The 144,179-nt window shown below is 44.0% G+C and overlaps 7 protein-coding genes across 9 annotated transcripts; 4 read left to right on the top strand and 3 right to left on the bottom strand.

Annotated features, from left to right (window-relative positions):
• Positions 1 to 5,494: 5,494 nt before the first annotated feature.
• Positions 5,495 to 20,849, bottom strand: LOC139474915 (ganglioside GM2 activator-like). The gene is made up of 4 exons (XM_071258108.1): positions 20,654 to 20,849; positions 18,646 to 18,844; positions 5,921 to 6,095; positions 5,495 to 5,628 (listed from the first exon to the last, which is right to left on the bottom strand). Exons 1-4 carry the CDS (start codon positions 20,742 to 20,744, stop codon positions 5,539 to 5,541), a joined length of 555 nt encoding a protein of 184 aa, XP_071114209.1. The 5' UTR covers positions 20,745 to 20,849; the 3' UTR covers positions 5,495 to 5,538.
• A 5,688-nt stretch (positions 20,850 to 26,537) lies between these two features.
• Positions 26,538 to 36,506, bottom strand: LOC139475118 (ganglioside GM2 activator-like). Its single transcript, XM_071258369.1, has 4 exons — positions 36,341 to 36,506; positions 35,078 to 35,276; positions 26,924 to 27,104; positions 26,538 to 26,627 (listed from the first exon to the last, which is right to left on the bottom strand). The coding sequence occupies exons 1-4, from the start codon at positions 36,429 to 36,431 to the stop codon at positions 26,538 to 26,540; spliced, it is 561 nt and encodes a 186-aa protein (XP_071114470.1). The 5' UTR covers positions 36,432 to 36,506.
• Positions 36,507 to 44,584: 8,078 nt separating this feature from the next.
• On the bottom strand, positions 44,585 to 48,337 carry LOC139474461 (ganglioside GM2 activator-like). Its single transcript, XM_071257496.1, has 4 exons — positions 48,209 to 48,337; positions 46,596 to 46,794; positions 45,010 to 45,187; positions 44,585 to 44,724 (listed from the first exon to the last, which is right to left on the bottom strand). The coding sequence occupies exons 1-4, from the start codon at positions 48,297 to 48,299 to the stop codon at positions 44,632 to 44,634; spliced, it is 561 nt and encodes a 186-aa protein (XP_071113597.1). The 5' UTR covers positions 48,300 to 48,337; the 3' UTR covers positions 44,585 to 44,631.
• A 787-nt stretch (positions 48,338 to 49,124) lies between these two features.
• LOC139475706 (mucin-2-like) lies at positions 49,125 to 51,011 on the top strand. Its single transcript, XM_071258895.1, has one exon. The coding sequence runs from the start codon at positions 49,125 to 49,127 to the stop codon at positions 51,009 to 51,011; it is 1,887 nt and encodes a 628-aa protein (XP_071114996.1).
• Positions 51,012 to 73,513: 22,502 nt separating this feature from the next.
• On the top strand, positions 73,514 to 95,140 carry LOC139475780 (G-protein coupled receptor GRL101-like). The gene is made up of 17 exons (XM_071258986.1): positions 73,514 to 73,688; positions 75,585 to 75,794; positions 76,091 to 76,157; positions 76,850 to 77,019; positions 77,283 to 77,450; positions 79,620 to 79,736; positions 81,701 to 81,817; positions 82,392 to 82,598; positions 84,124 to 84,448; positions 87,963 to 88,138; positions 88,338 to 88,481; positions 88,663 to 88,779; positions 89,460 to 91,013; positions 92,245 to 92,384; positions 92,724 to 92,775; positions 94,019 to 94,260; positions 94,967 to 95,140. The coding sequence occupies exons 1-17, from the start codon at positions 73,514 to 73,516 to the stop codon at positions 95,138 to 95,140; spliced, it is 4,155 nt and encodes a 1,384-aa protein (XP_071115087.1).
• A 4,375-nt stretch (positions 95,141 to 99,515) lies between these two features.
• Positions 99,516 to 109,484, top strand: LOC139473665 (26S proteasome non-ATPase regulatory subunit 13-like). The gene is made up of 13 exons (XM_071256361.1): positions 99,516 to 99,726; positions 100,576 to 100,654; positions 101,469 to 101,503; positions 101,932 to 101,987; positions 103,393 to 103,436; positions 103,623 to 103,709; positions 104,441 to 104,612; positions 105,270 to 105,349; positions 105,689 to 105,814; positions 107,373 to 107,435; positions 108,059 to 108,139; positions 108,341 to 108,457; positions 108,686 to 109,484. Exons 1-13 carry the CDS (start codon positions 99,626 to 99,628, stop codon positions 108,779 to 108,781), a joined length of 1,137 nt encoding a protein of 378 aa, XP_071112462.1. The 5' UTR covers positions 99,516 to 99,625; the 3' UTR covers positions 108,782 to 109,484.
• A 3,424-nt stretch (positions 109,485 to 112,908) lies between these two features.
• Positions 112,909 to 137,127, top strand: LOC139473952 (ubiquitin carboxyl-terminal hydrolase 45-like). Of its 3 annotated transcripts, none has more exons than XM_071256798.1 (20): positions 112,909 to 112,988; positions 116,350 to 116,486; positions 117,685 to 117,779; positions 119,082 to 119,195; positions 120,562 to 120,665; positions 121,239 to 121,351; positions 121,836 to 121,945; positions 122,240 to 122,287; positions 122,842 to 122,994; positions 125,156 to 125,292; positions 125,747 to 125,834; positions 126,333 to 126,423; positions 128,839 to 128,927; positions 130,347 to 130,403; positions 131,111 to 131,266; positions 132,117 to 132,282; positions 132,933 to 133,988; positions 135,196 to 135,296; positions 136,103 to 136,189; positions 136,747 to 137,127. In XM_071256798.1, the coding sequence occupies exons 2-20, from the start codon at positions 116,369 to 116,371 to the stop codon at positions 137,104 to 137,106; spliced, it is 3,243 nt and encodes a 1,080-aa protein (XP_071112899.1). In that variant the 5' UTR covers positions 112,909 to 112,988; positions 116,350 to 116,368; the 3' UTR covers positions 137,107 to 137,127. The 3 variants fall into 3 exon arrangements, with proteins under 3 accessions (XP_071112899.1, XP_071112898.1, XP_071112900.1); XM_071256797.1 differs by having other exon boundaries at positions 135,193 to 135,296; XM_071256799.1 differs by lacking the exons at positions 112,909 to 112,988; positions 116,350 to 116,486; positions 117,685 to 117,779; positions 119,082 to 119,195 and adding an exon at positions 119,382 to 119,420 and having other exon boundaries at positions 135,193 to 135,296.
• Positions 137,128 to 144,179: the final 7,052 nt, after the last annotated feature.

Here is a 144,179-nt window from a genome sequence, read left to right as displayed (position 1 = left end):
CGATCAAATAAATAGACACCAAAAAACATTTATCCTTTCAGAGTCATTAAATGGGCTCCAGGTCATAAAAACAAAAACACAAAAAGCGCCCAACACTAATACAGATAATTAAAAGCGCCAACAAGCTACGTAAACTAGGTAAAGACATAGAAATAGTTTGGATCCCTGCCCACGTTGGAGTGTCTGGCAACGAACACGCAGACAAAGCAGACAAATCAGCACTAAAATTAGAAGAAGTAAGCATCAACCTACCAATATCAAAAAACGAAATTAAAAGTATCACAAGGGAGAAAATCTTCCAAAAGTGACAAAATAACCATAAGAAATCTGATTGCAAACTAAAACACCTGCTACAAAAGCCACTCAAAAAAAACAAATATCAATCATAAAACCAAAAGGATTGACAGAGTAATAACTAAACCACAAACAGGCCACACTAAGTTAAACTCCCACCTATACTAAATTAAAAAAACACTAAACCGGTACATGCCCCCACTGCAACTTAAAAGAAACGCCTGAACACGTAATACTATATTGCACACATTACCAGCAACACATAACAACACTCCAATCCACACTAAATTGCAACAATCAAATGACACTAGCAACGATACTAAACCCCCTAAATGACTTACAAACCTTTAAATCACGAGGCATATATGTATCAAAACAGGCCTATTTGGCCGCATTTAAAAAAAGTACAAAAAACAAGCTGCCAATAAACCCTAAAATTCTAAGCCTATTAAAACATACAAGCTCCAGCATGTTTTAACCGTCCACCGGCACGTACGATCCCATTGCTGTCCAGGAATGGATCTAGAAGATACAAGGCACTGACTGTTTTCAAAACTTTGTTGCGTTCAGTTGCCTTCTCGTTCTTGAATGTTCCTGTTTGATTCAAGGACTGAAGCACTTTCAGTTCTTCGCCAAATGCTTCTTCAAGATTACAATCTCTGCTTGTTTAATTTCTTTGACTTGCACTGAACAAGCTACTGATTCACAATCACTTTGTTTACTTTTCAGAAGCTTGCGTTTCAGATTCAGACAGTGAACAACAGCACGCTTGGCATGGAACCAGTCGGAGATATATTCCAAGCGATGAAGTATTGAGTACGGAGGGCTGTTCTCACAGTACCACAGATTTCTTTCCTTACATTTCATGGTCATCAGCTGCCACGAAGTATTCAGAAGCAGAGACTGTTGATGGAATCTCCTTTTCCGAAAGGAAGTCAGGGCCACTTAACCACTTGGATGTCAACAGTTTGTTGACGGTTAACCCTTTGGATGCACAATGAGCAGGATTGTCAGATGAACTTACATGATGCCACTGTTCAGGTGACGTTTTGTCTCTGATCTTTTGGACAGGATTGGCTACGTACACATGAAATCTGCGAGAGTCATTTGAGATGTAGCCCAACACTATTACGTAGAAGTAGAAGTTTTGCACTTCGCCAAGATCTAATTCATGAGTTAGGAATTGTCCAAATTTGACTGATGTAAGTGCAGCGGTCAGTTCAAATCTCGGAATGGTGACGGATTTGATTGGCGCAACCCGTGCCTTACCCATTATCAGAGAACAATGTACCTGTTCATGTTCATTCATTAATCTGAGGTAGGAGCACTGTCCATAACCGGTCATGCTTGCGTCAGACAAGTGCAACAGCATTCCCAAAGTCATGTGGTTTCACACATCTTGGAATTCTCAAATCTTGAAGTGATTTCAAGTCTGTTTTCCAAAAATTCCATGCCTTCAGGATACCACCAGATAAGGGAGTGTCCATATCATACTTATCCTTACACAACTCCTGAAGAATGGGTTTACATCAGAGAATAACTGGCGCTAGTAGTCCAATTGGATCAAAGATGGAACTGACCATTCACAATATTGTGCGTCTTGTGACAACTTTGTCCTGGTGACTGCCAAGTTGTATCTGAAACTTGAAACAGTCCGATTCTGCACACCACTGTACGCCTAAAGCTCTTTCTGTTGGCAAAGTGTCACAATCAATCTCAATGTCCTGAACACCACTTACATGATCCTCAGGCGGTATAGCTGACATGACCTCCTTAGAGTTGGAGAAGAACTTATGCAAATGATGGACTTATATTGAACATACACTTCTGCTTTCATTGATGAGTGTCACTGCATCACAGGGTGTGGGAACAGAACACAGCGCCGAAAAGATGCACTTTCATTCGGAATTCGACAACTTGATCCTCAACGTTCCCATTTCTCCACCAAAGGAACCTTAGATAGTCCCTGTGTCCCTTCAAGCCTAAATCTGCAGAGCACGCCTAACAGATTATTGGTTGAGTCGGGTCCTTTCAGGAGACAGTCATTTAAGCACTTGCCATTATATCTCGCACTACAGTCGAAAACGACTATTTGTATCTGGCTTCTTAGGGTGATAGACCCCATAGGCGGGATATACCATCTGTCACATGCATGTAGTTCACCTACAGGAACTTCTTCTGCATATCAACCTTCAATCATGGCATTTATGAAGGCAGAGTAGTCACTATGGAACTTTGGATTTCCACGGAAACGTGATTTTAGTCCATCAAATCTTTGAAATGCCATCCTCTTGTTATCTGTAAGCTTTGGAGTTCCAGTCTTGAACGGAAGCAGCATTTCATAATGTCCTTCTGCTACATGAATGCCTTCTTCCATCTGTTTCATGAATATCCTATCATCATGAGAGATGTTTGAAGCATTGTAGTCATTCTCATTAAAGTCTACAGAGAACATGCGGATCACATCATTTGGAACAAACTGCTCCTTCACAGATGTTCTGTGAGATAGATGAACTTCGGATGGCGGATGTAGCTTGAGCGGATTTTCGCATGATATCCTTTCTGACTGATGCCAATTGAATCAGAGTTCTCAATTTGTGTTTGATCAGTGATACCGACCACACCCCATCCTAGGTCGGTACGTTTTCGATATGGTTGACCTTTCAGAACTCGTGCGATAACCCACGAGGTATGAGCGCTTGTGGGCAATTATAGCCTATCAATAGACCGATGTCAACATCATATGACTTCAATACATCACACAGTTGTCGTAAGTGTGACCATGCTTTCACTTTGTCAGGGGTCGGAATATGGTCCTTATTGGCTGGTATCACATCCCTTGAATATGTTCCAGGGAGAGCAGGCATTTGTTCTTGAAGTGAGATAAAGGGCCAGTGGGTGGTAGGATAGAGCCATTGTGGTGTACACAGACAGTGTTGTGGCAAAGTATGTGATTAACAAAGGGAGGAGTTAAAACAAGCTGGTTAACAAAGCACTCCGTGGATTGTTTTGGTTTTGTGCGCATTGGAACTTCACAATAAAAGCAATTCACATACCCGGCAGATTGAACATCATTCCAGATACTATTTCTCGACTCCATGAGCCTCACATGCTTATAAAATTATGCACATTACTCAGTAACTGGTTTCAGTCCTGTAAGCCAGTCCCCAGGGTGCTTTTAGACTTTGTAAATTTAATGTCCCTCCAGTCAAGGATGTTTTTGTATTGCAGATGGGCAGAGCAGGCTGGCAGAAGAGCTCATCCAGGACGTTTCTGAGTACCGTGCATCGACATTCTCAGAGAACACTGTGAGAATGTACAAGTGGCATTTGAGTGTATATCTGAAGTTAATAGGGAGTTAATAGGGAAGGCCCCCGTCCCAGTCACAGTGTGGCATGTTGTGCTCCATGCCGCCTTCCTAGCAAGAAGATTGAAGCCTACTTCAATCAAACAGTATTTGAATATTGTGCGAATTTTGCATCTTGAGTGCGGGTATGAGCACCCATTTCAAGATATTTGGCTTCTGAAGTCTACTCTCTGAGGAATTTCAAGAATTAAAGGGTGTGTTGTACATAGAAAGACACCTATGACACCGATCATGTTGCTACAACTCAAGGGAGTGCGCGAATTCAGCAACCTTTCACAAGTAAACTTGTGGGCTGCTATACTGTGGATGCTTTTTGGATTATTTAGCAAGTCCAACCTTTTCCCTGAAGCACGATTATTCAAGCACGAAGCAGTTTTCAAGAGGAAGTTTCGTTTTGTACTCGGACTGTTCTCTTGACGTGAGAGTGAATTGGTCCAAAACTATTCAGTTTAAGGAAAGAATGTATAAAGTGAGACCACGATGTATTCACCCACATCCCCTTTGTCCAGTTAGAGCTATCCTTCACTTGTTCAATGTGAACAATGGCTGTTCTCTAGAATCACCAGTTTTCCTCAATTACAAGAAGGGTAAACCAGTTGTAATGACCAGCTCAAAATTCACTACAGATATCAAAGCTCTCGCTACCAAGGCCAGGGTAGAGGGTGATGTATCAAATTATAGCTTCAGGCGAGGTGGCGCCACCTGGGCGCTTGGCTGTGGTGTGCCGGGGGAAATTGTGAAGCTCATGAATGATTGGAAAAGTGCTGCCTACTTGGCGTTTGTTGATCAAATTCCTGAAACTGTTCTCAATCATTACAGGAGTGTTGTTACAAATATGCTTCCCGATTGTTTCTAGACGTGTGTTGGCGGTAAAAGAGTGTCTTTCAATCAGACTGGTATTCTGCATTTAGTAAACGGGACAAAAACATGTGGATACCCGTTGTTTCAACACAGTTTCAGTGTTGAACCATATATCAAACTATTTGAAAGATAAACGTTCTCTTGCTCAGTTTAGATCGGGTTCTCATAAACTATGAATAAAAACTTGCAGGTATATTGGAGAAGCTAGAAATGAGTAAACTGACATATATAGCAGATGAAAATAATTTCTTACTCATTTGTAATAAATATCAAGCAATGCGACGTATGTACATTCTTTTAAAATTGTATGTATGTCCAATAATCCGTCAAATTATGCAACCATATATATACATATATCCAGCTGTGTTTGTTCGTCTTCAATGTAACATACTTTCTCACTCTGTACTTCCCGATGTGTAATACGGGCCTAAGCTATGGCCTGTATTACTTCTGAAAAAGACTACTACTACTACGATGACGACAAAGACGAAAAGTACTACTACTACTATTATTATTTTTTCAAAACAAGTTTTGTCAGTACTATACAATATTGCTCGCTTTTGATTGTTTGAATGCCATTGACCAAGCAGACCAACAAAAGCCAACAAAAAGACGTGTAATAGAATACCCACTAACGCTTAGGTTACGCCAAATAAGACACAATTGACCAAATGAACGCGCTACCGTTCTTTTGACTGTTGTAGAGGATACTTACAATAAATAATAATATGAATTGTTTGATAGGCATTTCTTAGACGCTGACAGAGGACAAAGTAGACACAGTTTATGTTCTTTAATACTGTAAAGACGACGAAGGAGTAAGTAGATACTCTGAAACGTTGTGTTCTTCATAATAAAGTTGACATCCATAAATTCTCTTCCTTATGAAATTTGAAGGGTTGTCATCAATAGACAATGACATGTCAACAGAGACACACAGAAACTCATCTTATTATATTACTTATTGTCTTTATTTTCTATCATCAAATAAACATATACAGGTATTTGACTTGGTATCACGCCGCGATTTCCAGGTAAGTCTCCACACAACCACGAAGTTGTTTAGTCATCTTGTCATGCATGGTGATTTTTATGTGGAACTCGCCCTGGAAATTAAAAACACTTGAGTACAGGAATATATCAACCACGCGATGAATAAGTCTGATCTTATAGATCTCTAAACGTCATTAAAAAATGTTTCGCTTTGTTTCACTATTGTCAGTCTTTGGCTCTGAACGAGAAGAACACCCTGACAAGCACACATTGTCAATTATTATATCAAAATGGTCTTGCCAAGATTCAGCAATCCCTCATCACAGATAGATAGACAAGAAAACACGTGTCTTTTCTCATGTGTGGTGAAAATCAATAATCATTTGGTTTATAGTCTTTACTTACATCAATAAAAATTCTCCAGGCATCACTGATGCTGACGGTGAACCTGGTTGGAGGCATGTGGTGCGTTTTAGGGCTGAAGGGGCAGATGCAGGAGAGGCCGTAGGCAGACAGCTGGGGCGGACATGATCCCTGTTGTTGCAAGGTGTACAGGATGTTGCAGGGGTCGGTGTGGTGGCTGTGAGCGAAACAATATATTCTCACCGACAAAAGAAACGCGAATAACACCAATGTTGGTTAATATATGAAGAAATGCTCATATTCAAGAAATATTAAATTGGTTCGATGCACAAACGAACATACCAGTATGCTGTGTGAACTGACGCTCAAGAACACATCACATGTGATGGCACAGGTCCATGGCTCGAGATGCACCATTTGTCTCAAGCAGGATTAGCGAGTAATTTCTTTTCACTTTTTTATTCATTCCAGCAATATATACAGAGGAAGCATGACATGTGATACTATACATTGTTGACAGGATAAAATATGATCGATTACAATATATTTTCATGTTACAACATGATGGGGTGTTGTTTTATCCCAGATATATACTCAAACATTATAATCTGTTCAACTTATTGTTGAAATTGGGAATGTTATTATTCTTTATTGCTATGTCAGACTGGCAGATTTATTTGTATTAGACCATTTGACCCATTGTACAAAATACATTTACATTATATTTATCTACAAATTACCTAATTGATACTTTTTTTTGTGTTGAGAACACGTACATTAGAAATTTTGCAAAATTTATTATTGTATCGTTGTTGGATAGTTGACAGAGTCTTTCTAAACAAAAATGATTATGATTAACTGTCTTTGGGATTTACATATGCCGCAGACTTGCATAAAGAGTACATTTGTATATAGCATGAAGTTCTTCATCAATTACATGACAGTGTTTACATAAGTCGGCATCATCCTCAATATTAGCAACACCCGTACGAATAAGTTGAATATCAAGAGTATTCTGTCCAGATCTAAATTTGGCTATTAGCCTTCTATATTCACAATGGTTAATATTTGATAAATATTTTTCACAAACGGTATAAGATTTATGCAGTTTACAGAATGAGAGGGTATTGCTGCCTAGAGATGCATGCCAATCTTGAAACGAACAATCTTTCACTCTTTCGCTGAACATATGTACAAATCATTCTGCATTGCCAACGCTTTGTGCAGCCCATACATCCCCAAAACCATAATGACTTAGCAAAAGTCTGATATGCGACGCCCAGTTAGGACGTTTTCTATCAGCAATGGATAATAGCATTTTATAACACTGGTATGGGTATCTGTTTGCACTCATTTGCAAAATCTTAAGCCAATATTTAATGCATTTTACATTATAATTAGTATGAAGCGGACACCTGCCACATTCACCATAGGCTACTGCATTTGCAGTTCTGTAGCCCAAAATTTGCGGTGAACAATTTCAATCGTATTCCATTTTTGGTATCCCCAAATCTCAGCACCACACATTAATATCGGCTCAATTTTATTTTTAAATATAAAAAATGCTTCCGTAACCGAAATGTCATAATGTCTTATTAACGATTTAACTGACCAAAGTGCTTTGCTTGCTTGCTCACATAAAATTTTACAAGCCTTAGTCCAAATTAATTTTTTAGAGAAAACAAGTCCCACATATTTATAGGCATTAGCCGTTTTCATACGTTTACTGTTATAGTACCATTTCTCATTTATTGACAAGGGTCCTCCCATTTTAAACACACTAATTTTACTCTTCTCAGTATTAATATCCATACCCTATTTATCAGAGTATTAATATAATTCATCAAGACGTTTTTGTAATTTTAAGACACTGTCTGCAACAAGTATTAAATCGTCGGCAAACAACAGGGAAGTTACATTTCCTCTGCGATAAAAACACCATCCTGGAATTTACTTTCCAAACATATTCTAATTCGTTAATAAAAAAAGAAAACAGTACTGGACTAAGAGTACAACCTTGTCTTACCCCACATGAACTATCAAAATACTCAGTAATTTTCTTGCCATAATCGTATGTTACAGTTGCTTTAACATAAAAAAAACCCCTTCATATTCACAAATTATGCCTTGGTAGTCTAAGTCTTTTATTCAAAACATACTATCTTTTTTTATGCAGTGACATTATTATTCCCGTTGACCATAATATTGGGTAATGTCCACTGGACAACATTGCATTAAACAAAATGACAAGATATGGAGTTAATACATTTTCAACAGATTTGTTTCTGACAACAGATTCTGGTGGGAGTCCATCATCACCAGGTGATTTTCCCACTTTAAATAGTGAAGAGCGTTTACAACATCTTGTTCGATAAAATCACACGATAAAATATCATCTTGATTTTGACATTCTGGACATAAGCTATCATTATGATTTTGAAGAAACTCACTAACTTCAGTTGAGAACTTCTTATCCCCTACTGACACTGGATTAAGTAATTTCTTAAAATAATCTACCCAAGTAACGGGTACGATGCTAGAGTCCTGCGAGCGTGAGGTGATATAACGTTTAACAAGTCTCCAAAATGATCATTCGCAGCATTAACTAATGCCTTTGTAATGCTCTGCTTAAAATGTGTTTGTGTCTGTTTACATAAAGATTTAAATTTGTTTCTAAGTTATAGTTTTCCGAAGAAGACACCTTTCTGAATGCATTCAAGAGTTCATATTTTTATCCCTTCATAATCAAGTGTTCAAACTCTTCATCAAACCATGCTGGTTGTTACTTAAAGCATATATATTTGGACCTCTCCACTTTCATATTCCTTCCACAATATTGTATTATGTTGCTGTAACTTCTCTGTGGCTTTATCAACATCCATTTCCACACAGGTTATAAATTCATTTAATATTTCTTGCACTAATTCACTTTCAAAATTATTCATATAGTCTTGCCTCTTATTCGCGTTCCATATATATCTACACCTGTCCTCACCTAGGCTGTAATCCTGTTCTAGAGTGTCTACTACATTACACAATGATGAGAATGAAGCAAATATGGTCTGACTCAGTGCGACTTATAACTTTAAAGTCCTGTATATACTTATAAATGGATGCTGACACACAAGTATAATCTGGTGAGCTAACACCTGTTGCTCCAACATAGGTATAATCCCCTTCTTTTGAAAACCTGCCATTTAGTGAATATAAACCAAACGTCTTACAAACGTCTAAGAAATCATACTGTCATACTGATCGTACACAATATCATCCATTGGTAGATGATCAACTGCATCAAAATCAATGTAATCTAATTCGGTTCCAGTTCTACTATTAAAATCACCACATGTAGTCACTTTCCGGGATTTCGTCCATGAGCTCTGCAAGAAAATTTTCTAAAACTTCAATGCCCTCATTATTGCCCAATGTTTCAGGTTTCAAGTACACACATCCCACTATTAGCCTTCTACCAGTAATGGATACATCATTGGACACAAGAAAAACCAACAGTCAACCCATTCGTCATGTATCCTTGAAAAATACGATGAAAGTTTATCACTAACATATACCGCGACACCTCCACACCGACACGACCTGTCTTCTTCTCTTTAGGTCGAACTGACTGAAATTAAACGAAATCAGGAAAAACAAACTTGAAGTCATCTAAACATTTTGCCAACGTTTTGGTTAAACAGATAATATTCTGCTTACACACAAAGTCAAGGAAGTCATTATTTTTTATCTTAGAGTATAAACAGTTCACATTCCAACACAACACAGAAGTGGGTTGCTCTGCTTGAGAAGTGCACTTGCATTTCGTGTTGACGTCATCTGGTGAAGTTATTTCTGGGTCAGGGCCTCCTCTTTATAAGGCTTCGTAACGTGAGTCAGATGAGAGATCACTTGGCGGCGACTTCCCTTAATCTCTTTCTTTCGTTACTTTCACAAGGTCTTCTGTCTAATCATCAAAATAAAACATTTCACCATTGATAAATAGATAGTCATTCTTCAAAAATACACATTGACCTTTTTCTCTAGCATTTATCATGAACCCGACAAGTTTCTTTCTTCTTTCCCTGGTTTTAAACGAAGAGTCCTCTGACACACGGTACGTGGTAGTTCCCTTTAACTGCTCTTTGGCTTTGAAGTATACAGATGCTTTATCATCCCTTGACACAAACCTTACAATTATAGGCGGGTTCGATCCTTGTTCACGTTTAGCACCCAGTCTATGAACTGTATCAAAATGAATGTCGTCATAATTACTCATGTCAAGCTTTTCCTTCAAGAAATTTCTTACTTTTTCTTTGGTTTCATACGGTTCTTCCTTCACGTCCATTTCAATGCCGAAGAAAAGTAGATTATTTTTTCTTTAGTAATTCTCGTTTCTATCTAATTTGTCTTTTAAGGCCGCAATCTTAATAGATTTTTTGGACACAGTTGACTTAAGTTCACAGTTTTCTTTCTGAATAACGTCTAACTGTGTACTCACTTGTGCGTTACTTTCTTCAACTGTGAGTGTCAGGGCTGTCAGTCTTTAACTCATTGTCCTCATAGTCGTTGTCAATGATGCCATTTGGTTGGATAGTCCTTCTATGGCGTCCTTTGATGAGGCTGTGCCGAGATCCTGATCTTCTTTCTCATGACTCTGTTCTGTATTTCTTGCCGACCTCGGTCCTGGGTTTAACTCAATATCATCAGACATAAGGAGTCTCCAAACTGGGTCAAATGATTGGGTCAACATTATGTATATTTATAATGTGCATAGTCTTGGGATCACGTGCAGCATATCGTGAAATGAATAAAGACACTCTGTGGTAACATAAAAAACTCTTCATGTTTCAATGGTTCGCGTTTCTGTTGTTGAGGATGTATCAGGTCGTTTCTTTAATCAGAATCTTAAATACGTATTTTTTTAGTTGTATTGGATTATATCCATTTGTATTATTATATGGGTTCGCGTAAAGTTTAATCAAATATGTAACTGTGTTTCCTTATCACTCAGTCAATTTTTCCATCGTTTAATTTATACACACACTGTACCAACCGAGCATCGTTGATACACACACTGTACCATCCGAGCATCGTTTATACACACACTGTACCATCCGATCATCGTTTATACACACACTGTACCTTCCGAGCATCGTTTATACACACACTGTACCATCCAAGCATCGTTTATACACACACACAGAACCATCCAAGCATCGTTGATACACTCACTGTACCAAACGAGCATCGTTTAAACATACAATGTACCATCCAAGCATCGTTTATACACACACTGTACGATCCGAGCATCGTTTATACACACACTGTACCTTCCGAGCATCGTTGATACACACACTGTACCATCCGAGTATCGTTTATACACACACTGTACCAACCGAGCATCGTTGATACACACACTGTACCTTCCGAGCATCGTTGATACACACACTGTACCATCCGAGTATCGTTTATACACACACTGTACCAACCGAGCATCGATGATACACTCACTGTACCAAACGAGCATCGTTTAAACACACAATGTACCACCCGAGCATCGTTTATACACACACTATACCATCCGAGCATCGTTTATACACACACTATACCATCCGAGCATCGTTTCTACACACACTGTACCATCCCAGCATCGTTTATACACACACTGTACCTTCCGAGTATCGTTTATACACACACTGTACCTTCCGAGTATCGTTTATACACACACTGTACCAACCGAGCATCGTTGATACACTCACTGTACCAAACGAGCATCGTTTGAACACACAATGTACCATCCAAGCATCGTTTAAAAAAACACTGTACCATCCGGGCATCGTTTATACACGCACTGTACCATCCGGGCATCGTTTATACACGCACTGTACCATCCGGGCATCGTTTATACACACACTGTACCAACCGAGCATCGTTGATACACTCACTGTACCAAACGAGCATCGTTTAAACACACAATGTACCACCCAAGCATCGTTTCTACACACACTATACCATCCGAGCATCGTTTATACACACACTATACCATCCGGGCATCGTTTATACACACACTGTACCAACTGAGCATCGTTTAAACACACAATGTACCACCCGAGCATCGTTTATACACACACTGTACCATCCGAGCATCGTTTATACACACACTGTACCAACTGAGCATCGTTTAAACACACAATGTACCACCCGAGCATCGTTTCTACACACACTATACCATCCGAGCATCGTTTATACACACACTATACCATCCGAGCATCGTTTCTACACACACTTACCACTCGAGCATCGTTTATACAAACAATGTACCTTTCGAGAATCGTTTATACACACACTGAACCAACCGAGAATCATTTATACACACACTGTACCACCCGAGTATCTTTTATACACACAATGTACCTTTTGAGCATCGTTTATAAACACACTGAACCAACCGAGAATCGTTTATACACACACTGTATCATCCGAGCAACGTTTATACACACACTGTACCTTCCGAGCATCGTTTATACACACACTGTACCATCCGAGCATCGTTTATACACACACAGAACCATCCACGCATCGTTGATACACTCACTGTACCAAACGAGCATCGTTTAAACACACAATGTACCATCCAAGCATCGTTTATACACACACTGTACCATCCGAGCATCGTTTATACACACACTGTACCTTCCGAGCATCGTTGATACACACACTGTACCTTCCGAGTATCGTTTATACACACACTGTACCAACCGAGCATCGTTGATACACTCACTGTACCAAACGAGCATCGTTTGAACACACAATGTACCATCCAAGCATCGTTTAAAAAAACACTGTACCATCCGGGCATCGTTTATACACGCACTGTACCATCCGGGCATCGTTTATACACGCACTGTACCATCCGGGCATCGTTTATACACACACTGTACCAACCGAGCATCGTTGATACACTCACTGTACCAAACGAGCATCGTTTAAACACACAATGTACCACCCAAGCATCGTTTCTACACACACTATACCATCCGAGCATCGTTTATACAAACACTATACCATCCGAGCATCGTTTATACACACACTGTACCAACTGAGCATCGTTTAAACACACAATGTACCACCCGAGCATCGTTTCTACACACACTATACCATCCGAGCATCGTTTATACACACACTATACCATCCGAGCATCGTTTCTACACACACTCACCACTCGAGCATCGTTTATACAAACAATGTACCTTTCGAGAATCGTTTATACACACACTGAACCAACCGAGAATCATTTATACACACACTGTACCACCCGAGTATCTTTTATACACACAATGTACCTTTTGAGCATCGTTTATAAACACACTGAACCAACCGAGAATCGTTTATACACACACTGTATCATCCGAGCAACGTTTATACACACACTGTACCTTCCGAGCATCGTTTATACACACACTGTACCATCCAAGCATCGTTTATACACACACAGAACCATCCGAGCATCGTTGATACACTCACTGTACCAAACGAGCATCGTTTAAACACACAATGTACCATCCAAGCATCGTTTATACACACACTGTACCATCCGAGCATCGTTTATACACACACTGTACCTTCCGAGCATCGTTGATACACACACTGTACCTTCCGAGTATCGTTTATACACACACTGTACCAACCGAGCATCGTTGATACACTCACTGTACCAAACGAGCATCGTTTGAACACACAATGTACCATCCAAGCATCGTTTAAAAAAACACTGTACCATCCGGGCATCGTTTATACACACACTGTACCATCCGGGCATCGTTTATACACGCACTGTACCATCCGGGCATCGTTTATACACACACTGTACCAACCGAGCATCGTTGATACACTCACTGTACCAAACGAGCATCGTTTAAACACACAATGTACCACCCAAGCATCGTTTCTACACACACTATACCATCCGACCATCGTTTATACACACACTATACCATCGGGGCATCGTTTATACACACACTGTACCAACTGAGCATCGTTTAAACACACAATGTACCACCCGAGCATCGTTTATACACACACTGTACCATCCGAGCATCGTTTATACACACACTGTACCAACTGAGCATCGTTTAAACACACAATGTACCACCCGAGCATCGTTTCTACACACACTATACCATCCGAGCATCGTTTATACACACACTATACCATCCGAGCATCGTTTCTACACACACTTACCACTCGAGCATCGTTTATACAAACAATGTACCTTTCGAGAATCGTTTATACACACACTGAACCAACCGAGAATCATTTATACACACACTGTACCACCCGAGTATCTTTTATACACACAATGTACCTTTTGAGCATCGTTTATAAACACACTGAACCAACCGAGAATCGTTTATACACACACTGTATCATCCGAGCAACGTTTATACACACACTGTACCAACCGAGCATCGTTTATACACACACTGTACCATCCAAGCATCGTTTATACACACACAGAACCATCCGAGCATCGTTGATACACTCACTGTACCAAACGAGCATCGTTTAAACACACAATGTACCATCCGAGCATCGTTTATACACACACTGTACCATCCGAGCATCGTTTATACACACACTGTACCTTCCGAGCATCGTTGATACACACACTGTACCTTCCGAGTATCGTTGATACACACACTGTACCAACCGAGCATCGTTGATACACTCACTGTACCAACCGAGCATCGTTTGAACACACAATGTACCATACAAGCATCGTTTAAACACACACTGTACCATCCGAGCATCGTTTATACACACACTGTACCGTCCGTGCATCGTTGATACACACACTGTACCATCCGAGTATCGTTTATACACACACAGTACCACCCGAGCATCGTTAATACACACACTGTACCATCCGAGCATGGTTTATACACACACTGTACCACCCAAGCATCGTTTATACACTCACTGTACCAACCGAGCATCGTTTATACACTCACTGTACCATCCGGCCATCGTTTATACACACACTGTACCATCCGGGCATCGCTTATACACATACTGTACCATCCAGACATCGTTTATACACACACTGTACCATCCGAGCATCGTTTATACACACACTGTACCAACTGAGCATCGTTTAAACACACAATGTACCACCCGAGCATCGTTTATACACACACTGTATCATCCAGGCATCGTTTATACACACACTGTACCAACCGAGTATCGTTTATAGCCACAATGTACCTTCCGAGCATCGTTTATACACACACTGTACCAACTGAGCATCGTTGATACACACACTGTACTAACTGAGAATCCTTTATACACACAATGTTCCATCCGGGCATCGTTTATACACACACTGTACCATCCGAGCATCGTTTATACACTCACTGTACCAACCGAGCATCGTTTATACACACACACTGTACCATCCGAGCATCGTTTAATTTGTACAAACACAGTACCAACGGAACATCGTTTATACACACACTGTACCAACCGAACATCGTTTATATACACACTGTTCCAACCGAGCATCGTTGATACAAACACTGTACCACCCGAGCATCGTTTATACACACACTGTATCATCCGAGCATCGTTGATACACTCACAGTGTGTGTACCACCGAAACATCGTTTATACACACTGTACGATCCGAGCATCGTTTATACACACACCTTACCACCCAAGCTTCGTTTATACACACACTTACCACCCGAGCATCGTTTATACACACACCTTACCACCCAAGCTTCGTTTATACACACACTTACCACCCGAGCATCGTTTATACACACACTGTACCATCCGAGCATCGTTTATACACACACTGTACCAACCGAGCATCGTTTATACACACACTGTAACAACTGCGAATCGTTTATACACACACTGTACCTTCCGAGCATCGTTTATACACACACTGTACCATCCGAGCATCGTTTATAAACACACTCTACAATCCAAGCATCGGTTATACACACACTTACCAACAGAGCATCGTTGATACACACACTGTACCATCCGGCCATCGTTTATACACACACTGTACCATTCTGGCATCGTTTATACACACACTGTACCATCCGAGCATCGTTTAATTTATACACACACTGTACAAACCGAGCATCGTTTATGCAGACACAGTACCATCCGAGCCTCGTTTATACACACACTTACCAAACGAGCATCGTTGATACACACACTGTACCAACCGAGCATCGTTTATACACACACTGTACCAACCGCGCATCGTTTAAACTTATACACACACTCTACCAACCGAGCATCGTTTATACACACTCTTGCAATCCGAGCATCCTTTATACACACACTGTACCATCCGAGCATCGTTTATTTAAAAATTGTACATTCCGAGCATCGTTTATACACACACTGTACCAACCGAGCAACGTTTATACACACACTGTACCAACCGAGCAACGTTTATACACACACTGTACCAACCGAGCAACGTTTATACACACACTGTACCATCCGGGCATCGTTTATACACACAATGTACCAACCGCGCATCGTTTAAACTTATACACACACTCTACCAACCGAGCATCGTTTATACACACTCTTGCAATCCGAGCATCGTTTATACACACACTGTACCATCCGAGCATCGTTTATTTAAAAATTGTACCTTCCGAGCATCGTTTATACACACACTGTACCAACCGAGCAACGTTTATACACACACTTACCAACCGAGCATCGTTTATACACACACGTACCAACCGATCGTCGTTGATATACACATTGTACCTTCCGAGCATCGTTTATACACACACTGTACCTTCCGAGCATCGTTTATACACACACTGAACCAACCGAGCATCGTTTATACACACACTTACGAATCGAGCATCGTTTATACACACACTGTACCAACCGAGCATCGTTTATACACACACTTACCACCTAAGCATCGTTTACACATACACTTACCAACCGAGCACCGTTTCTACACACACTGTACCAACCGAGCATCGTTTATACACACACTTACCACCTAAGCATCTTTGATACACACACTGTACCCTCCGAGCATTGTTTATACACACACTTACCACCCGAGAAGCGTTTATACACACACTGTACCAACCGTGCATCGTTTATACACACACTGTGCCAACCGAGCATCGTTTATACAAACACACTGTACCAACCGAGCATCGTTTATACACACACTGTACCATCCGGGCATCGTTTATACACACACTGTACCTTCCGAGCATCGTTTCTACACACACTGTACCAACCGTGCATCGTTTATACACACACTGTACCATCCGAGCATCGTTTATACACACACTTACCACCCAAGCATCGTTTATACACACACTTACCCCCCGAGCATCGTTTATACACACACTTATAAACCTATTCATTGGCATCGCTATTAAGTAGGAGACTTCTTTCTATAGTCATTAAGACCTATTGTGAGGTTTTACTTTCTAGTCGGGTTAAATCTCATAAACAGGGACGTTGTAATGTCCCTTGGATTTTATATAATATCCCAGGGATTTTTTATAATGTCCTGGATATTTTATTAATATAACTTCCGTTCAGATTGTAACATGTAATGAAATGTAAAATCAAAAGACAAAACTTTTCTTTATATTTCCGAGGATCGAACACGCATCCTACCTATCTGTAGCCCAGTGAGTGTACCACGAGGCTACAGAGGTATCGATAAGCTTCACCGTTTTTTAGAATGTCCTTTTCAAGATCCGTACGCCAGCAACAGATATTTTACGCGCGTTTCCTAAGGTTCATGGAAGGTATGTTCGAAACATAAAAATGTTGATAAATGTTGTTTTAAGTTTCTTTTTTCGGTTTATAAGCATGGAAAAACACTTTCCCTCGGTTTTGGTAAACAGAGCATGCCCCCTTGATTTTTCCCTCTCACCAAGGGAATGCTCTGTCCACAAAAACCTCGTGAGCGTGTTTTCTCCAATACTTACCACCCGAGCATCGTTTATACACACACTTACCACCCGAGCATCGTTTACATACAATCTTACCATCCGAGCATCGTTTAATGTTGAATAGATAAACTGCAACCTGACGAACGTTTTGTGGGTACAAGCATTCGGAATTTATCCTCAAAACAAGTTTGACAGCTTGATACTCCGCTCACCCTACAAACATCGAATTTGGAGGCTCCGCTCACATCGTGTTGGAAAGTACTGGAAACTCCGCTCAGCTCATGTCGAATAGACAATGCTGAAAACTCCGCTCACCTCATGTTAGTCAGTGCTAGAAGCTCCGTTTACCTCATGTTAGTCTTTGCTGAAAACTCCGTACACCTTATATCAGTCAATGCTAAAACCTCTGAATATAAATACGTAACTGTATCTGTGGTCACCACATTTTGTAACTTAAGCCCCATGGATCAACGAATGAAGTTATTCCTTAAGTTTGTCATGTGGGATAGTGGTGTACCGTTCACCTCATGTTAGTCAATGCTGGAAACACCGTTCACCTTTGTATATCTCAGATGGAAACCCAAAATGGATTTCAAGACGGTGACTGTGGGAGTCTTTTACGTAAGCTGTAATTTATTACCTTTTTACACTGCTGCTATCAATTCGCCCTGACAATTCCAAGCACACACGTTCCGCAGTCTTCTTAGGCAACTGTTAAATGTTATTTCCGAAACACTGTTCAAAACTGGGTTTAATCTAGCCACTCAATCTCTCAATCAAGCATCAACCTTACTCAACACTTACCATGTGCCCAAATCATGGAAACAGGGCACCTTGATGAAAATCCCGAGCAGCTTCTTCTCTATGAAAACATCCATTGTGAACTGGTCAGAGAGATACTGTTTGATTTCTACCTCAAGGGACACAGTCATATCTCCGGGAAGCTTGATGGGGAGGGGCGTGATGTCAAACTGCTTCACGGAAACCCAGGAGTCGCCAAAACCTGACATGGATAAACAAATTGAAAAGTTATCTCTTTTCACATAGATTGGTTCAAACAGTAGCCGTTGAAAGAAATTTGTACAGGGAACATGCAGCTGGTCCAGATCGACTCAGACATGTCCACATAACATATCGAGGCATGACTTTCGGCATATAGAGTCAGATAAGCTCAGATAGACTCAGACATATCCACATACCATTTCGAGGCATGCCTTTTGGCATATAGAGTCAGATAAACTCAGATAGACTCAGACATGTTCACATAAACACATCGAGACATGCCATACGGAATATAAACTCAAATAGATTCAGATAGACTCAGACATGTCCACACACATCGAGGCATGCCTTTCGGCATATAGGGTCAGATAAGCTAATATGGACTGAGATATGTCCACATAACATCAGTTGTTCATGATTTGTAACAGTAAAACACAATCATTTAAGGGGCTTTATACATATGTCCGTTGATGAGTTTCTTTATGATTGTTGGGAACCATCCCAATGATAATATGTTGTGTTTTTCAAAACATATGATCAGCGTCAACAATATTTCCGAGTGTGAGAGTGAAGACAGTTTAACGTTTTCTATTTTAGTTATATTATGGTGTGTCAGCTTGATGTGGAAGTGAAGCCTCTGCGGTCTTTAGGTTTTAGACGTGGGAGGGAGGTCTGAAGGTCTTCAGGTTTTAGACGAGGGAGGGAGGGCCGAAGGTCTTCAGGTTTTAGACGTGGGAGGGAGGTCTGAAGGTCTTCAGGTTTTAGACGAGGGAGGGAGGGCCGAAGGTCTTCAGGTTTTAGACGAGGGAGGGAGGGCCGAAGGTCTTCAGGTTTTAGATGTTGGAGGGAGGTCAGAAGGTCTGCAGGTTTTAGACGTGCGCGGGAGGCCCGAAGGTCTGCAGTTTTTGGACGTCACCATTCTGGTGAACTTAAGGCATGGATATGAAGCTGACAACCATAGAATCGTATTTATAAGTCACGCACGCAGTTTACATGCCACAGTTGCGATAACTTTAGCGCTACGATAATTTTGTGGAACGGACGCCTGAATTCTAAAGGTGGACCGTTGTATAGTATTAAATTCAACCGTTTCAACTTTTGACGTGTTTGAAGTATGATTCAATTGGATTATGCCATGGATCATATAGGTGTCAGCCTATTCACACTCAACAGTATAATTCTAAAAACGTTATAAATGGCAAGTAATAAATAAAATACTAAACTCGTTCCCGTGTACAACCTATGTTATGAAACTCGTGATTGGTTGTGGTATCTGATTCGCTTTCGCTCGTCAGATACCAGAACTATTCACTCGTTTTCATAAAAATGGTATTACACGGGAGCTCGTTTAGTATTCTATATTTATCACTGGTTGGGAACCATCCTAATGATGATACATCATGTATTTGTGAGTGAGTGCCAACAAAGTCACGTCAAACGTTTTATACATCTGTTGGTTGATGCGATCTTTATCAATGGTTGGGAACCATCCCAATGATGTCTTTTCAAAACGTATGATCAGAGTCTACAATATGCGAGTGAGTGAGTGAAGTGAGTTAAGCGCCCCTTTGAACACTATTTCAGTTATATGACGGTGTTTCATCTTGACGTGGAGGAAAGCCCGAAGGACTACATGTTTTAAAGTTTGGACTTTAGAGCACACATCGCATGGATATAGTGCAGACAAACCTAGAATCGTATTCGTGGCGAATCTTGGACTCAAACCTCCGACTATGTAGGTTGTGTTCTCATCGCTGTAGTGCTGATATTGCCACGTTAAAATATTAATTCACTCAATCAATTTACATACCACAGTCCCTCCACTCTAGACTGCCGGTGTCTGTGAATCCTGGGCGGGCCCCCAGGGCAGGAACGATGAGAGCTACGACCAACAGCAACATGATAAACCTTAGCTGACCGAGTAGAGCCAGACACTGACTGGCAACCTGTATATACACTCCGATAGCGAGGGTGAGTCCACGTGACCAAGGGGCGATACCAGGGGGTCGTCGGACCAGGTTGCCCGAGTTGACACGTTCTGAATACATCACTGACGTCTAAATCACATCTAGTTCACAGATGCCCAGGTTATCAAATATTAAATAGTATCTGCTTTGGGAAGCATTTAATTGCAATACCTTTGTTGTAAACCTGAGACGTCAATCCGTCACTCTGGGACTCAACATATGGTAGATTACATACCCTGTTGCCTGATATACTTTTTAAAAATTCCTGTACATGACTGACTATCATTGGAAATAATAAAGCAACACAAACAAAGATGTACATTGAAACAAAACAATATATTGATGTCAATGAAACACGAATTCATTATGGTAGTGTCAACATATGTCCTCTGTAAACGTCACAGAGGCCTGTCGGACGTAGCTTGACCAACTTCACTGGTTGGCTTGGAAGTAAACGGCGTTGCATTTTATCCCACACTGATGTAAAGTGATGTGACGTCCATGGATCTGAAGGAACGGGGGGGGGGGGGGGGGTCTTGAGGGTTAACGGTTAAGTTAATCACGGTACTGTGCACCTGTAACATTTCTATCGAACACCACCTGAGAGGTCCTGTGATGTACAGTGATGGTTCCCCGCATTACGGGATGCAGAACGTTGAACGTCTGGTTAACGCTCCATCCTTCGTCGATGAACACGCTGACAGCTTCGATGCTGTCAAGATGAAACCTGCACTCATCTGCGAAGTGGACTAAAAGCCGATCCTTGTAATCTGAACCTCAGATTGACCTTGCCAGGCGTGAAGTTCAGTGTCGTGGCAGCAAAGTGACGTACACCTAGAAGTCGTTGTCGGATGTTATGCTCCCGTTACCGATTCCTTTCAGTCAAGCCTTACAGCACTAATCAGACATAATCCAGGGATGCTGCTGACAGCCAAAGTTGCAATCTGAAACCGATTTCAAAGTAGGCACAATTTATGGATAACAACTTCTTTATTCACCTAAAGGCGACGGAATTAATTAACACGGTCCAGAATATATATAGTAGTTGGAGGATTAACAGTAAGAACAATTGCAAACATGAGAGAGATTAACATGAATAGGTTAAGTAATGACAACAGAAGGATAATACTGTAACATGATAAACAGGGAACACACGATGAGTCTTCAAGGAAGCTAAACGACGAGGTCTAAAGGCAAATCTTACAGCTGACAGACTTTATATAAATGATCGCAGATGCTATCCTGGTGATGACCCGTTCGAGCAAACCAAACCAGACCATCACACAGCAACCTTTCGTATGCCACAATCCTCGATGGACAACCTGAGAAAATTCGTAGGATGCACGTGGACGAGAATGCCAGTACTCTGTAGGCAAACAGACTTTACTTGTACACCAGTCAGATATATTTTACGCCTGTTTCCTAAGGTTCATGGATCGTATGTTGAAAACATAAAATTGTTTTTGTAAATGTTGTTTCGGATTTGTTAATAAGTTTATTTGTAAGATATAACTCCGAAACGTCTTAGGCGCAGAAAATGTTGGGTGTTTACATTGAATTGATGCAAGTTCAGTCTCTGGAACCCGATGATGAACCTACGCCTCATTACCCGTTACCAAACATATATAAACTTTGTTTCGTCTGAGTTATTACATGGTGGAGTCCTTGCAGACTGAGGTTCCTGGGTTCCCATCTTGGATGACACCTTAGATATGCAAGATGTTGATGGATGATGTTTTCAATGCTCTTCAGACTGTTGCAGTACTGTCACATTGAATACTGTTTGGGGGTTATGTTCTTTGTATATACCACTCACCACTTAAGCACTTTATGACCGGATTTCATTCGGATTTATCATTTTGTAATATAAACATAGTTTCTTGGCTTCTCTTGTTTTCCTGAGAGGCTGAAGACCAGTCTCTTTACATAATTTACAATGGCTTGCACCACGTGTTGCACGACATATTGTTCTCAAGGCATTAAGATGAAGCGCCTCTAAAAGTAGTTCAAGAGATATAACATTATCCCATATATTGAAGTGGTAAGTGAGTACAAGCAAAATAATAGATACATACATTGATTCCAGCGTTTTCCCGAACTCAAGCGGTACTCTTCTTCACGTAATTAATCATAGGACTAGCTTTCTTATCATTTTACTGATATGTTCTTGCCGCATTCAGTTCATGATTTACAGTATCTACACAAACTCTTCCAAATGTTGACGGCAATCTGTTTAGTTTACACATAGATGGGCATTATGTCACTGAAACACACTTAATAATTTTCAACACATAAATACTGCATTTATATCTGCACACCTCTCAAGTACCAGCTTGCCTCTTTAAGCTATCATGGATGGTGTTGATGACGAATTAAGTGCACACATACGCACTAAAATCAATCTTGAGTTGTGAGTATTCTCGGCTGCTCCAAGTGAGAGCGTGTTACTACATGTCCAGCTGTGTTTGTGAGCAAGGATGTCCATCTTGTTAAAAGCCAAAGTCCTAAAGAAATGAAACAGATAACAGACTGGACATCAACTTTTTGTGATTTATGTTGGTATTTACATTCAAAGACATCCTTCAGCTGTCCACGGGCTATTCAAATATACTAAACTACGGTTATATCGAGCTCGAAGGGACCAGTAATTTTAATTCTTTATAACTGTAATTCGTTATAAGCATATATACAGCATATATAAAGCAAATGGCCGGAACTAATAAAAACAGTTATATCTGTCTGTTCGCTATGAACGTGTCCGTTATGAACGTAGTTTACTGTATATGAATACCATCTATCAAGCTCCTGTCCGTCAGAGTGTAAGATGAACAATTCAGATTATGTCAGGCACACAATCCAGCAAACCTATGAGGGAAAAACTGAGCGAGTGAGTGACTTGGGTTTAAGGCCCTTTTAACAGTATTCCAGCTAATTGTGGCGTGTCAGCTTAATGTGGGAGGAAAGCTCGAAATGATGCAGGTATCAGACGTTTACCACTTCGGTGAAACCCACGAGCATGGATATGGTGCTGACAAACCTAGAAATATAATCAGTGCGAACAGGGACTCGAACCCACAATCATGGGTTTCTGGCGTGCCCAAAGGACGCAACTCTACACAGCGAATCGCGGCGCCTTAGACGACTGGGCCACGCGTGCTGGGCAAGAGGAATCTTGTAGATGTCGTATGTGCACACCCCATAAACCTAGGAAAGTCCAAGTTCATGTATGTGCAAACACGATGATCAATCAAAGTATGGAAGCTCATTTCACGGTCAGTTCCTACGTCTTGTCCCCACATGCAATCAGTTCAACCAAAGCCAGTGATATCGACAAAGGTGCACATTTCATGACATCTGCTCCAACTGTGAAAACAAACATCCAGCACAGCGATGCTCTCCACTCGGTTCAACATCCAACCAGTTCCATCTGTGACAGACACTGATGAAAGTTCAAGGATTTAGCTGCAAGGCCTAATGGTTCTGACTTTTTCTTTTGACGTATGAACAAGATATCCGTATTCTGCAATGGTATCACAATCTAACAAGTTTTTAGGTATGAGCCCTATAAGTCGCACTCGTATCGGATCGGTGCTGCAACTACTATGAGATGGATGGACCTTTATGGAATTATATCATGATTCAGCTGCAAGAAATACCTCCTCCAAGTATCCTAATAATGCACCTTGGTTCTAAACTGATCACATTAAATCAACTCGGGATAATGCATCCGCAATAACGTTGTCTTTGCCTTTGATATGCTTGTTGTCTAAATAATATTCTTGCAAAGACAGGCTCCAGCGCATCAGGAGTAAGTTTTTGTTCTTCATTTTATGAAGGAAAGCCAGTGGATTGTGATCAGCGTACACTTGAATAAGCTTCAGGCTTGATTGGATTCATCCGGTTGGGATGTTGTTTCACAGGCACAGCGCCATCTACATCTACATCATGACACACTAAATCTGTATGGTCAGGCACATCCGTGAACAAGTGAGCAAACAATTAACTCTGACACTTCAGCCTTTTGCTCAGAATTTAAAAGATTTAACTTAGTTAAACTCCAGAATTGTTTAGCATAAGGCTAGCATAGTCAGCAATGTCATCAAACTTGACAAAGTCACAATTCACATCAGTATCACAATCCGATGCAATATGCAAAGGAGAAACAGTGGCAACACACTGAGTAGGTGCATTGTGATTTTTTCATGATACTTTCTGATCATATGATATGAAGAAGTTGTGTTTTTTACGACTGTCTGGTGTTTGTACAACATTGTCAGTATCACTGACCGTGGTACCTTGCACGTAATGGTTGACCAGGGATTGGCAAAAACACTAAGACTTTATCGCCAGGACTGAAATTTCTCTCTTGAGACATTTTTGTCACAATGTACTTTCATTTTGTCCTGAGATTCCTTCAAGGTATATTAAATTAGGACAAAAGAAATAAGACATCATTTTGTCACAAGTTTTGTTCACGCCCAAATGACCTGCTCAAGGCGTTACATGTGCCACACTCAAACATGTTTTCTATATGAAAATGGAAGAACAATTTGATGGAAAGCCTTCCATTCATTATCAGCAGGTACATTTGGCGGTTATCTATTTCATTTCCTAATCAAAGCCCTATCCTGGAAATAAAAGCAAACTGGAACCTTGTCAGTTTCTTCTGAAGAGAGTGCCCTGTTAGCAAGAACTTTGAGTTTTCCCTCTGTAACTAAACTAACTGCTCCCTACCCAGAACTGATTCCTCAACAGCCAAACTATCAGCATTTTGAGTACTCTCCCTCGAAAATTTAGACAGGTCATCAAAATGATCCATTAAAGTGCCAACCAAATCACAGCTGGAATCATTATCATAGGAACATTGAGAAAAGCTATCCAAAAGGTTTTATGGTAGACATGTTGAGGACATTTCCCTATTTGACCTATGTCCGATGGTATTCCCGATATTGACTTGTACCAATTGTTCCCGTGTTGTCTCAGGTGAACAATTCTCTTGACTTTGCATATGTTTGTGACGGATGCTACCGGTGGGGCAGGATACTCTCATCATTTCGCGAGCACTGTTTGATAGTGATTCTCAAATACATTTTCATGATATAGTCGGAATTGTAGAATCGACTCTGCTTTATGCAGAGCTATCTATTGAATATGGAAAGGGTTTTGTCACTTTATTTACTTAGCCATAGCACGAGTAACACCACACAAAGGAAAAATACCCGGAATTTATTTTTCAAGATTTTCAGTACTTTCCAAAACGTTAAGGTCAAGACAAACAATCAGCCAAATATCTCCTCCCTGCCAAATCATTCCCAATAAGCAAGTCTACACCTTTTAACAGGGAGAGTTTCTACAACCCCACATTGACTGACACAGTTACCATCACTGTTAAACAATAAAATACACTGCCATATAACACTTGGTAAACCAGCGGATTGGTTAGCTGAATCACAGTTTTATCATAGGTATAAGGATGATCAGAGGTTCTACCCAGGCTGTACTGTCATGGTGTTCTCAGTCCCAAAGCAATGAAAGTCACGTTGGAGACTTAGTATAAAATGTCTTTCTTTCTTTTTTAAAATAAATATAGAGGAATAATTGTCATTAGTAAAGGACTTTTCTACATGGACAGACAGAAACACATATTTTGTTATTTATTGTCTTTACTTTCAATTATCAAATACACACGTATATATATCTAACTGTACTCATTTCTGGACCTGCTATTTACACATCAATAATCAGATAGGTCTCCACACAGCCACGAAGTTGGTTAGTTTGCTTGTCGTTCATGGAGATTTTTACGTGGAACTCGCTCTGGAATAAACGTGAGGATAGAAAAATGTTACTATTTGAATCTATGAAACCTTTGTTTAATCATGGAACTGAGATGTTAAATGGAAGAAAAGAAATACCACCTAAAGGTTATTCGCTTTCTTTAGCTTTTTTCAGTGTTCTGTCCTTGAAGAACACCCTTACAAGTAGAATTTGTCAATAATTATGTCAAAACGATCATGCCAAGATCGTTTTTCATCTGTACAACTGATTCCTAGTACCACGTTTTGTGAAATAGTGAAATCAATCACATCATTTGGTTAAAAGACTTCACTTACATCCACCAAAGCAAACTTCCAGGCATCACTGATGCCAGTGACGGTGAACGTGGACGGGGGCAGGTGGAGCGCTTTGGGGCTGAAGGGACAGGTGCAGGGGAGGCCGTTGGCAGTCAGCTGGGGCGGACAGGTGCCCCGATTTTTGAAGGTGTCCAGGAAGTGACAGGGGTCGGTGTAGTGGCTGTGGGCAACCAAGAAATCTGAGGACGTTGCTTTTATCACAGTGTAAAACTTACACCTTTTTCTTACTTTATTTATTTGTATAATGTATTGTTATAAGGGTTTCGCGCAAACTTTAATCAAACATGTAGCTGTATTGCCTTTTCATTCAGTCCAATGTAAAGCATCCACTAGTATGTAATGTCAATGTTATCAGCTATATCCCCCCCCCCCCCCCCCCCGTCTGCTAACTTTTTAATCTCAACACCTATATGATTGTAACACACTGGCAAAACAAAGTATGGAATATCGAAAATCATATTCGATTTTTTTAAGAAACGATCCATGTTGGAATTTAGGAAAAGTGGCACATTCACGGTCACTAGGTAATAACAAAAGGCAACGCCTCCACTGCACGTGCAGCGTGCAAAGATCCCTTTTTGATTTCGGATTTTGACACTTTTTCGGGGAAGCTAGTCATAGTCGTGAATATAGTTGACCTGAGTGATTCACACAACTCTTGAAAACACACACTGTTCTCACTGTGCATCGTTTGATGTCCAGTAAATGATATGACGCCTGCAACCTGATGAACGACTCGTTGAAAGTCAGTCATCCGGACTACCCTCAGCACATGTATATCTGAGCTGGAAACTCCACTCGACTCATGTATACACCTCGTCAAAAGTATCGCACCACCATATTTTGTGTTCATTTTCAGTGAAGAGATGTTCAAATGGTACACTGTGTGTTGACACATCATCTGCCTGCACCTTAACTGCCCAACCTTGTGGGTGCGTTTATGCGAGCCGTATACATACCTCAGGGGTCTCTAAAGAGAAATTCATGTTTGATGACAGAAAGTTCATCATGCGTCTTTACTGCAATTAATTTTGAATGAATGTTCTACCAATTTGGAAATCTCTCTTTGTAACTGAAATGCCTCAGGGTTCTGTCCCAGAAAATCAAAGATTGCAAATCATTGGCATGCACCAAACTGGCTTGTCATTTCGGGCTGTTGCCACTATGTTGAACATTAAGCATACTCATTAGAAAACACACATTGACTGGACATATGAGTGACTTGCTGAGATTAGGACGTCCACGGAACACCAGTGCCAGAGAGGTCCAGGTCCAAATACAACTTGCACTGTTCTCTGTCATCACTGGCATATCCACACCAGAGTGCCATTAAGCACCATCAGGCATTGACTGAATGCAGGATTAAGGGCCAGAAGATTAATAAGACCCCAACACATGCTGGTCGTTGAGCCTGGTGTCAGGTTCGAGCTCACTGGAACTTGAGGCCATGGAGGAGGACTGATTGGTCTGACGAGAGTCGGTTTTTATTGCACCATACTAACGGTAGGATGTCTGGAGGCTTACAGATACATCTTATCATCAGCGCAACATCCAGGATAGCACATGGTGGGGGCTCAATCGGGGGGATGTTGTTCCTTTGAAAATTGTAAACCTGATTTGGGCACAGCTAGGGGACATTAAATGGACAAAAGTACCATACCAGATACCATATTAGACAAACATGACACACACTCCCCAGTAGACCCTCCAATGATTCAACATACACATTGCACCAGGAATGGCAACACATCCATCACCTGAGAATAAGGCGTTTAATTTTGGCATGAGGAGATGTGATTCGTGTACGGGGTGCCTACACCAGGTATTGACTTACACTGTTGATCATTTATGATTATGTCATTTATGACATGAGTGCAACGTTGTAAGATCTGTCCATCTCATTCCTGACAGTTACCATACTTTAACTGCTTCTATTTATCCCCAATTACAGTCCTTGTATACGCTGGCTAATATGGTTGCTTTTTTCTTTGCAAATGCTCATTTTCCTATAATTAAAAAGAATTAACATCATATTTGATATTCTGTAACACTTTTGATTGCTTTTGTTTGCAGCTTCTCCCTACAAATCTCTTTTCTGATTATCATAAAATGTTGTGGTGCGATAATTTTGACGAGGTGTATACATCCGAACTGGAATCGTGTACACCTCAAGTATGTCTAACCTGAAAACTCAGCACAACTCAATTTAGTTTGAGTGGGAATCTACGTTCACCTCAAGTATGTCTGAGCCGGAAACTCTGCTCACCTCATGTTCATCTTCACAGGAATATCCGGTCACTATACATTAGTCTGAATTTGAAACTTAACTCATGTTGCTCTGTGCTGGAAGAACCGCTCACTATATGTTAAGCTGAACTGGAAATTCCCCGAACTTCATCTCAGTCTTCTGCTTGCTTCATGAATGTCAGATCTGGACCTGTACTCACCCCAAGTGTATCTGAGCTGTGAGCTGAGCTCACCACATGGTAAACTTCGAGGGAATATCCGGATGTTAGTCTGAGCTGCAACCTCCACCCACCACATGTGTATATCTTGTGCACACGCGAAACCTGATTGTGGGTTCGGATCTCAGTTCCCCTCGATTATGTTTCAAGGTTTGTCAGCACCATACTCGTGCTGGTTGGTTTAACCAAACTGACAAACAATCTGACACACAGTGATAGAACTGTAATACTGTCCAATATATATATATATATATATATATATACATTTTCAATGCAAGAGAATAACCCTTCTACATTATACGCCGAAACACATTTAAATTTGGCATAAAGAGCAAAATAGCTGCGAAAATTATATGAACGGGCAACTGAATTCAGTGATGACACGATGTGTTCACGAAAATGGGTGAGCATGTCCCGACATATTGGTTGCCGTTCACACTGCCTGAGAAAGGGAAAGCTGTGGTTTCCTACTTCTTGCCTAAACGTCTTACCTGCAAATTTTACACAGATGTTATCAATGAGGAAGTCCAGCAAACTACTATTGGACTCTCACAGTGGTCCGTCTAACAGACGAATATAGACAAGTTAGCATCACCAATAGTAACTTGTAAGTTCTAATACACAACTCACCCCATCTACATACACAGAGGGTGTTACAAATCTACTGAGGTTAAATGCCACGACGCCAGTCTACATTGATTAACATACATCGCCTTTAACCACCTGTTATGTAACCAACTTCTGTATGCACAGCAACACAACCGAGTTCGCAGGTATATCACTGAGAGTGGAGCATTAACTTTATATATTTGAGGAGCGACAATGCGCGGACGTCGGAGAAGGATTTGTTTTGTTTTTTGTTTGTTGTTTAATGTCGCACTCAGTAATATTCCACCTATATGACGGCAGTTTGTAAATAATAGATTCTGGACCAGGGAATCCAGTGATTGACATCATAAGCATCGATCCACACAATTGGGATACGATGACATGCATCAACCAAGTCACAGATCGCCTGCTATAGTATAGCAAGCATGGGTTGCTGAAGACGTATTCTACCACAGATCTACCCAGGACGTCGGAGTAGGAACCATCACTTGGTCGTCTTACACCAAAAGCGGCTCACCTCACAAACGTCTGCAACCCCGTACAGTTCATGTATAACTCAGCTGGAAACTGCATTCACCTGTGCTAGAAATTCCGCTAACCTCACGTAAGGCCTAAATGGAAACTTCTCTCACGACGTAAAATACCAGCTTGAATCTCTGCTCACCACAGGTCAGTCTTAGCTGGAAACGCTCATGGTTGTGAAACAAGGTTTTCGCACATCGTGTATTTGTTGGCGTGTGGCTGATATGTTTTATATGTTTTCTGGGTCGATGAACTCTTTCCTTTAAGCCCAACACCAAATTCTTGCGGACAGCTGAGAAAGGTTTTTAACACTGACTTTCCACTCGGTTCCGAAACATAGCACTTACCAATTGCCAACTTCAGACTTGCTCAACACTTACCGTGTGCCAACATCAGATTTATTCAGCAATTACCATATTCCAACATCACACTTGCTCAACACTTGCCATGTTCCAACATCTGACTTGCTCAGCACTTACCATATTCCAACATCACACTTGCTCAACACTTACCATGTGCTAACATCTGACTTGCTCAACATTTGCCATGTGCCGACATCTGACTTGCTCAACATTTACCATGTGCCAACATCTGACTTGCTCAACACATACCATGTGCCAACATCTGTCTTGCTCAACACTTACCATGTGCTGACATCACACTTGCTCAGCAATTACCATATTCCAACATCACACTTGCTCAACACTTACCATGTGCTAACATCTGACTTGCTCAACACATACCATGTGCCAACATCTGACTTGCTCAACATTTGCCATGTGCTAACATCTGACTTGCTCAACACATACCATGTGCTAACATCTGACTTGCTCAACACATACCATGTGCCAACATCTGACTTGCTCAACACTTACCATGTGCTAACATCTGACTTGCTCAACACTTACCATGTGCTAACATCTGACTTGCTCAACACATACCATGTGCTAACATCTGACTTGCCCAACACATACCATGTGCCAACATCTGACTTGCTCAACACTTACCATGTGCTAACATCTGACTTGCTCAACATTTGCCATGTGCCGACATCTGACTTGCTCAACATTTACCATGTGCCAACATCTGACTTGCTCAACACATACCATGTGCCAACATCTGTCTTGCTCAACACTTACCATGTGCTGACATCACACTTGCTCAGCAATTACCATATTCCAACATCACACTTGCTCAACACTTACCATGTGCTAACATCTGACTTGCTCAACACATACCATGTGCCAACATCTGACTTGCTCAACACTAACCATGTGCCAACATCTGACTTCCTTAACACTTGCCATGTGCCAACATCTGACTTGCTCAACACTTGCCATGTGCCGACATCTGACTTGCTCAACACTTACCATGTGCCGACATCTGACTTGCTCAACACTTATCATGTTCCAACATCTGACTTGCTCAACACTTACCATGTGCCGACATCTGACTTGCTCAGCACTTACCATGTGCCGACATCTGACTTGCTCAACACTTACCATGTGCCAACATCTGACTTGCTCAACACTTCCCATGTGCCGACATCTGACTTGCTCAACACTTACCATGTGCCGACATCTGACTTGCTCAACACTTATCATGTTCCAACATCTGACTTGCTCAACACTTACCATGTGCCAACATCTGACTTGCTCAGCACTTACCATATTCCAACATCACACTTGCTCAACACTTACCATGTGCTAACATCTGACTTGCTCAACACTAACCATATGCCAACATCTGACTTGCTCAACACTTACCATGTGCTAACATCTGACTTCCTTAACACTTGCCATGTGCTAACATCTGACTTGCTCAACACTTGCCATGTGCCAACATCTGACTTGCTCAACACTTACCATGTGCCAACATCTGACTTGCTCAACACTTGCCATATTCCAACATCTGACTTGCTCAACACTTACCATGTGCAGCCATCACACTTGCTCAACACTTACCATGTGCCGACATCTGACTTGCTCAACACTTACCTTGAGCCGACATCTGACTTGCTCAACACTAACCATGTGCCGACATCTGACTTGCTCAATACTTACCATGTGCTGACATCTGACTTGCTCAGCGATTACCATGTTCCAACATCACACTTGCTCAACACTTACCATGTGCTAACATCTGACTTGCTCAACACTTACCATGTGCTAACATCTGACTTGCTCAACACATACCATGTGCTAACATCTGACTTGCCCAACACATACCATGTGCCAACATCTGACTTGCTCAACACTTACCATGTGCTAACATCTGACTTGCTCAACATTTGCCATGTGCCGACATCTGACTTGCTCAACATTTACCATGTGCCAACATCTGACTTGCTCAACACATACCATGTGCCAACATCTGTCTTGCTCAACACTTACCATGTGCTGACATCACACTTGCTCAGCAATTACCATATTCCAACATCACACTTGCTCAACACTTACCATGTGCTAACATCTGACTTGCTCAACACATACCATGTGCCAACATCTGACTTGCTCAACACTAACCATGTGCCAACATCTGACTTCCTTAACACTTGCCATGTGCCAACATCTGACTTGCTCAACACTTGCCATGTGCAGACATCTGACTTGCTCAACACTTACCATGTGCCGACATCTGACTTGCTCAACACTTATCATGTTCCAACATCTGACTTGCTCAACACTTACCATGTGCCGACATCTGACTTGCTCAGCACTTACCATGTGCCGACATCTGACTTGCTCAACACTTACCATGTGCCAACATCTGACTTGCTCAACACTTCCCATGTGCCGACATCTGACTTGCTCAACACTTACCATGTGCCGACATCTGACTTGCTCAACACTTATCATGTTCCAACATCTGACTTGCTCAACACTTACCATGTGCCAACATCTGACTTGCTCAGCACTTACCATATTCCAACATCACACTTGCTCAACACTTACCATGTGCTAACATCTGACTTGCTCAACACTAACCATATGCCAACATCTGACTTGCTCAACACTTACCATGTGCTAACATCTGACTTCCTTAACACTTGCCATGTGCTAACATCTGACTTGCTCAACACTTGCCATGTGCCAACATCTGACTTGCTCAACACTTACCATGTGCCAACATCTGACTTGCTCAACACTTGCCATATTCCAACATCTGACTTGCTCAACACTTACCATGTGCAGCCATCACACTTGCTCAACACTTACCATGTGCCGACATCTGACTTGCTCAACACTTACCTTGAGCCGACATCTGACTTGCTCAACACTAACCATGTGCCGACATCTGACTTGCTCAATACTTACCATGTGCTGACATCTGACTTGCTCAGCGATTACCATGTTCCAACATCACACTTGCTCAACACTTACCATGTGGCGACATCTGACTTCCTAACACTTGCCACGTGCCGACATCTGACTTGCTCAACACTTACCATGTGCCAACATCTGACTCGCTCAACACTTACCATGTTCCAACATCTGACTTGCTCAGCACTTACAATGAGCTGACATCTGTTTTGCTCAACACTTACCATGTGCCGACATCTGAATTGCTCAACACTTACCATGTGCCGACATCTGACATGCTCAACACTTACCATGTGCCAACATCTGACTTGCTCAGCAATTACCATGTGCCAACATCACACTTGCTCAACACTTGCCATGTGCCAACATCTGACTTGCTCAGCAATTACCATATTCCAACATCACACTTGCTCAACACTTACCATGTGCTAACATCACACTTGCTCAGCACTTACCATATTCCAACATCACACTTGCTCAACACTAACCATGTGCCAACATCTGACTTCCTTAACACTTGCCATGTGCCAATATCTGACTTGTTCAACAATTACCATGTGCAGCCATCACACTTGCTCAACACTTACCATGTGCAGCCATCACACTTGCTCAACACTTACCATGTGCAGCCATCACACTTGCTCAACACTTACCATGTGCAGCCATCACACTTGCTCAACACTTACCATGTGCCGACATCTGACTTGCTCAGCACTTACCATATTCCAACATCACACTTGCTCAACACTAACCAAGTGCCAACATCTGACTTCCTTAACACTTGCCATGTGCCAACATCTGACTTGCTCAACACTTGCCATGTGCCGACATCTGACTTGCTCAGCAATTACCATATTCCAACATCTGACTTCCTTAACACTTGCCACGTGCCGACATCTAAATTGCTCAACACTTACCATGTGCCAACATCTGACTTGCTCAACACTTACCATGTGCTAACATCACACTTGCTCAGCAATTACCATATTCCAACATCACACTTGCTCAACACTTACCATGTGCTAACATCACACTTGCTCAGCACTTACCATATTCCAACATCACACTTGCTCAACACTTAGCATGTGCCAACATCTGACTTGCTCAACACATACCATGTGCCGACATCTGACTTGCTCAACACTTACCATGTGCCGACATCTGACTTGCTCAACACTTACCATGTGCCGACATCTGACTTGCTCAACACTTACCATGTGCCGACACTGCCCTGGCAGGGCACCCTGGTGAAAATGTTGAGCAGCTTCTTCTCCATGAGAACGTCCAGTGTGACCTGGTCAGTGAGATCGTGGCTGATAGTTCCATCAAGGGTCACGGTCATATCTCCGGGAACTTTGATGGGGGTGGGGGTGATGTCGAACGTCGTCACATTAACCCAGGAATCCCCAACACCTGACATGTGAAGACAAATAACATAACTATTTCAAAGAACCACATGGCTAGGTTCTAAATTTAGTTCACGAAAATGCAACTGGTCCAGCTATATGCAAACATATCCACATACCTTATCAAGGCATACCCTAATTCAGCCAAGAAATATCATCAAGTATTTAGGGTATTTTTTCATGTAAGTTGGTGGGATCTTTATCTTTATTACTTACCCGTGAAGACATCACCCGTTTAATAAACATACAGCTGTATTAAACATTGTGTAATATCAAAACGCGTGCTTGTGTATCCTCGGAACACGTTTCACGAACAAATATTGAAAGCACTCAACATCCCTTGGCTTATTCAACGATATTCCTGTGGAGATGATCACTGAGAGGAGCTTATGCACACTCGATGACCCGCGCAACCTTGTTGCTAGGCTGACGTCACATGGCATACTCTAAAAACGTTATAAATGGCAAGTGATAAATAAAATACTAAACTCGTTCCCTAGTACAACCAATGTTATGAAACTCGTAAATACCTGGGGTATCTGATTCGCTTTCGCTCGTCAGATACCAGAACTTTTCACTCGTTTCATAACATTGGTATTACACGGGAGCTCGTTTAGTATTCTTTATTTATCACTGGTTGGGAACCATCCCAATGATGATACATCATGTATTTGTGAGTGAGTGCCAACAAAGTCACGTCAAACGTTTTATACATCTGTTGGTTGATTCGATCTTTATCACTGCTTAAGAACCATCCCAATGATGTCTTTTCAAAACGTATGATCAGAGTCTACAATATGCGAGTGAGTGAGTGAAGTTTAGCGCCCCTTTGAACACTATTTCAGTTATATGACGGCGTGTCATCTTGACGTGGAGGAAATCCCGAAGGTCTGCAAGTTTTGACGTTTGGACTTTAGAGAACACATCGCATGGATATGGTGCAGACAAACCATGAATCGTATTCAGGGCGAATCTGCGAATCGAACCTCCAACTATGTAGGATGTGTTCTCGTCGCTGTAATGCTGATATTGCCACGTTAAAATATTAATTCACTCAATCAATTTACATACCACAGTCTCTCCACTCTAGACTGCCGGTGTCTGTGAATCCTGTGCGGGCCCCCAGGGCAGGAACGATGAGAGCTACGACCAACAGCAACATGATAAACCTTACACTGACCGAGTAGAGCCAGACACTGACTGGCAACCTGTATATACACTCCGATAGAGAGGGAGAGTCCACGTGACCAAGGGGCGTGCAGGGGTTCGCCGAATCGGGTTCACAGATGCCCTGGATGTCAAGTAGCAGATAGCATATGCTTTAGGAAGCATGCACTGCAGGAGCTGCAATACTTTCGTTACCTTAGACGTCAAACGCCCGCTCTGGGACACAACACATGGTAGATTAAATATTGTCTCCTGGATTATATGTGCAACAGAAAGATGACGGTGAATGGACGCAAAGACACAGAAGGACTTTTGTTTGAACGTTTCCTAAATGGTACATAGCTGATGTTGTAACAGTATAGACACAGCATTTTGAAACATATTTTATATCAGATATTTATAAGGGCTGACAAGGCATACAACTTTATGCATAGCATGTACAACTTTAGGGGTTTTAACATTTAGCGACGTTTCTTTCTGATGTTCGGTAGCGAGGTAGTGAGTCTTTGCTGGTTTCACCAATGTACGAATCGCTACAGTTACAATTAATCTCCTTTGTCGAGTTGCCTCCTGGAGGGAGGGTTGTGGCGTGGAGGATGGTCCTGAGGGATGGGATGCCAGTGAAGATGGTATCAATGCATGCTTGCTGCCTCAGTAATCTGATGATTTGATGTGAAATCTTGCCAATATAGGTACGGTCTGGTCAGGTCGGTTTGGGTTTGGGCTGGAGTGTTGTGGGATGGTCCTCCTAGTTCGGTAGGATACTGGTTGAGGTTGGTGAAGACATGGTGCAGATGATAAAGTTCATGTTTAAATCAAGGATGCTGGAGTAGATGTCCTTGGCTCACTTTGTCAGTGTGGAGATGACATGTGGATTGATATAAAGCTCACTCACTCACTCACTCACTCACTCACTCACTCACTCACTCAAACCCACCCACCAACTCACCCACCAACTCACTCACTCACTCACTCACTCACCATACATTTCAGCCAAGTCCTTCAGAGGAGAAAGTGTCTTTTAACTCACACTGTGACTGGTGTTTAATGCATTGATTTATTTGTGTATGGACTTTGCACTGTCTGCAGTTTCTGTCAGTTCGCATATGCCGCCATAGAGGTCATCGGCATAGCTTGATACACAATGAGCGTCAGCATTTGTGCATTTAAGCGACGACTGTTAATACAAGAAACCAGCTATAACATTTTATAAACGTGACTAATGTAGGCATATAATGTCACACTCCTGCAAAGCACATTAAACATACAAAAATCAAATGTAACTTCTCAGAGCAGTATTTTATAGATAAGTAATTACAGATATTTATTATTTTTTACTAATTTTGTGAATGAACATCGGTACTTGGCATATAAGAGACGCAGGGAAAATCCCCCATCTGGTGAGCATAGCTTGTGAAAGTGAAGTTTAACTATGCTATACACTGATTCAGGGACAGAGCTGAGTACAAGTGTGAGGATGGAGAGACCAGTGTGATGATGGAGAGACCAGTGTGAGGGTGGCAAGACTTGTGTGATGATGGAGAGACCAGTGTGAGGGTGGCGAGACTTGTGTGATGATGGAGAGACCAGTATGAGGGTGGCAAGACTTGTGTGATGATGGAGAGACCAGTGTGAGGATGGAGAGAATAGTGTGATGATGGAGAGACCAGTGTGAGGGTGGAGAGACCAGTGTGAGGATGGAAAGACCAGTGTGATAATGGCGAGACCAGTGTGAGGATGGCGAGACCAGTGTGAGGGTGGAGAGACTTGTGTGAGGGTGGAGATACTTGTGTGAGGGTGGAGAGACCAGTGTGAGGGTGGAGAGACTTGTGTGAGGGTGGAGAGACTAGTGTGAGGGTGGAGAGACTAGTGTGAGGATGGAGAGACTAGTGTGAGGATGGAGAGACTTGTGTGAGGTCGGAGAGACTTGTCTGGGGGTGGAGAGACTTGTGTGAGGGTGGAGAGACTAGTGTGAGGATTGAGAGACCAGTTTGAGGGTGGAGAGACTAGTGTGAGGGTGGAGAGACTAGTGTGAGGATGGAGAGACCAGTGTGAGGGTGGAGAGACTTGTCTGAGGGTGGAGAGACTTGTGTGAGGGTGGAGAGACCAGTGTGAGGATTGAGAGACCAGTTTGAGGGTGGAGAGACTAGTGTGAGGGTGGAGAGACTAGTGTGAGGATGGAGAGACTTGTGACAGGGTGGAGAGACCAGTGTGAGGACTGAGAGACCAGTTTGAGGGTGGAGAGACTTGTGTGAGGATGGAGAGACTTGTGTGAGGGTGGAGAGACCAGTGTGAGGATGGAAAGACCAGTGTGAGGATGGAGAGACCAGTGTGAGGATGAAGAGACCAGTGTGAGGATGAAGAGACCAGTGTGAGGATTGAGAGACCAGTATGAGGATGAAGAGACCAGTTTGAGGATGGAGAAACCAGTGTGAGGATTGAGAGACCAGTGTGAGGATGGAGAGACCAGTTTGAGGATGAAGAGACCAGTGTGTGGATGGAGAGACCAGTGTGAGGATGAAGAGACCAGTGTGAGGATTGAGAGACCAGTGTGAGGATGGGGAGACCAGTGTGAGGATTGAGAGACCAGTGTGATAATGGCGAGACCAGTGTGAGGATGGAGAGACCAGTGTGAGGATGGAGAGACCAGTGTGAGGATTGAGAGACCAGTGTGAGGATGAAGAGACCAGTGTGAGGATGAAGAGACCAGTGTGAGGATTGAGAGACCAGTGTGAGGATGGGGAGACCAGTGTGAGGATTGAGAGACCAGTGTGATAATGGCGAGACCAGTGTGAGGATGGAGAGACCAGTGTGAGGATGGAGAGACCAGTGTGAGGATGAAGAGACCAGTGTGAGGATGGAGAGACCAGTTTGAGAATGCAGAGACCAGTGTGAGGATGGAGAGACCAGTTTGAGGATGAAGAGACCAGTGTGTGGATGGAGAGACCAGTTTGAGGATGAAGAGACCAGTGTGAGGATGAAGAGACCAGTGTGAGGATGGAGAGAGCAGTGTGAGGATGAAGGCACCAGTGTGAGGATGGGGAGACCAGTGTGAGGATGAAGAGACCAGTGTGAGGATGGAGAGACCAGTGTGAGGATGGAGAGACCAGTTTGAGGATTGAGAGACCAGTGTGAGGATGAAGAGACCAGTGTGAGGATTGAGAGACCAGTTTGAGGATGGATATACTTGTGTGAGGATGAAGAGACCAGTGTGAGGATGGAGAGACCAGCGTGAGGATGAAGAGACCAGTGTGAGGATTGAGAGACCAGTTTGAGGATGGAGATACTTGTGTGAGGATGAAGAGACCAGTGTGAGGATGAAGAGACCAGTGTGTGGATGGAGAGACCAGTTTGAGGATGGAGAGACCAGTGTGAGGATGAAGAGACCAGTGTGAGGATGGGCAGACCAGTGTGAGGATGGGGAGACCAGTGTGAGTATGGAGAGACTTGTGTGAGGATGGAGAGACCAGTGTTAGGGTGGAGAGACCAGTGTTAGGGTTTAGAGATTTGTGTGAGACTTGTGTGAGGGTGGATGTGACTGACAACGTCGAATTGAACGTCAAGCCAATGTCGACTCGAGACCTTATAACAGATTTGGTGGTGGATCGGTTATGGGGTTAGGTGTACGACTGAGTAAACCCCACTCCATGTTGTACAAGGAAGGGTCACTAGGCAGTACTATCAGGACAACATACTGACACCCTTAGTTGTTTACAAGGTGTGTGGGTCGACGTTTTGTCTTTCAGGACGACAACACCCGTGCTCGTCTTCACAGATCGTCAATGCTCGGCTCCTGCAGCATCACATCCATAGAATACCGTGGCTGCTGACCACGTTGGCTGAACTTAACCAGGTGCTCCAAGAAGAATGGGATAGATTGCCCCAAATCGCCATTGGGAGACTGATACGCAGTATTCTTCGTGGAATGAATGAATGTTCCAATGTTTAACTTCCAATCTTACATCTGTCATCTTTCAAGATCTTTGGCGGTCATAACAGTTTCTGTCATACCTCACTGCCGCTGTAATGTGTTCCTAATTCGTTCATCATTTTCACGACAATTACAAGAAACTAATATCGAGTATCCCCTACATTTGCAAAGACTATATTGAGAAACACAATTATCAGGTCATCAACATCTTTGGATTTCATACAAACCACCTTCACTTTGGGTTTCAAACAACAGTGGTACTTTTCCTCGACTTAGTTGAAATCTAACTGAACCAGATGAGATACCCAAAGACCTGTTTCAGAGACTCATGTGTGGAAGATACTCCTCTTTTGGCATGATGTGTGTGTGTTGGGGGGGGGGGGGGGGGGGGGAGTATCCCACTAGGGTAGCTCAAGAAGAACACAAAGAACATTTTACATCATTGGCTGAGACTTGGCTCAACAAGATTAGTCAAGTAACGTTATGGCACCGATCTCCGCTCCAGAACCATTGAATTAGTAAAACGGGAAATTTCACAGGCTCCTGGCCTTGATTGTGATGAAATCCTGTTAGGTGAGGATGCTAAAATGTAAACGAAATTGTAAACGTATGCCTCTGAAGTTCACGAAAACAAGTCCACTGTTCAAGGCTGCAGGACGTGGCGATGATGGACATTCTCTTAGTGATAGCAAATTCCTTCCCGACAGTGACAGGAAATTTATGGTCAGGGTGAAGACACTGAGCAGCAGGACAATACAAAGTTACTGATTCACACTGTCCGGCCTGGCCAGATCCGTCAAACTGTGTCAGGAACAATATGGATCCCCAATCTCCCAGGCCATCCACATACAATCGGGGGACATGAATAGGTTTGCCAAATGTGCCAGCAACAGTTCTTGAGGACTCGACAACGGCGACAAGGACTCCATAATTCAGGTTCATATATCTGATGACAAGAAATGTCAGTTGTTTCCCGCAGATCTCAGAATAGGCAGTTGTGAGAAACAGATCAGTAAACAATTAGTGAACTTTCACTACCAGAACAGCCAGGAGCACTATCCAAGAAAGTGGCCAAGATCTGAGCCAGGCAATGCTCACCTTCTCAAAGGCACAAGGCCACCAAAGAAATTGAGAAATATAAGACATGTGAAAATTTACCTTCCGTCAGTCACCATATCCAAGGACAACTTGCCTGTGGTCAAACATTCAGATCCAGTCAATTCCGGTCATGAGCTAATTGTTCTTCGCAGACAGGTGTTAGATGTCTACTAACAACTTTGCACATTGTGTTGGATCGTCCCTTAGACATCAAGTTCTGACGAGTATGTGCTCGATACTTTTTTGCTTTGGATCTTGACAAGGCAATAGACACTGTGTCCAAATCTTGACACCAGTGTGCTTGAACACACGTTGTGCTTGATCATCAAGTTGTAATTAACCACAGTGCACGTAGAATGCACTGATGTAATGAGAAGGGAATCATATGCGCGAGTTCACTACGTCGTTCATCATAGATGACAAGAGGGGCCCAACTCTTGGTCAAGCTCTTTACCCATGATGACCTGATCCCGCCCCTGGATTTGTCAACTTAAAACAAAAAATCCTTCGCAAGTAGCATCGACTCACTCTGGAATTTGGAAAGAGTAACATCTCAAAGAAAAATCCTGTTGATGGGAAGAACCACCCAGGAGAATTACAAGAGTAATTGCTTCGTCAGGATCCCAAACAAGGCCTTGTCACACTGAATTCCAAGGCAGTTGCCATCGGCTGCCTCAACACGAGCAACATGTCATGAGGCCTGTCATCAAAGCAGCGGTAAATTAAAGGAATCAGTTTAAAACCGCCAAACACCAGTCTCTGACAATGAAGTTATCATGTGTAGATCCTTGACTAATCACCCCAATAACGAGACCAAAACTGTGAAATAATTGCTATTGGTGACTTTGTAACCTATATTCTAACCACAACAAGGCTTGTTCTTGGGGTCGGTATTTTGGTATGCCGGAGGACTGTCTCTGTCTCTGTGGTGCATTGTACTTAGTTAAGGTTGCTGAGCGTTACAAAGTTCTGTCCTTGTGATAAGTTGTGGTGGCCTTGATGATGTCCATGATGACTCATGTCTGAGCTTGAGCATCATGAGCATCGATCCAAGCAATTTGTATGAGATGACATGCACCATTAGTCCTGTTAGTCGCCTCTAAGGACAAGCAAGGGATGCTGAAGACCCGGATCTTCACGAGTCTATGCTTCTAATGTAACAGTATTCTCACACGCCTTTTAATTTGTTCTCAGAGGGCAGAATAATTCCCATAACCTAGTGCAGTCGCCACAGTGATGGTCTATTATAGTCGTGACTTTCCTATACCTTTTGTGCACTTTGATCCCTGCTCACAGTGCAGAATGATATTCCATAAACAAGGGGGCAGTCTACCCCTTGATGGTTTATTTGAACTGAATCATTTTTCAGTGTATTTTGTTAATCACTGACAGAGATCCTTCTGTTTGTCTTTGTTCCAAAATAACTGTAGATGCATCAACATGGTTATTGAGCACCTAATTATATTGACTGTTTTTCCCCATTTAGAGCAAATGATTGAAACGCCATAAATGTATGCATGGGTGAAACAAGAGCGTGAGTTCCGACTGTGGGGTCTTTGCAATAACAAAATGCGCTCTGATCATCGATTACCGTCGTGGCATCACAAATTTGGACAGTGGCGTAACCTAACACAGGCTGAATTTTATATGTTGATGCCATCCGAAATGTATATGGTGATTGTTGTGCTTTGCTTCTTAATAAGTAAATAAAGGTTTGTGTTTATTGGTTTATTAAGTGAATCTCTGTGCGACCATCTGATATTGTGGGGGAAGGGGAGTGGCTGCTGGGATTTCGTATCGAGATTAGATATTTGTTCAGCTACAGCTACACGCCAGATTTCCTTTTCATTTAAAACTATGGGCCTTTATAAAGAAATATACTTGCAACAATGTAAGTATTATGGCAGGCAATTTCTTATCATTTGAACAACCGGAAGCATAATTATTCTTTTCAAACATTTTCGGGGACAATATATATTTTTTCGATAGAATTCCAGGACGTCCCTCAACTTCAATCAATGCATGAAGATTCAGTCAAGGAGATAGAAAAAACTTATACTGTCAGATAGACGTATTAGCATTGCTGACCTTGAGGAAGACACAGGTGGATCCATTGAAACTATTTTTCCTCAACATTTACAGATGAACAATATATCTGCTCGTTGGGTGCCAAAGTTTCTAAATTCTGATCTTAAGGGGAAAAAACGGACAGAGAATATTTAGAGGCAATTGAGCAGGATTTTGTCAAATTCAAAAAGAGAATAGAAACGGGTGATGAAACATGTGTCTTCCACTATGATCCCGAGTCAAAACGTTTATCCACGGAATGGCATCATTCCACTTCTCCGGCATTCAAGTCTTCAAGATCAGTGAAGAAAGTTATGGCCACTGAATTCTGAGATGCAAAGTGTGATTCTTGTTGATTACTTATTAAGTCAAAGACGATTACCGGTGCCTACTATGCTGATTTGCTTTATCGCCTGAGAGATTCTATCAAAGAAGAGCGGTGATGAATGCTGACTGCTGGAGTTCTACTACTTCATGACAATGCCTCTTCTCAAACCTCTCGACTTGCAAAGGCTGCTGTGCGACAATGTGGGTTTGAAGAGCTCCATACTCGTCAGACCTGGCTCCAAGTGATTCCAACTTGTTTCCTTAACGGAAAGGACACCTTCGTGGAAAGCACTATGACGACAACCCTGACCTCAAATTTGCGGTGATTGGGTTTTTCGTGGTGGCTCATTTTTCCTGACCAAAATTAAAAAGCTTCACCATCGATATGAGAAGTGTAATGAAAAGCAATGGGTTATGTTGAAAAATAAAATTAAAATCATTTTTACAATAATTGTTTGTACTGTTTGTTAGGCTTTGAACTTTGTGAGCAGCCCCGGTATCATGTTCACCGCTATGTCGCCTTTTACGCCCAATAGCATTTGTCTCCCTTGGATAAGTAAGCTTAGTTATTCTCTGGCATCCACGTTGTATATTCACAATAGAGACTAATCGTGTCGAATGTTTCCAAACATACTAAAATTAATAATGTCTTCCTAGTTTTATTTCAACTAAATATGAAATGTCAGTAACATTTAGCAAGGATTTGTTCTACAAAGACAATCAGAAACACATATGTTGTTATTTATTATCTTCACTGTACAAGTGTTTCACTTTACTTGACGCCGATAGTCAGGTAGGCCTCCATACAGGCACGGAGTTGTCTAGTGTGCTTGTCGTTCATGGTGATCTTTATGTGGTACTCGCCCTGGAAATAAACAGGGTGATTTTAAAATGTAAATATGGGAATATGCCCCAGCGCTGAACTATAGTGACGTCTCATAGATCACGAAAGGTAGCCGAAAGGTTATGCGCTTCGTTTCAATCTATTGTCAGTCTTTGATATAAAGAATACATTTACAATTAAAAGTTCTCAATTATTATATTGTCTAAGAAGTCTTGCCAAGATTCGGCATAATCCTTACTATCCAAGGCGTGAAATACCTGTACAAATGAAACCAAATCACACGTTTGGTTAACAAACTTCACTTACGTCGGCCAAGAATTTCCAGGCATCACTGATGTTGGTGACGGTGAACTTGGAAGGAGGCATGTGGAGCTTGTCGGGGCTGAAGGGGCAGGTGCAGGGGAGGCCGTTGGCAGTCAGCTGGGCAGGACAGGTGCCCTGTTGTTTGAAGGCGCTCAGGAAGTGGCAGGGGTCGGTGTAGTGGCTGTGGGCAGGTCATTACTATCTCAGATCGTTGCTTTTATCACAGTGTGAAACTTTAACCTATTTGTTTACATCAGAGCGGAAAACGTTATGCTTCATACGAAGTGATGTAAATGTTTTTGTATTGAAATAACAACATACTATTTGGTCATTCGTCTTATTAATGTTCTATCATGAGAAATGTATTGACAAAGACTTGGTACCAGGAGGGGCGGTGCAGCAACTCAAATACGATGTCAATGTTGGGTGTGACCACAATTTGTGTTCATACAAGAGAAGCAGCAGCGGTACACTGAAGACACCAGATGATTGAAAACAGCCAGAGGGATGTTACTCTTGAGTTCGCGTTACCCGCTGGTTCTGGTCCTGTCGTAAGCATCGTTCCATTTCATCCCTGACATGTTGTATGGGTCTCGAGAAACAGCTGGTCATGACAGTACAGCAATTTTATTCTGCCTCAAAAGTCTGCGGGCATTATCCTGCTGCCATGTGAAGTTATGTCCCTGCATTTGCTCAAAGGGTAGAATATGATCTCTGACGATGTCGCCCCGATAGCGTACACCATTAAAATGTTCATTAGCAACGATGAGTTGTGTTCTCCCATGAGTTGTGATACCACCCCATGCCATTACACTCCCATCCTCAAACAGACGACGTTGAGTAACGCAGGCGTCGCTAAAACGTTCTCCAAGATGCACATAGGCCCTTGCACGACCATCAGAGCTGTCAAGATGAAACTTGAATAGCATGCCTGACCAGTCTTGTCTTCTGAGCCTCGCTGTCGACACAAGGCTAGGCGTGCCTGACGATGACGTGTAGGCAAAATTCGGCAATAATAACTTACTCAGTACTTACCATGTGCTGACAACAAGCTTACTCAGAACGTGCCAACATCGGACTTGCAGGGCACTTGCCACGTGCCAACGTCAGAATTGCAGGGCACTTACCACGTGCCAACGTCTGACTTGCAGGGCACTTACCACGTGCCAACAACTGACTTTCTCAGCCCTTACCAAGTGCCAACATCAGACTTGCAGGGCACTTACCATGTGCCAACATCAGACTTGCAGGGCACTTACCACGTGCCAACAACTGACTTTCTCAGCCCTTACCAAGTGACAACATCTGACTTGCAGGGCACTTACCACGTGCCAACATCAGACTTGCAGGGCACTTACCATGTGCCAACATCAGCCTTGCAGGGCACTTACCACGTGCCAACATCAGACTTGCAGGGCACTTACCATGTGCCAACATCTGACTTGCAGGGCACTTACCATGTGCCAACATCAGACTTGCAGGGCACTTACCACGTGCCAACAACTGACTTTCTCAGCCCTTACCAAGTGCCAACATCAGACTTGCAGGGCACTTACCACGTGCCAACATCAGACTTGCAGGGCCCTTACCATGTGCCAACATCAGCCTTGCAGGGCACTTTGGTGAAACGTCCGAGCAGCGACTTCTCAAAGAGAACGTCCAGTGTGACCTGGTCTGCGAGTTTGTGGCTGATGGTGCCATCAAGAGACACGGTCATATCTCCGGGGATCACAATGGGGCTGGGCTTGATGTCGAACTGCTTCACGGAAATCCAGGAGGAGCCCACACCTGACATGGAAGTACACATGACATAAATATCTCAAGGAAAAACATAGCTTGCTTCAAACTAACTCCATGAAAGGACATTGGACAAATAACATACATTCTCAGAAATGTCCACATAACATTTCGAGCCATGCCTTACAGTTTATAGAATTAGATACACTCATGTTCACATAACATCTCGAGCCATGACTTAGAGTATATGGAATTTGATACACTCATGTCCACATAACATTTCGAGCCATGCCTTGAAGTAAATAGAATTAGAAACACGCATGTTCACATAACATTTCGAGCCATGCCTTAGAGTAAATAGAATTAGATACACTCATGTCCACATAACATCTCGAGCCATGACTTAGAGTATATGGAATTTGATACACTCATGTCCACATAACATTTCGAGCCATGCCTTGAAGTAAATAGAATTAGATACACTCATGTCCACATAACATCTCGAGCCATGACTTAGAGTATATGGAATTTGATACACTCATGTCCACATAACATTTCGAGCCATGCCTTGAAGTAAATAGAATTAGAAACACGCATGTCCACATAACATTTCGAGCCATGACTTACATTATATGGAATTAGATGCACTCATGTTCACATAACATTTCGAGCGATGCCTTACAGTTTATAGAATTAGAGACGCTCACGCCCACATAACATTTCGAGCCATACCTTAAAGTAAATAGAATTAGAAACACGCATGTCCACATAACATTTCGAGCCATCACTTACAGTATATGGAATTAGATACACTCATGTCCACATAACATTTCGAGGCAAAGCTTACAGTATATAGTTTCTGATAGGCTCGTATAGAATAGTGACATGCCTCACAGGGTATAGACTCCGATAGATTCGGGACATTGGTAGGCGATTAAAATCAACAAATTCTATCGATATCAACTTTGCATGTACGTGTGATTGATTATTAATAGTTATCTTTCATCTGAATGATTTCAACAGATTCGGACTTTATTATGATACAACTGTTACCTCCTAGTCATCGTGTATTGTGCCAACAAAGTCACGTCAAACGTTTTATACATCTGTTGGTGGATGGGGTCTTTATCACTGCTTGCGAACCATCCCCATGTATCTTTTCAAAACGTATGATCAGTGTCTACAATATGCGAGTGAGTGAGTGAAGTGAGTTTAACCCCCCTTTGAACACTATTTCAGTTATATGACGGCGTGTCATCTTGACGTGGAGGAAAGCCCGAAGGACTACATGGTTTAAAGTTTGGACTTGAGAGAACACATCACATGGATATGGTGCAGACAAATCTAGAATCGTATTCATGGCGAATTTGGGAATCGAACCACCAACAATGTAGGATGTGTTCTCGGCGCTGTAGTGCTGACATTGCCATGTTAAAATATTAATTCACTCAATCAATTTACATACCACAGTCTCTCCACTCTAGACTGCCCGTGGAGTGGAATCCTGGGCGGGCCCCCAGGGCAGGAACGATGAGAGCTACGACCAACAGCAACATGATAAACCTTAGCTGACCGAGTAGAACCAGACACTGACTGGCAACCTGTATATACACTCCGATAGCGAGGTCGAGTCCACGTGACCATAGGGGCGATACCAGGGGGTCGTCGGACCAGGTTGCCCGAGTTGACACGTTCTGAATACATCACTGACGTCTAAATCATACCAAGTTCACAGATGCCCTGGTTGTCAAGCATTAGATGGTATCTGCTTTGGGAGGCATTCATTGCAGGAGCTGGAATACTTTCGTTGCATACCTGGGACGTCAATCGGCCACTCTGGGACTCAACACATGGTGGATTAAATATTGTCTTCTGGATTATGTTACAACAGAAAGATGGCGGTGAATGGACGCAGATAGAAAAAGGACGTTTGTTTGTGCGTTTCCTCAATGGTGGATAACTAATGTTGTAACTGCTGCAGCAAGGCAAAGCGTTGAAGGTGTATAATATGCACCACCCACTTTTTCAAACAGACTAGAGTGGTTGTTTGTTTGGAACAAGACAAAAGAGCAGAAAACTAAAAAACAACACCTGGTACTACCCTCACAAAGCCTGGCACAACCATCACACAGCCTGGCACTACCATTACACAGTCTGGCACTACCCTCACACAGCCTGGCACAACCATCACACATACTGGCACAATCGTCACACAGCCTGGCACTACCCTCACACAGCCTGGCACTACCATCACACAGCCTGGTACTACCCTCACACAGCCGGCACAACCATCACACAGCCTGGCACTACCATTACACAGTCTGGCACTACCCTCACACAGCCTGGCACAACCATCACACAGCCTGGCACTACCCTTACACATGCTGCCACTACCCACACACAGCCTGGCACAACCATCACACATACTGGCACAATCGTCACACAGCCTGGCACTACCATCACACAGCCTGGTACTACCCTCACACAGCCGGCACAACCATCACACAGCCTGGCACTACCATTACACAGTCTGGTACTACCCTCACACAGCCTGGTACTACCATCACACAGCCTGGCACTACCATCGTACAGCCTGGCACTACCATTACACAGCCTGGCACTACCCTCACACAGCCTGGCACTACCATCACACAGCCTGGCACTACCCTCACACAGCCTGGCACTACCATCACACAGCCTGGCACTACCCTCACACAGCCTGGCACTACCATCACACATACTGGCACAATCGTCACACAGACTGGCACTACCCTCACACAGCCTGGCACTACCATCACACATACTGGCACAATCGTCACAGAGACTGGCACTACCCTCACACAGCCTGGCACTACCCTCACACAGCCTGGCACAACCATCACACAGCCTGGCACAACCATCACACAGCCTGGCACTACCCTCACACAGCCTGGTACTGCCCTCACACAGCCTGGCACTACCCTCACACAGGCTGGTACTACCCTCACACAGCCTGGCACTACCATTACACAGCCTGGCACAACCATCACACAGCCTGGCACAACCATCACACAGCCTGGCACAACCATCACACAGCCTGGCACAACCATCACACAGCCTGCCACTACCCTCACACAGCCTGGCACAACCATTACACAGCATTGCACAATCGTGACACAGCCTGGCACTACACTCACACAGCCTGGCACTACCCTCACACAGCCGGCACAACCATCACACAGCCTGGCACTACCATTACACAGCCTGGCACAACCATCACACAGCCTGGCACTGCCCTCACACAGCCTGGCACTACCATCGTACAGCCTGGCACTACCATCACACAGCCTGGCACTGCCCTCACACTGGCTGCTACTACCCTCACACAGCCTGGCACTACCATCGTACAGCCTGGCACTACCATCGTACAGCCTGGCACTGCCCTCACACAGGCTGCTACTACCCTCACACAGCCTGGCACAACCATCACACAGCCTGGCACAACCATCAAACAGCCTGGCACAACCATCACACAGCCTGGCACAACCATCACACAGCCTGGCACAAACATCACACAGCCTGGCACAACCATCACACAGCCTGGCACTACCCTTACACATGCTGCCACTACCCACACACAGCCTGGCACTACCATCGCACAGCCTGGCACTACCCTCACACAGGCTGCCACAACCCACACACAGGCTGGCACTACCATCACACAGCCTGGCACTACCCTTACACAGCCTGGCACTACCCTCACACAGGCTGCCACAACCCACACACAGGCTGGCACTACCATCACACAGCCTGGCACTACCATCACACAGCCTGGCACTACCCTCACACAGGCTGCTACAACCATCACACATACTGGCACAATCGTCACACAGCCTGGCACAACCATCAAACAGCCTGGCACAACCATCACACAGCCTGGCACAACCATCAAACAGCCTGGCACAACCATCACACAGCCTGGCACAACCATCAAACAGCCTGGCACAACCATCAAACAGCCTGGCACAAACATCACACAGCCTTGCACTACCATCAAACAGCCTGGCACAAACATCACACAGCCTTGCACTACCATCACACAGCCTTGCACTACCATCACACAGCCTTGCACTACCATCACACAGCCTTGCACTACCATCACACAGGCTGCCACTACCCTCATACAGGCTGGCACTACCATCACACAACCTGGCACTACCATCACACAGGCTGCCACTACCCTCACACAGCCTGACACTACCATATTGTCTATATTAACTAATTGGTAGTCAAAGTCTACTAACATGTTGGTGTCTTGAGTGGACAGTGATATTACTAACTATTTCTGTCAGTGTGGGAAGCCTAGCGGTTAAAGCGTTGTCTCTCTCTCGTAGGCCAGGGTTCTGTTCCCCAATTAGGGAAGCTCACTCACTGTAGAGCCCGTAGATATCCGGGGTAGAATAGATCTTGAGCAACCCATGCTTGCCGTTAAAAGGCAACTATGCTTGTCGTAAGAGTCGACTAACGGGATCGGGTGGTCAGGCTCGCCGACTTTGTTGAAGCATGTCATCTTATCCCAACTGCGTTGGTGGATCCTCGCGATGTCAAACACTGGATTGTCTCGTATTTACAGACCGCTGTCATATGGCTGGAATATTGGAGTGCGGCGTTAAACAAGGAACAAACAAACCAACTCACCGCACGTGTTGGTGTGCTGACACCGTATCATAAGCTAAAGAAACTTAATACTGATTCAGCACAGTCAAACATATCATTCAGGGGATACATATTCACCAGATGGCGAATTGTCAGTGCCGAAGTCCATCAAGAAAATTAAAAGCAACACTCTATAATTATCTGAAGCATAGCTTTAGTGGTCGGAATTGTCTGATGAGCTATAGAGAACCGCGGCTCTATGAACACATGCTGGAATGTCTCTACTTCAGCATTATGCGTTATCTCACTGTATTGGTCACCTAAATACTATTCCTATAAAATGAGCTGGTGTCTTCTTTTATCAGTCGACGCCTAGATGTTCAAATACTGACCTGTGTGATCTGTTTGACCTATATAAAGGCATGTGCTAACTGACAGAGATTGCAGACAGTGCCAAAGTCCATACAGAAACAAATCAATACATTAAACACCAGTCACAGTGTCAATAAAAAAAAACACTTTCTAGTCCGTGGCCAGCGAGACTGGGCTGACAAGTATTTTAGTGTGACCTCAGATTGGTGAGTGAGCGTAAGTCATTTCATCTCCTCCTGTCCAGCTCCTGTCAAGGAATGTTATCAGCACAGCCTGATAACATGCAGATTGAATGATCACTCCCTGTATCCATCATCCCCAGCTTTAGGATTGCGCAGCACAGATTACCGTCCTGATGATTAGCGTGACAATATATAAATACACACATGCGCATTAATTAAGCACCACCTGATACAAAATCCAATTCTGAAAATTACTGTGAAATGACGGAACAATGCATGTTGTATAACTTTACTGGCGCCCCTGATAGCTAGAGACCCTCCAGTTTAAAACCTGAATGAACTGCCCCAGGCACTGCTCCAGGAATGGCAAAAATTCAAAAGAGAGAGAAGTTTCGTCATTGCCAAGTGGTGTCCAACTGATAAGTCAATCAGTTTAGTTACCTTATACTACAAAAAGTAGACCCGTGAAGATCCAGGTTAGAAAAGGCCTTCAGCAACCCATTCTTGCCGTAAAAGGCGGCTATGCTTGTCGTAGGAGGCGACTAACAGGATCGGGTGGTAAGGCTCGCTGACCTGACTTGGTTAATGCATGTCATTGTATCCCAAATGCGTGGATCGATGCTCATGGTGTCAATCACTGGATTGTCTGATCCAGACTTGATTTTTTAAAGGCCGACATCATATAGCTTGAATTTTGCTCAGTGCGGCGTTAAACAATAAATAAACAAACAAAACTTATAGCGTTGGTATGTGTTGGCATGTCAATCAATATGTTTGTAGTGCTGGTATGTGTTGGCATGTTGGTATGTGTTGGCATGTCAATGAATATGTTTGTAATGTTGATATGTGCTTGCAAATCTATCAATATGTTTGTAGTGTCTATATGTGTTGGCATGTCAATCAATATGTTTGTAGTGTTGATATGTGCTTGCAAATTTTTCAATACCCTTGTAGTGTGGGTATGTTAGCATGTGTATCAATCTTCTTGTGGTGTTGGTATGTGTTAGAACTTAACATGTTTAATAAAGTACATATAATCAGGTTGATACATATTGAAATTAGATGTGCCAAGGCAACTTGCATAACGTATGTACTACCGACGTACAACGAACTTGGTACAATATTAACTAAACATTGTACAAATAAAACAAGCTGATGGAAAATTGACAATTGTGACGACAACAGTCTCCGTAGCACACGTTGTCGCGTGACGGACTATAAATCAAAAGGTGGCAGGTTCAAATTCCACCGAGGTATAACAATCGTTGTGTTTATAAATGTGTTCTTTTTGTAATCACATAGACCCACCACACAATCCCACCACACAGATCCACCACAACGATCCACCACACAGACCCAGCACACAGACCCACCACATAGACCCACCACACAATCTCACCACACAGATCCATCACACAGATCCATCACACAGATCCATCACTCAGACCAACCACACAGACCCACCACACAGATCCACCACACAGACCCACCACACAGATCCACCACACAGACCCACCACACAGATCCACCACACAGACCAACCACACAGATCCATCCCATAGACCCACCACATAGACCCACCACACAGACCCACCACACAGACCTACCAGAGAACTACCACACAGATCCACCACACAGACCCACCACACAGATCCACCACACAGACCCACCACACAGATCCACCACACAGACCAACCACACAGATCCATCCCATAGACCCACCACACAGACCCACCACACAGATCCACCACACAGACCCACCACACAGATCCACCACACAGACCCACCACACAGATCCACCACACAGACCAACCACACAGATCCATCCCATAGACCCACCACATAGACCCACCACACAGACCCGCCACACAGACCCACCACACAGACCCACCTCACACAGATCAATCACACAGACCCACCTCACACAGATCCATCACACAGACCCACCTCACACAGATCCATCACACAGATCCATCACACAGACCCACCACACAGATCCACCACATAGACCCACCACACAGATCCACCACACAGACCCACCTCACACAGACCTACCACACAGATTCATCACACAGACCCACCACACAGATCCACCTCACAGTCTCACCACACAGATCCATCACACAGATCCATCACACAGTCTCACCACACAGATCCATCACACAGACCCACCACACAGATCCACCACACAGTCTCACCACACAGATCCACCACACAGATCCATCACACAGATCCACCACACAGACCCACCACACAGATCCACACACAGTTCCACCACATAGATCCACACATTGTCCCACCTCATACAGATCCACACACAGTCCCACCACACAGATCCACACACAGACCCACCACACTGACCTACCACACAGATCCACACACAGACCCACCACATAGATCCACACACAGACCCACCACACAGATCCACACACAGACCCACCACACAGATCCACACACAGTCCCACCACACAGATCTACACACAGACCGAACCACACAGATCCACACACAGACCCACCACACAGATCCACACACAGTCCCACCACACAGATCCATCACACAGATCCACACACAGACCCACCACACAGATCCACCACACAGTCCCACCACACAGATCCACACTAAATCCCACCAAACAGACCCACCACACAGATCCACACACAGACCCACCACACAGATCCACACACAGTCACACCACACAGATCCACACACAGTCCCACCACACAGATCCACACACAGACCCACCACACAGATCCACACATAGTCACACCACACAGATCCACACACAGTCCCACCACACAGATCCATCACACAGATCCACACAAAGACCCACCACACAGATCCATCACACAGTCCCACCACACAGATCCGCACACAGACCAACACACTGACCCACCAGACAGATCCACACACAGACCCACCACACAGATCCACACACAGACCCACCACACAGATCCACACACAGACCCACCACACAGATCCACACACAGTCCCACCACACAGATCCACCTTACAGATCAACACACAGATCCACACACAGACCCACCACACAGATCCAGACACAGACCCACCACACATCCTGACCCCCATACGTGCACACCTTGTCCACGACAAATCCTGTGAATTATAAATCGCATTGACTTATTTTCCTTGTTTATGAATCTGACACATGTTATCATCATTTCTCCTGCAAGGCTCGCTGCGTTACTTCCACTTTATCACCTGATCTTGGCGCAACCCCTGGTGTTGAGAAACAATAAAGAAGTGTCTTCATGTTCCCAATCAAAATAATAGCCTTGCCTCAGGTGACACTGGGGGATTATACTGATAACCTCGACTTCAACCAACCACAGCCGTAGCTACACCAGACACCACTGCGACAACACTGATGAGGACTCAGTAACATCAACATACAGTCGATGGCCAAGCCGCGACTTACTGTAGTCAAAACAAGTCTCTGTTTATAACTGATCATGTGTCTGTCGGCCATCACGACGCAGTGCGTCGTACAGGAGGTAGTGCCCTTGATCCAACGGCGACGTACAGAACGTGGTGTCCTTCACCCCACGGGCGCACTCGGACACAGCGGTGGGGGACTCGGACACAGCGGTGGTGGACTCGGACACAGCGGTGGGGGACTCGGACACAGCGGTGGGGGACTCGGACACAGCGGTGGGGGACTCGGACACAGCGGTGGGGGCCTCGGACACAGCGGTGGGGGACTCGGACACAGCGGTGGGGGACTCGGACACAGTGGTGGGGGACTCGGACACAGCGGTGGGGGACTCGGACACAGCGGTGGGGGACTCGGACACAGCAGTGGTGGACTCGGACACAGCGGTGGGGGACTGGGAAACGTACCACAACCAGTCAGGTCGTGTCTGTGGCCAGAAGCATGCCGGCGATGTCAACCACCTTTGTCATGACGTTGTTTTCGTTCACGACAGTGTCGGCGTACATTCTGTGGGACGAGGGCGTGCCAGGTAGGTGAGAGAGTTCCTGCCAGGTCAGTCAGCGAAGCGTGTAAACATCATTTAAGACATGAGCGATTATCAAATAACCACTGGCTTAAGTTGCATATAAGTGAGTATGGTTTTACGCCGCTTTTAGCAATATTCCAGCAATATCACGGCGAGGAACACCACAAATGGGATTCACACAAGTTAGGAATCGATCACGGGTCTTCTACGTGACGAGCAAACGCTTTCACCACTAGGCTACCACAGTTTGCTTACTAGAAATTAGTAGTCAGTACTAATCGCCATGAGTATTCCTAGGATATAACATACCCTTCAAGTTCACGTATAGCGTTACACAACAAGAACAGGTATTAATGGCGCTAACAGTGTTGTATCAAGGCATGTCAATATAATAGTTTTGTGTTTTCTGTCAGAATGTCGTTGGCTGCAGTGTGGTAGCAGAGGCGTCCTCAACAACACTGGCTGCGTCTGCGACTGTGAACCAGGATATACGGGCACTTTCTGTGCCATTGGTAAATACACGTGCTTCTCTGACCTATCTGACCTGTCTGACCTCTCTCTCGACCGTAACGATCCGGGGTAGAATAGGTCTTTAAAAACCCATGCTTGTCGCAAAAGGTGACTATGCTTGTTTTGGTTGATGCATGTCATCGCTTCCCAAATGCGTGGATCGATGCTCTTGATATCAATCACCGGATTGTCTGGTCTAGACTAGATTAGTTACAGACCGCCGTCATACAGCTGGAATATTGCTGAGCGCGGCCTTAAACAACATACAAACAAACCTCTCACGTCAATTACTTCAAGAAGAAAGGCGAATTGCGCGCATAGTCCAATAAGATGACATTTACATCCACACGATGTGACGTTAACTTTTAACTCACTCACTTTACATCAACAAATCTGTAGTACATGAAAGAATGCCCTTTCCAGGATTCGTTGCCGAGCTAATATCGATGCAAACCATTATCCGTGGAATTCATCAGCCTGTTGAGTGAGTTACATCAATGCGTTACATGGATTACATTGCCATGTAACATGGCTTATCTTTGTGTTTATAGGCTTATATCGCAGCACTGCGTGGCTTATATGGACGCGTAGCCTGGCTTATATCGCGCTGTCCAACACCATCAGCATTATTTGGAACAGAACCTTTTTTTCGAAAAACGACACCAGCACATATTGTTTTCATGTACATCGCATATACTTATGAAACTTGTAATATTTTTTCTCGGACACTTTCGAATTGCTGTAAAACAAACTTCACAATTGTTTTAGCCATGATACCAAACACATTGATAAAAGGCTGTCGGTGTAAAACAAATACATTGATATAAGGCTGTCGGTGTAAAACAAATACATTGATATAAAGCTGTCGGTGCATACCAAATACATTGATATAAGGCTGTCGGTGCATACCGAATACATTGATATAAGGCTGTCGGTGCATACCGAATACATTGATATAAAGCTGTCGGTGCATACCAAATACATTGATATAAGGCTGTCGGTGCATACCAAATACATTGATATAAAGCTGTCGGAGTATACTGGGAAAGAAAGTGATGCTTCAGTGTTACTATTTCAGACTGTGTAACGACGGATGCTCAGTATTACTATCTTTATTGTTCTTATTATTATTACTGTCATCTTGTTGAAATCTGCAGCACGTTTCCTGAAACAGTGATACAAGTTCTGACGTTCACACGTGCTATTTTCAGAAAGGCGGGAGAGCGATTGGCCCATAGGGTCATACGGCCTGCTGTCCACCTCGACGGGATGCCCTGAGAGTGAGAACCATGGATGGACGACCACCTTCATCAATCTCACCTACGTTGGCAACAACAGCAGCGACGGTAGACAAACATGGACCAACAACCTCCCTCTGCTAGGACCCTACCATTACCGGACCATTCAGCTGAACCTGTGTGTGAGAGTGGAGCATGAGGGGGATGGAGGGGAGGTTGATGAGGCGGGCAACGTTTCCCGTCCCCCCTGGCCCCGGGGGTCCTACTGCCTGGTGAAGGTCGTCCCGGGGGATTGTCCTACAGGTAAGTCAACCTGTCCGTTGCTCACAATCATATAAACACACATTTGGCATATTTTGATACAACAGTTAATGTCCAGCACAGAGAGGCAAAGGCTGATTATGCAGTTGAATAAAGAGTTTTTTTAGGTATTTTAGGTGTTCATGCCTTCTTCTGTTTTGTACTAAAACGAGTATGTGAGTGAGTGAGTTGGTTTTAACGCCGCTTTTAGCAGTATTCCCGTCACATCACGGCGTGTCGGTTTCATGTCGGAGGAAAGCCCGAAGTGATGCAGGTCTCAGACGTTTACCAATTTGGTGAAAACCAGGAGCACGGGCATGGTGCTGACAAACCTAGAAACATAATGGGCGCGAACCGGGATTCGACAAGTCAGGCCGACATAGACCCCCACTCTCCCCGTCTCGGTCTGCTAAACTCAGCCTCATCGAAACTGTCCCATCCTGAAACTTCCCCAACGATCAAACCTGTTTTGTTGATAAACAACAGAGGAGGTAATTCTAAATTCCACTGACATTTCGTTATCATTCAACATCACTCAATTATTTGCTGTCACTGACCAACAAACGTACAACAATCTCTATCACTGCAACATATCAATATTTTAGCATGCTAACAACGATTATCAAAATAATATCAAGTATTAATACGCAACAGTTCAGATTTGATCAAACAATGTGTTTAGACTTATGAATATTTCCGTATGGCCGTAATCATATATGCGGGCGTGTATGCCCATGTGAATTTCGATATCATTACAAACGACAAACTGGGCTATGATTTCTGTGTCTCCCATAAGATACATTAATAACCACGTGAACTGTCTGACCGATATACCAGGTACAATGTATAGTCCCATATACCAGGTACAATGTATAGTCCGATATACCAGGTACAATGTATAGTCCGATATACCAGGTACAACGTATACTCCGATATACCAGGTGCAATGGTTAGTCCGATATACCAAGTACAATGTATTGTCCGATATACCAGGTACAATGCATAGTCCGATGTGAAACAGGTACAATGTATAGTCCGATGTGAAACAGCTATAATGTAATGTCCGACGTGAAACAGGTACAATGTAATGTCCGATGTGAAATAGGAACAATGTAATGTCCGATGTGAAACAGGTACAATGTAATGTCCAATGTGAAACAGGTACATTGTATTGTCCGATGTGAAACAGCTACAATGTATTGTCCGATGTGAAACAGGTACATTGTATTGTCCGATGTGAAACAGGTACAATGTATAGTCCGATATACCAGGTACAATGTATTGTCGGATGTGAAACAGGTACACTGTATTGTCCGATGTGAAACAGCTACAATGTATAGTCCGATGTGAAACAGGTACAATGTATAGTCCGATTTGAAACAGCTACAATGTATAGTCCGATGTGAAACAGGTACATTGTATTGTCTGATGTGAAACAGGTACAATGTATAGTCCGATATACCAGGTATAATGTATTGTCCGATGTGAAACAGGTACATTGTACTGTCCGATGTGAAACAGGTACAATGTATAGTCCGATGTGAAACAGGTACAATGTATAGTCCGATGTGAAACAGCTACAATGTATTGTCCGGTGTGAAACAGGTACAATGTATTGTCCGATGTGAAACAGGTACAATGAATAATCTGATATACCAGGTACAATGTATAGTCCGATGTGTAACAGCTACAATGTAATGTCCGATGTGAAACAGGTACAATGTATTGTCCGATGTGAAACAGGTACAATGTAATGTCCGATGTGAAACAGGTACAATGTATTGTCCGATGTGAAACAGCTATAATGTAATGTCCGATGTGAAACAGGTACAATGTAATGTCCGATGTGAAACAGCTACAATGTATTGTTCGATTTGAAACAGCTACAATGTATTGTCCGATGTGAAACCCGGAAGCGAGTCTCTTATCAGTACCTATGGCAACTACTTCATGTTTCTCATACCAAGCACTTTCCTGGGCACTCTCAGCAAAACTCTCAGCCCAGCCTTCGCCCTCCACAGATTTCCGCTACGACGCCATGACACTTGAAAACTACGCTGTGACGACAACAGACAGAGACGCCGCCATCCTTGTCGACTTTTCAGCAGATACGTTGTCCTTTAGTCTGGGTCTATGCTGCAGGGACGACGAAGACCCGAGCAAAGCCTTCCACCTTCCAACATCGTCGGCGTTCGTGTTACTCCAGGTGTGCCCGCATTACGAACACCAATGTCTAGATCTGCTTTGCCCTGCTTAAACATGGTTAATGATCTATGTGTGTGAGTGCATGTTCTGTAACGCCGCAATCAGCAATATTCCAGCCTTGTCAAGGCAGCATGTTAAGTCACGAAACCTGGACCAGCCACACGATTGGAAATCAACTTGAAGAACGATGCAGGCGGTCGTGGTATGATGAGGCAATATCGCCCCGTTCCACAAAGCGATCTTAACTCTAAGACTGACTAAGTCTATATTAAAGTATGGGAATTATGATCGTCTAACGCTACGATCGTTTTGTGGAACGGGGCCCATGTCGGACATCGTAACCACCTTATTAAAGCGGACTGTGACGTCATATTTTCTGCGTCATCATAGGCTGGGTGACGTCATAACACTGTACATACAAGAATAGGGAGGTGAGGGAAGTGTATATAAGTGCGTGCGCATGTCATCCAGATGTACAATATGTTCTGGAAAAAAAAACAAATACAGCAACCTTGACCAGAATTTTTTTACCATGTTTTTTGCCCCAGGCACTTTTTTCTCAACAAGGAAATTATTATGTAACTAAAATATGCTTTTCACCCCCAGAGAACTTCGTTTACGGCCTGCCCATCCCTGAAGGGTATGATTCTCAACTCCCACACGTTCACCTTTCTACCGGGTACCCCGGACCTCAACCTCGGGCTGTGCCACTATGTGCCGTATGGTACGCATATTACATTGTGTTGTACATTCTGTGCAGGTGCGGTCGACATAACACGTAAAACATCGTTCGTGGAGTATTACTAAAATACAAGCATTTGTTATATTCTCTTTTAATCCGTGTTTCTGCATTTATTAGCCCGGAGAGAATGCTGGGATAGACAGGACAAGGGCGCATCCTACCGGGGACGTCATGAAACATTATCTGACGGCGGGCATTGCAACGAATGGACGAGGACGAAGGAGTGGAACGCTCTCGGTGGAGACGTGGCCCCCTCCTTGCTTGAGGCGCGCTACTGTCGGGCGCTGGAAGACGCTCCCGGGGGGCCTGTCTGCGTGCAGTATGAATCTGTGGAAGGCCTTCAACTGTGTCCTGTTCCTGTCTGTCGTACGTCACACCTTCTCCTCTTCCTGTCTGTCGTACGTCACACCTTCGCCACTTCCTGTCTGTCGTACGTCACATCTTCTCCTCTTCCTGTCTGTCGTACGTCACACCTTCGCCTCTTCCTGTCTGTCGTACGTCACACCTTCTCCACTTCCTGTCTGTCGTACGTCACACCTTCTCCTCTTCCTGTCTGTCGTACGTCACACCTTCGCCACTTCCTGTCTGTCGTACGTCACATCTTCTCCTCTTCCTGTCTGTCGTACGTCACACCTTCTCCTCTTCCTGTCTGTCGTACGTCACACCTTCTCCACTTCCTGTCTGTCGTACGTCACACCTTCTCCTCTTCCTGTCTGTCGTACGTCACACCTTCGCCACTTCCTGTCTGTCGTACGTCACACCTTCTCCACTTCCTGTCTGTCGTACGTCACACCTTCTCCTCTTCCTGTCTGTCGTACGTCACACCTTCGCCTCTTCCTGTCTGTCGTACGTCACACCTTCTCCTCTTCCTGTCTGTCGTACGTCACGCCTTCTCCTCTTCCTGTCTGTCGTACGTCACACATTCTCCTCTTCCTGTCTGTCGTACGTCACACCTTCTCCTCTTCCTGTCTGTCGTACGTCACGCCTTCTCCTCTTCCTGTCTGTCGTACGTCACACCTTCTCCTCTTCCTGTCTGTCGTACGTCACACATTCTCCTCTTCCTGTCTGTCGTACGTCACACCTTCTCCTCTTCCTGTCTGTCGTACGTCACACCTTCTCCTCTTCCTGTCTGTCGTACGTCACACATTCTCCTCTTCCTGTCTGTCGTACGTCACACCTTCTCCTCTTCCTGTCTGTCGTACGTCACACATTCTCCTCTTCCTGTCTGTCGTACGTCACACCTTCTCCTCTTCCTGTCTGTCGTACGTCACACCTTCTCCTCTTCCTGTCTGTCGTACGTCACACCTTCTCCACTTCCTGTCTGTCGTACGTCACACATTCTCCTCTTCCTGTCTGTCGTACGTCACACCTTCTCCTCTTCCTGTCTGTCGTACGTCACACATTCTCCTCTTCCTGTCTGTCGTACGTCACACCTTCGCCACTTCCTGTCTGTCGTACGTCACATCTTCTCCTCTTCCTGTCTGTCGTACGTCACACCTTCGCATCTTCCTGTCTGTCGTACGTCACACCTTCTGCACTTCCTGTCTGTCGTACGTCACACCTTCTCCACTTCCTGTCTGTCGTACGTCACACCTTCGCCTCTTCCTGTCTGTCGTACGTCACACCTTCTCCACTTCCTGTCTGTCGTACGTCACACCTTCTCCACTTCCTGTCTGTCGTACGTCACACCTTCGCCTCTTCCTGTCTGTCGTACGTCACACCTTCGCCACTTCCTGTCTGTCGTACGTCACACCTTCTCCTCTTCCTGTCTGTCGTACGTCACACCTTCGCCTCTTCCTGTCTGTCGTACGTCACACCTTCTCCACTTCCTGGCTGTCGTACGTCACACCTTCTCCTCTTCCTGTCTGTCGTTGATGACGTTGTGCTCTGCGACGTTTGAAGTTGCACTGTGTCTGTCGTGTCGATCTCAAACCTTTGTTACATTGCCTACATTGTCTGTTTTTACTTGTTTCAGCCGAGTTATCTGCCCGCGTGCACAAAATGACGTCACTGGGCTATCCGCTGTATTCCTGCGACGAGGCGGAGGGATCGGACAGGAGATCTGTCGTTGACGGTTTAACAAGTAACTATCGCAAAACATGTGGAAAAGCAATGGTGCTGAAAGATTTGTTCTGTCACTGCAATGAAACGCGCTTGATGTATACTGTACACACTATTTGCTTGCTACTGACGACAGTAGAACGACACGTACACATATTACTGTTCCAGCTAACGCTGCCTTCATTAGCCGGAGACCTCTGGTGGAACCTTGGATACAAGTCGACGTCATGCGTGACGTCATCGTTCACAAAGTCATTGTATACCTTACAAACGGTGAGAATATATAGATAATCTCACCGAGTGGCTTTGTATATCAAATATATCAATGAGTGTTGATATATTTGGTATCAAAAGACACGAGGGTGAGATTTTATTTATCATCCAACATCATTCTTCCAACTTTTTTAGCTTGTAGACAGTAATAAGCAGTGTCTTAAGCGTAAAATGTCCTGCTTACAGCTTCAGTAGCAGATCCATTAGTGATGTCATTTGATTGTGACGTCATGGTAACCAATGATGTCACAATGCATTGTCATGCAATTTCACCCAAGCTATATCTCCTGTGGGAGCCAGTTTTGGATGATAAACTGTTTTCTCTTTGTTTGCTATTTTCAGTTCCTGCACACCAGCAAAGATAACACCTTAAACTACCCTTCTGGGTAGAGTGATTGTGATAACTTCCCGATATGTTCACATTTGCATTTAAGCGATTATCATTGCTGATTTTTCAATTAAACCCATATGACGTCGCAGTGCTTTATTGTTGAGAAAATTCAATATGACGTTCAACACGACGTTATCTGAACGCCTTCAGTGGAGTTAATCTTGGGTGCGTTGCAAAGCACCAATCGCTTGCAAGCGATGCACAGCGATTCGCCTTAAAACGGTGCGCTTATTTTCAGCCGCTTGCAAGCGCGACAATCGGTGGCTGAGGTCGCTTCGTTCTCAAACCAAAATGGCGGCTGCGTTTGACAGTGGAACAAGAAATTCTTGACTGGATCAACTGGGAAATTAGCAAAGGCAGTTAACATCGCACCATCCTCGGTCTGCTCCACATCTACAAAGTAGTCACAAATCTATCGGCTGGTCATCGAGCCTCTTCTATTACGTTCTTAATTTTGGAAGAGTGCGTAAGCGCTTCGAGCTGTTGCAGACCCCGGGCTGAGCAACTACTTTGCTTTATCTAAGCGATTCGTGGCTTGCAACGTGCCCCTTTCCTAACATTTCTAACGTTTTCCTTCTTAAAATGTCAGTGAGTTCCGGATTATCTGCCCCTCGTGAGTGAATGTGTTTCATCATGATGATGACCCAGCGCTACGGTCTCAAGCTGAGGCTATTATTTGAGTAATTGTCTGACTGTACTTCATGTACATAACTAAATGTCAAGTTCCGTGCAATAAACTGAGAGTGACCTCCCTTCCCTGAATCTGCCCGCTGCCTCATGCGACAAGCATCTAGTTTTGCAATACTGGGGCCGATTCCAACCCATTGGTGATCTCTGAACATGACTCATGTCTGTTTATTACCCCCAGCCACGAAGCTGAAGGGGCATGTAGGAGTGGGTGCTGTCCGTTGTCCCTCCTTCCGCCACGTTTCGTTTCCAGAGCAAAACTCAAAACACGTGACAGATGTCTTAACCAAACTTGGCACATACATAGGTCTAGTTGTGAACTGGTGCCTTTTGATAGTTATGAATTTTAAAAAAAGTATTTTTCCAGTTTCCTTGGCAACAACTTTGACTAAGACTCTTTGTTGCTCTCACATAGTGGCAACACCATACGCCTTCTGGGATGCGGTCACGTGGCTCAGCAGGCGACAGTGGGATTTCTTTACCTTTGGTGCCCATGTTTGCGGTGGACCCCACAGCACACATAAAACTTCTGTCTTTGCATTCGAATGTGATCAGCCAATCAGAGCTCGTTACGTCACAGTGCAGGACTTCGTGCACTGGGATCCGGAGGTGAACCAAGGAACACTGAACAGCCTGCACGTGACGGAAATAGAAATCTACGTTGAAGGTAGGAGGCTCACTGAACAGATAAACCGTTACAGTCCCTGCTTGTACCAGGATTGCCAGGTTATCCACGTCCTTCTTATCTCACACTTTCCCTCAGACTCATTTAGCTGCAGGATATGTTTGTTTGTTTGTTTGTTTGTTTGTTTAACGCCGTACTCAGCTATATTCAAGCTATACACTGGCAGAATTAGTTTGTCATTCAATATTGTGAGAAGATCAACTCCGAGTAGAAGTCTGAATATGCTAATATCACCCGCGAGGTTGTAGAACTGTACAAATCTCTTCTACTTCTCAAATCAGAAGTGTAAACGAATCAAGATAAGTGACGTAAAAGAGGACTGGATTATCCATGTCTGAACAACCAAACAATTCATTGTGAAAACATTTTTAATTACTTACAGAAGTTACTTTGATCTTCGTAAGTTTAAAGTAGATCCGAGTTAAAATGTTGAGATCATATTAAGGAGTGACTGTGTAATTTATTTCAGTCAATCTGTCTAAAATCCAGTCTCATTTTTCAGTCAATACGTACATTGCCCGAGTGAATCAGTCAATATACATATTGACTGGAGTGTTCTGTCAATATACATATTGACTGAAGTGTTCTGTCAATATACATATTGACTGAAGTGTTCTGTCAATATACATAATGACTGAAGTGTTCTGTCAATATACATATTGACTGAAGTGTTCTGTCAATATACATATTGACTGATTATATGCATTGACTGTAACATATACACCACTTGACATTCACTGTAGGTAATTTAAAAAGGGGTGCTGTATATATTTTGATTTGCGTTTAAAAGGGAAACAAAAACGTGTCTGTGTGTGTTTGTGTGTGTGTGGACGAGGGGGGCGTGTTCACCGCTATTTTATTAATTTGTGGTGCTAACATATACGTTAAAAGTCTATAGTAGTAATGAGATATACTTTCATTGTCAGCTTGCTGTATGAGAGATGCATTATTAGTCATAAGCAACAACACATTTATGAACACATATCCTGGGTGGGATACGAACCCGCAACCTCTTGATGTGTGGTCCTTTACGCTACCACCTGTGCCACGGAGACATGTCGTCACAGGTGTCAGGTCGCTGTACGCTGTATATGTGTTAGGCAAGTGCCTGTGAAGCAGATTTGCACATCGTATCTATATTTGATTTTAACTTTTTGCTTAATAATGTGAACTTTATTGAAACATGTTCAAATTGTAAACATTTTTAAACTCTAAATATATTTTAACTTTAAACAAGTTTAAATTCCAAACATGTTTTAAGGTGTTAATTTCTGAACATGTTTACATTATGGGAATGTTGTGTTTAGGAGGTGTTTAGGCTGTCATGCGATAGCTTATTTCATGTGTGTAGAGCTAAATGTGTATTCCGTTTAGGATTTAGATACATTTCTAATCATGTTTTGAAGTCTCGTCTGTGTTAAATTCTAAAAACCACTACAGTGTATGGGTGTATCTCGTTACATCAGGTATATACAGGCTTGTTTCTACTTCAGACACAGAGTGTGGTCGAACAATGGGGGTCACATCAGGTATATACAGGCTTGTTTCTACTTCAGACACAGGGTGTGGTCGTACAATGGGGGTCACATCAGGTATATACAGGCTTGTTTCTACTTCAGACACAGGGTGTGGTCGTACAATGGGGGTCACGTCAGATATATACAGGCTTGTTTCTACTTCAGACACAGGGTGTGGTCTTACAATGGGGGTCACATCAGGTATATACAGGCTTGTTTCTACTTCAGACACAGGGTGTAGTCATTCAATGGTAATCACATCAGATATATACAGGCTTGTTTCTACTTCAGACACAGGGTGTGGTCGTACAATGGGTGTCACATCAGGTATATACAGGCTTGTTTCTACTTCAGACACAGGGTGTGGTCGTACAATGGGGGTCACACCAGGTATATACAGGCTTGTTTCTACTTCAGACACAGGGTGTAGTCATATAATGGGGGTCAAATCAGGTATATACAGGCTTGTTTCTACTTCAGACACAGGGTGTGGTCTTACAATGGGGGTCACATCAGGTATATACAGGCTTGTTTCTACTTCAGACACAGGGTGTAGTCATTCAATGGTAATCACATCAGATATATACAGGCTTGTTTCTACTTCAGACACAGGGTGTGGTCGTACAATGGGGGTCACATCAGGTATATACAGGCTTGTTTCTACTTCAGACACAGGGTGTGGTCGTACAATGGGGGTCACATCAGGTATATACAGGCTTGTTTCTACTTCAGACACAGAGTGTGGTCGTACAATGGGGGTCACACCAGGTATATACAGGCTTATTTCTACTTCAGACACAGGGTGTGGTCGTACAATGGGGGTCACACCAGGTATATACAGGCTTGTTTCTACTTCAGACACAGGGTGTGGTCGTACAATGGGGGTCACACCAGGTATATACAGGCTTGTTTCTACTTCAGACACAGGGTGTAGTCATATAATGGGGGTCAAATCAGGTATATACAGGCTTGTTTCTACTTCAGACACAGGGTGTGGTCGTACAATGGGTGTCACATCAGGGTATATACAAGACTTCCAGATTTTCTCCTCATCCGACAGTCGTGACAGTCTCTCTACGCATGCGCGCCTCCATCGTGAAAAGGGATGGTGCAGTAGCCCGGATGACACACAGCCATATATAGAGGTAACCTCACAACTGCAATCGCATCTCCATAACTCGAAGGGCACATGTCGACGTAGATCGAACAGTGCCTTCCTTAGTGTATACTGTCAGGATCATCACGCTACGTCGTCTTCAGTATCGAGATAATAATGTTATTCTGTTATCACGTGTGTGTTTTGTTTATCAATCTGAATATTTGCGTAAGTGTGATCAAACATATTTCTTAACCAAAAACACCTTAGCTTTGACAAGCAACGATATATAACTGTCGTGTTTTCATCTTTTTAGTTCTCAATAAAAACACATGTTAGTTAAGCCATCTTTCATTTCAAGAACATCATCAATATGCACGCACATATATAATTACGGGAAACAGTATCACACTGATTGGCGATGTAAACACAGTCCACTACACTACCGGGGACACATCTAGACGTAATACTGTGTACATCTGTGATATTCGTACATGCTGCGAGGTAATTTCTAACTTGAAACGCAGAGGTTAACCCACAACAAAGAACTGTGATATCAGTAAATGACCACGCAAGATCAGAGAATAATCAAAAGGTTATATTTAACCCACAGCGCCAGGCTTACAACAGAAATAGTCAATATAGTAAGTGGCATCCGCTATAAGTGACAGGCCCTAGCGTTGATGCTCGTGCACCCACGAATTTGCAGATGTTTGTCACTGTCCAATGTCTTGAAACAGGCATGTCTCCGTTCTTAAATCAAGAGTTGTGTTGAAAATTATGTTTCCACATAGGTATGCACACTAAGCATAGGCGGATCCAGGGGCTCCAGGGGGTCCCCTCTCCTCTTTTGAAAAACAAATGTAGTATGATGAAGTGCAGTAAAAAAGACTAAGAGAGGAACATCCTTTTAAACATGCTCGATCCACCATTGCCTAGGATCAAGTCAGGTCGAAATGAGTCTGGAATCTCCCCCTTGTTGCTCTTGACGCTGTCCACTGGAGTTCAAATGGGCCACGACAGTTCATGATATTTTGTTACCTGTCGTTCAATCATTTGCTGGAACAGACAATTACGTCACATATATTAACAACATCCACTACTCTTCCACACAACATGAATACTGAACAGGACTGTGTTGTCGCGTAGGTAGACCTCCTAACTCCGTCTGTGGTGGACGCTGTGGTGGTGCAGGGATGGACAGAGGGCAGCAACGTCCGCTTTGTGACGTCATTCAACGTGGGCTACCGCACGGGCAATGGCAGCTTCACGTTGCTGGGGACAGAAGATGGAGGCAGCGCTACTGTGAGTAGCTTGTGTCATGGTGTGATATATCAACTCCCAAGTTAGATGCTTCAAATACTGGTTTAATATTTTTGGAATACATGAACGACAAATCCCCAAACTTGCTTATAATATGCTTGTACATTTAGATGGCATGGTCAAAGTAACATGAACATCACATATGAGAAACCTCTTGGCTACGGAATTGTATGGTTAAACCCAAACAGATGGTGGTGTTAAACTCTATTTGAAACAATTTCGTGAACAATCTGCAAATATGTTTTATCAGGAATGGCATTCCACTCTTGAAAACAGTCATGACTTGTATATAATTTTTAAGAGTCTTTTTCAACCAGACAAATACTTATCTGCATTAACATCAAGAACCCTTCGACGTCCATTTATTCAATTCGGATTGTCAGATATCATGATAAAAAAATGTCCACTGAAACATCGAAGAGGTTATGCCCATTATGTCATTTAGCTATGGAAAATGAAATTCATTTTACTTTTGTATGTCCTTAGTATTGTGATCTAAGAAACAGGTTTATACCAGAGCGCCATCTGTCGAGTTATCCTGTATCCTTTCTCTAACAAAGATGATGCTGTGATATTAAAACTGGTTACATATGTTAAAAAGGAAATTTCCCTCATATACGAATTGTTAAACATTAGTATATATCCGAATATGTAAAACTACTTATATGTAACTCCTTTGTTTTTATGGGCCGGAAGCCTTACATGCAATAAATAGCGTTGACTTTGACTGGTCACGGGAAGGGTGAGTTTTTATTTCGGGAGATTCTTAAATACAACATAACGATGTCTGTCTGCTACATTGGACAAAGGTCCGCCAAGTGTCTTGACGTGGTGCTGTTTGCTGTCCAGGAGTTCCGTGTTGATCCCGACCTTCACCCTGCCACGCCCCAGACACTGACCCTAGGGAGGCAGGTGCTTGCCCGTCAGATACGACTGACCTTCCCACGTGGCGATGCCTGCGTCAAGATGGAGCTACTTGGATGTCCCATGAGACGTATGTGGCAGACCTTACTACCACATGGTTGTTATGTCGGTACTGAAAGCGTAGTAGTTGTAGTAGTAGTAGTAGTAGTAGTAGTAGTAGTAGTAGTAGTAATAGTTGTAGTTGTAGTTCAGATTTACCTCCCTTTCAGCCAACTTTGACTTGCGCTGTGCGTCTCCGACAAGCATGACCTTGGGGTGGCAGACGATGAGAAGATACAAACTCCGTCCTCCTCTGTTGGAGACCACGACGACTCAGATGTTCGCGGCAACGTGGGAAGACTGCTTCGCGGCTTGCAGCAACGACACTGTGAATAAATGCGCACAAGCCACTTGGGCGGACACGTGCGACATGGTGGTGACGGACAGGTGCGCGGGCTTCACGTACGAGGCAGAGACCGGACAGTGCCAACACCTCGTGGGGAACCGCTACAGCCGACACACCAAACAGTGGTTCCTCAGAGGGGAGGGCGTGGCCGCGGCCTACACACAGCGCATGTGCATTGAAGGTGAGATCACCAGCTGAGGTACTTGGGGTCACCCATTTTCCTAGAACCTAGAACATAGGCTATTTCCCGTGTGGGAAAACAGTATGACCGCAAATACTCCAAGTGATAACAGATGTTATATTGTGGGATAACACTTTCTTACTAAAGAAATAGATCCATGCGTTCCTGTTTCATTGAATTCCTACGTGACAGGTGTCCACCGCTTCCACGAATGTCACGCGACTGTCACGTCGTCCACAGAGCTGCGTTCCCCCTCCTACCCTCTGTACTATGGGGAGGGGCTGGAGTGCGAGTGGAAGGTACAGTTTCCCCCGGGGGTGTTCATCCAGCTGACAGTGGTAGACATCGAACTTGCTCCCCTCCAGACGCAGATCAGGGTGAGGCATGTTGTACGGTGAAACGCCATTACTCTGACAGTACTGTTAGTGAATGAGTTCAACTTTAACGTCGCATCAGGCTGAGGCGCGTTGTGAAACAGTTTTCGTGAAATGGACCATACAGCAAACCAAATTAGTAAGACATGAAGTGGATTTTTTTCTAAACTTAATTCACAATCTTTTGAAGGATTGTGGGGCCTGTCTGTACACTCATTTAACACCAATACGGTCACTCTCGGAGATACATTCCAATCTCTTTGATTGGCATTCTAGAAGTTGGCAAGTAAGTAGGAAAACGTCCAACTTAATAGATTACAACTTCTGGTTTATTGCATATAGCGACGTTTCGATGTAGATTCTTACACCCAATGTGACTTGGTGCTGACCTATGTTAATGTTATACTCTCCCCTTCAGTCCCTCTACAGCCCGACCCTGGGGCAGTGCGAGGATACCCTGATCGTGCACGACGGCCCGGGGGTGGGGTCGCAGCCGCTGTGGTCCGTGACAGGGACAGATTCTGTCAACTTCCGGGAGAGTCAGCTCATCAGCAGTGAATCTCAGATGACCTTCACCTTCAAATCTTGCTATAGACTCAGTGAGACAGCCGCCAGGGGATTTACCTTACACATCAATGAGTCAGGTACGGCAGTTTACAAAGTGGATATTCTAGTTCATGTATTTATGTATGATTACATGCGTCCTCGGTGGTGTACTAGTATCTGTTCAATGTGTTAAGTCAGGTCCCTCACTCTGTCAACCTAACCTGTCTGGCAAAATAAATATACACTTGAGAATTGGATTAAAAACAAACGTTATCAAAACGTTACTAACATGAAAACAGTCACCGAAACACTTCGATCTTAAGGTTCAAAACATAACTATGATACCCGTATCAAGTACATCACTTCGAATAACCATTTCCTATTTGTTTCGTATTTAGCCACCCACAAACATGGGTCTTTGCCCGGCAGTTTGTGTCGGTCTCCCCACGTGTTTTTGACCACTTCGTAACTTGGGTGGTATTGTCCTGGTGTGATATACCGATAAATTAGGACGGTGGGGTAGCCTAGTGGTTAAAGCATTCTCTCGTTACGCCGAATACCCAGGTATACATGGGTACAAGCTGTGAAGCCCATTTCTGGTTCCCCCGCCGACATAATTATAAAAGGGGCGTAACTCACTCACTATATGGATCACGAGGCATGTCATTGCAGATTGTGGCGGGTGTCAGCACGTGGGTAGAACGTGCTCGGGCGTTCCTAAATGCGGGGGTGAATGTGGCTACATCAACTCCCCCCTGTTCCCCCACATGTACAACGACTTCTCGAACTGCCAGTGGCGGATACAGGGACGAGAGCTGGAATACATCAACGTCACGTTTCTCTGGCTCGACGTCATCGGGGACAACAGGGTAACATTGTAGCATCTTCGTTTTAAAGGATCTGCGTGCTTGGTGGCGTGCGTGCGTGTGTGTGTGTATGTGTGTGCTTAATGGGGACTATGTTCGTGCCTGCTGGCGTGCGTGTGTGTGCTTGTTGGCGTGTGTGTGTGCGTACTTTCTGGCGTGTGTGCGTGCTTGTTGGCGTGCGTGAGTGTGCCTGCTGGATAGTTTTCATGCTTGTTGACGCGTATGTGTGTTCGTGCGTGTATATGTGTGTGTGTGCTTCCCGGCGTGTAAATATGTTCGTGCTTGCCGGCGTGTATGTGTGTTCGTGTGTTCGTGCATGCCGGCCGTGTATGTGTGTTCGTGCTTGCTGGCGTGTATGTGTGTTCGTGTGTTCGTGCTTGCCGGCGTGCATGTGTGTTCGTGTGTTCGTGCATGACGGCCGTGTATGTGTGTTCGTGCTTGCCGGCGTGTATGTGTGTTCATGTGTTCGTGCTTGCTGGCGTGTATGTGTGTTCGTGCTTGCCGGCGTGCATGTGTGTTCGTGCTTGCCGGCGTGTATGTGTGTTTGTGTGTTCGTGCTTGCCGGCGTGCATGTGTGTTCGTGCTTGCCGGCGTGCATGTGTGTTCGTGCTTGCCGGCGTGTATGTGTGTTCGTGTGTTCATGCTTGCTGGCGTGTATGTGTGTTCGTGCTTGCCGGCGTGTATGTGTGTTCGTGCTTGCCGGCGTGTATGTGTGTTCGTGTGTTCGTGCTTGCCGGCGTGTATATGTGTTCGTGCTTACTGGCGTGTATGTGTATTCGTGCTTGCCGGCGTGTATGTGTGTTCGTGCTTGCCGGCGTGTATGTGTGTTCGTGTGTTCGTGCTTGCCGGCGTGTATGTGTGTTCGTGCTTACTGGCGTGTATGTGTGTTCGTGCTTGCCGGCGTGTATGTGTGTTCGTGCTTGCCGGCGTGCATGTGTGTGTGTGCGTGCTTGCCGGCGTGTGTACGTGTAGTAAGGTTATAGCGTGGAGAGGGAGTGGATTACATGAAGTCAAGCATTGTTCGAGATAACCGGAATCACGCGGACCTGAAGTGCATGCTTTTTTTCGGGACAACAAATGGCCATTTCACACTATCGTCTGCAAAATATATGTTATCCTTTAGGCGCTCCTCTATTCACTGCTCGGCCGTTTACAAACCACAGTGTCCAATGACGCCTATATAATCATACAATATATCGATGATTTGGTCCCCAGATGAAAGACATATATGTTTTCGTGCGTTCTATGATCCCCCTGTAGGACTGTGACGGGGACTACGTGCAGCTGTTTGACTACGACATGGAGGGGACGCGCACCCCTCTAGCACGACACTGCACAGAACGACGACCCAACGGTGACATCCTGTCCAGCTGGAGCTCTCTAGGGGTGGAGTTCTACAGTGACGGGGGTCGGCGTGGGACCGGCTTCCAGATCAAGTACAGTCTAGTGAGAACAAGCCTTGGTATAGACGCGGGTATGTTGGCACTGACGTGTTGCAGAAGTTACATCTTAGTAATGATGTTACAGTGTAAGCTAGCGGGTACATTGATCCAAGGACCAGGTTCGATTCTCACATGAACACATGACGCCGAATGTTAGCCTCACGCCGTCATGCTGCTGGGATAAGCGACTTAATTATATAAGCCTCACTCACTGCCTCACTTTCACAAGATTGCCAATTAGATCGACTTCGGTCATTTTGTGGGATGAGTCTACGCTATGGGATGAGTCAACGCTATCAGCACGTACGACAAGCATTTATACTCTGACAACCACTCAAGAAGCAAGAAAGTTTTCCATTACACAGTGAACTCCAGAATACATTTCTACGCGCACTCTGACTGTCAGCAAGATAAATCACAGCACCGTGTGTCTATGAACACTGGTACAGGTAGATAGGGGCGGGAGGCACTCCCGGGCAACAGCTGGAATGTCCCGGCTGGCGACTTCCCAGGGGCCTCGAGATAAGAAGTGTCACGTGCAAGTCACCCCACACATAGTTCATGATACATGCCATACTTACCCAGTACATGACATACTTACCCAGTACGTGCCATACCTACCCAGTACGTGCCATACCTACCCCGTACGTGACATACCTACCCCGTACATGTCATACCTACCCAGTACGTACCATACCTACCCCGTACGTGCCATACCTACCCAGTACGTGCCATACCTACCCAGCGCACGTGTCATACCTAACCCGTGCATGTCATACATACCCCGTACATGTTATGCCTTTCCCGCACCGTACATGTAATACCCACCCCGTACATATTATATTCTCCCCGTTATAACCACCCCGTGCATGTTATATCCTCATCGTACATGTTATAACCACCCCGTGCATGTTATATCCTCATCGTACATGTTATACCTTCCCCGTGCATGTTAAACACCACTGACTCCATCACTCACTATAAACAATGAACCCCACTCATGGTAATCCATCTCTATATGTCTTCATGGCTCTCAATGTCACTTTTAAACATTCGCCAAGCAATAGATGGAATTCTTTAATATCTAAAATGCAGTGTTCACAAAACATTCCAACAAGCAAAGGTATTAAGATTAAATTATCGGGTTACGGTTAGCCTTTCTTTAAGGCTAATTTAGCGACCATGTTTTTAGGTGTTAAACACGTGAAAAAACATCTGAAGTGTTTGAAACATTACATTGAGTTCATTCTGTAAATAAGTTTGGATTCGGGAACAAGGGATGCTTGATTCTAATTGATCAAAACATGATTCAAATCAGGTATCAAATTCCATGTGATACTTCTAAATTAACAAGCATTTCCAGACACAAACCATAGGAATGATTACATCAATATATCGTTAGCCTATATATATATCAATGGCTGTCGATAACGCATTAGAACTGTATATGATCTATATATTGGAACATTAATCGATGATTGTGGTTTCGCTTGAGGTAGAATATCTTATGACAGTGTTTCCGCAATACCTCAAGAGCATGTGGGTATGATGAAGATAACTGCTTGATGGGTACCTCAAAATCCAGCCATCTTCCATGCACGGCTAGTTACAGGTGGTGAGTGAGACGCGGAGTCAGCACATGGGAGTCTTTACAGTGGAAGCACGTGTTCTGGGAATCAAAGGGAGGACTTAGGCTTGACCACATGCGATCTCCAGTCCCAGGGGCCATGATGCTGATGTTGATGTCAAACAGGAGGCAACCAACATCCGCAACTGTGGCTTTCAACAGTTTAATCACCATCGTACGGCCAAGACCTCTCTCTCTCTCTTTATTTATTCCATAAAACAAAACTAAAACAAAAACTATCTGTAAAGATATAATTATATGTCCGTGTATAGGAGAGACCAGATGTACTATATTTGCCCAGGTGCACCAAGCGACGACGGATGGTACACGTTGGGCGACAGTGCGTACAAGCTCAACGTGCACGACACTGGGATCACGTGGGAGGAAGCACGTGACAACTGCAGCCAAAGTGGCGGCCATCTTGTCAGCATTCGGGACCAGCAGGAGATGGCGGCTGTGTACGCACTCATACTCGCAACGAACGTCTTCCGCCGCCGAGAGGTCTTCATTGGTCAGTAGTCAACTAATATAACCAATTTTCCTTCGTTTAACTCACGTGGTGCCCCATTTGTTTATAACGGTTGAATCCGCTTTGCAGAGTTGCGTCCCTTAGGCATGACAGGGTCCATGATTGACCCTGGCATTGACCTTTGCTCTGTCTGCACAACACTCGTGTTCGGGCTTAAACCAAAGTGGTATTAAACGTCAAAGACCTCTTTGCGACCTCCTCCCTTGGTAAGCTGCCTGGTTATGATATAAATGAAAAAAACTGTGTTAAACTCACGCATTCACTGATATGTATTGCAGGTTTGAGGAAGACTGCTGGGGCTGGCTGGTCGTGGCTTGATGGGCGACCGCTGTCCTACACTGACTGGTGAGACATTTTCCGGTAATAGGAAGTATCGGGAACTTTCGAGAAAAGAAATTATGTGTTCTTAATGCAGAGCACGTTTGTCGTCTTTTCAAATGTTTTCTTAAACATAGCGTCCACAGACATCGAATCTACGTTGATGTTTGGCAGTCATCTTAAAATGAGATTGAACGCTTCTGACTTAAATTAGAGTCGTGTCTTGATTCGGCGATAATATACAACCGTCGCGAAAACCCTTGGGATTCTGAGACGGCAAAGGCTTTTCCCTTAATGATCACTCTATCTGTTCTGGTCTTTGAAAGCCGACCCCGATCTGAAGACGACACAGAAGGGTGGTTGATGGACCAGTCAGGGGAGTCTGTTTCTGGCATAAGTAGCTTGAAGAATAATTGGAATAAAGGAAATGACGTTAATATATTGAAAAGGGATACAGAAACTATTTGCCTCACTTCCTTTTGAATACCCCCCTTGTACGAAATATTTAACTCTAGAGTTAAATGAGGATCACGTGATTTCAGAGTTGTCACTTGCTGATTGTGTGACATCATTCTTCGGCAGCGTGGATTTTGTTTCGGCTACAGGTTTACCTGGAAAAATAGCAAATCATTTGCTAATTGGATGAAGTATTCCCAGACGGGTTGGGGCAGGGATTGTGTGGCATGCAGGTCATGCCCAGGTCATGTCTGTTGTTGCAGGTACCAGGATCCGGGGACCAGGATCTCCCAGCCAGACGGGTTGGACCAGGAGTTGTGTGGCATGCTGGTCATATCAACTTTGCAGTCCACGGCCACGTGGCACGATGTCGCATGCGCATTCGACCAGATTACCCAGTTTGTCTGCGAGAAAAACATCGGATCATTCAATAGTTTGTTTGATTGTTCGCCCTTTCTCCCGGCCTCTTCTCTTCTGTGTCTGGACCGTGCTTTCAACCTGGCATATATCATCTTTAATCATAGGCACTGGCCCCGATTTAAACATGCGATATTGCTATTAACGAAGGAGATATTAGAATTGAGTATTCAATTGTTATCTGTTTCTGACATTTCCAGCGTCGTAAGGTGAGTGCTACTGAGTGCACAGTACATGAACAAACTACGTATAACAATATACATTATCTATTCCCCCCAGACTCAGGGCGCCCAACGCTTCCCCACACTCACTCCCCGCCAGACATCACCAACATCACCTACCTGTACAGGTGTGACAATGGGGAGTACATCAGCCACGTGTACAGGTGTGATGGTGCGGCCGACTGCTACGATGCCACTGACGAAGACTGCAATACGACCGCTTCAGGTGCTTCATGTGACAGTTTCAGGTTTCTGCGAGAGGCAACTATGCTTGTCGTAAGAGGCGACTATGCTTGTCGTAAGAGTGGACTATGCTTGCCGTAAGAGGCGACTATGCTTGTCGTAAGAGGCGACTACGCTTGCCGTGCGGCGTTAAACAACAAACAAACAAACAGTATCTGCAATATGGCTGTCTGCAACCATATATTCCATAGTATTAGCTGTACTGGACTTATCCCAAGGGTATACGGCTTGATATACCCGTTGTGTGTCGAAGGAATTTATATTTCCACCTTGTTTATCATTTATGACATATAACAAAATGACATGCTTCCTCTGGTGTTGCCAGATGAGCTTCCGAGGACAATTTATTTATGTTGAGACAATGTTATGATATACTCAGCAACAAAAGTTCCTGTGACACCAATATTTTAGTGTATTTTTCAAACAAGTAAAGTTTGGTTTTCAATATTGTAGTACATCTATGGAATCAAGTTACAAAAACGCAACTGCTACAGAAAAGCATGCATTCCATGCAAAAGTTGACATTTATGCAAGCCCCATGCATTTCACTACCCAAGAATGGGTATAAAAACATGTGCGTTAACGGGACTCCATATGCATTGTTTAGCATCGTGCTGACAACAACCACTCAGAAAAACAACAAAATTACGCATTTATTCAACATTACGAAATGCCACGCCTGTCCGAAAATGAGCTTCTGCGAGCCATTGGTATGCTTGAAGCAGGATCGAGTCAACGTGATGTTGCAAGACAATTTAACGTCCACAGAAACAGCATTTGGTGTTTATGGCAACGTTGGCAACAGACGAATGCAGCCAGAGACCATCCTCGGAGTGGCAGGCCACGCGTAACCAATAATCGACAAGACAACTGGATTCGAACAACACACCTACGAAATCGATTCCAGCCAGCAACAGTGACTGCATGAAGCATCCCTGGCCTTCGACGAATATCTTCACAAACCGAACGTCGTCGCCTAAGATGTGCAGGGATTGTCGCCAGAAGACCCGCCAGACGTCCCATTTTGACAGGAAACCACCGTCAAGCACGTCTACAGTGGTGCAGACAACGTCTACGCTGGACGGCCATGCAGTTGGGACAAGTTCTATTCACTTACGAGTCTCGTTTTCACCTCAGCCACAGCGATGGACGGATTCGAGTGTACCGACGTCGAGGTGAACGTTACGTCAATCATTGTGTCATGGAAGAAGATCGGTTCGGGGGCGGCAGCGTTATGGTATGGGGTGGGATTACAGCAAGACAGAGGACCCGTTTGGTAGTGGTAGAGGGAAATCTCAATGGACAGCGTTACCGGAACGAGATCATCGCCCCTGTTGTTCTACCGTTTTTGCGTCGTCATGCCCCAGGCTTTACCTTTCAACATGACAACGCACGGCCTCATATTGATCGACTTGTTCAGGATTCTCTTCAACAAAACAACGTGAATGTCATGCTCTGGCCGGCTCGCTCCCCTGAAATCTCACCAATCGAGATGGATCGGCGCCTTCGACGTCAACCACGTGTTCCACAGACACTCCGGGAACTTCGAAACATGCTCCAGCAGATATGGACAGATATCCCACAGGACTTTGTGCGACACCTGGTCCATTCCATGAGACGATGTGTTGTTTGCATCGCAACCAGAGGTGGACACACACGCTATTGATTTGTAAATTGACATTTTGGCAAGTTCATGTGGTTTATGAAATCACGCATTTTCTGAAGTTAGTATGGCAAATTAAACCACTTGTGAACACTTACAGGAGTCTTTTATCTGTTGCAAACCGGAATTGTTTCAGATATGGTAAAAAACATAACTTTGCATTAAATCTTATTCAGTGTCACAGGAACTTCTGTTGTTCAGTAAGGAACTTGAACTGCAGATGAATAGCGGAAATTGCTAAGATCTGCAAAATGTCTGTTGCCATGGGGACGGGGTATACTTTCTTCAGTTGTACACACTTACACTGTAGCGGCGTACACGGAACGTAATCAAAACGTCACCGACCAATAAAATTCACGAATTTTACATGTACGGGAAAATACTTTGTTTGACGTATGGTTTTGTTTTTCTAAATTTCATCTGCCATCGCACTCATGCATCCGCGGGAGGCTTCTCGTGTTTAATCGCTGAGTCGCTCTTCTCTTGTAGATGAAAGTGAGGCTGTGTGTTCTGGCTTCCGGTGCGGTGACAGCCAGTGCGTGTCGCTGCAGCTGTACTGCGACGCGCAACCCGACTGCGCAGACTCCACGGATGAAGCCGGCTGCAGTAAGATGGGGATACAAACCATGCAGATGATATGAATCAGTTCCATATATACAAACAAAGAGATTCGCACCACAGGGGCGGTCGGGTAGCCTGGTGGTTAATGCGTTCGCTCGACACGCCGAAAACCCGAGTTCGATTCCCCACACGGGTACAATGTGTGAAGCCCATGTCTTGTGTCTCCCTCCTCTGGAATATTGTTAAAAGCCACGTAAACCAATACTCACTCAATCACTCCTCCATCACTCCTCCACCACAAGCCTGTACCAGCAGCTACATCGTTGTCTGACGATGCTCCTATAATTGATACCCGTTATTCATGAGCTAGTCATTATCTAAGTTACTATGTTGGTAGCATTTTATCTTATACGTCTAAGTGTTGGGTTCACATGAGGGAGATACTATCGAAATATTGTAAATGAATGCTCGATATTAATAGATCAGCTTGTAATGCTATGATATATCGAGAATCCCAACCTCGTGTCTTTTGATATCAAATATATCAACACGAGTTGATAAAAGTGGAAAAACGCCGAACTATTCACTCGTTTCTGGAATTGGTATTATACGGGACCTCGTTTAGTATTCTATATAGATTTATTGGGTTGTTTAACATAATCAAATATTGAAGTAAGTTACTATAGTAACCAATAACTGTTATCTTAAAGGTTGTTACATGTACATTTAAGTATACTAAATTGCAATAAAAAAAATACACTTAAATGTTTAAGGTTTATAATATATTATTTCCATTGGCACGGAGACATTTGGAATAAGCAGAAGTTAATTTCTAATTATGTACCTGTAAAAAAGCAGACATTTGTTTATGAAGCCACACAGGCAGTGAGAGGGCAGAGATATGTTTCTTCTAAATGTATATTGTTTAGATGTCTTATTGATACCCTCAATACAATATTATTTAAAAAGTTCATTCTAGTCATTAACAGACAGTATATATTCAAGTTGAGGCTTGCATCTCACGTTATCAACAGAAACTGGAAGACACCAAGGTTTACATTCGTCCCACAGAATATCATGTATGTCCTCTAGAAATAGAAGATGATTGCAATTTCATTCTCAAGTGTCCATCGTGTGATAGCTTAAGAAAACTGTACATAAAGCCATACTATTGGAAAAGACGCTATAAGATTAAACTGGTACAGTTATTTACTTTTACCGACGTAAAGCAGATGTCTTAATGAAAGTCTTGTGTATTCTCCCGATGATAATCTTCCTTCACTTGTATCAACAGTTTATACATGTAATGCATTGTACTCATAAGCAGTATAGTGAACTGAAAGTGGGTTCTGTAGGACGAACAAACAATAAAAGAAGTATCAGTATGTAATATGAAACAACCGAGGTTAATGTGATGACCATATGCAAAATTAAGTCTGTGACGAATACACAATGCCATTTAGAAAGTGGTCAAATGTAACAAATGTTATATTTGGGATAACACTTTCTTAGTAAAGTACAGATTCTCGTACTTGTTTGGGTTGAGTCCCGTCCGAAATTCGAACCCACACTTGCCAGAGTGAGGCACCTAATCGCCAGCACACAAACTCAGCGATCAAACCCACTCAGCCACCAAGGCTTCCGCAAAAATGAAAGTCCGACAACTGGTAGTCTAGATCACGTACTTTGAGTACCCCTCTGACAAGTGTAAATTGGCACGGCTCCCATGGCCGAAAGCTATGAATACACAATGCCATTTAGAAAGTGGTCAAATGTAACAAATGTTATATTTGGGACGGGACGGGACTCAACCCAAAAAAGGACGAGAATCTGTACTTTACAAAGAAAGTGTTATCCCAAATATAACATTTGTTAAATCTGTGACGTTGTGGTGACCACGCGGTTACTCCATGTAGTTCATGACGCTGCCCTCAGATTCGCTATTGTCTTCACGTCCATCCATGGATGTTTGTAAGTACCAGTCAAATATCCCCATTGTATAATCCCAGCGTACCCAGCGTGTGCTGCGTCCATGTTCCGGTGTACGAGCGGTCAGTGTGTGGACGTCACCCAGCGATGCGACCTCAAGCCAGATTGCCTTGACCACTCCGACGAGGAGCATTGTGGTTTGTACTTTATTCACATCTGCTTTCATAAAATGATTTTATTTCTCTTCGTTGCTGCAGTGAACCTTCTCACGACGCCATAGACCTTTTACGACCATGATCAGTGGGAATTGTATGCCGCAAACAAACCCAGAAGTACAAGTCAGCCACTCTATGTCCAACAATTCCGGTTTAGAACTCGCCCCAGCAACCTATGCTGGTCGTGGTGTACTGACCGGGTGTCATCGTATGCCGATTGTTCCTAGGATTGTCAGTACCATACCCTTACTCGTGGGTTTCACCAAAATGGGAAACGTCTGACATATGCATCACTTCGAGCCATCCTCCCACATTAAACTGACACGTTGTGGTGTAACTGGAATAGTGTTCAAAGTGGCGTTAAACCAAACTCACTCACTCACTCATCGCATACCAACAGCGTGGACCCTTTCACTTCACACCAATCACTGGATTTTCCGTTCTAGACTCGATTGGTGATATTGCTGGAATATTGCTGAATGCCGCCTTTAGCAATAAACATACAAAGTAAACGAAAACACAAAACACTGAATGTCATATCTTTGCATCCATCCAGACTTCTGTCCTGCGTCAACCTTCACGTGTTATGATGGCTCGTGCATTCCGCTGCGTCAGCGCTGTGACGGCCACGTGGACTGTGGCGGTGTCTACCACGAGGATGAAGGCGCCAGCTGCATCACTCAACCGCCAGCCACGTGCAACGACTGGTTCCACCTCGGCCAGACGCAACCCGGCCAGTTCCTCATCAGTCCAAGCGGCGCTGGTATGTTGCACGTTATTCACGGTGCTGCTGTGGTATATTCGTTGGTGGTATATCATACGTGGTGCTGGTATGTTACATGTTATACACGGTGCTGCTGTGGTATATTCGTTGGTGGTATGTTATACGTGGTGCTGGTATGTTGCACGTTATACACGGTGCTGCTGTGGTATATTCGTTGGTGGTATATCATACGTGGTGCTGGTATGTTACATGTTATACACGGTGCTGCTGTGGTATATTCGTTGGTGGTATATCATACGTGGTGCTGGTATGTTACATGTTATACACGGTGCTGCTGTGGTATATTCGTTGGTGGTATGTTATACGTGGTGCTGGTATGTTGCACGTTATTCACGGTGCTGCTGTGGTATATTCGTTGGTGGTATATCATACGTGGTGCTGGTATGCTACATGTTATACACGGTGCTGCTGTGGTATATTCGTTGGTGGTATATCATACGTGGGGCTGGTATGCTACATGTTATACACGGTGCTGCTGTGGTATATTCGTTGGTGGTATATCATACGTGGTGCTGGTATGTTACATGTTATACACAGTGCTGCTGTGGTATATTCGTTGGTGGTATATCATACGTGGTACTGGTATGTTGCACGTTATACACGGTGCTGCTGTGGTATATTCGTTGGTGGTATATCATACGTGGGGCTGGTATGTTACATCTTATACACGGTGCTGCTATGGTATATTCGTTGGTGGTATATCATACGTGGTGCTGGTATGTTACATCTTATACACGGTGCTGCTATGGTATATTCGTTGGTGGTATATCATTCGTCGTGCTGGTTTGTTACATGTGTTACGTGTCGATTCCCAAATTGAAACAATATGTCAATCCAGAAATCGGTACGTAAAAGAACTTACTGTGAAACCAACAAACAAACAACAAGGGGTATACAATCAACAAAATGTATTACAAAATTCACTAAGTTTACAAATCAATACACATTACTGCAAGAAATTACAATGGCAGTACACAATAGAGTGGTAGTACAATATTCAGTAGCAACATATAATATGATGGCAGTGGTCAGTATCAAATACACAAAGACAGTGGTGATAGCAAAGGTCAGTGATATAATGTATATTCACCCAGCGGCGACAGTGGCCAAGCTTCCCTGAAGGGCTAGGCAGCGAATCCGGGATGATGAGCGATCCTCACATGAAAGCTGGTCTTGACGATGAGATGCGTGAGAGACACGTAAACAAGCTCTTGTCCCCTTAAATAGTCTAACCAGTTACTGGAAAGTTCCACATGTTTCTATAACATACTGTCACCGGCAGCGGTACACCGGGCCGAAAGTTTACACACCTCACAAATATCTAAATATACTAACTTCCTGACGACTGATCACTGTCCAAACACAAGGCAATGACCGTCAACAGAACCAATGTAACAGAGTTACAATCACTGTTCAACAACAAAACACACTACCATATAACACATATACACGGTGCTGGTATGTAACAGGGTACTGTCCGGTAACATTGAACTCTTTCCTCCAGAGCCGTTCTCAGTGCAGTGTGTGTTTGACGAGAGTTTTGCCTACACGCTCGTGCATCACGACAAGGAGGACATTATCCGCATCACACAGGAAGAGGGCACTGCCCATGTCGAGATGATCTACCAGGCGACGAGGGAACAGATTAACGCGGTGAAAGACGAATCTTCATATTGTAGACAGTTTTTGCGCATGCGTTGTCACCATAGTAACACCATCCGGAAGGGCAATGTGTACTGGAACGAATGGCGTGGCCCCAAGTACACCTTAAACTCCAGTCCCTTCTACTGTTGCTTTCTGAGGAAGACCTGCCAAGGATCACTAGACATGTGAGTATGTTCCCCGCATAAAGGGCGGTGAGGGAGTATCTCCTCCGCAGGGAGGGCTGGATGTGGGTGTGTCCTCCGCAGGAAGTGCAGTGAGTGAGTATGTCCTCCGCAGGAAGGGTAGTGAGTGAGTATGTCCTCCGCAGGAAGGGTAGTGAGTGAGTATGTCCTCCGCAGGGAGGGCAGTGAGTGAGTATGTCCTCCGCGGGAAGGGTGGTGAGTATGTCCTCCGCAGGAAGGGCAGTGACTGAGTATGTCTTCCGCAGGGAGGGCAGTGAGTGAGTATGTCCTTCGCAGGAAGGGTGCTGAGTGAGTATGTCCTCCGCAGGAAGGGTGGTGAGTTAGTATGTCCTCCGCAGGAAGGGCAGTGAGTATGTCCTCCGCAGGAAGGGCAGTGAATAAGTATGTCCTCCGCAGGATGGACGGTGTGTGAGTATGTCCTCCGCAGGAAGGGCGCTGAGTGAGTATGTCCTCCACAGGAAGGGCAGTGAGTATGTCCTCCGCAGGGAGGGCAGTGAGTGAGTATCTCCTCCGCGGGAAGGGCGGTGAGTGAGTGTGTCCTCCGTAGGAATGGCAGTGAGTGAGTATGTCCTCTGTAGGAAGGGCGGTGAGTGAGTATGTCCTCCGCAGGAAGGGCAGTGAGTGAGTGTGTCCTCCGTAGGAAGGGCAGTTTGTGAGTATTTCCTCCGCAGGAAGGGCAGTGAGTGAGTATGTCCTCAACAGGAAGGGCAGTGAGTGAGTATGTCCTCCGCAGGAAGGGAGGTGAGTATGTCTTCCGCAGGAAGGGCAGTGAGTGAGTATGTCTTCAGCAGGGAGGGCAATGAGTGAGTATGTCCTCCGCAGGAAGGGTGATGAGTTAGTATGTCCTCCGCAGGAAGGGCAGTGAGTGAGTATGTCCTCCGCAGGAAGGGTAGTGACTGAGTATGTCTTCCGCAGGGAGGGCAGTGAGTGAGTATGTCCTCCGCAGGAAGGGTGCTGAGTGAGTATGTCCTCCGCAGGAAGGGTGGTGAGTTAGTATGTCCGCCGCAGGAAGGGCAGTGAGTGAGTGTGTCCTCCGCAGGAAGGGCAGTGAGTATGTCCTCCGCAGGAAGGGCAGTGAATAAGTATGTCCTCCGCAGGATGGACGGTGTGTGAGTATGTCCTCCACAGGAAGGGCAGTGAGTATGTCCTCCGCAGGGAGGGCAGTGAGTGAGTATGTCCTCCGCGGGAAGGGCGGTGAGTGAGTGTGTCCTCCGTAGGAATGGCAGTGAGTGAGTATGTCCTCTGTAGGAAGGGCGGTGAGTGAGTATGTCCTCCGCAGGAAGGGCAGTGAGTGAGTGTGTCCTCCGTAGGAAGGGCAGTGTGTGAGTATGTCCTCCGCAGGAAGGGCAGTGAGTGAGTATGTCCTCAACAGGAAGGGCAGTGAGTGAGTATGTCCTCCGCAGGAAGGGAGGTGAGTATGTCTTCCGCAGGAAGGGCAGTGAGTGAGTATGTCTTCAGCAGGGAGGGCAATGAGAGAGTATGTCCTCCGCAGGAAGGGCGCTGAGTGAGTATGTCCTCCGCAGGAAGGGTGATGAGTTAGTATGTCCGCCGCAGGAAGGGCAGTGAGTGAGTATTTCCTCCGCAGGAAGGGCAGTGAGTATGTCCTCCGGAGGGAAGGCAGTGAGTGAGTATGTCCTCCGCAGGAAGGGCGGCGAGTGAGTATGCCCTCCGCATGGAGGTCAGTGAGTGAGTGTGTCCTCCGCAAGAAAGCCAGCGAGTGAGTATGTCCTCCGCATGAAGGGCAGTTAGTGAGTATGTCCTCCGTAGGAAGGGCAGTGAGTGAGTATGTCCTCCGCAGGGAGGGAGATGAGTGTGTATGTGCTCCGCAGGAAGGGCAGTGAATAAGTATGTCCTCCGCAGGATGGACGGTGTGTGAGTATGTCCTCTGCAGGAAGGGCGCTGAGTGCGTATGTCCTCTACAGGAAGGGCAGTGAGTATGTCCTCCGCAGGGAGGGCAGTGAGTGAGTATGACCTCCACAGGAAGGGCAGTGAGTATGTCCTCCGCAGGAAGGGCAGTGAGTTAGTATGTCCTCCGCAGGAAGGGCAGTGAGTGAGTATGTCCTCCGCAGGAAGGGCAGTGAGTTAGTATGTCCTCCGCAGGAAGGGCAGTGAGTTAGTATGTCCTCCGCAGGAAGGGCAGTGAGTTAGTATGTCCGCCGCAGGAAGGGCAGTGAGTATGTCCTCCGCAGGAAGGGCAGTGAGTGAGTATGTCCTCCACAGGAAGGGCAGTGAGTATGTCCTCCGCAGGAAGGGCAGTGAGTGAGTATGTCCTCCGCGGGAAGGGCGGTGAGTGAGTATATCCTCCGCAGGGAGGGCGGGGAGTGAGTATGTCCTCTGTAGGAAGGACGCTGAGTGAGTATGTCCTCTGCAGGAAGGGCAGTGAGTGAGTGTGTCCTCCGTAGGAATGGCAGTGAGTGAGTATGTCCTCAACAGGAAGGGCAGTGAGTGAGTATGTCCTCCGCAGGAAGGGCAGTGTGTGAGTATGTCCTCCGCAGGAAGGGCAGTGAGTGAGTATGTCCTCCGCAGGAAGGGCAGTGAGTGAGTATGTCCTCAACAGCAAGGGCAGTGAGTGAGTATGTCCTCCGCAGGAAGGGAGGTGAGTATGTCCTCTGCAGGAAGGGCAGTGAGTGAGTATGTCTTCAGCAGGGAGGGCAATGAGTGAGTATGTCCTCCGCAGGAAGGGCGCTGAGTGAGTATGTCCTCCGCAGGAAGGGTGATGAGTTAGTATGTCCGCCGCAGGAAGGGCAGTGAGTGAGTATTTCCTCCGCAGTAACGGCAGTGAGTATGTCCTCCGGAGGGAGGGCAGTGAGTGAGTATGTCCTCCGCAGAAAGGGCGGCGAGTGAGTATGCCCTCCGCATGGAGGTCAGTGAGTGAGTGTGTCCTCCGCAAGAAAGCCAGCGAGTGAGTATGTCCTCCGCATGAAGGGCAGTTAGTGAGTATGTCCTCCGTAGGAAGGGCGGTGAGTGAGTATGTCCTCCGCAGGGAGGGAGATGAGTGTGTATGTGCTCCGCAGGAAGGGCAGTGAATAAGTATGTCCTCCGCAGGATGGACGGTGTGTGAGTATGTCCTCTGCAGGAAGGGCGCTGAGTGCGTATGTCCTCTACAGGAAGGGCAGTGAGTATGTCCTCCGCAGGGAGGGCAGTGAGTGAGTATGACCTCCGCAGGAAGGGCGGTTAGTGAGTATGTCTTCCGCAGGGAGGGCGGGGAGTGAGTATGTCCTCTGTAGGAAGGGCGCTGAGTGAGTATGTCCTCTGCAGGAAGGGCAGTGTGTGTGTATGTTCCCCGCAGGAAGTTCGGTGAGTATCTCGACGTAGGCCGAACGATTTCATTTGTGGTGATAACTTTGTAACCGATAAATACATTGCCAGAGGTTCCCCATTGATTGTAGATTCAAGCCTCTTCCTTTCTTTGCCGTATGACGTTGTTGCCTTTGTCGTGATGTTACCGGATCATATCAAGAACAGATTGTAACTATAATCTGTTTTTAATCACCAGATGTCACTGTGAGCGGACACGTGACTCTTGGTACGCAGCAGACGATAACGAATGGCGGGAGGACGCTGACTACATCTTCAACACCGAGGCTCTTCCGGTTCTGAAGCTGTTTACCACCGAGGTTGACTTGTCAGAGATAATGGAGTTCCGATTGGGACCTCTGGAGTGTTTACAGGGTGTGTATGGGTTAGGTTGTCAACGGTGTGTGTGTACGCGTGCGTGCGCGCGTGTGTGTGTGCATTGTGTGCGTGTGTTGTCGACTCTAACTCATATGTCTGTGGGGGTGATCCGGAGGGTCGGTCAGGGACAGGTTAGTCATACACCCTGGTGTTATTGTAGGACAATGTGTATCATCATAAGACTTCCTTGTTTCAGTGCTGTCAAAGGCCGACCTGGAGGCTCGTAGCTTCCTGTGTGGGAATGGCTTCACTGTGTCGCCGAGCGTCCGTTGTCGACTCCAGTACGACCAATACAAGGAGCCAATCGGCTGCAAGGATCTCACTCACCTGAGGAATTGTGGTAGGTGCACCTGCTTCACTTCATCCAAGACTAAACACGTTCTGGAGTGAAAACAACATCAATGTTATGTAGATTGTCAATGTTGTTTGGTAATATTCTTGATAACTGGGTGACGACAACAGCATATCACTGCCTGCACGGGGCCGTTGTTCCAGTACCTGTACATCAGCGTGTGTTGCAGGGGAGGAGACCTGTCCCCCTGAGTACATGAAGTGCCCCCACAGCTACTGTGTGTCTGTCAGCCTCGTCTGTGACGGCCGACTCGACTGTCCCGGTGGGGATGACGAGATGGACTGTGGTAAGACACACGTACACACGACGTTCACACAAATGCACACACGATGAATACGCAAACGCAAAAACAAAAACAAACTACAAACACACACGCGCGCGCGGAACACGCACACACACGACGATCATACCCACGACGAATATACACACGCGCACATGACGTACACACACACACAAGCACCTACACTCACACGCACGTCCTTATAAAAAATGTCACCTCATGATACTTGATACACCAAATGATCATGTCTGTCCAGAAAGTGAGGAAGGGAGGTAACTCTCACACTTTCGGCGTAGAGAGATATATTTTGAGAGAGCATCAATCAATTTGCTGCCTCTAACAATCATCACTACCGCCTAGAGAAAAAAGGAAAAAACATATAGACAAACAAATTGTTTTTTATTTCTTTATTTTACTTCTGCCACAATCGCCACGTCAACATCTTCTCCTGCATAATTTTCTATAAAGAATTATATAATATCTACCTCAGGGACATGTGAAATTAATGACATTGATATACTTACTGTGCGTTCCAAAACAGCAGTATTAAAAGTCATCAACTGATAAGTGTAGCCAGGCAATTCTTTCATATATACCAATAAGAGCCCCTGGACATCCTAACTGTATTCACACGTTGATAACTGAGCGCTGTGACTTTCCTCTGACAACTAACGGTTCTCTTTCAGAGAGCTGGACCTGCCCAGGTCTGTACCGCTGTCACGCGTCACGCACGTGTTTACCATGGAGTCACGTGTGTGACGGCGTGTCCCACTGCCCCCGCGGGGAGGACGAGTTCCTGTGTCACGTGATTTGCCCTGACGGATGTAACTGTGATGGCCCATCAGTATACTGCAACGACAACCGCGGCTACAACATCTCCGACATCCCAAGCGGCGCGAGATCTCTGGTTTTAAACAACCAAGACATAAACGAGGTGTCCTTCAGTGCATTGACGAAACTCTACCAGTTAAACCTCTCCAATAGTGTTCTGAGTCACATAACAAATGATATGTTCAGTGGGTTGAGAAATTTGCGAATGCTTGACTTAAGTTACAACTTGTTGGAAACCATAGGACCTAATGTATTTCGCGATCTGCAGAATTTGAAGACACTGGTTTTAGCTGGGAATAGGAAGTTACGATATTTGTCTCCTGGGGCATTTTCAGGTCTGAGGAATGTTGTGGAAGTAGATCTGTCTCGCCTCGCTATAGTTGTCCTGGAGACGGGGACATTTGATGGCCTCAGTGGGGCGGTCACCTTGACCCTTGAAGGGAACAGAATCACCAAGATAGAAGATGGCGCATTTCAAGGTCTGGTGAATCTGAAGAGACTGGACATAAGAAACAACCCGATCAGCTCCTTCACAGGGGACGTCTTCACGGGCCTGTCCACCCTGGGGCATCTCTCTACCGACTCCTACATGTTCTGCTGCGCCCGGCCGGCCACCGTCCCCCCTGACCAGTGCCTGCCTCCAGCCGACGAGTTCTCCTCCTGCTCCGACCTGATGAGGAACCTGGCTCTGAGAGTCTCCATGTGGGTCCTGTGCTTCTCGGCCCTGCTGGGCAACATGGCGGTGTTGGCTTACAGGATGGTGTTCGACAAGACAGGACTCAGAAAAAGTAACGGCATGTTCGTAGCGAATCTCGGAATCGCTGATTTCCTCATGGGAGTGTATATGTTGATAATAGCCAGTGCTGACGTCTTCTTCAGGGGCAGCTACAGCTGGAACGACGTCACCTGGAGACACAGCTGGGTGTGTAGTATGTCCGGCTTCCTGTCCATGGTGTCAGCGGAAGCGTCTGTCCTCTTTTTGACCGTCATCACCCTAGACCGCTTCATCGCCATCAAGTTCCCGTTCAGTGGTGCCCGACTGGGGCGTCAGGGAGTTGTGACAACTTGCATCATCATCTGGAGCATCAGTGTCGTCATGGCGGCCGTCCCCCTTCTTCCTCTGACGTACTTCAGTGGCGGGTTCTTCTCCCGATCTGGTGTCTGCCTCGCTCTTCCTCTCACCAGAGACAAGCCTCCCGGATGGGCGTATTCCACTGCCATCTTTGTTGTCTTCAATTTCTTTTGTTTCGTTGTCATCGCCATGGGCCAGGCCGGCATCTACCGTGAGATCAGGATCTCGGGGCGCCGAGTTCAGCAGCAACAAAGAAGGATCGATCTGAGCGTCGCCCGGAAGTTGTCCTTCATCGTCATATCAGACTTCCTGTGCTGGTTCCCCATCACTGTCATGGGTGAGTGCATGTGCCAGATAAGTCACAGGTGAGTGCATGTGCCAGGTAAGTCACAGGTGAGTGCATGTGCCAGATAAGTCACAGGTGAGTGCATGTGCCAGGTAAGTCACAGGTGATTGCATGTGCCAGATAAGTCACAGGTGATTCCATGTGCCAGATAAGTCACAGGTGAGTGCATGTGCCAGGTAAGTCACAGGTGATTGCATGTGCCAGATAAGTCACAGGTGAGTGCATATGCCAGGTAAGTCATAGGTGATTGCATGTGCCAGGTAAGTCACAGGTGATTGCATGTGCCAGGTAAGTCACAGGTGATTGCATGTGCCAGATAAGTCACAGGTGAGTGCATGTGCCAGGTAAGTCACAGGTGATTGCATGTGCCAGATAAGTCACAGGTGAGTGCATGTGCCAGGTAAGTCACAGGTGATTGCATGTGCCAGGTAAGTCACAGGTGATTGCATGTGCCAGGTAAGTCACAGGTGAGTGCATGTGCCAGGTAAGTCACAGGTGAGTGCATGTGCCAGGTAAGTCACAGGTGAGTGCATGTGCCAGGTAAGTCACAGGTCTTGGCATGTGCCAGGTAAGTCACAGGTGAGTGCATGTGCCAGGTAAGTCACAGGTCTTGGCATGTGCCAGGTAAGTCACAGGTGAGTGCATGTGCCAGATAAGTCACAGGTGAGTGCATGTGCCAGATAAGTCACAGGTGAGTGCATGTGCCAGGTAAGTCACAGGTGAGTGCATGTGCCAGGTAAGTCACAGGTGAGTGCATGTGCCAGGTAAGTCACAGGTCTTGGCATGTGCCAGGTACGTCACAGGTGAGTGCATGTGCCAGGTAAGTCACAGGTGAGTGCATGTGCCAGATACGTCACAGGTGAGTGCATGTGCCAGGTAGTCACAGGTGAGTGCATGCTCTCTATAACTGTCACGGTTCAGTACTAGTTCACCACCACTGTCTAGCGGATTCAGGGGAAGTACAGGTCTATGCATGTCTCCAATGAAGATCCGGTGAATACATCACGTGACCTGCCTGGTTGCTAGACACAATGCCCTGATCTTTGCCCGTGTTATTAATCATTAGTTTTCCTCATTCACAATTGATCATGTCTATACCACTGTGGTATAGTTGGAACAATACTGCCCAGCGGCGAGAATCATCTGTCAGTCATTCCCAGAGTTTGCCCTCTTCCGGTAGCATGCAACTGTGGCCATATGTCGTCGTCTATTGCTGTTCCAGGTTTGGTGGCGATGAGTGGTCACGTGATCGGTGGGGAAGTGTACGCGTGGGTGGCGGTGTTCGTCCTCCCCATCAACTCCGCCCTCAACCCCGTCATCTACACCCTCTCCTCCATCGGCTGGACCACCCTCAGGACCCAGGTCAGTCTCCACCACGACAGAATAGAGTGAGTGAGTATGGTTTTACGCCGCTTTTAACAATATTCCAACAATATCACGGCGGGGGACACCAGAAATGGGCTTCACACATTGTACCCATGTCGGGAATCGAACCCGGGTCCTCGGCGTGACGAGCGAACGCTTTGACCACTAGGCTACCCGACCGCCCCACGACAGAATAGAGAAAGTCGCCAGTCGTTGTGGTCTGTGGTATAACCGTTATGTGTTTTCAGATTTGCGGGTGTTTGTGAGTGCTAGTATCCGTTGCCCGGTATTTAACCAGTTCCATGGTAGTTAACAACTTCACGCGTCTTGCTGCAGGTGCTGGGTGTGGACAGTTCCACCAGTGACAAGTCCACGAAGCGGGAGAAGTGTGAGTGCTCTATGCTGTTCTCAAGGTTGATGTCATGTTTGTGTCCTTGGTCTGTTTCTCGTCTAATTTCTATAGTCTGTAAAACAGCAGCAAAGGTGATCCTCTCAGATTTTATGAATACTGTATTCGACGTAATAAGCGCCCAGAGCGCTCTCAAAATAAGAAATAGGGGGCTCTTATTAGAATATTATTAGAGTTGAAAGATAAATTTCGTGGTTTATACTGACAGCCTGAAATGTTTATGTACGTCAGATATATTTTTCCAGAATCTTAATGCCAATAATAAAGGTTGCATATAACACACGAGTGCGTATTATACGCGAATAGGGGAAGGAAGCGGTGCGTATAATATGCGAATAGAGGTCGGAAGGTTTGCCAATTGGGATTGTTCACTAGCCAATATATTAGCAAATCTCGACGTGGACGCTTATTAGAGCGGGGCGCTTATTACGTCGAATACGGTACTGTTATTTCCAACATGTACACGGTTGTAGTTTGTCAATGACGTCGGTGGTTGAGAAACAAACCGCCATTACTGCAGCCCGTGTGACGCCAACCCAAGTCCATCTGACACTGCATCAACCAGTGAGGGGCTTGTCTCTTGCTGCAGGGCGTTCGTGACCAACTCGTGTTATTCCGGGACAAGCCGAATAGCGACTCGTGCCCCTCTCATGGCCATTTTTGCGACCGGGCTCCTTCCAAGCGAAAAAAGGCATAGCTAAAAGAATTGTGAACTCGTTGCGTAATGATTCACGTATATTTCCCCACATATTATATTATTTCGGATGCAATTTAAAGCACATCGGGACCGGCGGTATTATACAGTATGACTGAACACATATCCCTGTGTCTTGCGTATATTTTTAGATGTAAGACATATGTAAAATACAAAATTATTCCTGAGGGATGTTTTGACCGGAAAACTTGAAGTCATACGAACATTTTGATTGGTTTGTGGTATTTTCGCACATAACATTCATCGATAGGGGGACAGTCTTCTTGCAGGTGACGGAAAGGGGCGAGTGGTGACGAATGGCTGCAGGGGTGATTCAGATTATTCTGTGCGACATAGCTGGAACAATAACTGCGGCGTTCAGCAACATTCACCTTCCAAAATATATCTAGGCCATATTTTAACATATTTTATTGTCAGACGACCAATGGATCGGGTACTAGTTGTGATATAAAAATGTGTCACCGCTCTGTAAGATATTTTCACAACCCTGTTGTCTCATGTCGGCAGTGTCACGTGACTACCAGAGCGTCATCAAACACCTACGTGCGGGGAACACTGACATCGTGTTCACACAGCCACCTGATAGCCTCGATCTCACATCATTCCTCGCTTCAACCAATCAGCTGTCCTTGATGCACGTGCTACATGTGGCCCGCCATGTCGCCGAGCTGGTGGAGCGCCTTCACGCCCAAGGCCTGGTCAGCGGCTTCGTGGAGGAGAAGAGCCTGTTCCTCGCTGTGTCACCGGAGGTGTGTCAACCTGTCGTACGTGTTAGGGGAATATCTTGTCAGTAAATGCCACACACCTGCGCGAACAACACTTCAGGAACGATAAGACTTCGATGTCCATGTGCAACTGAATCCTTGCTCAGTCGAACCGTTATTTTGTGTCACTATCGTTATTGATGCTATAGGGATGTAGTTTCTTGAAATTGGAATAATACGTTATGTGATATGAAGAGCCCCCCATTACTGCCCTATCAGAAAGTGAACTCAAGAGTTCCGGGGTAGAATAGGTCTTCAGCAACCCATGTCTGCTGTAAAAGGCGACTATGCTTGTCGTAAGAGGCGACTAACGGGATTGGGTGGTCAGGCTCGCCGACTTTGTCCAATTGGGTCCAGACTCGATTATTTATAGACTGTCGTCAAACAGATGGAATATTGCTGGTTGCGGCGTTAAAAAACAAACAAACATTTGTCCTCACTCCCATACTCTAACTATGGACGATAGCGCTACGATCCCTTTGTGGAAGAGTGCCTGTTACACTGCACTATATTAACGGTAGGCATGGCGTTCTCGTGTATCTACCTACATAAGATACCCCAACCCCGCCAGTAACTGTAACACACCAGAATATATCTGCATCCCTATAGTCCCAGGAATTGCTCTAAGCCTGCTGGTGCGGCGTGAAACACTATTCACCCCCGTCCTGTCAAGTGTGTCTCTCTCCCTTAGGGTCATCTCCTCACTGTGTGGATGTCACTCCACCCCTCCAGACCCCGGATGGACAGCGACTTTTACACCGACATCATCGACTACGGCCGTCTGGTTTCGAGAATGTTACGGGCGTACACCATGGCGCGCAAAGAGCGGGAGAAGCACCGGGCAGCATCCCACACCAGCGACTAAATGTCACCAGCGCATACGCTACAACATTACCCTTTCTCACGATGTGGTCGTTATCCTTTTAATTCAATATGTATCATCTTATTTATTGGGCGTCTATTATTAAAGAAAGTACTTGGCTGAGGCATGGAGTTGAGAAGACGCTTCAAGACGTCCACTCAGACATTCAAGTCGATCTCTATTGACACATAGTTTTGACATACAGTAAACTACGGTCATAACGCACTCAAATGGACCACTATTTTTTGTTCGTTATAACCGGAGATCGTTATAACCATAAGTACAGCATACATACAGCAAATGGACGGGACCAAAAACAGTTCGTTATATCCGTCAGTTCGTTATAAGCGTGTTCGTTAAAAACGTAGTTTACTGTTATATAGAACATCTTGATAATAGTAGCCACGTTGTAATTGTTTATGTTTTGGTGTTGATGTACATGAATATGTGGTATGTCCGTACACATGTGTTAGTGTTCTTGCTCCATGTAAGTGCGTCACTGTGGCGGCGTTCCTGTAAGTCGAGCAATATAGCTGAACCATGGAAGCCCTTCATTACCCGTGTTCGTGTAAAATGTGGATACCATTATGTTGTTGTTGTTGTTTTCAGAACTCAATAAAAAATTAAGTTGTCATTCATGTTCCTGTTTGTGATTTGTAAGCATAAAAATATTTGATAGTTCCAGCAAATGGCATTTTCAAATTTTTAATGGTTACTTTACCACTGTTATACGCCATACTCTCCCAACTGCAATACGTTATATATTGACTGTCATACACACAAAGCCTGATTAGAATTCGCCGTCAAAATCGGCTGCACTCCGCTCCACTCATCCACTCCACTCCACTCAACCACTCCACTCCACTCCACTCCACTCCACTCGATGTGTAACATTTATTTTCCTTCCTATAATAAATAATGACATAGTGGCGCGTGATCTATATACACGCTGATCGTCACCCTCGATTATCCAGTGTGTTATATCTGAATTCTGATAAAATGAAGACATGATACACTGGATAATCGAGGGTGTGCGACCGCGGCCTTCGCTGGCTGTCTGCCGGGCTGTCATAGACAGACATTTTCAGTAAATACGCATCCACTTGTAGAGAGGTATCGATATTCTTGTACAGGTCAAAGGAAGTACCGGGGGCACGAGGGGCCCAGTCGTCTAAGGCGCCGCAATTCGTTTTGCAGAGTTGCTTCCCTTTGGCACGCCAGAAACCTCACATTAAGCTGACACGCTGTGATAAAACTGAAATAATGTTCACAGTAGAGTCAAAGTAAACTCACACGCTGACCACAAGGGAGCATCTATGTGATTTGTAGGTGGGGGTTGGGTGGGGGTTTGAGAACAATCAATTTTTCCCAGCTATATCATGCAAACTATTAACCTAATTAGCACGACTAAAGAATCAATTCATTTTCACTATTGACACAACTTTTTTATGATTGGGTATTTTCCACAAAACAAACTATTTATTTTCTCACCACTGCAAACAAACTATTTACTCAGGGCCTATTTCTGAGCTAACAATTACATTTATATTATTGCAATAGGGTGGTCGTATCGGGTGATATTGAAAAAGAGAACACTTCTTGAACAGTGAAATTCAAATGGGTCGGGCAATGTCGGGCAATACAAACAATGACGATACATATATATGTCATATATACATAAGGTCAAATGCTATGTTCAAAAACACATTGTATTGGGATCAATGTTCACTTTATCGCCTATAATATTAGAATAATAACGGAATCGTTATAGTAGGGTCTAACGCCGCTTTCAGCAGCACTCGGGCCACATCAGACCCCCTCCGTGGTCTAGTGGACACAACAGCTGCCCAGAGAACGGAAAGTCGGTGGTTCGATCCCATGGTCGCGTCATGCCAAAAGACGTTTAAACGTGGAAGCTGTTGTCACCCTGCCTGGCGCTAGGCATTAATGTGACACCTTGCTGCCTCAGACAGTCGATCGCAACACGAACTCTGTGGGGACGTGTGTTGGGCAAATGGTATGACCACTGGACGTACAATTTGGTCCACATAACGTTGACATGATCATCAGATCCGTCCTGTCGTCGTATGTGATGCCGCCCCAGACCACGAAGCTGTCTACCACCGTACGTGTCGTGCTCTTGGACTGCTGCCGGGTATAGTACCCTCTCCACGTTGTCTACCATCTGTACAGCGTAGGTGCAGAAAAAGAATTTCCTCAACACAATGTTGCGAACATGTCGATTCTGCCTGGGTGTTGTCTTTATAGGCCTTCCTCTACCCACCCTAATCTGAACCCCACCCGTTTGCCGATATCGTTCCACCAGTCGGGATATCACACTTAATGACTTGTCTACCGCAAACCCATGCACACGGACCAGTACATTCATTACTACAATCCTCAGATCAGACAAGCCATAATTGCACCCTCACCCGACGAGCCATAGCCATCTGCAATTCGTACAGTCTCAACAAAGACATTCATCATCTTAAACACACATGCATGGCCCTCAATGGATATCCCAAACATCTGGTATAGAAAAACATATGGAAAACCTAAGAAACGAGGCAAAATGATCTCGTTTCGAACTCGAAACCAGCCCCATCACCTATCCTCGCCGGCATCCCATACCAAGGCCCTACCAGTCTCCCGACTGCTCTCCAAACCAGCCCCATCACCCATCCTCGTCGGCATCCCATACCAAGGCCCTACCAGTCTCCCGACTGCTCACCAACCCCATCACCCATCCTCGCCGGCATCCCATACCAAGGCCCTACCAGTCACAAGATCAGGAGGCTGCTCACCCAAACAGCCAACATAGACGCGACTTTCACTTCCGTCAGGACACTGATAAAAATGATACACGCCAATGGTAAAGGTCCCACCCAGTCCATCCCAAAACGTGTGAATGCGATATGGCAACTGTGGACACAAATAAAAGAACAAAAGACCTCTGTTGAAAAATCTGACATGAAATCTCATAAAACATTCTGACCACCATATGTCCTGGCCACAAACTAAGACTCTCCATACCAACATCAGTCATTGGAAAAAGAGGAAACTTCAAGAAAACATCGAAATCCAAAGAAAGAAACCAGCCCTGAACAGAGACCAGAAAAAGAGGAATGAGTGAGTGAGTTGGGTTTAACGCCGCTTTTAACAGTATTCCAGTTATATCACGGCGTGTCAGCTTAATGTTGGAGGAAAGCCCGAAGTGATGCAGGTCTTAGGTGTTTATAACTTCGGTGAAACCCACGAGCACGGGTACGGTGCTGACAAACCTAGAAACATAATCGGGGCGAACCGGGATTCATAGGTTTCTGGCGTGCCCAAGGGACGCAACTCTGCACATCGAATTGCGGCACCTTGGACGACTGGGCCACCCTCGCTCCCGGAAAAAGAGGAAACTTCAAGAAAGCATCGAAATCCAAAGAAAGAAACCAGCCCTTAACAGAGACCAAGGTATCTACCTACCCAGTGTGTACTCCACTGTTCTATATACACATCATCAGCCACAATGGACACCTTGATTGCCTTGTTGCTTGTGTCACACTAGCCAGATCCTTGTCATCGCTACACCTCTCCCGTTAATCTCATTGGCTTCGTCATTATATTGTTGTCTTTGTACATTAATCCCACTTTGTGTCGTGTAAAAATATCCTGCTTTATATAAATATATATTACGTCTAGGCACTTACTCAGCATGCACCTGATGAAGGAGCAAGAAGTAGCTCTGAAACGTCTTGACGAAGAATAAACGAATTTGCTATCCATGAAAAGTTTCATGTATTCATGTTCTTCCCATTTCTAAATGTCTATCAAAGACTTTATCCCTAAATGTTTGCTATTTTGTCTTGAACCCGTATTAAATTACAGTTTCGTATCAGCAAGTTGAAATCCATGCTTGTCTCCATATTTACATTCAACTTAACAAAACGACGAAATTTCAACATTCTATAAACATCTGTCATATAATTTTAGCCGTTAAACTCATTTCGTCGTTTTCTTCTGATACATGCTGTTGTCCAACCCGGTTAATATTTTCTTTCCTTGAGGAACCAAATAGTCACAAATCTGTAAGCAAGCTAGAGTGTAAATAACATATGTAAAACGCGTTGAACTGCCCCAATCTGCACACAACCATTGATTGACAAATGAAGCTTTTACAAGTGCTTCTTTTCGCGGGCATTTGGAGAGTGGCCTCCCTTTAAGGCTCTTCTCTGAAGACGCATAAGCACAAATAATTGTTAAACGACTCATTGTAATAGAAAGAATGATGTACATGTAATCTAGTAAATTATTATTAGTTTTTCGTTTTCTAAATAGTGTATTAGTATGTTATTTAAGTTTAGAAAACTAACTAATATTAAGATCACTTGAGTAAGAGAGAAACTGTTTAGACTGTTTCATCTTGTTAGCATACAGAAATAGTTGTCTATCAGATACTTCTTAACCCAAATCTGCTATTCACGCTTCGAGTTGATCAACATGCCGAGGGACGTCGGAGCATTCTTAGCTGAACAACAGCGTAAAAGCACTGGCGATGTCGCCACAGAATGGGGAACGCTTGAAGAACTATATAACAAAAAGTAAGTCCAAATGATTGGTTGACCAGATCTCACACACACCCCGAGGTTGTTCCAAGTTTTATCATTATTTTCGTAGCACCGGCTTATCACGTATACGAGGAAATCTTATTGTGTGAAGTTCGGAACTCTAAACCACATTAAAATTCAAGTTAGTGCCCTGATTAATAATTGAGGGGTCCTAATTGAGTTTGGGCTGCTTGAGTTCATACTTCATACAATAGGATGTGATGATGTGGTCTAGTTCGGCCAACTTTGGAAGAGCCCCTTTGAAAGATGATCATGATGATGAACGATAATTAATGTAAGACGATAACAGTTCCTCTGTCGCATTAAGCAACAAACAATCCACCAATCACTCTGGTGACCAAGGCACAAGGAATCCAACATTCTGAGATGTGTGCAGGCCATATTTGAAAATAAAAACTAATGTATTGTGACCAGCAAGGAAGAGTTTACTTAGGTTTCAAGAACCTTACGAATGTGTTTCGACACCATGTGCACAGAACAACTGGATTACCATGAATAGGCTACACTGGAAATTTGATATTCTAGTGTACCTTCAATTATGTACTAATCACAACCACGACCAAGGATTGGATTAACCTATATTATCATATTATTACGCCTATATGGATGTCAACTTCTTTATTATGAGGAACACAATGTTTCAGAATATATGCTCTCTGCCTCATGGCATTCATTCACCTGATGAAGGAGTAAGTGTATTCTCCGAAATAGTGTGTTCCTCATAATAAAGAAGTTGACATCCATACATTCTCTTCCTTATTGATAATGAAGTTCACATTATTTACATATACATGCCATGTATATTATATTTTTCTTCTTCAGACTGTGGCATCAGTTGACTCTGGAACTCTTGGAATTTGTAAAGAATCCAGTCTTCACCAAAGGAGATGGACTGTTGCGGGTAGGCAGGTTATACTCATACAAAAGCTTCAAGGTCATATGTGTTTTTGTTTTGATTCTTTACCACATTGAATGACTACAACATCCTCAGTGAACAGTGATGAACAATGAAGTGTCACATAGACTTGTACATGTTGTAGCCACTAGGGGAGTTTTCCAATCTTTGTTGTGAAAAGTACACTCTAAAATTTACTTTTGGATCTCTTGTATAGAAGATAAGATAAGTCAAGTTGTCTGTTAAGCATAACAATTCATCAAGGCTAGAGACCATTTGTGTATGTTTAGTTGACATTGGAAATCTACTATCCGTGGAATATCTGCCTTGGTAGGGATAGATAAAAGATGTAAAGTCTAGTGGTCTGTAGAATTGGCTGTAGTATTGAGCAGCACAGCTGTTGTGTTAAGCAGCATTGTTCCTAGGCGAACACAAAACTTCACCAACCACCAGTAAGAACCATGGCCATGATTAATATCAACATGTGAATTTGGATAGGTTTACAACGGAAATATACTCTGATGACGTCACATCAAGACTATGATGTAATCAGAATAATGTGGAATTTCCACCAAGTGATTATGATTCCCTTTATTGTAACTAAGTATGTACTAATATATTGTACAAGGCTACTGATTGCCAATAATGACACACTCTGTAATGTCTGCTTGCCACACGTGTTAGCTTGTAATGATGTACAGTGTCCTAAGTTGAGCATGTTCAATGGAGTAATGTAAATGATGACATGGCCATAGGAATTACTTTGTCTCATCACTATATTGTATAATTCATAATAACCACCACTTGGGTTTACTTCCAGCTGTACGAAAACTTCCTTGCAGATTTTGAACATAGGTAAGAATATTTCATTAAATACATCTTTCAGATGAAATGTTCATATGTATTTGTACAAGTTGTAGAACTTTTATTATGTAAGTGAATAAAGAGAAACTGCTCGATTTCTTCAACTTTGAGATAATAAAAATATGCATGAAAATTCCCTGTTGTACTTAATTCTATTACTGTTGAGTCTTGGCATGACAAGAAGCCCTTATTATAGTACACAGAAGGCTGTCACATAGCCATGTGGTTCAAGTAGGTGCCCGTCCCACCTATGACTGGGTGTCAAGTCTGGATACAGTCCATGTATCCTGTACACGGGGTCCCCATCACTGACATGGCTTACATATTGCTGAACCTTGCTGGTCTATAGACTGGCTCCTCACTCACTCACTCACCGTACCGACTACAGCTCTGCTGCTTCACTGCTTTCTTTGTTTCAGGATCAACCCCTTGGCTCTCATGGAGATCTCTATCTTCATCGTGCGCCAGATAACAGGTATGCACATTTATCAGCTGTTAGGGCTGCTTGTATCCCTGTCTGTTGTCAAGATTACAGCAATGGGTTTTATCCAATACACCCATACATGTACTAGTATACATGTGGCACTCACATACTTATGCTGATGTTGGAATAGCTGGCACCTCGTGATTGTCCTGCCAAACAACTAAGCTGAGGATTGGATGGACAGGCTGGGTGATACAGGTCAAGTACCCCATGGATCGCTCCTCATTCTGTCAGTAACTGTTTTGCCTGGTCCATACTTGATTATTTACAGTGGTGTTGCTGACTGAGGTGTTAAATAACACTCACTCACTCATCATATATACAGTCAAGTCTTGTTAATCCAATACTCATTAATCTGACAATCGGCTTTATCCGACACAAATGCTGGGAACCAATCAAATCAGTTCTATTTAGACCCGTTAATCCGATAGCCTCGCGCTCCGACTCTGACACACCTAATTTGCAACGAATTACTGAAATCGCTCATTAATCATTCTAGTTATCTGACACATTGATCAGCGTACTCCGTGGTCATCTTCCTGCGAGTACACAGTCTGTGTTTTGATGCGAGATGAGCGGGTGGTAGCTGCATATTACAATGGCTGCAGAGATAAGCTTGCTTAACATTAAACAATTAATGCTTTAAATAAAGAAACAGGATCAATCACATGCTTAGGTTACTTCAATCTCATTAAAATTAGATACAAGTTCTCGCTTTCGCCGAGGACATCACATTGCAGGTCACGTCAGAACAACCTGTCGCAAACTATGACCGACCAATGAAATGACTAACAGGAAGTCAACATTAGCCATTAAGAAAGCAGCTTTCTTAAGCTGTACGGTATCAGTTTGAAACTGGCGACTTCTATTTCAGACTATGCTTTTTAAAGTATTTTGAATACGTCATACAGTCAGTAACAGTTGTTTTGTGTTAAGCTTTAGAGGTTGCTTATTTAGAAAACATATTCCTTTAACAATGTAACGTAACAATATGAATATTTCAGTTTTTTATTATTGTTGGTATCTCTATCTATCGTGTGGTTGTCCGATTTTCAAACACAAACGTTGATACTACTTAATTTCGTTTATCCGACATGTTCGTTAATCCAACATACTCATATGCAACCAACCATGTTGGATTAACGGCACTTTACTGTATGTATGTACAGTCATCTGTCGTCAAAAAGATGTGGCTGAACTAGACAATATCTAGATCATTGAATTTCCCCTAAGAAGACTATTGTATGCATAAACAAACAGTAGTAAACATCTGAGACCTGCGTCACTTTGGGCTGATACACAGTATACGCCTTGATACAACTGACATACAGTTCCCAGCAGCATTCAACCCAACTCGGAATCACTCACTCACTCAACTTTGTTTCCTTTGTTTCAGATCCAAAAGCAGCTATAGAATTTCTGGAGAAAATCAAAGACAAGGTAGTTATTTAGAACTCTCACCTTTGTTTGTATGTAAGCCGCTGTGTGTTGTTACAGCTTGCAGTATATGAAGAGCTAAACAAGATGTTGGTTCTGGAATGTTTCGCACAAAGAGCATGGTGATGTAGTAATGTGATGACCTGTGATACAGTGACGTGATGTGTGATGAGTTGGTGTGTATTCCAGGTGAAGAGCAGTGATGAGGCCAAGGTTCTGTGTATCACCACCATGGGCATGGCCAAACTGAAGAACAAAGACTTCGACGGCACCAAGGTCAGGCCAAACATAATTCTGATTGGTTAGGCTAATATTTCATAGTAATCGTCATCTAAAGACTAACCTTTTGAAAAGAAGTTTTATGTTCAAGCTTGTAGACTGAATTTTGTTTAGCTCAGACCATGATGATAATGTTAGTTTTGGTAGCTGATGTGAATCTGGTCCAGATTTGTTTTGTTTGATTGTTTGTTTAATGCCACACTCAGCAATATTCCAGCTATATGATGGCGGTCTGTAAATAATCGAGTCTTGACCAAACAATCCAGTGATTGACATCATGAGCATCGATCCACGCAATTGGTATCTGATGACATGCATCAACCAAGTCAGTGAGCCTGACCACCCGATCCCGTTAGTCGCCTCTTACGTCAAGCATAGTTGCCTATTACGGCAAGCCATGGGTTGCTGTAGATCTACTCTACCCCGATCTTCAGGGGTTGAATCTAGTCCAGAGAAAGTATTTGATACACAGCTTGTGACTTGTGTCTTTACTCAGGTGAAGTTGTGTCAGTGAATGGTAACCCGATATTCTGTCCATAGTATCATTATTGATTTATGGATGCAAGTCATCACATTTCAAAGGACTGTATTATAACACAAATACTTTGTTTAATTTTGTAAGCACTTGCAAAGCTACAGTCTTTTGTAAGCACATGCAAAGCTACAGTCCTCAATAGATAGCACACCTAGAGTCTATGGTGAGTTTACAATTGTATGATGGTGTGCAGGTGCTTGTGGAGGAATGCAAGGGCATCTTGGATGCTCTACATGGTGTGACATCGGTCCACAGTCGCTTCTATGAACTGTCCAGTAATTACCACAAGCTGATGGGGAACCATGCCGAATACTACAAGGAGGCTCTGCGATACCTTGGCTGCACCGACCTGGCAGATATAGCAGGTGAGTCCTTGACCCCTCTAGGTACCACCAGACTCCTCCGACCTGGCAGATATAGCAGGTGAGTCCTTGACCCCTCTCGGTACCTCCAGACTCCTCCGACCTGGCAGATATAGCAGGTGAGTCCTTGACCCCTCTCGGTACCACCGGCCTCCACCGACCTGGCAGATATAGCAGGTGAGTCCTTGATCCCTCTCGGTACCACCAGACTCCTCCGACCTGGCAGATATAGCAGGTGATTCCTTGACCCCTCTAGGTACCACCAAACTCCTTCGACCTGGCAGATATAGCAGGTGAGTCCTTGACCCCTCTAGGTACCACCAAACTCCTCCGACCTGGCAGATATAGCAGGTACGTCCTTGACCCCTCTCGGTACCACCGGCCTCCACCGACCTGGCAGATATAGCAGGTGAGTCATTGACCCTTCTAGGTCTCCTATGCAAACTGTTTTGTGATACTTTCTATTAAAAGTGATGAGTTTGAACTGCTAGTATGCCTAGTTAGTATTGTATTGATGACAGGTGTATTTACAGGGATGTATCTCACTCTGAAACATGTGCTGGCTCATGTATTGCTCACATATAAGGACACATATTTTGATAAACCTTAGATTGTTAGACATGATATTATAAATATCAATTAGTTGTTTGTTTGTTACAGCTGGGGAGCAGGTAGAGAGAGCCTTCAATCTGGGGCTGGCGGCTGTCTTGGGGGATGGAGTGTACAACTTTGGAGAACTGGTGAGCTTTTCTACAATACCTGTAGCTGTTGGAGTCTCAGACAACATTTGTCAGATGCTTTGTAGGGACTTTATCACTGACCACAAGAACACATATCAGACTGTCAGACAAGTCCAAGAATTCTATAGAAATTTAAGTGAAATTTCGGAACATTGAACATCATAGGTCACCAGCTCACCTCTCACTATAGGTCTGTAAACTTGACCAGTGACCTGTCCAGTAATCTGTCATTGAGTCAAGGTATTCAGCTTCTGGAGTATTGGACTTGTGATTACAGTGAAACTGAGAGGTGTGCGGTTCTCCATTCCATGTATGAGTGATATGTTTTTTCTGCTACAGTTAGCTCACCCTATCCTGGAGACACTGAAAGGTACAGAGCGAGGATGGCTGGTAGATCTTCTATATGCCTTTAACAGTGGCAATATTGCCAAATTTGATGACCTCAAGAAACAGTGGCAGACACAGGTAAGTGTCTTCTTTTACAGGATGTTACAAACATGTCTCTTTTCCACACACTAAGTGTGACTTCTAAGAATTCAACATCAAGCTGTTGTGTGCTGTGTGAGACATGTAACATCAAGGTGTTGTGTGAGACGTAACATCAAGGTGTTGTGTGAGAGGAGTAACATCAAGCTGTTGTGTGAGAGGAGTAACATCAAGCTGTTGTGTGCTGTCTTACAGGAGTTACATCAAGCTGTTGTGGGTTGTCTTACAGGATTAACATCAAGCTGTTGTGTGACATGACACATCAAGGTGTTGTGTGAGAGGAGTAACATCAAGCTGTTGTGTGAGAGGAGTAACATCAAGCTGTTGTGTGAGAGGTGTTACATCAAGCTGTTGTGTGTTGTGAGAGAGGTGTTACATCAAGGTGTTGTGTGTTGTGTGAGAGGTGTTACATCAAGGTGTTGTGTGTTGTGAGAGGTGTTACATCAAACTGTTGTGCGTTGTGTGAGAGGTGTTACATCAAGGTGTTGTGTGTTGTGAGAGGTGTTACATCCAGCTGTTGTGTGTTGTGTGAGAGGAGTAACATCAAGCTGTTGTGTGTTGTGTGAGAGGTGTAACATCAAGGTGTTGTGTGTTGTGTGAGAGGTGTAACATCAAGCTGTTGTGTGAGACATGTAACATCAAGGTGTTGTGTGAGAGGAGTAACATCAAGCTGTTGTGTGAGAGGAGTAACATCAAGCTGTTGTGTGTTGTGTGAGAGGTGTAACATCAAGGTGTTGTGTGAGACATGTAACATCAAGGTGTTGTGTGTTGTGTGAGAGGTGTTACATCAAGGTGTTGTGTGTTGTGAGAGGTGTTACATCAAACTGTTGTGCGTTGTGTGAGAGGTGTTACATCAAGGTGTTGTGTGTTGTGAGAGGTGTTACATCCAGCTGTTGTGTGTTGTGTGAGAGGAGTAACATCAAGCTGTTGTGTGTTGTGTGAGAGGTGTAACATCAAGGTGTTGTGTGTTGTGTGAGAGGTGTAACATCAAGCTGTTGTGTGAGACATGTAACATCAAGGTGTTGTGTGAGAGGAGTAACATAAGCTGTTGTGTGAGAGGAGTAACATCAAGCTGTTGTGTGTTGTGTGAGAGGTGTAACATCAAGGTGTTGTGTGAGACATGTAACATCAAGGTGTTGTGTGTTGTGAGAGGTGTTACATCAAACTGTTGTGCGTTGTGTGAGAGGTGTTACATCAAGCTGTTGTGTGTTGTGAGAGAGGTGTTACATCAAGGTGTTGTGTGTTGTGTGAGAGGTGTTACATCAAGGTGTTGTGTGAGACATGTAACATCAAGGTGTTGTGTGTTGTGAGAGGTGTTACATCAAACTGTTGTGCGTTGTGTGAGAGGTGTTACATCAAGGTGTTGTGTGAGACATGTAACATCAAGGTGTTGTGTGTTGTGAGAGGTGTTACATCCAGCTGTTGTGTGTTGTGTGAGAGGAGTAACATCAAGGTGTTGTGTGTTGTGAGAGGTGTTACATCAAGCTGTTGTGTGTTGTGTGAGAGGTGTTACATCAAGCTGTTGTGTGTATTGCAGGCTGACCTGGCAGCACATGAAGTCGGCATGAGGCAGAAAATATCCCTGCTTTGTCTGATGGAGGTACGTCACTCACAGAATTGTGGGCTTACATATTGATAACTCTATTGTTATTTTGTTTCCTTAATTAAGATGTGAGAGGCCTGTAGTACAATTTCTACTCAGTGTTAGTAAGGGACTGCCTTTTGTTACATACATTTCCTTGTGTAGTCGTGCATGATACATGCACATGTCAAATTAAGGGTATTAGAACTTTTTGACAAAGAAATGTGTATATATTTAAGTAATAAGGTTTGCTGTATCCTCATATGCTGTTTAATAAAGAATAGTTTTGTTCAGAACTATTAAAGTTAAAGCACCATGCAGCAATAAAAAGGATTTAGATTTAAGATTTTATGGTTGCAACTTTGCAACTTTGTTTCCACCACTAATGTTAGCAGACGACAGCATCTGCAAGCCATTAAATAGTGTGCTTGCCAAGTTGGTGCGCTACATGATACCATAACTGACGGGATTCGACGGCCTTGGACATTGTGTCACCATGGGACGAACATGACGGAGGAAGAGCAACAGTTGTTTAGTTTGACTGCAGCATGTTGCTAAATCCCCTACACTGGGCATCAGATGTAGCTATGGAGCTTGATGTTGATGATTGTTAGTGACAGTAATGGATTGGCTTGTTTCAGATCACATTCAGGAGGCCGGCAACAAACAGACAGATGACATTCGCAGAGATTGCACAAGAGGCCAAGGTTCCCCTCAATGAGGTCAGCCCTGACACTTCTCCCTTGTTCCCATCTGTAGCTAGACACATGTGAATATTACACACACGTAGGTAGTTGCGTGTTTTGGTAGAACCAAGGTGAAACATGTTAGGTCAGACATGTATAAATGGTAACACACAGAACTTGACTCACACATGCAATTACTGTTTTGTAACCATAGTAACATGTGCCCCTCTCCCCCAGGTTGAGATGCTGGTGATGAAGGCACTGAGTCTCGGCCTTGTGAAAGGATCAATAGACGAAGTCGACTGCAAAGTTCATATGACCTGGGTACAACCACGCGTTCTCGACATCTCACAGGTGAAGTATTTACAACATTGTAGACATAGCACAGATGAGACCAAGTTTGATATGATCTAGAAGTGAAATCTATCAAATGGACATGACACTATAGAAAGATCTCGACATGAAATCTATTAGATGGATGTGACACTATATATTGAAAAATGTAGAAACCAATGAGGTGAATGTTTCACTTACCAGCGCCGACTGCCCTGCACTCCCATGTTCTGGCGTCCTGTGTTTCAGATCTGCGGCATGAAGACACGTCTGGACCAGTGGTGTGAGGATGTGAAGCAGATGGAGCGACTGGTGGAGGTACGGGCTCACGACATCCTCACATAGCTCCTCCACACCGCAACGTACAGCATCGTCACTCCAACATCATGTGTAGCATGGCTCCCTCCTCAGGGAGGGGCCCTCTCGGGGTGCTGAAGGCGGACTACATCAGTACAGTCGGGGCACTAACTGCCAACACTGAGTCATGCAGACGTCTTGGGGCCTGTCACTTATGGGAAATATCAGTATTGATATATCGACTGTAATACAGGATATAAAGAGTATTGCATACAGCATTTCATAGGACGCCTTACCTTTTATTTTTAAGCTTTTGAGACAGAAGTTGTTGACAAAGCACAAAATACTGTAATAAAAGGTGGCCAACATTAGCAGATATTTTCAATAATTTTAGTTGTATTTGTATTCCGATTTTGGATATGGATACAGACTATTTCATGGATATTCGTGTGTCAACACTTCTGTTTTCAATGATTAGCCCTAATACTTTCATAATTCCCCTACATGGGTCTTTAGAGTTCATGACGATGTGAATACCGCCAGCTTCAGATTGCATCCGGCAGAACGTATGTTTGAGTGACAGCTGCTAGGTTGGGATGCCACGCCCAGAACAGTCAGGCCTGTAGAACATGAACAACCTCCACTGCTACACATGATGTTGTCATTCCAGTTATATTCTGTTGATACCAAGTTCATGTATTTGTCTGCATCACCATATTGAAATGAAAGGTCAATAAACCTTCTCTATTTATGCTCTGGTCTTGTTCAATTGCTGCCATTGCTGTCTGCACTGTATGAGAAGGATTACCTGTGCAGGTTGTCTATCTCTTATTCAACTGGCCCTTCACTAACAAACAACATGTGATTGCAAGGAATATACATATTATAAACATTGTACCTTAATGACTGGCCTTTTTAGAATGTATTGTAAGCAAGGTAAATATGCTGGGTGTTTGTTTCTTGAGAATGAAACTGCAGATGAGTCCTGAGACCCGTTCCACAAAGCAATCGTAGCTCTGCGACTGTCGTAAGTCTTTCCTCAAGTATGGGAGCTATGGTCGTCTTAGCACTACAAATGTTGTAAGTCTCTCCTCAAGTATGGGAGCTATGCTTGTCTTAGCACTACGACTGCCGTAAGTCTTTCTTCAAGTATGGGAGCTATGCTTGTCTTAGCGTTATGATCGCTTTGTGGAAGGCACCCTGGTTGGGTCAGACTAGGTCACCAGTACCTCATATTTGCCTTAAAAATGGACATACATGAGGGTTGTGTGGTCAGGCTGTGTGTATGCCTGTCACTGTGACTGATTGTGTAGATCGCCACTCATGCTTTCAGTCACTGGTTTGCCTAGTCAGGGTTTGATTATTTACAGGGTGCTATGGTATAGGTGGAATGTATGATTGTGGCGTTGGACAACATTCACTCACTCACCCCTCAGACACTGTCATGTTCACATCAACATCAGTCATAGGCGTATTTGAAACCAGAATCAACATTCTTTAATATGTTGCCCGTCACGTACAAATCGACCAATTTATGGAACCAATGAAAGACAACAAATGTGACAAGATTACTTGCAGCGACCATGACAACTGGTGTTTTATCACTTCATTTCCGATCATATCCTTCTGGATGTTTGATTACATTTGAATGCTGTTGCAATTCCACCCTGCCTGTTTTAATAGTGATGTAAGAAGTAGAGCTGAGTATCGCCTGGTATGACATACCACTGGTATGCCATACACCACAAGAAATAATAAGAAATGATGAAATCACTGAAGTACAACTCTAAAAACTTTTGCTTCATGCATTTATTTATTATTAAGTCAAAAACTTGTTGACAAAAAGAAGAAAAGAATGAGAGTTTATAATGAAGTGATGGTTATAAAATGTAATATTCTACATAGTGTACGCGTCCTCGATCACCACGTTCTCTGTTCTGTCATGCTTACAAGTTGCGCTATGCTACTTCTGCCATTACGGTAAGTGACTATCACTTCCTGTTCTATTGATAGTTTATCATGATCTCACAAACTGACAATTCAAGTATCGTCTGTACCTCAGTATTGATGATAGAGGTATCAGTGAAATGTTACAGCCAGCGTAAGAGGGTGGTTTAGATCTGGTCTCAAAAAAATATTATATATGTGAATATGTAATCAACCATGAAACCAGAATGTGTTGGTCTCTGTTTGTCAAATCTGAACTGAATATAAGTTTAATCCTGAACATGTGCCAGCTCCTATCCTGGTTTCATCTGGTCATCCGGCTATGTTGCTTGGCCTGCAAACACTTAACCATGTTTTTTTTGTTTTTTTTCAAGACATTTCTTTTAATTCACCACAAATCAACCCAGAGTATAGTAAAGAAATTATGCCTCCCCCCCCCTGAATTCAGAAAATGCTCCTTAATAAAGGTTTGGGAACACCTGATTTTCGGAAGCCGAGACCATAACAACAAAACAGACATAAACATATATTTTATAAACAAAAAGAATACTCATTGCTGCAAAGAAAAAAAAGGCAATGAATGCCATGATAACCTGGATGCAGGTACTGAAAACACGTGGGTCCTTAGGCAGTCTCTCGTGGTCTAACAGTGTAAATAATGTTTGTGGTCACCTCATTGCTGTCAACGCTCACTGCAATGATGTCACGTTGAGTGCCCTAATGTCTGCAGAGTGTCTTGGGGATGACTAGCCATTCAGCTTGGAAGAACTGAACAGTTGTTGCAGATGTGCTGGCTGATGGTGGTCCTGCACCAGATTTCTCCTCAGAACTTACCACAGATGTTCGATCGGTGCAAGATCGGAGGAATAAGCTGCATATACGAGACTATTCTGTTGTGAGAAGGCAGGGGCAACTCTACTTCTGTGAAGTCTTTCCTTGTCGTCCTGTGACCCGTCCCACAAAGCGACCAGAGCTGGTAACAAAGGGTCTGGAGGAATCCACCACAAAACCGACCTGTCTCACGTACAGTGGCATCAATGTGTGTTGGCGCATGTTGAAGTTCTTCCGTGAATTTATATTTTTGCCTGAGCGGAATCTCTATATCACACCATCAGTCGAAGATGTGTTCATGGCATGACAGCCATGCTATCCGTGGACGCATTGGGTGATTTGTCACCTTATCACCATTCTGTTCAAATCTCTCAACCTCTGAAAACTGTCAATATATATCAAGTACCCTATGTTCTCATACTTGTTTAGAGGAGTATATTAATACACATTTGTACAGCGCTGATTCAACACAAATCCTGCTCGTAACACCTACATAATTTATCCGGATCAACAGATCACTGTAGTTCTCAGCTCCATTGGAAATATGTACGTAAGGCTGCTAGGGCGCCTTAAACCACGACAAGTTGACTATTTAGGTCTCAAAAGAAAACATTCTGATTAAAAAAAACCCGACATAATACTTCCCATATCCATATTATAAAGAAAACTCTTTAAAAAACAGTCGCTTGTACAGTTGAGATGGTTCTGTACTGTACATTTCTGGGCGGTACAGAAATGAGCGTCAACTACGCGACAAGACTAAGCCAAGAATCAGTTTTTCAAAGAGAGGCTATCTGAACGACCACTGCATCTAGTTCATGTTCAGTGTGTTGAGACGATCAGCAACCCCGCAGAGTCCTGCGCACGTCCTTTTATTACCGTCTTCGCCATGCTTGTGGTTGTGATACAGCGGTCCATCCATGGTACGACCCAGAATATGCAGAGGGCGTAATGGAAAATGATAAATACAAAATCCTTTAGAATAGTCCCGTATACATCTCGTCGCTATATATATATATGACTGAAATAATGCCGATTCGACGTAAAATATCAACTCACTCACACAGTGATCAAACAATTTTTAAAATTTCTAAAATGTTCTATGCTAAGTACATGATTGCCTTCGAAGATTAAATGTATTGATTCAAACATTTGGATTGAGCTGACAACACCAACAGCCACTTTTTTTTTATCATGATCGCAAGTCGGGCTAAGGGAGATAACTTTGATTGTCGTAAAATGACGTAAATCAACTGACGATTTTGTATTGACGGTGACACATGTGCACGCGATAGTTCTAGGTTACAAACATATATATGTACGTGAGTCTGCAACTGCAAAAATGATATTGCTAAATTTACGACAACCGTATATAATTTTGAAATTCTTACAACTTCCGGTTTCGCCATCTTCCACGATGTGTGAATGTGCTGACACATTCAGCCACGATTCTTATATACTTTAATATATTCTGCAGGTATGTATTCTTGAAACATGACTCTGAGATTGTTGGGCAACAGTCCGCTGTGTGTAGACTCGCCATACCGAAATTATGCCCAAGAAATAGGCAGCGCAGCTGAGTCATTTCACTGCATTTGAAACCTCTCTGGACTTTCGTTTTCTGAAGTCTTCAGCGTTACGCTACAGGAGGAGATGTTGATACAGTGAACACAAGCTAGGCGACTATTAGACATTGTGGGGGGCACTTGGAGTCTAGTAGAAATATTTTACTAGTGGCAGATACACGTCTCACTAATTTACACAACTGAACTTATCTCGGTGACTATTTTGTCTTGTGATGGGGTCCAGTTAGACTTTTGATCGGGAAAAGGGGATGGGGTGGGTGAGGGTCCATCGAGCAATGTAGTAATACCTGATAGCACAAGTTTCAGCCGTATCACATCTCACAGTAGATTAGCCTATCAATCTTCCGCAATACTTATTTATGAACGTCTCCCTACTCTGTCAGCTGTGGGTATAGTCAAATCTCGTTAATCTGACGCTTGCTAATCCGACAATCGGCTTTGTCCGACAAATGATGGGAACCGATTTAATCAGTGCTATTTAGACCCGTTAATCCGACAGTCTCGCACTCCGACTCCGACACACCTAATTTGCAACAAATTACTGAAATCACACATAAATCAGTCTAGTTTTTCGACACAGTGATCAGCGTACTCCGTGGTCATCTTCCTGCGAGTATACAGTCTGTGTTTTGATGCGAGACGAGTGGGTGGTAGCTGCATATTACTATTGCTGCAGAGATAAACTTGCTTAAAAATATAATGAATAATAACTGCTTTAAATAAACAAAACAGGATTAATCACATGCCTAGATTACCTCAATCTCATTAAAATTGGATACAAGTTCTCGTTATAGAGATCCCATTGCAGGTCACCTCAGAACGACCTTTCGTGAACTTTGACCGACCAATGAAATTACTAACAGGAAGTTGACATTAGCCACTAAGAAGGCAGCTTTCTTGATCATTGTGGCTCTAGTTTCAAATTAGCGACTTCCCTTCCAGACTATGCTTTAAAAATCAGTCAATTTTGAATCAGTCAGACAGTCCATAACAGTAGTTTTGTGTTAAACTCTAGTGGTTGCATGATTAGAAATCATATTCCGTTGAATGTAACACAACACTATGAATATTTCATTTTTCATTTTCCTACGTGTTTGTATCGTTATCTATCGTGTAGTTGTCCAATTTTCGATCACGAACGTTTGTACTACCTAATTTCGTTTATCCGACATACTCGTTAATCCGACATAATCATATGTAACCAACAATGTCGGATTAACGGGACTTGACTGTAGTTTGTTACTGAGCGGTCTTCAAAATCAAATTATGGACTCTTCTTTGTCTCATGGAGACTTTTACGATCCTTGGATTTATCATGGCTCAGATCAAGCTTCCTCGTGTATATCTCATGGTTAAGGTCCTAATACAGGGTAGGGTATCTGTGTCCCACCATCCAACTGTGATGAATAGTGAGAGATAGGAAAAGTTTTAAAAATTGTAAATTTTACAATAATTTGTATATTTATAAATCCTTATCCTATCTCACACTTTAAACGCCCACTAAACCATCCCTAAATCACAATTACACCAACCTGTATGTTCTAGGAAGAGAATGAGGGTGCAGGGAATATTAAAGTACCGTCGGAAATGCTAGAAAACTGCTTTTCTGGTTTCATGTAATAAATACGAGTCATAGGACTATAAAAAGAGCATATATCAAAATAGTGCGAATTGACCTAATCTAGCCTGTCCTAACTGACATTGTGATTACCCTAAAAATGTAATTTTACAGGTAAAATGATGATAAACTTGGAAAATATTTGTTGTCTTGCATGTATGAAATGGCCTATAACCTGAGGTAATTACCTAACACCTGTCCCGAGGTGATGACCTCACACAGTCACGTGCATTCTTGTAGGAGCAAATGTCACCGAGCTGGGGGTGGTCTCAAAATATTGCTGTTATTGTACTCAATTGACATGCATTGACAGGGTAGCAATTTAGGATATGTACTGCATTATATTTGCGTGATCACATGATGGACTAGTTAAGAGCTATGAAACGGGATGAGTATTGGAAGGTTGCGGTTTTAGAATCCAGAAGTATTTGTTGTTCTGCAGAGGGTTTCTTGAGGTAGCATTATCTCCGCTGATGACGTATATGAATATGTACTTTTGAATGTTGTGTTATGTCTTGCCACAAACCCTTTTGACTTAGCCAAGATGGACACAACAGGGTTGAGCTCACAATGTCTGACTGTCCTCTTTGAGGTAGCATCTATCGCAGTGTATCGAAACGCCATCTCTTGGGGAGCAATAGTTAGTGCAGTGCAGGAAACATTAATTGTATCTTTAATTGCTCCCAAATTCTACTACAAGTAAGGGTAACCTTCTGTCCTTAAAGCTTGTACACTATACGCCTAATCACACTGTATCAAAGCTGTCTTTTACTTCCCAGTTTTGTTTTTGAGACCACCCCTATTCCTGTTTTGTTTTCTTATACCGTAGACTTGATGGTACATGTATGAATAGAAAACCTCATAGCTTGGCAGTTCGGTATTTCACCCTATCTAAATGAATAAATGGTTTCCCCCTATCTCTCTAAAGTGTAAAGAACTTGTATACATTTCCCATTACAGACTCCATATCGTGTACCATGGTTATGGCTATGCAAGTGTAATGTAACATGCATCAGGGGAGCAATGTTAACAAAACAAACGCAGTGTTATTTTATCATTTTAGAAGATGCACAACTAGAATTTTCTCAAAATGATTTTTGTGTGTGGAGTAGATGTTTTATGAAGACTACATTATTAACATTATAACGGAGTCATGTGCACATATTTCTATAATCCGTTTCAGACTGCCATCATTGGACTTAGAATAAATGTGATCTTCCTGTTTTCGTTCGAATTTGTCTCCTGTTAACTTGTCGATAGGAAATACCACAGGTACTTCAAACCACAGGTAGATCGATCGGTAGTTACTCGATATTTCAATAACAACAGTCTGTGAAAAATTGTATCCTTTTTTAACTGGCAAAAAGCAGTTTTCTAGCATTTCTGACAGTACTTTAGGTGATAGATATATGTTCCCTCTTCTAGTTTTTTCCTAGTAAATGTACTTAAGAAAAGACAGTTTAAAGAATGATAAACATCAATTAATAGGGTGTAGTGAGCTCTTGTGGTGGCTTGAGTGATCTGTATAATTAAATGTTTTATTTTTGTTTGTTCTGAAAAATACAATTTAGATAAAAGTAGTTAGGGTATTCAATATGCACTGTACAACAGCTGTATTTCCCCTCTCCCGACAGTTTCACCAGACCAGGATCAATGAGAGTTGTAGAGACCGACACAACACCAACCTACAAAATGGGTAAAAACAGAAAGCATCGACTCAGAAAGAAGAATGAGGGCGGAGGATCTGACTCCAGTGAGGAGGGTGCGGCAGGTGAGAGTGACTTGGTCATCAGTGGTCTGGGGACTTTCTAGTTGACGGTTGTACAGTCCGATAGTAATTCAAAATAACAGCCCTGGCAATTTTATAACTGGCCAACACTAATTACTGAACATAAAATATTTTGCACACACACCTTAGACCTTACTCCTATTATATCTAAGAACTTTCTGTGTGTTTGCAATGTTGCAATGTCTGGGGTAATGTTTGGAGAATACTAAGTTGATTACCCTATTCTTCATAATAAGTGCTGTGGGCGCTGAGCAAACTGACAAGGGTGCACTTATTAAAACAATAGCTGAGTTACATTTGTTGTCAGTGTTTGAGCGATAGATGAAGAACCTGGTTCAAACGTTGATGAAACGCAAATGTTTAAAGAATAGTTGCTGGTGTATCAAGGCATATTATAGTGAATGATAGTTTATCAAGGCGTATTATAGTGTATGCTAGTGTATCAAGGTGTATTATAGTGTATGCTAGTGTATCAAGGCATATTATAGTGTATCAAGGTGTATTATAGTATATGCTAGTGTATCAAGGCGTATTATAGTGTATGCTGGTGTATCAAGGCATATTATAGTGTATTCTAGTGTATCAAGGTGTATTATAGTGTATGCTAGTGTATCAAGGCATATTATAGTGTATGCTAGTGTATTATAGTGTATCAAGGCGTATTATAGTGTATGCTAGTGTATCAAGGCATATTATAGTGTATACTAGTGTATCAAGGCATATTTTAGTGTATGCTAGTGTATCAAGGCGTATTATAGTGTATGCTAGTGAATCAAGGCGTATTATAGTGTATACTAGTGTATCAATGCGTATTATAGTGTATACTTGTGTATCAAGGCATATTATAGTGTATGCTAGTGTATCAAGGCATATTATAGTGTATGCTAGTGTATCAACTTCAAGGCGTATTATAGTGTATTCTAGTGTATCAAGGCGTAATAAAGTGTATCAAGGTGTATTATAGTGTATCAAGGTGTATTATAGTGTATCAAGGTGTATTATAGTGTATGCTAGTGTATCAAGGCATATTATAGTGTATGCTAGTGTATCAAGGCGTATTATAGTGTATACTAGTGTATCAAGGCGTATTATAGTCTATACTAGTGTATCAAGGTGTATTATAGCGTATGCTCGTGTAAGTGATGCTCTGTCTGGTACGTGGTTCCACTGTCTGTTGAAGGAGGGGCGACCTGCACTCACATCAACAAGGCCGTCAACTTGGCCGTGGTCAGGAAGTCCGTGTCTAAACCCACTGCCACCTTCGGGGAATGTGGGGTAAGTAGATACCAATATGATAATGAGAATTTAACTTACATCTATTTGTTGTAACCAAACGTCAAAATATGTAGGGCAGTAATACATAGACATGTCTTCCCTCATTCTGAGGAAGTATGTTTGTCTGTGATACAGCTGGTTGTTGTATGACTGTCAGTGTAAACATGAAGTCAAGGAGGAAGTATGTTGGTCTGTGACACAGCTGGTTGTTGTATGACTGCAAGTGTAAACATGAAGTCAAGGAGGAAGTATGTTGGTCTGTGACACAGCTGGTTGTTGTATGACTACAGTTGGTTGTTGTATGACTACAGCTGGTTGTTGTATGACTGTCAGTGTAAACATGAAGTCAAGGAGGAAGTATGTTTGTCTGTGACACAGCTGGTTGTTGTATGACTACAGCTGGTTGTTGTATGACTGTCAGTGTAAACATGAAGTCAAGGAGGAAGTATGTTGGTCTGTGACACAGCTGGTTGTTGTATGACTACAGCTGGTTGTTGTATGACTGTCAGTGTAAACATGAAGTCAAGGAGGAAGTATGTTTGTCTGTGACACAGCTGGTTGTTGTATGACTACAGCTGGTTGTTGTATGACTGTCAGTGTAAACATGAAGTCAAGGAGGAAGTATGTTGGTCTGTGACACAGCTGGTTGTTGTATGACTGTCAGTGTAAACATGAAGTCAAGGAGGAAGTATGTTGGTCTGTGACACAGCTGGTTGTTGTATGACTGTCAGTGTAAACATGAAGTCAAGGAGGAAGTATGTTGGTCTGTGACACAGCTGGCTGTTGTATGACTACAGCTGGTTGTTGTATGACTGCAAGTGTAAACATGAAGTCAAGGAGGAAGTATGTTGGTCTGTGACACAGCTGGTTGTTGTATGACTACAGCTGGTTGTTGTATGACTGTCAGTGTAAACATGAAGTCAAGGAGGAAGTATGTTTGTCCGTGATACAGCTGGTTGTTGTATGACTACAGCTGGTTGTTGTATGACTGTCAGTGTAAACATGAAGTCCCACGGACCAACTGAAACTGTATGTGTCCTTTGAGATTTGAGATAGGGACATAATAAATTATGAGAACAGCTTGCAAGCTCTGGTACTTATACAGTTTGGCCCTAACTCTATCAAGCTTCAGTTCTTAAATATTTACATGCTCGAAGATGATATGGTTTGAGCAAACTCCTTTGCTACACTGTGAGTTCAAGGTTTAAGAAATATGTAGTTGTGGTGCAGTTGTAAGTACCATGAAAGTGATCAAAGCGAGGATGTTGAAGAAGATGTATATTGGTGATGCTTCTGCCCCAGGCCTGCACCAAGGACAAGGGGCCCGCCAAGGAGACAACAACTGCAGACGGACCTGAGACACTGGAGACCGAGACGGAGACGACCATCTGGGTGTGTCTCCAGTGTTTTAATCAGGTCAGTGTCACTCACTCATTCAGCCGGTTTGAGACGGAGACGACCATCTGGGTGTGTCTCCAGTGTTTTAATCAGGTCAGTGTCACTCACTCATTCAGCCGGTTTGAGACGGAGACGACCATCTGGGTGTGTCTCCAGTGTTTTAATCAGGTCAGTGTCACTCACTCATTCAGCCGGTTTGAGACGGAGACGACCATCTGGGTGTGTCTCCAGTGTTTTAATCAGGTCAGTGTCACTCACTCATTCAGCAGGAGGTGAGAAGGATGGATCAGCTACAGGGAGGTCGGGTTACTCAGCAGGAACCTGACCCAGTCATGTAATGCCTCTTTGAACTGTGTTTCTTTCAATTAGGAGATAAACATACTGTGTTTTCAATGTAGAGCTAGGTTACCTGGAGATTAACCACGCTAAATTGAATTTGGAACCGAAGGCGCAACCGAACTGGGTTGAGTCCAGTGTTTTGAGTGGGTTATCGATCTGAATTAGGGAATCACTGAACAAAATATGGCGCTGTATATACGCAAGCAGTTTGTTTACACCATAATGCTTCACTCGAACATATGACAGGAATTGAAAGCATATAAGCACGGCAACTTGGTAAGCTAACATGAGGTGGGCATACCTAAAGAAAACAAAGCAATCTTTGCAAGGCTTTCGCTCCACATCGCATGTCAACATTATGACGTCATATCTCTCATTGTGACGCCAAAGATATGACGTCACAGTCGTATATAGAAAAGCGCCAAAATTCCAAGCTCTCGTCTCCAAAAAGTAAATACATTCCCTTTGTAGATTTCTACCGTGTTTTCAGCACAAAATGTATTGCCACATATCCTTTGAATATTGTAGTAACTGCATCTGTGCATTTTGTAACCTGTAATTCTAGATATAATTATTTAAATATGCCTACCGACAATGACTGAAAATAGTACTATTCTATGAATATTAGCTTCCGCGGTGATGCGGCTGTCAAACCAGCTGTTTCAATCAGATGGGGTTTATTATGATTTAATAGCCTCTGATTGACCAATCAGTATCGAGTAAATTCCAAATTCATGGTAGAATGAAGGTTTCTCTGTCTAATGTTAGTGTAAATCTAAGGTTGTTGACGATTACCAGGTTATGAAACATGACTTCCTACCAGACTAATGAGCATAGGCAGGTGTGGGTGGTTTCAGTGTCCAAAGGATCCTGGCAAGTAAGGGAGGCAACTCTGGATGGTGAATTGTGGTGCATCTAACCACTAGGTCCGCAGAACAATGTGACAGTTTCAGCGTGCATGCTTCAACACACAGCCTCATAAATATGCCATTGTTGAACCACTTTGTCACCATTTGCCAAACACTACAATTTACGACTGTTTCAGGGCTGTGATCGGAATTCGAAGGAGAAACATGCTCTTGCCCACTATGAAACCCCTCACTCAGGAACACATTGTGTTGTGGTCAACCTCACATCATGGGCAGTTTGGTGAGTACAACCTCAGTAACTCCTTTAGTGACATCAGCTGTAGAAACTAACATTTTAGTCCACTAGTATTGGGCAGTTTGGCAAGGACAACTGGACTAATGCCAATTTCTAACGCTGTTAAATCAAAGCAGGTCTATTGTCAGTTCGATTTCATGACATTTATCCATGGGGATTCTGAATAGGCCCCCAACAGCCTAGGGTGGTTGTGAGAATCGGCCAAATGGATCAGGTGTTGTGGTGTCTTTGCTGTCGTCATACAGCTGGAATACTGCTGAGTGCAGCATTAACAAAATGATAATATTTATGACAGGGACATAACAATCTAACTACGTTTGCTGACAAAAGTCTTGATCTGTTTGTACTTGATGCAGTGAATATTGGAGCAAGTGACTTGGATGTATTTCACTCAATGTGAGTGTCAGATTATGTCTATTGACAACCATGCTTTATTAGATTTCATTATTCCAATGCAAACTTTAAATAAATAATGTGTATTTATTTCCAGTGATAGCTTGTTTTGAATGAATGACATGAAGAATAATTGGTGATGAAGACAATGAGTGAATTTTGCAGGTGTTACGCGTGTGATGAGGAAATCCTCCTGGAGACAAGCAAGAGGATACAGGAGTGTGTGGACATGCTGCGGAAGATGGCAGGCCTCCCGCGTGTCGACCAGACAGCCACAGGTACATTCTCCATCACCAGGAATGCATGTATGGACCATTCACCAGCAGTGAATGTTTGAAGATCATAGATGGTTTAGTGTAAACAATGGTTCGGGATTCAAAATGTCCTCACTCAAGCTCCCACTTCCATGTCATCCCCTCTCACTCTATCCCCCTCTCACCCCATTCCCCCCTCCCATGTCACCTGTCACTCCATCCCCCCTCTCACTCCATCCCCCTCTCACCCCATCCCCCCCTCACCCCCTCCCATGTCACCTGTCACCCCATCCCCCCCTCCCATGTCACCTGTCACTCCAACACAACCACCCCACCCATGTCACCCCCTCACTCCAACACAACCACCCCACCCATGTCATCATCTCTCCCTCCTACTTGACCCCCTACTCCAACCCCTCCCCTTCCCTCCAGCCCCATTCCACATCCCTCCCACTCCATCCTTGCCTCACTCCCTCAGTGGTTTGACCAACACTTTCTGTAACTGCAGGGCGACGAGGAAGGGCCGACTCCACAGTTGATTTAGCTGCAGTGAAGGACAACGGCCGACCTACCACGCCCAAGGCCACAGTAGCTTCATCATCCTGTCAGAAGGTCAAGGTCAGTAGGATATCCAACTCTGGTAGTTTCTTACTACACAGAACACAGCAGGTGTTGGAGATGAAGCTGCACACACAGTGACACCTTGTTAACTCAGTCCTATTTCAAGCAAATCATGTTCCACTATTTCGTATAAAATAGGTTTCATGCCTTAAAACTGCTAGTAACCTTTGGCATGTTTATCAATAAATTATTGCTAAGTTTTCTAGCCTGAACAAATCTAATTGCAGAATTTAGACTGGTGGAATAACAGACTGTTGTGATTATTTGTTTTATTTCTGTTGATTGTTTCAGGGCCTGAGCAACTTAGGAAACACCTGTTTCTTCAATGCTGTGATGCAGGTAGGACTTCCTACATGTTCAGAGTGTGTTACATGTCATTTCTTGGTGAAACTGCACGAAATTGCTTAAAATGCAATCAAATGATTAAACAAATTCTTTGGGGGAACGCCCCCATACCCCCCTAGAGTTATCCTCTATTTTGAGGTAAACCTGCTCACATCCCTGCATATATGTAGAACATGTTACACAGAGAGATATGGTATGGGGGATTTATTATTCATATCAAATGTACAGATTATATATCAGTGTCCAACTTTATTTTAAAATTCTGAAAATGGAAAAGATAACTTTTATGATGACTGAACATGTTGAATGTTGGCAATACGATGTCAAGGAGACAGTGTCGACTGTTGGGACAAGTAGCTCGGTCACCTTTGTCACCACAAGTTTCTATGCAGTTTTGCACACTTTAAGTGTCCCTCAATTCAATAATCACAGGGCAGTGTGTTGGTCTGGCTGATAGGTGTTCAGAGACTGGAATATGTTGACATTAATGTAGGGAGTTAGGGGTGAGGTCTTGCCGACTGTACATCTGTGTGATCTGATGTTTCCAGAATCTGAGTCAGACCCACAGCCTGGAGTCAATCCTGTGTGACCGGACAAAGAAAGGGCGTGGTCTCCTGCTTCCTGGGCGGATTGCTAACTCTGACTCCGACACCGGGGGTTCCAGCGATGATGACAGCGAGGACGACTCACTGAAGGAAATTGTATGTTCACCTGTCATATGTCTCACCCGTTGCATGCAATGTCATCGATCACCATGATCACCCATCAGTCTGCATGCACTGTCATCGATCACCATGGTCACCCGTTAGTCTGCATGCACTAACATCGATCACCATGATCACCCATTGGTCTGCATGCAATGTCATCGATCACCATGATCACCCGTTAGTCTGCATGCAATGTCATCGATCACCATGATCACCCGTTAGTCTGCATGCAATGTTATCAATCACCATGATCACCCATGAGTCTGCATGCACTGTCATCGATTACCATGATCACCTGTTAGTCTGCATGCAATATCATCGATCACCATGATCACCCGTTAGTCTGCATGCAATGTCATCGATCACCATGATCACCCATCAGTCTGCATGCACTGTCATTGATTACCATGATCACCTGTTAGTCTGCATGCAATGTCATCTATCACCATGATCACCCGTTAGTCTGCATGCAATGTCATCGATCACCATGATCACCCGTCAGTCTGCATGCACTGTCATCGATTACCATGATCACCTGTTAGTCTGCATGCAATGTCATCTATCACCATGATCACCCGTTAGTCTGCATGCAATGTCATCGATCACCATGATCACCCTTCAGTCTGCATGCACTGTCATCTATTACCATGATCACCTGTTAGTCTGCATGCAATGTCATCTATCACCATGATCACCCGTTAGTCTGCATGCAATGTCATCGATCACCATGATCACCCATGAGTCTGCATGCACTGTCATCGATTACCATGATCACCTGTTAGTCTGCATGCAATGTCATCTATCACCATGATCACCCGTTAGTCTGCATGCAATGTTATCAATCACCATGATCACCCATGAGTCTGCATGCACTGTCATCGATTACCATGATCACCTGTTAGTCTGCATGCAATATCATCGATCACCATGATCACCCATCAGTCTGCATGCACTGTCATCGATTACCATGATCACCTGTTAGTCTGCATGCAATGTCATCTATCACCATGATCACCCGTTAGTCTGCATGCAATGTCATCGATCACCATGATCACCCTTCAGTCTGCATGCACTGTCATCGATTACCATGATCACCTGTTAGTCTGCATGCAATGTCATCTATCACCATGATCACCCGTTAGTCTGCATGCAATGTCATCGATCACCGTGATCACCCATCAGTCTGCATGCACTGTCATCGATTACCATGATCACCTGTTAGTCTGCATGCAATGTCATCTATCACCATGATCACCCGTTAGTCTGCATGCAATGTTATCAATCACCATGATCACCCATGAGTCTGCATGCACTGTCATCGATTACCATGATCACCTGTTAGTCTGCATGCAATATCATCGATCACCATGATCACCCATCAGTCTGCATGCACTGTCATCGATTACCATGATCACCTGTTAGTCTGCATGCAATGTCATCTATCACCATGATCACCCGTTAGTCTGCATGCAATGTCATCGATCACCATGATCACCCGTCAGTCTGCATGCACTGTCATCGATTACCATGATCACCTGTTAGTCTGCATGCAATGTCATCTATCACTATGATCACCTGTTAGTCTGCATGCAATGTCATCGATCACCATGATCACCCATCAGTCTGCATGCACTGTCATCGATTACCATGATCACCTGTTAGTCTGCATGCAATGTCATCTATCACCATGATCACCCGTTAGTCTGCATGCAATGTCATCGATCACCATGATCACCCATGAGTCTGCATGCACTGTCATCGATTACCATGATCACCTGTTAGTCTGCATGCACTGTCATTGATCACCATGATCACCCGTTAGTCTGCATGCAATGTCATCGATCACCATGATCACCCATCAGTCTGCATGCACTGTCATCGATTACCATGATCACCCGTTAGTCTGCATGCACTGTCATTGATCACCATGATCACCCGTTAGTCTGCATCCATCCCCTGTCCAGCCAGACACATCATACCAGCAGCAAGAATTAATGCAAGGAACATCTTCAAAGGCCACGAGCCTAGTAGCCAGCTGAATCTCATTAAAAAACCTACTTTATACATGTGTGTTAAAAATGAATGGCCTGGCGATTCATCACTCACTCCAATCAAGATGAGTACACTGTTTACTGACTGACATTGTGTCCCACAGTCTCCTATTGAGATTGTGCCCCCTGACGCCGGGCCGCTGACCCAGGCTATGATGACCTTCCTGCAGGACATGAACCACACCGCGCCACGCAACATGACCGTCAACCCCAGCGGCCTGTTCGGACAAGTCTGTAAAAAGTAAGTATTATCAATTTGAGCCGTCGCTTGTTCATTTGGAGGCACAGAAACACCAGCTACGTATCCTGACTGGACCTGACGTTAACAAGTCCTGGAGACAATGATGGACACTCACTCGACTATCATCAGATTTCAATGGGATATGAGCAGCTAATGTTCTGATATAAATACAAATATCTTGGCAAATTCCATCTATACTTCAGAAACTTAAAGCATTAAATAGATTCCTATCTGAAAAGTATTGTAATATCACACCCCTTGCATTCTAAACTACAAACATTAATATTTTAGATATTTCTTCCAAATCTTTTCTACAGCTGTCTCCATATTCAATCCATGAAGAGTTGCCTCCCTTCCTACACAATCATCTTGAGTAGTGTCTGTGACACTGAGCGTGTGCACTGTGTTGATGTTGCAATGATGTAATGAGGTAACTGACTCTCTCTGTCTACAGAGCCCCGCGGTTCAAGGGATTCCAGCAGCAAGACAGTCACGAGCTCCTGCGCTACCTTCTTGACGTCATCCGCACCGAGGAGGTCAAGGTCAGACTCTCACTGATACTTGAAGCTGTAGTCTTTGTCTGGAATAAACTATGCATGCTGAAGTTGCTTGTGGGCATAGCAACTTGGTTGATTGCATGTCATTACACCCAGGCAACTCTGGAACTGCTCATTATATCAACCACTGGTTTGACTGGCCCAGACAATTTACATCTGTCAAACGCATGGATAGTCACGGCCACTAGTCTGTTCGTCCGAGACAAGTGAATATATTGAGGGACTAGTTGTTCCACCCAATTTTATGTTACATGAGCTACTCATCTGAAATGACCTGCGTAGTAGTGAGATGTGAACATGGGTGTCTGCCCCTGATGTACATGATATAACTGGAATATTGTTGCTCTGTTAAACATTCAAATTCTTTCAGTCCTGCTCCCACGTCCAGGAACTTATGTGAAGTTTTGTTTTGTATGTAATGGTTAAGATACCCATTTCAAGTAAACGTTTATGACAGTTTCTTGTGTGTTCTGGTTTGTGCAGCGCGGCCAGATGGGGATTCTGAAGTACTTCAAGCTGCAGGAGTCTACCAACCCAAAGAAGGTGGATGATGACACCAAGGTCAAGGTCAAAGGTATAATGAAGTCATACGTTATCATGTTTATATATGATTATTAATCAACAAACTATGTGATGTTGTTTTACCTTTGTTCTTTATATTGGAAAGTTGCTATTTGCAAGAATAATGTGAAACAACAAAAAAGCAGACATCTATTCATCAAGGGACACATTGCAATGTTGACTTGTGAAACACAACAATGTCTTCTGCTCTACAATGAAACTGGCAACATCAGGCTGGCTGCCTGCTTCCTACATACAGTTGTCTACCTCCTTCCTACATACAGTTGTCTACCTCCTTCCTACATACAGTTGTCTGTACCTCCTTCCTACATACAGTTGTCTACCTCCTTCCTACATACAGTTGTCTACCTCCTTCCTACATACAGTTGTCTCTACCTCCTTCCTACATACAGTTGTCTACCTCCTTCCTACATACAGTTGTCTACCTCCTTCCTACATACAGTTGTCTACCTCCTTCCTACATACAGTTGTCTACCTCCTTCCTACATACAGTTGTCTGTACCTCCTTCCTACATACAGTTGTGTACCTCCTTCCTACATACAGTTGTCTACCTCCTTCCTACATACAGTTGTCTATCTCCTTCCTACATACAGTTGTCTGTACCTCCTTCCTACATACAGTTGTCTACCTCCTTCCTACATACAGTTGTCTACCTCCTTCCTACATACAGTTGTCTCTACCTCCTTCCTACATATAGTTGTCTACCTCCTTCCCACATACAGTTGTCTACCTCCTTCCTACATACAGTTGTCTGTACCTCCTTCCTACATACAGTTGTCTACCTCCTTCCTACATACAGTTGTCTGTACCTCCTTCCTACATACAGTTGTCTACCTCCTTCCTACATACAGTTGTCTACCTCCTTCCTACATACAGTTGTCTGTACCTCCTTCCTACATACAGTTGTCTAACTCCTTCCTACATACAGTTGTCTACCTCCTTCCTACATACAGTTGTCTACCTCCTTCCTACATACAGTTGTCTGTACCTCCTTCCTACATACAGTTGTCTGTACCTCCTTCCTACATACAGTTGTCTGTACCTCCTTCCTACATACAGTTGTCTACCTCCTTCCTACATACAGTTGTCTGTACCTCCTTCCTACATACAGTTGTCTGTACCTCCTTCCTACATACAGTTGTCTGTACCTCCTTCCTACATACAGTTGTCTACCTCCTTCCTACATACAGTTGTCTGTACCTCCTTCCTACATACAGTTGTCTGTACCTCCTTCCTACATACAGTTGTCTACCTCCTTCCTACATACAGTTGTCTGTACCTCCTTCCTACATACAGTTGTCTGTACCTCCTTCCTACATACAGTTGTCTACCTCCTTCCTACATACAGTTGTCTGTACCTCCTTCCTACATACAGTTGTCTAACTCCTTCCTACATACAGTTGTCTACCTCCTTCCTACATACAGTTGTCTACCTCCTTCCTACATACAGTTGTCTGTACCTCCTTCCTACATACAGTTGTCTGTACCTCCTTCCTACATAGTTGTCTGTACCTCCTTCCTACATACAGTTTTCTACCTCCTTCCTACATACAGTTGTCTACCTCCTTCCTACATACAGTTGTCTACCTCCTTCCTACATACAGTTGTCTGTACCTCCTTCCTACATACAGTTGTCTGTACCTCCTTCCTACATACAGTTGTCTACCTCCTTCCTACATACAGTTGTCTACCTCCTTCCTACATACAGTTGTCTGTACCTCCTTCCTACATACAGTTGTCTACCTCCTTCCTACATACAGTTGTCTACCTCCTTCCTACATACAGTTGTCTACCTCCTTCCTACATACAGTTGTCTGTACCTCCTTCCTACATACAGTTGTCTACCTCCTTCCTACATACAGTTGTCTACCTCCTTCCTACATACAGTTGTGTACCTCCTTCCTACATACAGTTGTCTGTACCTCCTTCCTACATACAGTTGTCTACCTCCTTCCTACATACAGTTGTCTACCTCCTTCCTACATACAGTTGTCTGTACCTCCTTCCTACATACAGTTGTCTACCTCCTTCCTACATACAGTTGTCTACCTGCTTCCTACATACAGTTGTCTACCTCCTTCCTACATACAGTTGTCTACCTCCTTCCTACATACAGTTGTCTACCTCCTTCCTACATACAGTTGTCTACCTGCTTCCTACATACAGTTGTGTACCTCCTTCCTACATACAGTTGTCTACCTCCTTCCTACATACAGTTGTCTACCTCCTTCCTACATACAGTTGTCTACCTCCTTCCTACATACAGTCTACCTCCACACCAGTGTCTGATCAGTTGTTGCATGAAGCGTTCTGTTGTCTTTACACTGGTGGTCAAGTAGTTGCATCTTACTGAAGAATTCAGTTTCATGTTTCTGTATTCTAACTGCTTGGAAACATTGTCCACAGAGTATGGTCGGCAAGTGAAACACACGTTCTTGGACTCGGTGTTTGGCGGGCAGCTGGTCAGCACCGTCATGTGTGAGGAGTGCAAACACGTACGTCAATCAGTCATACCGTAGATAGTCTGTTTAGGGTAACATGATGCAGTCCTACCGTAGATAGTCTGTTAAGGTAACATGATGCAGTCCTACCATAGATAGTCTGTTTAGGGTAACATGATGCAGTCCTACCGTAGATAGTCTGTTTAGGGTAACATGATGCAGTCCTACCATAGATAGTCTGTTTAGGGTGACATGATGCAGTCCTACCGTAGATAGTCTGTTTAGGGTAACATGATGCAGTCCTACCGTAGATAGTCTGTTTAGGGTAACATGATTCAGTCCTACCGTAGATAGTCTGTTTAGGGTAACATGATTCAGTCCTACCGTAGATAGTCTGTTTAAGGTAACATGATTCAGTCCTACTGTAGATAGTCTGTTTAGGGTAACATGATGCAGTCCTACCGTAGATAGTCTGTTTAAGGTAACATGATGCAGTCCTACCATAGATAGTCTGTTTAGGGTAACATGATTCAGTCCTACCGTAGATAGTCTGTTTAGGGTAACATGATTCAGTCCTACCGTACATAGTCTGTTTAGGGTAACATGATTCAGTCCTACCGTAGATAGTCTTCTTAGGGTAACATGATTCAGTCCTACCGTAGATAGTCTGTTTAGGGTAACATGATTCAGTCCTACCGTAGATAGTCTGTTTAGGGTAACATGATTCAGTCATACCGTAGATAGTCTGTTTAGGGTAACATGATTCAGTCATACCGTAGATAGTCTGTTTAAGGTAACATGATGCAGTCCTACCGTAGTATTTGCAATCAGATACTAGATATTACTTTTTGGAAATCTATACAGAAATAGAAAGAATTCAATTGATACATGGACAGACATATCAGGTGTCAGTTCACGGTGCATCAATGTGTCAGTCAATCGTGACACCTCGAGTAGATAATCTAGCTTTCAGGAACTGTCCAAGTAGCCATTTCTTGATTCAGGTTATGCGAATGAAGATTGTTGTACCTGTAGATTGTTGTACCTGTAGATTGTTGTACCTGTAGATTGTTGTACCTGTAGATTGTTGTACCTGTAGAATGTTGTACCTGTAGATTGTTGTACCTGTAGATTGTTGTACCTGTAGATTGTTGTACCTGTAGATTGTTGTACCTGTAGATTGTTGTACCTGTAGAATGTTGTACCTGTAGATTGTTGTACCTGTAGATTGTTGTACCTGTAGATTGTTGTACCTGTAGAATGTTGTACCTGTAGATTGTTGTACCTGTAGATTGTTGTACCTGTAGATTGTTGTACCTGTAGATTGTTGTACCTGTAGATTGTTGTACCTGTAGAATGTTGTACCTGTAGATTGTTGTACCTGTAGATTGTTGTACCTGTAGATTGTTGTACCTGTAGATTGTTGTACATCTGTGGGGGCAGATAATCCATGGACGTTTTCTACACTGACAGGTGTCCCAAATATTTGAGCCTTTCTTGGACCTGTCCCTTCCTGTCACAGAGGAGAAGGTAGGTTACTCATGTTTTGGTGCTGTCTGTCATGTCTATCTTGTCAAACATTCAGCTTTAATCTTTCTCAGCCTGTTGAACTATACAAAGCTATGTTTGTCTATATACCCACGTCAACATGTCAAAGAATTAGCCTGTGAACGACGAGATACAAAAGTGTGGCACGCCATGGTAATGAACTTGTGGAGTAGTCCAATACATCCATCACAGGCTCTTTGTGTTGATGAGCGACCCTCTAAACAAACTATGTTGTCTAGGGGTGAAACGACACATCAAGGTCACGATACGATACGTAGCATGATACATATGTCACGATATGATATGTATCGCGATACGCATATTTATGCCAAGTCACATGTGAACTTCTTGACAATAAATATTTCAGAGCAGGTTCAAAAGGAAAAGCTAGCTGTAGACACATGTTCATTGTGGCAATTATTACTAGTGAACTTGAAACGCCAGTTACAACACATTTTGCAATATCTGACTGACAAAAATGACAGGGGTCATTAATCAAGCAGTGATTAATTTATTTCCACAAGTGTATCATCTTGTATTGATACAGAAAGAAACGTATCGTGTATCGTATTGTGACATGAAAACTCATGAGGCACCAGTGCATTGATGTATCGATTCACCCCTAATGTGGTCGATGTCAAACTGAAGCCTATTTCATTGAGTATTGCCTGACGTTGTGTTTCCTGCAGCCTCAGCGTCCGAACCTGATCCTGGGGGGTCGGAAGAAGGAGAGCATGGACACGGAGGAGGTGAAGGGGGTGGAGGGGGGCGTTACAGACAAGCCCACGAAGCATGTGGAGAAGAAGAAGAACAAGAAGCAGGCAAGGAAAGAGGCCAAGGCCAAGGTAACTAGCTAACTAGTCATGTGAGAGATTCAGTGCTTACTGTCCTCCCTGTCTGTAGATGATGTCTTTTTGAAAGTACACATTGTCAAGTGTCGTTTCCCAAATTAAAACAATATGTTAATCCAGAAATTTGTACGTAAAAAAACTTAGTGTGAAACCAACAAACAACCAACAAGTGGTATACAATCAACAAATGTATTACAAAGTTCACTAAGATGGCAAATCAATACAAAATACTGCACCACAATTCCAATGGTAGTATAGAGTGGTAGTACAATATTCAGCGGCAAAAGATAATATGATGGCCGTGATCAGTATCAAATACAGAAATACAGTGGTGATAGCAACAGTCCATGATAATAATACATATTCACCCAGTGGCGACAGTGGTCAAGCTTCCAAGATGGGCAGGGAATCAGGAATGGTGAGCTATCCTCACATGAAAGCTGGTTCCCAAGCGATGAACTGTGTGAGAGATACATAAACTCTCTTGTCCCACTAAATATACAGTATAACAAGCTACTGGAAATTTCTATACCTTGCCCTCACCATTAAGAACATTACAGAAATTTCGGTAACATACTATCACCATCCGTGGAATGCCAGACCAGATGTTTACACACCACACTAGCATCTAAATATAGTAACTTCCTGACGACGGATCACTGTCCAAACACAATGCAATGAGCGTCTATCGAATCCCAACAGAAACAATGCAACACAGTTAAAATCATTGTTAAACAATAACATACACTGCCATATAACAACATTACAAATTATGGTCCAATTTTGGTGTAATACAGTAGCTGAAGGAGGAAGATGTGCAGCATTTTCTCTTCTTTTTCTTCAGCGTCGTGGCGCCAAACTAGCTAAGCAGAAGAGCTGGACTTCTGCTGACGACCTTGGTGGGAAGGATGAGGTCGGTGGTGAGGAGAGGAAGATGTCGGTGTCGGTGGAGAAGGTGCGGGAAGATGATGGCGACGACTCGCAGGGAAGCGGACGTGATGACCAGTCAGGTGGGTTGCATGGAGAAATCTTTATGTTCTGCTTAGACTCAGTTTGTGAGGTTTACAGAGAAATGTTTGTGACCATACACTCTCAAATGTGTCCTGGCCGCAGCAGGATGTTAGTAGCATGGTGTGATCTGGAGCTGAATGTAGTCAGGGAAGAGTCGTTACAATGTGTATCATAGTTTGAACTCTCTCTGTGTCCTGACCATGTTTCTTTGTGTAACGGTGCACTCAGTAATATTCCAGCTATATGACAGCGGTCTGTAAATAATCGAGTCTGGACCAAACAATCCAGTGATTGACATCATTAACATCAATCTACGTAGTTGGGATGCAATGACATGCATCAACCAAGTCAACAAGCCTGACCACCCGATCCCGTTTGTCGCCCCTTACAACAAGGCATAGTCACTTCTTACAACAAGCATGGGTTGCTGAAGTTCTATGTTGACCCGGATGTTCAATGATACAGGTGTAATACCGAGGACTTCCCAACGCATACACAACATGTGGCCTGTCGACTGGCATGCTGCATGGTGGCTGTATGAAACCCAACAGTAGATATGGCAGTCATTGATACATGGTGGATGTCAGGGCTGTCTCCTTGAACTGTTGGCAGTTACGATTGTGGAATTAAAAAAGACATGTTTTTTCAGATGCTGACATTGAGGACAACCTGGAGAGTGACACGTCCCGACTGATGCATGCCCAGCAGGAGGCGGGGAGAGATGCAGGGTTGACCGAGGACACTGTAGACAGTGATGGAGCGCAGAGGGAAACCGTGTCAGGTGGAAGGACAGATACACATACTGTAAGTGTGGACACTGATGTACGACTGGGACATATAGCAGCGGAAGAAATCTCCCCCGATCTCCACGTGTCTGGCGGAGTGTGCACTGGGAACGGGGACATCAAGTCCCACAGTCAGGGGATGGCTAGCAGTGCTGGGGAATGTGGAACATCTATAGCAGCAGTCAAAACTGATGTGTCTAGTTTAGGTAATGACTTGAGTGGCTTGACTTTTGCCGATCAGTCCGAGACTGAAGAATGTGATGCCAAAGATATGTGTGTTGATGTGAACTCTGCTGGCCGTGTTGGAACGTCTCCGCAGTGCAAGGAGGTGGGTCAATACTGTGCTAGATGTCAGCACAACAGGGGAGCAGTGGATCAAGCAAGCCAAAACACTGATATTCTACTGAATGGTAATACTGTGATAACTATGAATGGGGAAGTTGAGAAGTCTGTGATAAACAGTGTTGGTGCAGAGTCTGAGGGGGTCAAAGCACCCGAGACCGAAGGCAGCGGTGCGGCAGCATTCAGTGCAATGGATGACACTGGACGAGTCAGCCCGGAGGAGTGTGATAGTCAGCTGACTCTGAAGGGCGAGAGTGAGGACACGTTGTACTGTCAGTCCCCGCGGGACCTGACCGAGTGTACGTCGATGCCCTCCACAGAAGACATCCTGACCAACGGGCTGACCAGTGACCGCCTTTCACCGAACCAGGCCAAGCACAAGGTGGAGCTGAGGAAGCAGGCCCAGTACAAGTCCATGAATTCTCTGGCTCCTCGCTACCACCCAGCTCCCAAAGAGTGCTCTATCATGTCCTGTCTCCATCAGTTCACCTCCGCCGAGCTGCTGACTGGCTCCAACAAGTTTGGCTGTAAGCAGTGCACCAAGACAAAACGCAACAAGACCATATCTCAGCAGAAAGGTACAGTGCTTTATTACTATAAGATTCTATCACCTTCACAGCCCACCAGACATGTCATGTAGATCTTGTCCCGACTCATCTCACTGTCCCGACTCATCTTGCTGTCCCGACTCATCTCACTGTCCCGACTCATCTTGCTGTCCCGACTCATCTCACTGTCCCGACCCATCTCGCTGTCCCGACTCATCTCGCTGTCCCGACTCATCTTGCTGTCCCGACCCATCTCGCTGTCCTGACTCATCTCACAGTCCCGACTCAATCTCCCTGTCCCGACTCATCTTGCTGTCCTGACTCATCTTGCTGTCCCGACCCATCTCGCTGTCCCGACTCATCTCGCAGTCCCGACTCATCTCGCTGTCCCGACTCATCTCACTGTCCCGACTCATCTCGCTGTCCCGACCCATCTCGCTGTCCCGACTCATCTCACTGTCCCAACTCATCTCACTGTCCCGACTCATCTCACTGTCCCGACTCATCTTGCTGTCCCGACCCATCTCGCTGTCCCGACTCATCTCGCTGTCCCGACTCATCTCGCTGTCCCGACTCATCTCGCTGTCCCGACCCATCTCACTGTCCCGACTCATCTCGCTGTCCCGACTCATCTCACAGTCCCGACCACTGTTACTTGTTCAGAGTCTGTCACAAATAGAATTGCGGAACTGTTTATCAGCATGGTCAAGGCTTCTGACAAGGACTTTGATACTGGTGTTTGTGTTGGTATTTATTCATCAGTAATTGGTTCCAACATGTAGCCTTTTTTATTGGTTCCCACATTTCAATTATTGATCATAATCCTCTTGGTTGGGTGCTGATATCTTCTTGTTTCTGGAAGAAAAAAAGAAAAATGAAATTTTAAAAATCTCGTTCCTTGAACATGTTAAACATGAGAACCGAAAAAAGGTTGAATATTTTAGATAAACATGATGATTGTCACCATATCATTGTATTGATTCTGGGTATAGATCAATCGTCAGTCTTGATTGATTGTCATGTTTTACCTAACCTGACACTACATAGAATATGTGAGGATGTGCACAGGCTGCAGTCTGTTTCAACTGTCTGTCTGTTCCAGTACTGTCTCTCTGTAAAGGTAGGGAAGCAAAGCTAAAGCACTGTGTAGTGTCAGGTTAATATAATAACAGTACATTTATCTCGAAATGCTCATGTTTACGTTAAATAACTGAATGAGGCTTGTTTTCATCAGCAGATAAGAAGACGTCGGAGACAGTTTACTCCAACGCCAGTAAGCAGTATCACATCTTCCTGCCCCCGTCAGTGCTCACGCTGCATCTCAAGCGCTTTGAGCAGGTTTGTGACTCAGTCCACTACTGTTAAACACTGAGTCTTCTACATATAGGAGAGGAGTTCTTGTAAATCTGATGCAAAGTAAAATAGTTCACTATCACCAAACCTTTACTTGGGAACTTACAAGGCATCACACCACAGCCTTTTCAGATAGGTTCCAGTACATACTGAGGGAATCGAAGACAGGGAAATTTTGCAACATGTTGAGATAGAGGGAGATTATTGTATGTACCCCGAGATAACTGGAGATTATTGTATGTACCCCGAGATAACTGGAGATTGTTGTATGTACCACTGAGATAACTGGAGATTATTGTATGTACCCCGAGATAACTGGAGATTGTTGTATGTACCCCGAGATAACTGGAGATTGTTGTATGTACCCCAAGATAACTGGAGATTATGTATGTACCCCCAAGATAACTTGAGATTGAAGTATGTACCCCGGAGATAACTGGAGATTGTTGTATCTACTCCAGAGATAACTGGAGATTGTTGTATATACCCCCGAGATAACTGGAGATTGTTGGGCAATTTACATGTTAGTTCCTAACATTTCATTGTCTGCCTTATTTTGTTCACATGAAGTCTTTTTATAAAAGACATGGTAGACACAGTAGCAAGTGTTCCTCCGTTCCACTACCATGACACATGAGGCGTTCACTTGTTGCTTCCCATCAGTGTGTGTTTGTTGTATTGTTGACATAGACATGATAGAATTGTGAATAAGTCAGCTTCATGTTTGATCTCATACAGTGACTTAGCTTGGAGGCAACAGCAGATAATTGACAGAAATTCATGTATTTCAGGTGGGTTTCACATCAAGGAAAGTAAACCGCCATGTGGACTTCCCGTTTGTGTTTGACCTGGCCCCCTACTGCAGCGCCCTCTGTCAGGTAACTATTCACACAAGGGGGAGATAATGCATCACATCACAAGTATTCTTTAAAGTTGGATGTGTTGTGTAGGTTGCAGGCTAGTGACTGTACCCATGAGACTATGTCTTGATTGCTTCTCAGCATTACCACAATATCAGTACATGAGAATTATTAGAACATTGTGTGTTTACCTGGAGGACTGACTAAGGGCAAAGTAAACAAACATTTAGAAAATAAGAGTGTAAATTGTTTACCTCAACTATTTGAAAGGCTGAGTATATCAATTCACGAAAACACTGTACCTGGGATCTACTTATCCCATGCTTGAAGGACACTAGTTCCATGAGGTGGGGCGGTGGGGTAGCCAAGTGGATAAAGTGTTCACTCGTCACACTGAAGCCCCAGGTTCAATCCCCACATGGGCACAATATTTGAATCCGATTTCTGATGTCCCCCGACGTGATATCGCTGGAATAATGCTTAAAACGGTGTAACATAACACACACTCACTCACTCACTCACTCACTCACTCACTCACTCACTCCATGGATTACAGCATGTCTTGTGTGTTTCAGGGCATCCGGCCAGGTCAGAAGAAGATCCTGTATGCCCTGTACGGAGTGGTAGAACACAGCGGCCGCCTGTCCGGCGGTCACTACACCGCCTACGTCAAAGTCCGACCATCGTTAGCAGCACTGACCAACTATCTGAACTCTCAGGTCCCAACCCCTAAGGACTACGTGCACCAGTACGCTCACCGCATGCTAAACGGGCCGCGGTCACCCACAGAGGACGACCTGAGTGATGAGACGCTGGAGAGTCTGGTGCCCCCGGGCAAGTGGTACCACGTGAGTGACAGTCGGGTCAGCGAGGTGCAGGAGGCCACGGTGCAGAGGGCACAGGCTTATCTACTCTTCTATGAGAGAATATACTGAAATACCCAGGGAGCTAGTGGGATGGCACAGACTTTTCTACACTTCTAGAAGAGAATATACTGAAATGCCGATGGAGGTAGTGGGAAGGTACAGACTTTTCTACACTTCTAGAAGAGAATATACTGAAATGCCGATGGAGGTAGTGGGAAGGTACAGACTTTTCTACACTTCTAGAAGAGAATATACTGAAATGCCGATGGAGGTAGTGGGATGGCACAGACTTTTCTACACTTCTAGAAGAGAATATACTGAAATGCCGATGGAGGTAGTGGGAAGGTACAGACTTTTCTACACTTCTAGAAGAGAATATACTGAAATGCCGATGGAGGTAGTGGGAAGGTACAGACTTTTCTACACTTCTAGAAGAGAATATACTGAAATGCCGATGGAGCTAGTGGGAAGGCACAGACTTTTCTACACTTCTAGAAGAGAATATACTGAAATGCCGATGGAGGTAGTGGGATGGCACAGACTTTTCTACACTTCTAGAAGAGAATATACTATAATGCCGATGGAGGTAGTGGGAAGGTACAGACTTTTCTACACTTCTAGATGAGAATATACTATAATGCCGATGGAGGTAGTGGGAAGGTACAGACTTTTCTACACTTCTAGAAGAGAATATACTATAATGCCGATGGAGGTAGTGGGAAGGCACAGACTTTTCTACACTTCTAGAAGAGAATATACTGAAATGCCGATGGAGGTAGTGGGAAGGTACAGACTTTTCTACACTTCTAGAAGAGAATATACTATAATGCCGATGGAGGTAGTGGGAAGGTACAGACTTTTCTACACTTCTAGAAGAGAATATACTGAAATGCCGATGGAGGTAGTGGGAAGGTACAGACTTTTCTACACTTCTAGAAGAGAATATACTGAAATGCCGATGGAGGTAGTGGGAAGGTACAGACTTTTCTACACTTCTAGAAGAGAATATACTGAAATGCCGATGGAGGTAGTGGGAAGGTACAGACTTTTCTACACTTCTAGAAGAGAATATACTGAAATGCCGATGGAGGTAGTGGGAAGGTACAGACTTTTCTACACTTCTATGAATGAATATACTGAAATACCCAGGGAGCTAGTGGAAAGGTACAGACTTTTCTAGTCTTCTGCTAGAGAATATTCTGAAATACCCATGGAGCTAGTGGGAAGGTACAGACTTTTCTAGTCTTCTACTAGAGAATATAATGACATACCCAGGAAGACAGGCAGAGAGCTGAAGAATCTCTTGTGAATGTGATGTGTTGTCAGGAGATGCTGAAGTAGGATTCAGACCAAAATTGTATTTTAGTAACTCTTTATGATAGGATATTTCCTTAGTTCTTTTTTAATTCCAGAGTTTAGTAAATTGTTAATTAGATTTTGATGGAATTTCATAGAGCTGAACTATTTGATGTGTGGCTAGGAGGATGACTTTGAGGACTGTGGTTGACTTAAGGAAGAATTGTGATATTATTCCTATTTCATTCTTTCTTCAAAGTACATTCCATACTTAAGCATGTACAACAAACCTAATGCCAAGTGTCTTTCTTTACATGATTCTTTTGCCCAGTGAAAGAAGCCCCCTGAAAGGCACTTAGCTTGACCAGGTCACAAGTACTACACAGAACACAAGCCATGTAACATGTTCTTATTTCTAGTGTTTCTGACCATGGTGGCTAGCTACAAGATTCATTCTTTGTGTCAATGTCACATGGAACGAGGGTCTTACACACATATGGTAACCAGTGTTCCTGTATGTAAGGTCTCTTGGAACCATGCAGTGCCTCTGTCACTTGGAGCCAGTTACCTGGAACCAGTGTCCCTGTCACCTGGAACAAGTCTCCCGGAACCAGTGTCCCAGTGTCACAGTCACACGGAACCAGAGTCCCTGTCACCTGGAACCAGTGTCCCTGTCACCTGGAACCAGTGTCCCTGTCACCCAGAACCAGTGTTCCTGTCACCTGGAACCAGTGTTCCCGTCACCTGGAACCAGTGTCCCCGTCACCTGGAACCAGTGTCCCTGTCACCTGGAACCAGTCTCCCGGAACCAGTGTCCTAGTGTCACAGTCACACAGAACCAGTGTCCCTGTCACTCAGAACCAGTGTCCCTGTCACTCAGAACCAATGTCCCCGTCACCTGGAACCAGTCTCCTGTCACCTGGAACCAGTGTCCCAGCCTCCTGGAACCAGAGTCCCTGTCACCCGGAAACCAGTTTCCCTGTCGAGCAGAACCAGTTTTGCTGTCACTCAGAACCAGTGTAGCACAGAACCAGTGTTCCCGTCACTCAGAACCAGTGTCCCTGTCACTCGGAACCAGTGTCCCTGTCACTCGGAACCAGTGTCCCTGTCACCTGGAACCAGTGTCCCTGTTCACTCGGAACTATTGTCCCTTTCACCTGGAACCAGTGTCCTTGTCAGCTGGAAACAGTCACACGGAACCAGTGTCAATATTCTAGCAGAACACAACTAGAAATATACAACAAGAAAATATAAATTAAATAAGAAAAGGTAAAAGTAACATGTTTTGGTGAAATATATGCTCAGATATATAGCCAAAGAACTGTTATCTGCATGAGCATTTCTCATATATCATGTATATTATGTATATGATCATATCTTGATAAGGTTAACACAGAAGAGGCGTTGTGGCGAGACATGGACCATATGGCACTGACAGGGGTTGGAAGATACTTGTATTGCATTATGTCTGTCCTTTCATGAAGAACGCCATTGCTCTATCAGTGAACATGGTGAACATGAGAGAATAGTGAATTCACTGTTACATGTATAATTTTCCCAAATGTTAGATACTTACTGATCTTCATAAGCTAAGGATCACTATGTCTACCTGAAGCATACCTGACCACATCCCACAGATGCAGCCTTGTCAAGCCATTACTGTCTGCTCCCAGTATACACTGATGGTAATCTCAAGGTCGGCAATAGCTATTTATGATGTAGCAGATGTTTTGATGTCAGGAATTTGTCATTGAAAATATTATCAATACAACAACAGTTCTTTTTCTATGCAGTGAAAACCCTATTGTTAAGTATTTATGTGTGCCAAGTCATATTTCAGCAAATTCTGTAAATTCATTAATTCATGTTTGGGCCTGAACAACGATGCAATACTGATTGAAATAGGATCAATTCGGATAATGCCATGTTGTTGTCTAAGGCTGCATAACTCTTGATGATCGGTACCTGGACAGAATGTACACACAACAACCTCTCCTAGACTCCCATCAGCAACGACTGTCAGCGTCCACACCATCCAGGTACTAGCAGCCTCCACACCATCCAGGTACTAGCAGCCTCCACACCATCCAGGTACTAGCAGCCTCCACACCATCCAGGTACTAGCAGCATCCACACCATCCAGGTACTAGCAGCATCCACACCATACAGCAACGACTGTCAGCGTCCACACCATCCAGGTACTAGCAGCCTCCACACCATCCAGGTACTAGCAGCCTCCACACCATCCAGGTACTAGCATCCTCCACACCATCCAGGTACTAGCAGCCTCCACACCATCCAGGTACTAGCAGCGTCCACACCATCCAGGTACTAGCAGCCTCCACACCATCCAGCAACGACTGTCAGCCTCCACACCTTACAGGTACTAGCAGCGTCCACACCATCCAGGTACTAGCAGCCTCCACACCATACAGCAACGACTGTCAGCCTCCACACCATCCAGGTACTAGCAGCGTCCACACCATCCAGGTACTAGCAGCCTCCACACCATCCAGGTACTAGCAGCGTCCACACCATCCAGGTACTAGCAGCATCCACACCATACAGCAACGACTGTCAGCCTCCACACCATCCAGGTACTAGCAGCGTCCACACCATCCAGGTACTAGCAGCGTCCACACCATCCAGGTACTAGCAGCGTCCACACCATCCAGGTACTAGCAGCGTCCACACCATACAGCAACCATTGTCAGTGTCCACTCCATCCAGGGACTCTACTACTGGAGTAGTTTCTGTAGTATTGTGAAAGATGTTATCTCTTGTTACCATGGTTTCCTTCTCCTGACAAGGTGTCTCTCAGGGCTGTTACTAACTCACTCACTCACTCACTCACTCACACAGCAGGTCTCATGCGGCAGTGCTATGTACATTCATTTGTGTATTTATTCCATGAAACTGTTGTACATTCAGACTGATCTTTGTAAATACATATGAACTTGTTGATATCAGTGATAAATGCCAACAATAAATACAGGGGGTAATGTCTGTAGTCTGTTGTTTGTCTGCAGGTGTGTTTATTCCCATTTCAGGGTAGCCTGCTTGTCAGGCCAGATTGTTGGGTTTAATGCTTGACATGCCAGTTCTTCAACTCATGATTGTGGGTTTGAATCCCGGTTCGCCCTGATCATGTTTCTAGGTTTGTCAGCACCACACCTGTGACCATGGGTTTCACCAAAGTGGTAAATGTCTGAGACCTGCATCACTTTGAGCTTTCCTCCAACATGAAGAGGTCAGGTTGATAAAACTAACATACTTTTTGAAGTGGTGTTAAACCAAACTATGTCTGGCACCCCTTTACAGTAATGTTTGAAGGTCAGATTCTTTAATTCGTCCAACACCGACAACCAGCGATATGGGATTTCATAAAAAATCTTAATGCAGTCAGTGCCCCATTCAGAACGTTCCCTTCCATGTGGATTCCATGTAAGAATACAAGTCCCCAGCATCCTACACCCATACTGTCATGAATGAGTTAACTTACTTGCGGCCTAGTGCAACATGCGGTCGAGATGTTTACTGTTTAACAGAGTCGTCAGGCATGAAAAGGAACGATGGCTTTACTCTGAATTTTTGGCATTTTGATGTAAGACGTTATGTTCACCAAAAACAAAGTGGAAATTACTATTGTAGCACAATAGATAATGAACTGCTTCAAATAAGTCAAGTATCAAGGGGACGGTCGGGTAGCCTAGTGGTTAAAGCGTTCGCTCGTCACGCTGAAGACCCGAGTTCGATTCCAAACAGGGTTACAATGTGTGGAACCCCATTTCTGGTGTCCCCCGCCGTGATATTGCTGGAATATTACTAAAAGCCGCGTAATACCATCCTCACTCACTCACTGTATCAACGGAATCCTACACCAATGTCAGTAGATGCAAAAAAAAACAGTTCTCGTCAATAATTGGAGTAACCACCCTGTACACGAACGACTGCCGCCAGGCGCCTCCTCAATCCATGGATCGGACGTTACACTTGACCTTGGGCTATTCTAACCCATCCCACATGCAAAGCAGCATCAAGTCACTTAAATTTTTAACAGATGGGTCTCTGTCGAATTTGACGGTTATAAATGTCCCACAGATGTTCTATTGGACTAAGATCGGGGTCTTCTTGGCCCAGAAAATGTTTCAATAGCTTTCTGACGTAAGCATTCCAGAACAGCACGTGATCTGTGATGTCTAGCATTATTATCCACGAAGACAGGTCCAGTGGCAAACGCATGATTGTCACAATGGGGGGATAACTGACGTCTTCAGGATGTCGTGCTCATATCAATCTCATTAGTTCCTGACACCGCTAAACAAAGATCTGAGGACATCCCATTGCAAGTGAGAACGACCATTCATCCGACCAATCACAGCGTCGCTTATCAGACCAGAAAGTGACAATCGGACAATATAATCATGCAACCGCGAACAGGTTAACACGGGTATTCTGAACGACAGTTAAATGACTGATTCCGTCAAAATCATCGTCTATACCTCCCTTCAGTGGGATAAACATTTGAACGGAAGAGACTGTATAAGCCCATGGGAACTACTGCCATACATTCTAGGCCATCTATCAGACATTCCGCAATGTTTCTACGTTCAATTTTCAAATTTTAAATTAAGAACTTTGTCAAAATATTTTTAATGCGAAGCCTGGAATGGAAGTCGCTAGTTTGAAACTAGTACCATATAGCTCAAGAAATTTTTTTAGTCATTTCATTGGTAAGTCAAAGTTCGCGAAAGGTCGTTCTGACGTGACCTGTAATGGGAGTCCTCAGATCTCTGTTTAGGGGTAGTAAGAACTAAAATCCAATTTTAATGAGATTGTGCTGATCGAGGTCCTTTCAGATTATCCTGCACAGTGGTCAAGTCAAGTTTACAACTGAATGAAACACATCCCCATACCATTACCGACCCCCACCAAATGGCTGGGTCTCCAGAATGATGTGTTCAGCCACGGCTGTATTTGCCTGCCACCAGACACGTGTACGGTCAACCAGGTGAAACAGAAACCGACTTTCATCAGAAAAATGGACTCCCCGCCATGATGCAATATGATTATGATTAGACAATAACGTCAAAACTCAGGCCCACAAAGCGGCTTGTTTGGTATTGGTTTGTTGTTTAACGCCGCACCCAGCAATATTCCAGCTATATGACGGCGGTCTGTAAATAATCGAGTCTGGACCAGACAATCCAGTGATTGATATCATGAGCAAACATCGAGTAAGATAAGAGATAACAGTGCACCGTGTGGAAGACTTGCGGCAGTTTAGTTTTTATTACTTGTATCCGCTGGCCCTTAAAGTTAAAAGTAACTTAAAACATCTCAGTTTAGAGTCTTTTTTTATTTCCATTAAGCCTGATAATCACACTGGTGCTCCAAGCTGTGTGGCTCGAGTCTCATGTGAACGTATTGCCACACTGGTGCTCCAAGCTGTGTTGCTCGATTCTCATGTGAACGTATAGCCACACTGGTGCCCCAGGCTGTGTGGCTCGAGTCTCATGTGAACGTATTGCCACACTAGTGCCCCCAGCTGTGTGGTTCGAGTCTCATGTGAACATTTTGCCACACTGGTGCCCCCAGGCTGTGTGGCTCGAGTCTCATGTGAACGTTTTGCCACACTGGTGCCCCCAGGCTGTGTGGCTCGAGTCTCATGTGAACGTATAGCCACACTGGTGCCCCCAGCTGTGTGTCTCGAGTCTCATGTGAACGTATTGCCACACTGGTGCCCCCAGCTGTGTGGCTCGAGTCTCATGTGAACGTATAGCCACACTGGTGCCCCCAGCTGTGTGTCTCGAGTCTCATGTGAACGTATAGCCACACTGGTGCCC

This window comes from Haliotis cracherodii, unplaced genomic scaffold (genome assembly GCF_022045235.1).
Source record: "Haliotis cracherodii isolate W230 unplaced genomic scaffold, xgHalCrac1.p SCAF_3, whole genome shotgun sequence".
In the NCBI taxonomy this organism is placed as follows: domain Eukaryota; kingdom Metazoa; phylum Mollusca; class Gastropoda; order Lepetellida; family Haliotidae; genus Haliotis; species Haliotis cracherodii.
The sequence above is the reverse complement of the archived record's forward strand: the minus strand, read 5'-3'. Positions and strand labels throughout refer to the sequence as shown.

Bases quoted from the DNA above. Each gene is read 5' to 3' on its own strand.
- LOC139474915 (XM_071258108.1), bottom strand. From the start codon at position 20,744: ATGTTGCTGTTGGTCGTAGCTCTCATCGTTCCTGCCCTGGGGGCCCGC. The intron at 6,096-18,645 runs GTAAGTGTTGAG...TTTCGCTCACAG, and splicing joins TTCCATGATTTGGGCACATG to CCACCACACCGACCCCTGCA. The intron at 5,629-5,920 runs GTAAGTAAAGAC...TTTAATTTCCAG, and splicing joins CCTGGAGAATTTTTATTGAT to GGCGAGTTCCACATAAAAAT.
- LOC139475118 (XM_071258369.1), bottom strand. From the start codon at position 36,431: ATGTTGCTGTTGGTCGTAGCTCTCATCGTTCCTGCCCTGGGGGCCCGC. The intron at 27,105-35,077 runs GTAAGTGTTGAG...GGTTGCCCACAG, and splicing joins CAGGGCAGTGTCGGCACATG to CCACTACACCGACCCCTGTC. The intron at 26,628-26,923 runs GTAAGTGAAGTC...CGTTTATTCCAG, and splicing joins GGAAGTTTGCTTTGGTGGAT to AGCGAGTTCCACGTAAAAAT.
- LOC139474461 (XM_071257496.1), bottom strand. From the start codon at position 48,299: ATGTTGCTGTTGGTCGTAGCTCTCATCGTTCCTGCCCTGGGGGCCCGC. The intron at 45,188-46,595 runs GTAAGGGCCCTG...ACCTGCCCACAG, and splicing joins AAGGCTGATGTTGGCACATG to CCACTACACCGACCCCTGCC. The intron at 44,725-45,009 runs GTAAGTGAAGTT...GTTTATTTCCAG, and splicing joins CCTGGAAATTCTTGGCCGAC to GGCGAGTACCACATAAAGAT.
- LOC139475706 (XM_071258895.1), top strand. From the start codon at position 49,125: ATGCTGCCACTACCCACACACAGCCTGGCACAACCATCACACATACTG.
- LOC139475780 (XM_071258986.1), top strand. From the start codon at position 73,514: ATGGAGGGGACGCGCACCCCTCTAGCACGACACTGCACAGAACGACGA. The intron at 76,158-76,849 runs GTGAGACATTTT...CTGTTGTTGCAG, and splicing joins CCGCTGTCCTACACTGACTG to GTACCAGGATCCGGGGACCA. The intron at 88,482-88,662 runs GTAGGTGCACCT...CGTGTGTTGCAG, and splicing joins CACTCACCTGAGGAATTGTG to GGGAGGAGACCTGTCCCCCT.
- LOC139473665 (XM_071256361.1), top strand. From the start codon at position 99,626: ATGCCGAGGGACGTCGGAGCATTCTTAGCTGAACAACAGCGTAAAAGC. The intron at 101,504-101,931 runs GTAAGAATATTT...TCTTTGTTTCAG, and splicing joins CTTGCAGATTTTGAACATAG to GATCAACCCCTTGGCTCTCA. The intron at 103,437-103,622 runs GTAGTTATTTAG...TGTGTATTCCAG, and splicing joins TGGAGAAAATCAAAGACAAG to GTGAAGAGCAGTGATGAGGC.
- LOC139473952 (XM_071256797.1), top strand. From the start codon at position 116,369: ATGAGAGTTGTAGAGACCGACACAACACCAACCTACAAAATGGGTAAA. The intron at 117,780-119,081 runs GTAAGTAGATAC...CTTCTGCCCCAG, and splicing joins CCACCTTCGGGGAATGTGGG to GCCTGCACCAAGGACAAGGG. The intron at 121,946-122,239 runs GTCAGTAGGATA...TGATTGTTTCAG, and splicing joins CATCCTGTCAGAAGGTCAAG to GGCCTGAGCAACTTAGGAAA.